Below are 144,179 nucleotides of genomic sequence, written 5' to 3'. Positions count from 1 at the left end.
ATTCCAAAAAATCAGTTGCCCTCCTATACACAAAGGATAAGGAAGCAGAGATGGAAATCAGAGAAGCATCACCCTTCACGATAGCCACAAATAGCATAAAATATCTTGGGGTAACTCTAACCAAGGAAGTAAAGGATCTATTTGACAAGAACTTTAAGTCTATGAAGAAAGAAATTGAGGAGGATACCAGAAAATGGAAGGATCTCCCTTGCTCTTGGATTGGGAGGATCAACATAGTAAAAATGGCAATTCTACCAAGGGCAATTTATAGATTCAATGCAATCCCCATTAAAATCCCATCAAAATTCTTCACAGATCTTGAGAGGACAATAATCAACTTTATATGGAGAAACAAAAAACCCAGGATAGCCAAAACAATCTTATATAATAAAGGATCGTCTGGAGGCATTACCATCCCTGACCTCAAACTCTATTACAGAGCCTCAGTATTGAAAACAGCTTGGTATTGGCATAAAAACAGAGAAGTCGATCAATGGAACTGAGTAGAAGACCCTGATTTTAACCCACAAACATATGAACACCTAATTTTTGATAAAGGAGCTAAAAGTATTCAATGGAAAAAAGAGAGCATCTTCAACAAATGGTGCTGGCAGAACTGGTTGTCAACGTGTAGAAGAATGAAATTAGATCCATATCTATCACCATGCACAAAACTCAAGCCCAAATGGATTAAAGACCTCAATATTAGTCTGAACACACTGAAACTGATAGAAGAAAAAGTGGGAAGTACTCTACAACATATGGGTACAGGAGATCACTTCCTACGTTTATCCCCAGCAGCACAGACATTAAGGACAACATTGAATAAATGGGACCTCCTGAAACTGAGTAGCTTCTGTAAAGCAAAGGACACTGTCACTAAGACAAAAAGGCAACCCACTGACTGGGAGAAGATCTTCACCAACCCTGCAACAGACAAAGGTCTGATCTCCAAAATATATAAAGAACTCAAGAAACTAGACTTTAAAATGCTAATGAACCCAATAAAAAAATGGGGCACTGAACTGAACAGAGAATTCTCAACAGAAGAAATTCAAATGGCCAAAAGACACTTAAAGTCATGCTCAACCTCCTTAGCGATAAGGGAAATGCAAATTAAAACAACTTTGAGATACCATCTTACACCTGTCAGAATGGCTAAAATCAAAAACACCAATGATAGCCTTTGCTGGAGAGGTTGTGGAGAAAGGGGCACACTCATTCATTGCTGGTGGGAATGCAAACTTGTGCAACCACTTTGGAAATCAGTGTGGCGATTTCTCAGGAAATTTGGGATCAACCTACCCCAAGATCCAGTAATACCACTATTGGGAATATACCCAAGAGATGCCCCATCAAATGACAAAAGTATTTCTTCAACTATGTTCATAGCAGCATTGTTTGTAATAGCCAAAACCTGGAAACAACCTAGATGCCCTTCAATGGAGGAATGGATGAAGAAAGTGTGGAATATATACATATTAGAGTACTACTCAGCGGTAAAAAACAATGACTTCTCGAATTTTGCGTGCAAATGGATGGAAATAGAAAACACTATCCTGAGTGAGGTATCCCAGTCCCAAAAAGAGGAACATGGGATGTACTCACTCATAATCGGATTCTAGCCATAAATAAAGGACATTGAGCTTATAATTTGTGATCCTAGAGAAGCTAAATAAGACAGTGAACCCAAAGAAAATCATATAGTCATCTGCCTGGAGAGGGGAAGTAGACAAGATTGCAGGGCAATAACTGGGAACTTGCGGGGGAGGTGGCAAGGGGCAAAGGGGGAATGGGATGAGAAACATGAGAAGGGGAGGTTGGGAGGAGCTCGGGGGATTGGGATGGTTGGGATATAGGAAGGGAGGATACGGGAGCAGCGAAGTATATTTCCTAACTAAGGGACCCATCTTAGGGTTGGAAAGAAACTTGACTCTATAGGGGTTCGCAGGTGTCCAGGGAGATGTCCCCAGCTGGTACCTTGGGCAACTGAGGAGAGGGAACCTGAAATGACCCTATCCTATACTGATAAATATCTTACATATCACCTTAGAACCTTCATCTGGCGATGGATCGAGGTAGAGACAGAGACTCAATTTGGAGCAACGGTCTGAGCTCTTAAGGTCCAAATGAGGAGCAGAAGGAGGGAGAACATGAGCAAGGAAATCAGGACCACGAGGGATGCACCCGCCCACTGTGACAGTGGAACTGATTTATTGTGAGCCCACCAAGGCCAGCTGGTCTGGGACTGAATAAGCATGGGTTGAAACTGGACTCTCTGAGCATGGCGGACAATGAAGGCTGATGAGAAGCCAAGGACAATGGCATTAGGTTTCGATCCTAATACATGAACTGGCTTTGTGGGTGCTCAGCCTGTTTAGACGCTCACCTTCCTGGACATAGATAGAAGACCTTCGTCTTCCCGCAGGGCAGAGAATTTGGACTGCTCTCCAGTATCGAGAGGGAGGGGGAATGGTGTGGGGGAAGGAGAAGAGGAGTGGGGATAGGGGGAGGGGACTGGGGGGAGGGGGCAATATTTGGGAGGAGGGGAGGGAAATGGGAAACGGGGAGCAGGTGGAAATTTTAATTAAAAAAGAATAAAAAAAACACTAAAAAAAAAAAAGAAAGTTCTTTACAATAAGAACAAATATCAGGTATAAAAATAAGAATTACAACCAGCGTTTATAAACAATATCAAGCGAAAAACATATGATAAATGTTTCGATGATTATCCTATTCTAATGAGTTTAAGTCTTGAATATAAATAAATTGATCAAGTCATGAGAGGAAAGTAACTAAAACTATCTAGTCTTCAACCCCATGGAAGATCTGAGAAGGGAAATAATATTACTTGAGTAAGCCGAAATTGTAATCAAGCAACTTCCAAAATATATAACAAATGACAGACAACTGGCTATCTGGGAAATCACCCAAAGTCTCATTTTCAATATTGGAGGAACCAACTTTGGCTAAGGCCTATAGTAACTGACAGACCATTTTCAGAGGCAAGAAAATTTTCAAAACTGTCTTACCCTGTCTTGGCAAGATTTTACAGTCTTTTTACTTGTATCCTGTCCAGACATCAAGTACTTTGTCAGTGGTCTGTGCATGGGCAGTTCCTTGTCCAAAGGCCAGTTTTGCCAAGAAGAAAAAATGCTCCAAGTGAAGTGTATTCAGTACTCAACATTCTCTCAGGAATAGATCGGGTCTGCCAGGAACAATCGTGCCTCATGTCAACAGAACCCTAAGTTTTTTAAATGCTATATTCTACAGCTCTTTGAAGTGGTTGAAGACTACCTATCTATGCAGAATGCAATCTCTATGTATATAAAGAACCTGATTAGTCTAATTATAAGTATGACAAATATGGATGACTATTGACCTAAAATTTTAATACCTATATAACTTAAAGACTTCATATTAAAATATTAAACAATCTTTAAACAACTGTACAACAAATAAGGACGATGATCTCTAAATGTAAACAATGTATAAGTATCTTCATCAGAGGTAGAAATGTATATTGCAGTATGATAAATATATCCTAAAACTGTATCAATATACAAAATGTCTTAAGCAGAGGTAGAAGCATGCATGCATACAATATGACAAAATAACTTTGCCTAGGTATACAAATATTGTAGATGAAAATAGGAACACATTCAATATAATTTAAGTTTGCATCAATATATAAAAATCTATACCAATGTAAATAATATCTCACAAGTATTCACTCCATTACTCACTATTATCCCATTCAATTTCTCCCCCCCCCACTTTTTTTCAAAGATACCCCTGAGCCTACATAATGTTCCACCAACCACCCAACCCTATAATAGCTATATTCAACCCCTTAATGATGTGCATAACCATGAGGACAAACTTTGTTAGGAGAGGGGATGTCATCTTCTAGAATTACTTCCAGCTGTCATTGAGGCAGTGTAAGGGTTTTTTTGATGTTTAAAATTTTTTATTATTGTTGTTGTTGTATTTTATTACTTTAAAAAATACCAACCCAATTTTCCAGCACCTCCTTTCCTCCCACTCCTTATACACACACACACACACACACACACACACACACACCCTACCCCCTCCATTCCTAAGAGAGGGCAAGACACCCTGCCCTGTGGAAAGTCCAAGGCTCTTTGTTTCACTGATGTTTTCTATGTTTCTATTTTGTTGATTTAGTCCTCAGTTTGATTATTTCCTATCCTTATTCGTCCTGGGTGAGTCTGCTTCTTTTTCTAGAGCTTTCCTGTGTGCTGTTAAGTCACTAATGTGAGTTTTCTCTGTTTTCTTTATGTGGGCACTTAATGCTATGAACTTTCCTCTTAGTACTATATTCATAGTGTCCCATAGGTTTGGATATGTTGTGACTTCATTTTCATTGAATTCAAGGAAGACTTTAATTTCTTTATTTCTTCCTTGACCCAAGGGTGGTTCAGTAGTTGACTGTTCAATTTCCGTGAACTTGTAGGCTTCTGGGAGTAGTATTATTGTTAAATTCTAACCTAACTTTACTCCATGGTAATCTGATAAGACACAGGGGGTTACTACAATATTTTATCTATAGATGTTTGCTGTATTACTGAGTATGTGATCAATTTTAGAGAAAGTTTTATGAGACGCTGAGAAGAAGGTATATTCTTTTGTGTTTGCATGAAATGTTCTGTAGATGTCTGTTAAGTCCATTCGATTCAATACATGTGTTAGTTCTCTTATTTTGCTGTTAAGTATCTGTCTGGTTGACCTGTTCATTGGTGAGAAAGGAGTGTTGAAATCTCCTATTATGTGCAATTTAAGTTTTTAGTAATGTTTCTTTTACATGTGTGGGTGCTCTTATATTCGGGGCACCCGAATATATTCAGTATTGAGAATTCATCTTGATGAATTGTTGCTGTTTTGAGAATAAAGTGTTCTTCTCCAAAACTTCTGATTGATTTTTGTTTAAAATAAATTTTGTTAGAGATTAGGATAGCCATATCCACTTGTTTCTTAGGTCCATTTGATTGGAAAACCTTTTCCCAACACTTTACTGTGAGGTAGTGTCTGTCTTTGAGGTTGAGGTGTGTTTCTTGTAGATTAGATCCATGTATATCTCTCTTAGTGTCCTCATTGTTGTCAAGCTTCTCAGGGATTATGAATTATAGGCTGGTTTCCTTTGCTTTGTTTTTAAAAAACACTTATGAGTGAGTACATATGATAATTGTCTTTCTGTTTCTGGGTTACCTCACTCAATATGATGTTTTCTAGATCCATACATTTTCCTGCAAATTTGAAGATGTCATTTTTCTCTGCTGTCTAGAAGTACTAGACAGCCTTGTTTCTAAAAAGGAGGTCTAGTCATCTGCAATTCTGAAAACTAACCTCTGCTAAGGAGTCTACCTAGACTTCCAGACAGGGAATAGAATTCTCCAGATGGCTTATGCTACTTGAGCACTGAAGTCCTTGAAGTTTTTAATGTTCCACAATTAGGGCTACAACTATAATTACAGTGAAGTTCACAATGCCTGCCTGCACCAACCAAGAAATGAAAATGGGGATGACTTGCCATGAGCAGAGAAACCCAGAATCTAGATTTGGGTAGGTTCTGCCCTATTCTCCATAATAGATTAGCACACATGGCAATATGGATATTACAACCATTTCCCATGGGGAGACAAAGAAGACAAAATAGAACAATCAAAGTCATAGGTTCTGTGTCAACCTTATCTTTAGCAGGTTTAAGGGCATGGTGATCACTCTCTATTTTCATCTTCTGTAGCCTCCTTCAGCTGAGTTTGGTGGGCACACATGGTGACATCAGTGATCTTCACTGCTGTAGGAGTAGTGAGGACCACAGGATATAGGCCATTCCACACTGGGTTCAGGCTCTCAGTTGAGATCCTCTTTACTCATGCAAAGTTACCAGGCTGGAGCTTGTGGACAGACTCAGACACAGACAAGGGCCCAGCCTCCAAATAAATCTAATTAGTAGTCATCTGGGCTTGTTTCGGGGCCTTTAAAGACTTGAGGAGAGAATGGATGGTAATTTCTGTCTTACAAATAAACATCTCTTAACTTAGGGAGGAAAGGGGGAGGCTTCCCAAACAATTTCAAATGCAGTGAAATGTTCTTGATATAGCATACCCTTGGGCTTCAGGAGGGCAAGTGGTAGGAGGCTGGCCCAACTTTTGCCAGACTCAAGGACATACTTGATAAAAGCTTCCTTCAAGGTCCTATTAATCCTTTATAATTGTTCTGAGCTTTTTGGCCTATAGGCTCAATAAAATTTTTCAATCAACATTTCAGACCAGATTTGGAAATACTTTAGCCATGAAGGCCTGGCCATTTTGAGACCAGGGAGATAGACAATCCAAACCTATTAATCAACTCTTACAGGAGTTTATTGGTGACTATCGAGGCTGTCTCCATTCATATAGGCTCCACCCTTCCAGAGACTGTCCCCTTGTTCTCTGGAGGTGTTTCTTTCATGCAAATTCTTTCCAGGGCTCAGCTTCCTCATTTGGTGTTGATGCTTGCACAAGTTCTGGATGCAATGTTTTTGACAAGATTGTCTCATTGAGGGATATAATATCTGGACCTGAATAACTCAGCAACTTGGGATGTCCCTAGACAGGTGACCTGGTGAAGTCTAGTGGCCAACTGCCTTCTGATAGCACGAGGGAGTATGAGTCTCCCATTGAGCAATCATTGCCATCCATTTGCCTCCTATATGGCATCTTCCCTTTTTGCCCATGTGGTTAGTTCTTGTGTGTAGTTTGGGTACTGGAACATTTTGAGTCTAGACAGGGTAACCAAGATCTGGAGATGCCACATCTAGCAGGGTAATGATTTCTTCTTTGTTTTTTTTTATTTCATTTCAGGACAAGGTAAGGAATCACCTTGGTTGATAGAGGCCCATGGACATGGACCACAACAAATTCATGCCTATTGTCTGCATGCACAGTGATGACATTTTCCTTTCCCCCAATTAAGTGCATGTGTTAATGTCAGAAGTTCAACTCTTTGTGCTAAAGTCTATCAACTGAATAATTGGGCCCACACTGTCCTGTCCAAAGTGACAACTTCAGCCCCAGCATACCTTATTCTATTCTGAAAAAAAACTGCTCTTCTCTGTGTACAGCACCTTTTCTGCTTCTCTCTCAGTTGTTATGTCAGATATTGCAGGAACCCAGTGAGCAATTCTTGGGGCTGATGTATAACATCACTCACCTAAGAGACATTGGTGGGTTTTTTAGCAGATGCCTCCAATCTCCCTAAAAGAATCTAGCAAAACTTGTCCATAGCCTCCTTACAAGAAGAAGGGAAAATCCACTCTATTTAGGCTACATTGTCCCCAAGAAATATTCAGCCTGGCCTGAGGGTAGCCACCCTCTCAAGCCAGATCGTGCCTCACTCATCTCCTGTGAAGAGGATTGTCAAGAGCTTTTCACAATTATTCCAGGTTGGTGTTGGATATAAAAGACAGTCTGGAAGAGACTAATGAGAGTCTGGGGTTTTTCAAAGAATAGTGAGTTTGGAGTTTTCTGATTTTGCAAATCATTGGTTGAAAGGAAAACATAAACCATAAAAAGAATAAAAAGAGTAGAGGGAAAACCTTCAGGTCTTGGACCCTCTGGGAGCGCCTACCTTAGAGGAAGGATGGTGTTGCCTCTACCTCAGGGAAATTCCTCCAAAAGCACCCTTAGTGAGAGGCACTCCATATGTGTAGAGGGGGGGACCAAAGATAGAAGATACTATCTCTTCCCCTGCACCCAAGCACAACCCTGGGAACTACTTTCCCCTCCCTGGGTGTTGTCAGAGGTTACACTGGGACATATGAAGGAGGAAACTCATCTTCCTCTGGTGGGACTAAGAAAACAGATGGAAGTTTAAGTTTATCTGGGTGACCTGACCATCCCAAGAGAATTTCAGTTCCCAAGAAGAAAGCACAAGTCTTATACCAGGGTGTGTGAATCCTACATCAGAGTAATTCATTCAATGTAAACTGGTAGAGGGGGATGAGGCCTTTAATCACCATATTTCAGATGATCTAAACTGTAGTGAGGAGCTGAGCAAGCCTGGTTTTCATTCTGCCCAACTCCCGCATGGCTAGCTTTACACCCGAAATAACAACATGGAAACTGTATTCTTTTAAACACTGCCTGGTCCATTATATCTAGCCTCTTCTTGGCTAACTCTCACATCTTGACTAACCCATTTCTAATAATATGTGTAACACCACAAAGTGGTGGCTTACCAGGAAGGATTCAGCATGTCTGACCTGGCGGCTGGCTCCATTGTGTCTAACCCAGAGAGGAGAGGCATTGTGATTGCCTAACTTCCCTTCTTCCCAGCATTCTGTTCTGTCTACTCCACCCACCTAAGGGCTGGCCTATCAAATGGCCAAGGCTGTTTCTTTATTAACCAATGAAATCAACACAAAACAGAAGACCCTCCCACATCACTAAACCATCTGGGGGTCTGAATATCCATTGCTGGGCCACCCTACTCCCAAAAAAGGGCTGAAGAGTTTCACATACAGTTTAGAGTTTTCCAGGCAAAAAAAAAAAAAACAAAAAAACAAACAAACAAAAAAAAAAAACACCATACTCATCCCTCATCCTTGAAGTGTTTTTTAACAGTGTCACAGAACTGCTGACTCCCCTACATTTTTAATATGTTTCCCCAACCAACAGAACTGACAGAATCACAGAGAGATCCACAGACAAGCAAACAGTAAAGACAGAGTGGTCACCACACAGACTTAAACCAGGATTACTGAGAAATCACATGGATTCCAAACAACAGATTAGGACCATGCGTAGTCTCTCCTAAGTGTCTTATTTGAACACTGCCATAAACAGACTTCCAGAGGTGACTCAGGCGACTTCCTATAATTTCACATTTTTGGTGAAAGTATCAGGATTCTCTGTGGTGATTGGAATAGAAGCATGAGACTTTCATAGAGCCCTGGAACTTCTCAGGGTAGACACCCCCTAGGAACTATTTTCCATGCTATTATTTCAGGGGGGATCTGAGACCCCAGTTTCATAGCATCTCAGTCTCTGGGGATCTCATGCCTTTATAATGTTGTGAGGTAAGCTGACCAAAGACCACCACACAGACACTGTTGAAGCCAAAAAGAATGTCTTTATTGCTGGCTGACAGATGCCCCAAATCATCAAATCCTGAGTATTGCAGCCCTCTCTCTTTTGTGCACAAAAACCACATCCTGGTTGTCACACTTCAGTTAGCAAAAAGCAGAACTACAGAATCCAGAAAGCAAGGTTACTGCAGTTAGGGATTTTTTTGGAATTAAGGTCTAGATCTTTAATGGATTAAATCTTTGATCTTGTTTTGGCAGCTGTCGTGGCCTACATGATGGATTTAAAAGTCAGAATGGTGACTCTATCATGGCATCAGTTGTTCTAAGTTCTCAGGCTCTGTTACAATAACTTGATGCACACGACTACTCACCATTCTCCCAATGCTAACATGCATAATAGCCACCTCTTACTGTTTTGTAAGGAAAAAATCTTTACTTCCTATAATTCATCCTGAAATTCCTCTCTGGGACATAAATAAAAATCCAAGATCCAAATGAGATATCGTGGTTCATGTGTGTAATCTCATTACTCAGGAAGTTCACCATGAGTTTGAGGCCATCTGGGGCTATATGGTGTGCTCCAGGTCAGTCTGGGTTACTTAAACACACATTAAAAAATAAAAAATAAAACTTAAAAATTAAAGTTTACAAAGCAAAACATCACTTGAATGAAAGCCCCTAAGATGAACTCCTCATGCTCCAACACACAGCAACACACTGTGTCCCCACTGTCACTGAGAGGCCCATGGCTATACTATTGAAGAATGGCTGAATAAGGGTCAAGTCTGAAGTTAAACAATGTTCTTCTTCCCATGTCAGTTTTCAATGAAAGGAAAATGGGTCAAATCTCAATCGTGTGATACAGATCTGCACTACAAGGCAAAGGTATGACTCATCACAATACAGGTGGAGGTACACCCTCTTAAGACACTACAACTGACTCCCTATTTCAGAAAAGTAGATAGCATGGGGGCACTTAGCCAACAGCATGTAGAGCAGAGATAGTCCTTCTCTGATGAATGCTGACAGGTGCCTGGCCCACAGGGATAGCTTATTGTTGGAGGAGGAAGGGCCACTTCTTCTTCCTGGCCACCCAACTAGCTTACACCCAAAATAATCACACAGAAACTGTTTTAATTAAAACACTGCTTGGCCCATTAGCTCTAACTTCTTATTGACTAACTTTTATATCTTAATTTAATTCATCTCCATTAATCTGTGTATCACAACAAGGTTGTGTCTTACCAGCAAAGTTTCAGTACATCTCCAGTGGCAGATACACGGTGTCTCTCTGACTCTGCCTTCTTCCTCTGAGCGTTCAATCTTCCCCGCCTACATAAGTTCTGCCCTATCAATAGGTCAAGGCAAATTCTTTATTCATTAATGTTAATCAGAGCACACAGAGGGGACTCCAACATCACCTCCCCTTTTCTGTTTAAATAAAAAGGAAGGTTTTAACTTTAACATAATAAAATTACATATAACTAAAAAAAATTATCATGCAAGAATTACAATTACAATATTTATATATACTTTATCTTTTATCATAATAAGAAAAACTATATCTATTCTTCAACTCCATCAAAGACTCCAGAAGGATATAATATTACTTAAGTAAACAAGAAGTGCATTATAAGCAACTTCCAGCATTTTAGAATTGACAGAGACATCTGACTACCTGGACACTTAACCAAAGTTCTTCTGTATGGTTGGGGCATCCATATTCAGCCCACAGGCCCATAGTATCCAGCAGACTTTTCCGCAAAGCAGGAAATTTCAAAGACAGTTCCACCTATACTGGCAGTTTGTCTGTCACAATTTTCTGTGTCCTGCAGAATGTCTAGCAGACTCTTTCATGAAGCAGGAACCATGAAGGATCATCTCACCTTTAGGCAAGTTCAGCAGTCATTTCTCTGTGGCTCCTGCATGTCCAGTTCAGCAGTCCAAGCAAAAATAGTTTCTTGCCCAAATGGCTAACCAACTCCATAAGGAGCTTCTTTGATGCTCATCTTCCTCTTGAAGTAATTGGTGCTGACAGGAGTAGATGTGTCTTATTGTCATGAAAAGTCCTAAGTTATTAAAACATTTTAAATGCTATATTCTGAAGGTCTCTGAAAGATTTAAAGAATACTTAACTAAAATATATCTCTATATATCTAGAAAACCTAACTATAATGACTACCATCTTGACTATTATAGATGATTACTTATTAATCTATATTTCTTAATTATATATTACATTTTTAAATGAACTACACAGTCTCAATACCTTAATCAAGAGCAGAAATATACATATAGTAAGACTGACCTTAAATTTATATCAATTAATCAAAATCTATACCAATGCAAATCTGTATAGCATATCCCCCTTTAAATGTAAACAAATATTTATAAACAATATTCGGAAATATGGGTGTGGTTTCTCCAACTGCTTCATGCTGTTTATGGGTGCTGTTAATCCGGTTTTTAGTGGTGTATTCTTTGTGCTAGGTTCATCTCAGTCAACAGTTGGGTGAAGTAATTTTTAAGAGTGTTCACAGTGACCTTTCAGGGGTTTTCTTCTATTACCACACCTGTCTGGAAGCAATCCACAGGTTCTCATCCTCTGTGGAAAAAAGAGAAGAACCTCTTTTCCAAAGCAATGTATCCTTAGACCCAAGGTCATGATACCTTTATAATATACATGCTGGTTTAGATTAGCAGTCCATACAATGAAATGTCTCTCTGTACTTAGCTCATTCACAGTCAAAAATTCAAAGATAACACAATAATATACGTAATTCAGAATCTCTGTAAATTTTCAATTTTTATGTGGCTTACTTTCTTTACTCCTTTTAATCTATGACTATCTGTACTCTGCCTCTTTAAAGACTTTACCCTTTTTTATAAAGCATAAAAACTTTATTTTATGACTCTCTATAGCCTTTTTCTTCTCTCTTCCAATCCTACATACATTTATCCAACATTGTGACTCATTTTGAGTTCTTTTCCATCTGGATTTGTCTTTATTGCATATCTGTAATTCTTATCTGATCAGAAGCACTTCTTATAATGCTAAGCACTTAAGAATTTAAGCTGCAACATTACTAGGTCAAATACAGTACTCTCTGCTTGCCTGCCCAGTCTAAAATGTAAGCTGCACCATTACTATGGTATATATGGTACTTCCTGCTTGCTCCATACAGTCCAGCATGGCAGAGCTGCTTGTGCCTCTGAGCTGCACACACTGCCCTGGTTCCAGGCACAAAGCTGATCCACATTGCCACTAAGCAAGCCACAACAGTCTATTCACAAACCCCATCCAAATACTTGGTCTCTCAAAAGAACCAGAGGTCACACTGGCAGCACATCCCAGAAAGCCTGAATTTCAAAATGACATGGCTTTTTTGCTGCTGCTGCTGCTGCTGCTGCTGCTGCTGCTGCTGCTGCTGCTGCTGCTGCTGCTGCTGCTGCTGCTGCTGCTGGAAAACCTCTCTTAAAGGAGCTGCAGCACACCACCAGCAAACAGCAAAAAGCTGTGTTAAACTCTGAACACTGTTTTTTGTTTGTTTGTTTGTTTGTTTGTTTGTTTGTTTGTTTTTGTTTTTTGTCTAGAATTCTTTTTCAAGCTCTCTCAGATTTTACATGAATTTAGTTGTCCCCACATTTGGCACCAACTTGTTGGAGGAGGAAGGGTTGCTTGTTTTTCCCAGCCTTCCAGTTAGCTTACATCTGAAATAATCACACAGAAACTGTATTAATTAAAACACTGCTAGGCCCATAAGCTCTAACTTCTTATTGGCTAACTCTTACATCTTAACTTAACCCATCTGCATTATTCTGTGTATCACCATCAGGTCAGGGCCTACCAGCAAAATTTCAGTATGTCTCTGAGGCAGATCCATAGCATCTCTCTGACTCTGCCTTCTTCCTCCCAGCATTCAGTTCCATCTTCCCCACCTACCTACGTTCTGCCCTATCAACAGGCCAAGGTAGTTTCTTTATTCATTAATAATAATCAGAGGACACAGAGGGGACTCCTACATCAGTGCATAGTCAGCCTGTATTTCCCAGAGACCCTGAAATTGGAATAGGTTTGTTTTGCAGCAATATCTTCACATCTTTATCTCTATCACCTAATACCTAATCACACCCAGATCTCATCTGTCTGGGTCTTAGGGAACCAAGAAATGACACACAGGGAAGAGATTGCCCTGGGCACCAGACAGACAAACTACTTCCTTCTCCTGCTGGCATTTCTCCATCAAATCTTTCTGAATTTCCACCTAACTTCGTCTCAGATTAAATTCTGGAAATTTCTCTGTTTTACTTCAACCTTTTAACAAAAGAAGTAGATATGAAAGCTGCGTCCTTCCCCTGTGGGACCAGAAGTTTGTTATTTCACACTAGAAACGGTAATGGAATCCTGATTTATAACCTCAAATTTCCTTAATAGTCTAAAATCACGTTTTTTCTGGTTAACTTTTAGTGTAAAGAAGTTTGGATGTAGGTTTGTTTACACACGTGCAAGCCTATTTATAAAACTTTTTCATTTATATATCTATGTGTATGCCACATGTGTGCAGGTGCTCACAGTGGCCTGAACAATTGGATCCCCAGGAGCTGGAGCTACAGGTGGTTGTAGGATGACTTGTGTGGATGCTGGAAACCAAAGAGTCAAACTGGAGTCCTCTGAAAGAGCAGTATGTGCTCTTAACTGCTGATCCATCTCTATTAGCTTAGTTTTATCACATTCCCAAGGTCTCAACACAGCAAAAATTAAGTTAATTTTAGTTGTACTTGAGTCAACTGGCAAAAATTGTTGGGCAAGAACTGAATGGCCACAGTTATCATTGTAACAACCTGAAGAAATCCAATATTCTTCACTTTGGGGCAGAAAAGAATTCCAGAACTAGCATGTATGAGGCAGAGTTTGCGTTTATCCAGAAGAATGTTTAACATAGATTTAACAGTTAATAGAAAGAGAAGCACGTGGGAAAGAATAAGACATATACAAAGTATATGAGCTTCTCAAGAAAATCATTCATGCTCAACTGTCTTCACAATCACGGTATTTATGTTTTAGGTGAGTTCTAAAGCTCTATCTATGAAGATTTGCTAATTTAATTGCGATCATAGGACATTTACTATAATATATTGAATGGTTGATTGCAGAGGTTGCATGGAAAGTCTGAATGTTTTCATACTAAACAATATTAGTAGTATTTTTATGAGATTCCTAGACAATATCTGAGGAAGAATTAAGGCCATACTCCATCATATAGCTTTGTCTTAAACATTTATTGCTATTTTATATTTGTGTGTGTGTGTAAGTCAGAAGAGGGGTTAGCAGCTCTACTGGAGCTGGAATCACAGTCATTTGTGAGCCACCTAATTGATGTGGGTGCTGGGAACTGAACTCAGTCTTCTGGAAGTACTCTTAAACAATGAGCCATACTTCCAGCCCTATTTTAACATTCTTAATTGAAAACATGCAAATACAAGAGGTATTGTCCTCTAGGTCATCATTCTTCACACATACACCCAAAAAAAAAATGTTGATCATTCTGAGATTCCTCATTCCCAGCTGCCAAAAGGAACCAGACTCAACAGTAGCAGTTCTTTTCCCTTTCCATGTCCCCTTAAATGTCTGTCTTTCTAGATAGCCTCAACACAGTATGTATGGATATCCAAGCTCTTTGTGTAATCTTACCTGGGCCAACTAATAATGTGCCAAGTTCTGACAAGATGTTCTTTTTTGTTGTGCATAAGAGTATTTAATTCAGTTTGCTGCATTCAGTAGTCACGACATGAATGTGCTACACTGACCTGAAGAGTTTATTCAGTGTTTGAAAAGGTCTAAACTGTTTCCAATAGCAACCAGAAAATCAGCTTCCATTTCAGACTATAAAAACTTTAGCCTTCATCTATATGAGTCCAGCAGACAGCCAAGAGATTAATGACATTTTAATCATTGATGACTTTGGTTTTACTGATACAACTTTTGAATAGAAAGTACATGAAGAATGATTCAAGGAGAGATGTCAAGATAATTAAAACATCCTTATAAATTGGTGTGAGGATGATGCCAAGCTATCAAAATGTCCATTAGCCAATATGACCCTCCCTTTCACTGGCCATTCTGTCTATTCATCAGATGTTCTCAGCTTTAATTGAAATTGACAACACAATGATGACAAGAATATGGTGTGGCTAGAGAAGTACATACTACTTCATAATCCTCTAAAGAATATGACATTCAATAATAGGACAGATTGTTTATTCCCTGCCAACTTCCTGAAAGAGCTTCAGTAAGCATATATGAAGACCTGCAGTATGAATAATCTATGATATTAATGAACAGTAGAAGCCTAGTCTTCTCACTTAAAATTTAAAGGGAAGAGAGCAATGAAGAAGAAACTAAGCCTGTACAAACATTAAATAAGGAGACGCCAATGCAGCCTCCACTGTGGAGCATGGAGTTTAAATGAAATGGAGGGAAAAGAAAACCTCGAAATACATGGAACTGGGGACAGAGGGAGGGGGAAGGGAGCATCCCATCCACTCAGCTCTCCTCAAAGACCTTACTCTTCTCAGACTTTCATGTGCATCCTTAACTTTCATAATAAATGAGAAAACTGAGGAGCAAAGTCTATGGAACTTGCCCATGGACATTTCCCCAAGACACTGAGGAACCAACACACATAGAACAAATCCACATGGCTTCAAAGTCAATGTTGTTTCAGTGCGAATTTTTCCAATCAAGGAGGAACTGAACAGTAGAACAGACTGTTGTGAGCAACAACAATTTTTTTCATTCACATCACATGCCTTGTAGATTTGTTTTCAGAAGGCAGGTATGTACAAAGTCATAACTTTCCCTTGTCTCTTTATTATAGCATATTTACCTAAATAATAAATGGATACATAAACACTCACAGTGACCACACCCTTTGTAGAAGTTTTCCTGGATTTGCCTCCAACAAGATATAATGATTTTCACATAAACATGTGCATGCACACACACTAAATAATTTGGTTAGTTAGTTAGTCAATTAAATATATTTTTCAAATAAGATAGTGAGAAATAGAGGAAAGTACCTAGCATTGACTTCAGTCTTTTTTTTTCCTTTAACTCCTGGGTTTCTTTTTTATATATAATTTCCTTTATTTTATTTTTTTAAGAAAACAAGCTATCTATTTTCATTTTACATACCAATCTCAGTTCCCACTCCCCCCTTCTCCCATTCTCTCCTCCTGCTGGCCCCCACCCCACCCACCCCCAGCCACTCCTCAGAGAGAGTAAGGCACACTGGGGAGATGGTTCAGTGGTTAAGAACACTGACTGCTCTTCCAGAGGTCCTGAGTTCAATTCCCAGCATCCACATAGTGGCTCACAACCATCTATAATGAGGTCTGGTGCCCTGGTCTGTCCTGCAGACTTTAATCTTTACACACATGTACATGTATACAAACACATGTACACAGCACACTCAAAATAAACACATAAATATAAAAATCCAAGATTAACGAGACCAGAAGAATGAATCTCACACAGTGAGATCTTGTCTCAAAAGAGAGAGAGGAAATGAATGGAGTGAACATAGCCAAGTCTCTTCTCAGATATCCTCATGAATATTCTTGTGGTCTATGGTGAGTGCTTCATTGAATACAATTACTTTGTAAGATTTTTTTTTTTTTTTTTTGGTTTTTCGAGACAGGGTTTCTCTGTGGTTTTGGAGCCTGTCCTGGAACTAGCTCTTGTAGACCAGGCTGGTCTCGAACTCACAGAGATCCGCCTGCCTCTGCCTCCCGAGTGCTGGGATTAAAGGCGTGCGCCACCACCGCCCGGCACTTTGTAAGATTTTTAAGAGAAACATAGAGAGATGTTTTAGTTAACAGTTCATTCTGGGGTCAGTGGTTAAGAGGACCTACTGCTCTTCCAGAAGACCCAGGTTCAATTCCCTGCACCCACATGGCAACTAATAACTGTCTGTACCACCAAGCTCTGACACCCTCACACAGACATATGTATGTGCAGACAAAACACCAATGCATATAAAATAAAATATAGATTAATTTTAAAAAAAGAAATTCAAAGAAAAAGGAGTTCATTCTGCTCTTGGAGAGGACCCATGTTCAGTTCCCAGCACCCATGTGAGCCAGTTATGCCTCTGGTCCCCAAAGGCACTACACTCATGTGCACATATGTGCTCTGACCAATGAAACTATGGGTATCACAGGGATATAGAAAGAAGGGTAACTGTTGACAAAGACAAAGAACTCTGGGTTCAGTTCAGGAATGGACAATTTTTTACTTCTCTCACTGCTGTTTATATATTGTTGGGATAGCTATTGAAATCATTGTGAATCCGGGCGGTGGTGGCGCACGCCTTTAATCCCAGCACTCGGGAGGCAGAGGCAGGCAGATCTCTGTGAGTTTGAGGCCAGCCTGGTCTACAAGAGCTAGTTCCAGGACAGGAACCAAAAACTACGGAGAAACCCTGTCTCGAAAAAAAAAATTAAAAAAAAAAAAAGAAAAGAAAAGAAAAGAAATCATTGTGAGAGCTTGAGAAATCTCTTGAGTGAGCCTTTTATCTGAGTTCCTCTTTGTGCAGTTCCCTAGCCCTATGGTCTTGCTTTGCACTGGAGGACATTACTCCTAGGCCTTATGTGTCTGCACTTTTCAACAGTCCTGGGGTCACATCTCTGTAAGGGTTCCTGCCTGAGAAAGAAGCCACAGACCATCTGGACCCAGACACAACCCACACATAGACATACACATAATTAAGAATAGTGAAATATCATAAAATTATTTTTAAACTTTAAAGTCATAAATTTCAAATAATAAATTTTAAAAACAGATAACCCTGGTTTTTTTAAGGTTTGAAGAGTCACTAAACAACATCCATAACAAAAGCTGTCTTTCTCCAAGATTGTCACCCGGATTTTCCTTCTCCTCACTTGAACATATGAATGCAATCTACCATGCTCACAACCTAGGTATCAATGCACCTGCTGTCAACCTCTTCCCCAACACACAGGTGTCTTTTGTATATTCCCAGGGGTATCACCACAGTATGTATGTATGGCCCACTTAATCCTCCCAAAGGTTTTCTATACAAGAGTCCTCAAAGTCTTGAACATCCCCTTTAATAACACATTTTACTAACTCCAGCAAACACTGCCTGAGAACCCACAGGCCATTCTATCTAGGGAAGTAGTAGGCTATCAGTACATGGTCAAAAGAATGACCCATGGTGACCAAAGCAACCAGAACTGCATGATGCCTGTGACAAACATTTACATTTACTTTGTAAGCCATGCTCATTCATTTTGGATGTCAGAACATAGAATATAATCTGATTGGGTAACCTGAATCTGGATACGACTTTCTGCCTGGTTTTTATGCTTTCCCAGACATAATCTATAGTATGTGCCGGGCAATTGTGTTTCAAATGAGGTGTCTTGAGAAAGTTCTGGGTAAAGGATGCTTTATTAATATTTGATATGTATTTTTTGATATTTATTTACATGTTTTTCTGAACTCAAACAGCCTTCCTTGGATCACTGCTTTCTGTGTTACATTCATGTATAAAAGAGCACTGATACAGAAGCAAAGCTGTCTACAGTATTAGACTGTAGTCCTCCCCGAGCACTGATACAGAAGCAAAGCTGTCTGCAGTATTAGACTGTAGTCCTCCCCGAGCACTGATACAGAAGCAAAGCTGTCTACAGTATTAGACTGTAGTCCTCTCCGAGCACTGATACAGAAGCAAAGCTGTCTGCAGTATTAGACTGTAGTCCTCCCCGAGCACTGATACAGAAGCAAAGCTGTCTACAGTATTAGACTGTAGTCCTCCCCGAGCACTGAAACAGAAGCAAAGCTGTCTACAGTATTAGACTGTAGTCCTCCCCATCTTTTAGGTCCTTGGATTCCAGGTTCAGCAGACAGGATCTTCACAGGTCAATTGAAGAGGTGACAAGTGGCACCCAAACAGGAACCAAAGTGAAAACTTAAAACAGGACTTGCAGAAGAAGGTAAGCAGGGATTAAAGTGAGGAAAATAGTAGGAAAACCAGCACCATATATTGAGTTCATTCATAATTTCTTAAAAAAGAGTGGTTCTGCCATCCTGTGCCCATCCCCAACTACCAAACCCCAAAGGCCCCCATAGCAGCCTCTCCACACCTGCATCTAACAACTATCCCACTGCACCTAACAACCACCAGAGACTTGGCCCTGACAGCTCCCAAAGAGGAGCAACCAGAACCACATCAGTGGCTATCAGAAGCATGGCCATACCTGCACTAGGAGGCAGAGGGATCACAGGCCCTACATGCACCAATTGGGGAAGAGATGGGTAGGCACCAATGCAAGAATACTTTCAACAACCTAAAGAGCAACATGGCAACACCTGAACCTGGTGGTCCTACAGAAGGAAGACCTGAATATTAACCCAGAAGAAGCAAAAGGAAACATCCTTAAATATAACTTTATGAAGATGACAGAGACCCTTAAAGAGGAAATGTGCTGGAGACAGCAAAGCATAGACACCTCTGAAATGGCTTAGATAAAATGGCACAGTTCCCCAAGGGGCAGCAGGGGGCCATGAGGGGCAGCCAGTCCCACCACCCGAGGCCTCTGTAGGTCCAAGGCTGGTGGGAGGTGTGGGGTGAGAGACCTTGGCAGGGCAGCCAGTCCCTCAAGGAACTGCTACAGGTAAAAGACAAATAGACAGCATGCCAAGAAAATTGGTATAGTTTATTTAGTGGGTTATGGAAGGGTAGGTAAAGAGAGAGAGAAAGAGAGAGAAAAGAGAGAGAGAGAGAGAGAGAGAGAGAGAGAGAGAGAGAGAGAGAACAGAAGTTACCTCTTCAGGAGAGAGACAGAGAGAGGAAGAGCTGCTCAGGCTGGAGGAGGCAGGATATCTTTTTCCTCCAGTGGAAGGAGAGGGGTTGGGAGAGAGCAGGGCTTCTCTCTTAAAGGGACAAGGTACCCAGGTGACAGACCAGACCAGCAGATCATAACACCCTCCACTTGTGGTTCTTAAGATGGAAGAAGCAATTCCCTCCAGACAACCCAGTGGCTGCTAAATGAGCATGTCACTTGAGGGCCAAGGAGAAAACACCTATGTGTCCCAAAAACCACTTCTATGTCTGCATGCACATTTGGCATTGTTACAAATGATTCTGGTTATAGCAATTCTACTACTGTACTTGTTCTTCATGTACTTTTTCTCCTTCCACACCAGTGGCTTCTGAAAATATGGATGTGCTGTACAATAATATGAGTCCTCCTGATCTGATAGAGTGGGCAGGCACTGAAGCTGTAAAGCAGGTAATAAGAAATAAAAACCTGACTGATGAAAGAATTGGGGAAATTTGTGGAAAATGCATAAAATGTTCTTGGTCTGATTAAAAAACTTGGCAAAAAAAAAATACTGAAACAGAAAATAACTTGGCTCTGATGAATAAAGTTTCTGAAGAACCTAGGGTTTTAGAACTGACTGCCTATGGCCCTATAAATCAAAACTGGAAATGTGAGGAACAACAATGGAGTAAAACCCACTGAACTATGCTTCTGTAAACTGGAAGTAGGTAGCCTCTGAGGTGAAAGCCTCAAAGTTGTTTTATGGTTAAATCAGCTAAGAATTAAGAATATAGTAGCTGGCATGGGGCTTGGGAACTAGGAAAACGTCAAAATGAATGATGATGTTCTGATTTCAAAAAATATTTATACTTCTTCTGAACTGATTTGCCAAGGTAATGATTAACCTGTGGTTAAAAAAAGAATCATTTTCCTTGTGTAAAATTTACAATAAAAGACTGAGGTTTGAAGCTCAGGATAGAAGAAGAAAAACCTTTCCTGCAGCTGATAGTCTGTCAGTTTGCAACAGAATCCTGTGTTTGTGTACTCATTTTACCTTCCAGACATCCCAGATTCAAGACCCACTTCTCTGCTGAGGCTGATATCTAGCAGAAATGAAAATTTTTCTTAAAAAAAATTGAGGGCAAGACAAACAAAAAATTGAAAGAAATCAATAAATCTCTTAAAGAAATCCAAGAAAACCAAGAAAAAAGCGCTCAAACAGATGAAGCAAATGCAGCTTGAAATACAGACCAAAAAAAAAAAAACTGAGGAAATTCTGGAAGTGGAAAATCTGAGTAAACATACAGGAACTACAAATGCAAGTGTAACCATCACATTACAAGAGATGGAAGAGAGAATCTCAGGAATTGAAGATATGGCAGGGGAAATAGATTACTTGGTCAAAACCTGGGACCTCTGAGGGAGTAAGTCTGAGCCAGGTCCTCTGCAGGTCTGGGTGCACCTGAGCCTGGGTACTCCAAGGGGGTAGATCAGAGGCAGAGTCCTTTACAGGACCAACATCAAGGCAGGAACCTCTGCAGGAAGGAAGCCAGACCACGGACATTTATAGAAACAGGTCTAAGCCTACAACCTAGCCTAGATCAGGCCTGAGACAGCAAACTCCAAGAGAGTGGAACAAAGCCCAGGAGCACTGAGCAATCTCCAGGAACACAGAGTGAACAACTAGGTAACTAGAACCATGACAGTATCACAAGGAACAAACATCTAAGCCTTGGATTCACTAGCACCTAGAATAGATCACAGACAGCCACAAACACACATATTAGAAGAAAAGGTGAGTAGAGCAAATAAGAACACATGTAATATCACAAAGAGCAACATGATACCAGTAAAACCTAAAGACCCTACAACAGCAAGACTAGAATAACCAAACATAGATGAAGAAGAAGAAAATGACCTTAAAAAATATCTTCAAGAGAATGTTTGAAAATTTTAAAGAGAAAATGAGAAATTCCCTTAAAGAAATGGAGGAAAAGACAAACAAAAAAATGGAAGACATCAGCAAATCCTTTTTTAAAAAAAAGCAATCAAACATATGAAAGAAACCATTCAAGACATGAAAACTAAAATAAAGACAATAAAGAAAACACAAGCCAAGGGACTTACAGAAACAGAATCATGAGAAAGTGATCAGGAACCACAAACACAAGCATCAAGAGCAGAATACAAGAGATGGAAGAGAAAATCATAAGCGCTGAAGATACAATAGAGGAAATAGACTTGTCAGTTAAAGAAAACATTAAATCTAACAAAATCTTAACCCAAAAAAATCCAGAAAATATGTGATACCATGAAAAGGTCAAACCTAAGAATAATAGGTATAAAAGAAGAAGTTTAACTCAAAAGCACAAAAAATAAATTTAACAAAATCATAGAAGAAAACTTTCCCAACCTAAAGATATTCTTTTTTTATTATTATTATTAAATTTTTTTAATTAAAAATTTCCACCTCCCCGCCTTTCTTTTCCCTCCCCCTCCCCCTACTCCCCACGCCTCACTCCTCTCTCCCCTCCCTCTCCAGTCCAAAGAACAGTCAGGGTTCCCTGCCCTGTGGGCAGTCCAAGTTCCTCCCCCCCCTCCATCCAGGTCTAGGAAGGTGAGCATCCAAACTGGCTAGGCTCCCACAAAGTCAGTACATGCAGTAGGATCAAAACCCAGTGCCATTGTCCTTGGATTCTCAGCAGCCCTCATTATCCACCATATTCAGTGAGTCCGGTTTTATCCCATGCATTTTCAGTCCCAGTCCAGCTAGCCTTGGTGATCTCCTAATAGATCAGCCCCACCGTCTCAGTGGGTGGGTGCCCCCTCGCAGTCTTGACTTCCTTGCTCATGTTCTCCCTCCTTCTGCTCCTCATTTGGACCTTGGGAGCTCAGTCCATTGCTCCAATGTGGGTCTCTGTCTCTATCTCCATCCATCGCCAGATGAAGGTTCTATGGTGATATGCAAGATATTCATCAGTATGGCTATAGGATAAGGCCATTTCAGCTTCCCTCTCTTCAACTGCCCAAGGAACTAACTGGGGACATCTCCCTGGACACCTGGGAGCCCCTCTAGAGTCAAGTCTCTTCCCAACCCTAAGATGGCTCCCTTGATTAGGATATATATACTTCCCTGCTCCCATATCTACACTTCCTCCATCCTAACAATCCCATTCCCCCAAGTTCTTCCTATCCTCCCCTTCTCACTTTTCTCTCCCCATCTCCCCTTTCCCCCATCCCACCCCACCCCCAAGTTCCCAAATTTTTGCCCAGCAATCTTGACTACGTCCAATATCCAGGAGGATAACTATATGTTTTTCTTTGGGTTCACCTTCTTATTTAGCTTCTCTAGGATCGCGAATTATAGGCTCACTGTCCTATATTTTTGGCTAAAAACTAATTATGAGTGAGTACATCCCATGTTCATCTTTTTGGGTCTGGGTTACCTCACTCAGGATAATGTTTTCTATTTCCATCCATTTGCATGCAAAATTCAAGAAGTCATTGCTTGTTACCACTGAGTAGTACTCTAATGTGTACTTTCTTCACACTTTCTTCCACACTTTCTTCATCCATTCCTCCGTGGAAGGGCATCTAGGTTGTTTCCAGGTTCTGGCTATTACAAATAATGCTGCTATGAACATAGTTGAACAAATACTTTTGTAGTATGATAGGGCATCTCTTGGGTATATTCCCAAGAATGGTATTGCTGGGCCTGGGGTAGGTTGATCCCAAATTTCCTGAGAAACCACCACACTGCTTTCCATAGTGGTTGCACAAGTTTGCATTCCTACCAGCAATGGATGAGTGTACCCCTTACTCCACATCCTCTCCAGAAAAGGCTATCATTGGTGTTTTTGATTTTAGCCATTCTGACAGGTGTAAGATGGTATCTCAAAGTTGTTTTGATTTGCATTTTCATGGTAGATAAGGAGGTTGAGCATGACCTTAAGTGTCTTTTGGCCATTTGAACTTCTTCTGTTGAGAATTCTCTGTTCAGTTCAGTGCCCCATTTTTTAATCGGGTTAATTAGCATTTTAACGTCTAGTTAAGAAAGATATTCTTATGAAGATATAAGAAGCTTACAAACATCAAACAGACTGGATCCAAAGAAAAGTCCCCTTGCCACATAACAATCAAAACACTAAACCAACAGAATAAAGAAAGAATATTAAGAGCTGCAAAGGAAAAAGGCCAAGTAACATATAAAGGCAGACAAATGAAAATTACACCTGAATTCTCATTGGACACAATGAAAGCCAGAAGGTCATGGTCAAGCATAATACAGACAATAAGAGACCACGGATGCCAGCCCAGACTACTATACCCAGCAAAACATTCAATCACCATAGATGAACAAAACAAGATATTCCATGACAACATCAGATTTAACCAAAACCTAGCCACAAACCCAGGCCAACACAAAATACTAGATGGAAAACTCCAACCCAAGGAAGTTGGCTACATCAACAAAAACACAACTGATGGTCTCATGGCAGCAAATCCCAAAGAAGGGGAAATGCAAAATTTAACATCACCAACAATGAAAACTAAATTAACAAGAGATAGCGATAACTGGTCATTAATGTCCCTTAATGTAAATGGACTCATGATGGAGGTGGGTCATCTTTCTATCTGTTGTTCCATTGGTTAAGTAATAAAGAAACTGCCTTGGCCCCTTTAATAGGACAGAAAATTAGGTAGGCGGAGCTGGGTGCCGGGGACGCAGCCCCGTCGCTCATATTACAACAGACTCAACTCACCTATAAAAAAGCACAGGCTAACAGATTGGATACACAAACAGAATCCATCCTTCTTCTGCACACTAGAAACACACCTCAACCTCAAAGACAGACATCGTCTCTGGGTAAAGGGTTGGGGACAAATATTCCAATCAAATGGACCTAAGAAACAAACAGGTGTAGCTATCCTAATATCTAACAAAATAGACTTCAAAATAAAACAAATCAAAAGAGACAAAGAAGGACATTTCATAATATTCACATAAAAAATCCATCAAGAGGAAATCTCAGTACTGAATGTCTATGCCCCAAATACAAGGCCACCTTCATATATAAAAAAAAAACACTTATAAAGCTTAAATCATACATTAAACTGCACACACTAATAGTGGGAGACTTCAACAGGTGAGTAAGACAAAAAATGAACAGAGAATGAAGGGAAATAACAGATGTTATAACTCAAATGGACTTAACAGACATCTATAGAATATTCTATCCAAAAGGGAAAAGAAAATACCTACTTGCCGGCACCTCATGGAACCTTCTCAAAAATTGACCATATACTCAATAGCAAAACAAACCTCAACAAATACAAAAAAAATTGGAATAACCTAATGTAACTTATCAGCTCATCATGGTTTAAAATTAGAATTCAACAACAACACTAATTACAGGAAGCCCACAAATTAATGGAAATTAAACAATGCTCACCTGGATCATCAATGGGTCAAGGAAGAAATAAAGGGAGAAATTAAAGACTTCCTAAAATTCAATGAAGATGGCCATACAACATACCTAAATTTATGGAACACAATGAAAGTAGTGTTAAGAGAAAAGTTCATAGCACTAGATGCCTACATAAAGAAGCTGGAAAAATCCCAGTGACTTAACAGAGCATTTGAAAACTTTAAAACAAAAAGAAGCAAAATCATCCAAGAGAATTAGACAGCAGGAAATAATCAAATACAGGGCTGAAATCAACAAAATAGAAACAAAGAAAACAATACAAAAAATCAATGAGACAAAGAGTTGGTTCTTGGAGAAAATCAACAAAATAGACAAATTTTTGTTCAAACTAAAGAAAGGGCAGAGAGAGACTACCCAAATTAACAAAATCAGAAATGAAAAAAAGGACATAACAACAGACATGGAGAAAAGACAGAGAATCATCAGGTCATATTTTGAAAAACTATACTCTACAAAATTGGAAAACTTAAAGGAAATGGACAACACTTTTGATAAATATCACTTAACAAAATTAAATCAAGACCAAGACCAGATAAGCAAATTAAACAAACCTATAACTGCTGAAGAAATAGAAACAGTCATCAAAAGTCTCCCAAAAAAAAAAAACCCAGGCTCAGAATTCTAAAGATTTTCAAAGAACAACTAAGACCAATACTCCTCAAATAAATCCATAAATAGAAACAGAAGAAAAATTTCCAAACTCTTTTTTTGGGCTACAATTACCCTGAAACCCAAACCAAAATACATTACTAAGAAAGGGAATTACAGACCAATCTCACTCATAAATATTAATGCAAAAATACTAAATAAAATACTGGCAAAACAAATCCAAGAACACATCAGAACCATTATCCACCATGATCAAGTCAACTTCATCCCAGAGATGCATTGACATATGAAAATCTGTCAATGTAATTTGCCATATAAACAAGCTAAAACATAAAAACCACATGATCATCACATTAGATGCTGAAAAAGCTTTCAACAAAATATAACATCTCTTCATGATAAAGGTCTTGGAAAGAACAGGGATACAAGGAACATACCTAAACATAATAAAGGCAATATACAGCAAGCCAACAGCCAACATCAAACTAAATGGAGAGAAACTCGCAGCAATTCCACTGAAATCAGGAACAAGACAAGGTTGTTCATTCTCTCCATATCTATTCAATATAGTTCTTGAGGTACTGGCTAGAGCAATAAGACACCAAAAGGAGATCAAGGGAATACAAACTGAAAAAGAAGTCAAGCTCTCACTGTTTACAAAAATCCTACCAAGGAACTTCTAAAACTCATAAACACTTTCAGTAACATAGCAGGATACAAGATTAATTCAAAAAAATTAGTAGCCCTCCTGTACACAGATGATAAAAGGGCTGGGGAAGAAATCAGAGAATCTACACCATTCACAATTCCACAAATAGCATAAAATATCTCAGAGTAACTCGAACCAAACAAGTCAAGACTTGTATGACAAGAACTTTAAATCTTTGAAGAAAGAAATTGAAGAAGACACCAGAAAGTGGAAAGATCTCCTGTGCTCTTGGGTAGGCAGAATTATCTTAGTAATAATTGCAATCTTACGAAAAGCAATCTACAAATTCAATGCAATGCCCATCAAAATCCCAGCAAAATTCTTCACAGACCTCGAAAGAACAATACTCAACTTCATATTGAAAAGCAAAACACCCAGGATAGCCAAAACAATCTTGTACAATATAAGAACTTCGATAGGCATCACAATCCCTGACTTCAAACTCTACTACAGAGCTACAGTACTGAAAACAGCCTGGTATTGGCATAAAAACTGACAGAAAGACCAATGAAACCAAATCGAAGACCCAGACATTACTCCACACACTTTCAAACACCTGATTTTTGAAAAAGAAGCAAAAAATATCAAATGGAAAAAAGAAAGCACATTAAACAAATGGTGCTGGCATAACTGGATGTCAACCTGTAGAAGAATGAAAATAGATTCATATCTATCACCATGCACAAAACTCAAGCCCAAATTGATTAAAGACCTCAATATAAATTTGACCACACTGAACCTGGTAGAAGAGAAAGTAGAAAGTAGTCTACAACACATGGGCACAGGAGACCAATTCCTACATATAACCCCAGTGGCACAGACAATAAGAGCAACATGAATGGGACCTCCTGAAACTAAGACATTTCTGTAAAGCAAAGTACACAGTCAATAAGACAAAAAGGCAACCTACTGAATGAAAGAAGATCTTCACCAACCCCACATCAGACAAAGGACTGATCTCCAAAATATATAAAGAACTCAAGAAATTAGACATTAAAATTCTAAATAACCCAATTGAAAAAGGGGGTACTGAACTGAACAGAGAATTCTCAACAGAAGAATTTCAAATGGCCAAAAGACACTTAAGGTCATGCTCAACCTCCTTATCTACCATGGAAATGCAAATCAAAACAACTTTGAGATACCATCTTACACCTGTCAGAATGGCTAAAATCAAAAACACCAATGATAGCCTTTGCTGGAGAGGATGTGGAGTAAGGGGAACACTCATCCATTGCTGATAAGAAATCAAACTTGTGCAACCACTTTGGTGTTGCACAGTGTGGTGGTTTCTCAGAAAATTGGGAGTCAACCTACCTCAGGATCCAGCAATACCACTCTTGGGAATATACCCAAGAGATGCCCAATCATACTATTAAAGTTCAACTATGTTCATAGCAGCATTATTTGTAATAGCCATAATGTGGAGAAAAGCTAGATGTTCTTCAATGGAAGAATGGATAAAGAAAGTGTGGCACATCTACACATTAGAATACTACTCAGCGATAAAAAAAAACAATGACACCTTGAATTTTGCATACAAATGGGTGGAAATAGAAAACACTATCCTGAGTGAGGTAACCCAGACTCAAAAATATGAATATGGTATGTACTCACTCATTATTGTATTTTAGCCGTAAACAAAGGACATTGAGCCTATAGTTCACAATCCTAGAGAAGCTAGCTAAGTAATAAGGTGAACCCAAAGAAAAGCATACACAGATCCTCCTGGAAACTCGAAGCAGACAAGATTGCCAGGCAAAAGTTGGGAGCATGGAGGTGGGATGAGGTGGGGGGAAGGGGAGAGGGGGAGAGAAAAGGGAGAAGGGGAGAGTTGGGGAGATCTTGGGGACGTGGGATGGTTGAGATGGAGGAAGGACAGATATGGGAGCTGGGAAGAAAATATCTTATCAAGGGAACCATTTTGGGGATGGCAAGAGGCTTGACTCTAGAGGGGCTTCCAAGTGTCTACACGGATGTCCCCAGCTAGAACCCTGGGCAGTGGAGGAGAGGGTGCCTGAACTGACCTTGTACCATAGTCAGACTGATGACTATCTTGAACATCACCATAGAACCTTCGTTCAGTGACAGATGGAGATAGAGACAGAAACCCACATCAGAGCACTGGACTGAGCTCTCAAGGTCCAGTTGAAGAGTGAAAGGAGGAAGAATACAAACAAGGAAGTCAGGAAGCAAGGAGTTGGTCCACCCACTGAGACAGTGTGCCTGAGCTAATGGGAGCTCACCAAAGCCTGCTGGACTGGGACTGAATGAGCATGGGAGCAAACTGGACCCTCTGAATGTGGCTGACAATTGGGGCAGATTAGAAGCCAATGATAATGGCACTTGGATTTGTCTCTACTGCATGTACTGGCTATTTGGGATCCTATTCTATTTGGATGCATACCTTCCTAAGCCTGGATGGAGAGGGGAAGGCCTTGGACTTCTCACAAAGCAGGGTACCCTGCCCTCTCATAGGACTGGAGGGGGATGGGGGAAGGGTGAGTGAGAGAGCAAGGAGGGAGTAGGAGGAGGGGAGGAAGTGGAAATTTTGAATGGTATTTTTATAAAGTAATAAAAATTAATCTACTGAAAAAAAAAGAAATTGGTCATCAAAAGAACAAATAATCTAGTAAAAACAATGGAGTACAGACCTAAACAGAGAACTTTCAACAGAGGAATCTAAAATGGCTGAAAGACACCTAAAGAAATGTTCAACATCCTTAGTCATCAGAGAAATGCAAATCAAAACAACTCAGATTCCCTCTTACACCTGTAATAATGGCCAAGTTCAAAAACTCTGATGACAACTTTTGCTGGAGAAGTTGTGGGTCAAGAGAACACTCCTGCATTGCTGATGGGAATACAAGCTGGTACATCCCCTTTGGATGTCAGTGTAGCAATTTTTCAGAAAATTAGGAAACAACCTTCCTCAAGACCCAGTAATGCACTTGGACTTCCCACAGGGCAGGGTACCCTGCCCTCTCTTAAGACTGGAGGGGGGGAGAACAGGATTGTGGGAGCAGGAGGGGAATGGGTGGAGGGGAGGAAGTAGAAATTTTTGAATGGAAAAATAAAAAAAAAAAGACCCAGTAATACTACTTTTGGGTATATATCCAAAGGATAATCAATTGTGCTACAAGGACATGTGCCCAACTATGTTCATAGCATCATTGTTTGTCATAGCCAGAAACCTGAAAACAACCTAAATGCCTCTCAACCAAAGAATAGATAAGGAAAATGTGGTATATTTACACAATTAAGTTCTACACAGCAGAAAAAAAAATAACAACATTCTGAATTTTGCAGGCAAATGGATGGAGCTAGAAAACATCATTTGAAGTGAGGTAACCCAGACAGATAATTATGACATGTATTCACTCATAAGTGGTTTTTAAGCATAAAGCAAGGAACACCAGCCCACAAATCATAATCCCAGAGAACCTAGACAACAATGAGGACCCTAAGAGAGACATACATGGATCTATTCTACATGGGAAGTAGAAAAATACAAGATCTCCTTATTAAATTGGGAGCATGGGGTTTGGGGGGGAGAGTTGAAGGGGAGGGGAGAGGCAAGGAGAGAAACAGAGAAAAAATAAATAAAAATCAATAAAAGAAAACATACTACACAAAATTGGAAAAACTAAAAGAAATGGACAATTTTATGGATAGATACCAAAATTAAATCAAGACCAGATAAAGAGTTAAAACAGACCTATAACCCATAAGAAAGTGGAAGTCATCAAAAAATAAAACTAGTACAGAACCAGATGCTTTCAGTACAGAATTCTACCAGAATTTTAAAGAAGAGCTAATACCAATACTCCTCAAATTATTTCACGCAATAGAAAAAGAAGGAATGTTGTCAAACTCTTTTTATAAGGCTACCCAAGCACACAAAGACACAACTAAGAAAGAGAATTACAGACCAATCTCCCTTGTGAACATTGGTCAAAAATACTCTATAATATACTGACAAACAAACTTCAAGAGCACAAAAGAAAAATCATCCACCATGATCAAGTATGCTTCATCCCAGAGATGCGGGAATGGTTAAACATACAAAATTCTATCAATGCAATCCACCATATAAATAAACTGAAAGAAAAAGACCATATGATCATCTCATTAGATGCTGAAAAAGTCTTTGACAAAAACCCCTTCATGATAAAGGTTTGGAGAGATTAAGAATACAAGGAATGTATCTAAACATAATAAAAGCAGTATATGGCAAGCTGAAACCCAACATCACTTTAAACATAGAGAAACTCAAAGCAATCCCACTTAAAACAGGAATAAGACAAATCTGTCCACTCTTAATATCTATTCAGTATTATACTCAATATTCTAGCTAAAGCAATAAGACAAGAAAAGGAGATCAAAGGGAAAATTGGAAAAGAAGAAAACAAACTTTTACTATTTGCAGATGATACAATAGTATATGTAAGTGACCCCAAAATATCTACCAGGGAACTCCTACAGCTGATAAACACCTTCAGTAATGTGGCAGAATACAAGATCAACTCAAAGAAATCAGTAACTCTCCTATATATAAATGATAAAAGGGCTGAGAAAAAAATCAGAGAAGCATCACATTTTACAAAAGACTCAAATAAAAAATATATTGGGGCAATGATAACCAAAGTAGTGAAAGACCTGTACAAAAAGAACTTTAAGTCTTTGAAAAAAGAAATTGAAGAAGATACCAGAAAATAGAATGATCTCCCATGTTCTTGGATTAGCAGGATCAACATAATAAAAATAGCAATCATACCAAAAGCAATCTAAAGATTCACTACAATCCTCATCAAAAACCCAACACAATTCTACACAGACCTCAAAAGAACAATACTCATCTTCATTTGGAAAAACAAAAAATGCAAGATAGCCAAAACAATCCTGTACAAAAAGAAACTTTCAGTGGCATCACAAACCCTGACTTCAAGCTCTACTATAGAGCTAGAGTAATGAAAACACCTTGGTATTGACATAAAAATAGACAGGTGAGCCAATGGAATTTAATTGAAGACCCAGACATTACTCCACACACCTATGAACACCTGATTTTTGACAAAGAATCTAAAATTATACATTGTAAAAAAGAAAGCATCTTCAATAAATTGTGCTGGCATAACTGGATATCAACATAAAAAAGAATGAGAATAGATCCATATTTATCCCCAAGCGCAAACCTCAAATCCAAATGGATCAAAGATCTTAACATAAATCCAGCCACGATGGACCTCATAGAAGAGCAAGTGGGAAGTAGCCTTGAATGCATGGGCACAGAAGACCACTTCCTAAATATAAGACCAGTAGCACAGACACTAAGAGCAACAATTAATAAATAGGACATTCTGAAATGGAGAAGCTTCTGTAATGAAAAGGACATGGCCAATAAGACAAAAATGGCATCCTATAGAATGGGAAAAGATCTTCACCAACCCCACATAAGCGATTTGATCTCCAATATATATATACATATTCAAAAAACTAGACATCAACATAACAAATATTCCTATTAAAAATAGGGTACAGGGGGCTGGAGAGATGGCTCAGTGGTTAAGAGCATTGCCTGCTCTTCCAAAGGTCCTGAGTTCAATTCCCAGCAACCACATGGTGGCTCACAACCATCTGTAAAGAGGTCTGGCGCCCTCTTCTGCCTTCAGGCATACACACAAACAGAATATTGTATACATAATAAATAAATAAATATTTTTAAAAAATAGGGTACAGATATAAATAAAAATTCTCAAAAGAAGAATCTCAAATGGCCAAAAGATACTTAAGCATCCTTATTTTTCAGGGAAATGCAAATCAAAATGACTCTGAGATACCATCTTACACCAATCAGAATAGCTAAGATCAAAAACACTGATGATAGTTTATGCTGGAGAGGATGCACAGCAAGAGGAACACCTTACTGGTGAGATTGCAAACTTGTAAAGCCACTTTGGGAATGAGTATGGCAGTTTCTCATAACACTGGGAATTAATCTGCCTCAAGACCCAGCAATACCGCTCTTGGGCATATACTCAAAGGATGCACACTCATACCACAAGGACATCTGCTCAGCCATATTCATTACAGCATTATTCATAATATCAAGAATCTGGAAACAACCTAGATGCCTCTCAACCAAAAAATGGATAAAGAAAATGTGGTACAATGGAGTACTACTGAGTGCTTAAAAACAATGACATCTAGAAATTTGTATGCAAATGAATGAAACTATAAAAACACATCTTGGGTGAGGTAACCCAGACCCAGAAAGACATGCACAATATGTACTCACTCACAAGTGGATATCAGATGTAAAGCAAAGGATAACCAGCTTATAGTCCACAACCCCAAAGAAGCTAGGTAACAGGGAGAACCCTAAGATCCCCATGGATACCCCTGGAAAGGGGAAATATACAAGATCTCCAGAGAAAATTGGGGGCATGGGTGGAGGGGAGAAGGGAGGGTGAAAATGAGAGGGAGGAAGAGAACATGAGGGAACAGGATTGTCAAGAAGGGGTAAGGACAGAAAGGGAGAGCAAGAAAAGAGAAATCTTGATTATGGGAGTCAGTATGGGGCTAGCAAGAAACCTAGCACCAAGGGAATTCCCTAGAATCCAAAAGGATGGTCCCAGTTAAGTCCCCCAATAGTGGAGAGGATGTCTGAACTGGCCTTCTCCTGTAATCAGATTGATGACTACCTTAGTTGTCATCATAGAATGTTCATCCAGCAACTGATGGAAGCAGATAGCAAGATCCATAGCTAAGCACTGGGCTAAGCTTCCAGAGACCAGTCCCAAAGAAGGAGGAAAAACAATATGAGCAAATAAGTCAAGATCATGGTGGGGATATCCACAGAAACAATTGACCTGAGCTAGTGGGTGCTCCCTGACTCCAGACTGATAGTAGGGGAACCTGCATGGGACCAAACTATCTTTGAATGTGGTGACAGTTGTGTGGGTTGGGCAGTCTGTGGGGCCACGGGCAGTGGGACCAGGATTGATCTCTAGTGCTTGGCTTTTTTGAGCCCATTCTTTTTGGAGGGATACCTTGCTCAGCCTAAATACAGGGGAAAGGGCCTTGGTTCTGCCTCAAAGTGATGTATCAAATTGTGTTGAGGAGTGGAGGGAGGGAGGTAGGGATGAAGATAGGGGTAGCAGAAAGAGGGAAACAAGTGTGATAGTTATGTAAAATGAGAAAAGATTACTTTAAAAAATAAATTAAAGAAAGGAAGGAAGAGTGAGTGAGTGAGTGAGTGAGTGAGTGAGTGAGTGAGTGAGTGAGTGATATTGCAATGTCTAAAACTCATTTGTAAGAATGTTGGGTTTTAATAACAATATAATCATTGGTTTCCTTAAAATGGTACTATAGATCCTTGAGTATGGGATCAAATTAAAGAAAATATAATAAAAACCCATGGACAAGAAGAAAGCATTCCAGTGCAATTTGGGGTGAATTGATACAAACAATAAGTGGTAGCAAGATAAAGGATTTAGAAAAGACTATGACAGATCCTTTGCATGAGCATGATCCAGATAATGAAACTCAAGAAAACATCTTACACACTAAAAAGAACGTTTTTCCCATATAAGATCAGAAAGAGACCAAGCAAAACAAAAATATATGTCAGCTCTGCTCAAGGGTGAACATACTTGGCCATCCACTTCCCACACCAGAAATATACTCTCTTCTACCTGGGGACTATAATGATGATTGGAACAAATGGGGATGAGGAAGATACTGTGTTGCCCTTCATGAAAGTAGCATCTTTGTTTCCAAACTCTTTTTATGATGCTACAGTTACCCTGATACCAAAACTGCACAAAGACTCAACAAAGAAAGAATATTGCAGACCAATCTCACTCATGAACATCGATGCAAAATTTCTCAATAAAATACTGGCAAACAGAATCCAAGAACACATCAAAAAAATCATTCATCATGATCAAGTAGGCTTCATCCCAGAGATGCGGGCTGTCCACTCTCTCCACATCTCTTCAACATAGTTCTTGAAGTTTTAGTAATAGCAATAAGACAACATAAGGAGATCAAGGGGATTCAAGCTTGAAAGGAAGAAGTCAAACTTTTGTTATTTGCAGATGATATGATAATGTACATAAGTGACCCCAAAAACTTTACCAGAGAACTTCTACAGCTGATAAATACCTTCAGTGAAGTGGTAGAATACAAGATCAACTCAAAAAACTATACACAAATGATAAGGAAGCTGAGAGGGAAATCAGAGAAACATCACTTTTCATAATAGCCACAAATAACATAAAATATCTTAGGGTAACACTAACCAAAGAAGTGAAAGACCTATTTGACAAGAACTTTAAGTCTTTGAAGAAAGAAATTGAAGAAGATACCAGAAAGATCTCCCATGCTCTTGGATAGGAAGGATCAACATAGTAAATATGGCAATCCTACCAAAAGCAATCTATAGATTACATGCAATCCCCATCAAAATCCCAATACAATTCTTCACAGACCTTGAAAGAACAATAATCAACTTTATATGGGAAAAAAAACCCAGGATAGAAAAAAAAAACAATCCTATACAATAAAGGAAATGCTGGAGGCATTGCCATCCCTGACATGAAGCTCTATTACAGAGCTACAGCAATGAAAACACCTTGGTATTGGCATAAAAACAGAGACGTTGACCAATGGGATCAAATTGAAGACCCAGATATCAATCCACACACCTATGAACACCTGATTTTTGACAAAGAAGCTAAAACTATACAATGGAAAAAAGAAAGCATCTTCAATGAATGGTTCTGACATATCTGGATATCAGCCTGTAGAAAAATGTAAATAGATTCATATCTCTCGCCATGCACAAAACTCAAGTCCAAATGAATTAAAGACTTCAGTGTAAATCCAACCACACTGAACCTGATAGATGAGAAAGTGAGAAGTAGCCTTCAATGCATGGGCACAGGAGACCACTTCCTAAATATAATGCCAGTAGTGCAGACACTGAGAGCAACAATAAATAAATGGGACCTCCTGAAACTGAGAAGTTTTTGTAAAGCAAAGGACACAATCAATAAGACAAAAAGACAGCCTACTGAATAGGAAAAGATCTTCACCAACCCCGCATCAGACAAAGGATAGATGTCCAAAATATATAAAGAACTAAAGAAATTAGACATTAAAATTCTAAATAACCCAATTAAAAAGGGATATACTGAACTAAACAGAGAATTCTTAACAGAAAAATTTCAAATGGCCAAAGATACTTAAGGACATGTTCAACTTCCTTATCTATCGAGGAAATGCAAATTAAAACAAATGTAATATACCACCTTACACCTGTCAGAATGGCTAAGATCAAAGATACGAATGATAGCTTATGCTGGAGAGGATGTGGAGCAAGAGGAACACTCATCCATTGCTGGTGGGAATGCAAACTTTTGCAATCACTTTTGGAGGGCATAGCAGAAGAAAGATCTTGGCTTTTTGTTGGCCTCGGCCTCTCCTCTTGCCACCAAGTTAATGTGCACTGTTGCTGATGATAATTCCCTTACTGCTATCAAAACCAGCATACATTCTCATTGTGGACAAATGACTAGCTGTTCTTTAGGAACTTTTCAGAGTTCTAGAGGACTGATCAACTTCCATGTAGTTAACATCCTCCTTGAGAGACAGAAACTGTGGGACTCTCCCAACTGCTGAGGAACCGGCCTCAAGAACTACAGGGCTCTCAGCCTCTCAGGTATGACACAAATGATGTTGTTTTTAATGTAAACGAGAATAAATTCTTACAGACTCTTTTCCCATCCCTTTGGTTCTGTTCCTCTAGTAAACCCTTACTAATATAGCTATGGGGGATGACTGATTTAAAAGACAAGTGTACAGTGATGAGTTTCATACTAGCATGGCATCTGAGTTCACTCCAGGGACTGAATACAATTCTTCCTCAGTCCAGGTGGAAGTGCCTTCACCCAGCCTACAGAAAGGGAACCTAGCAGCGAGGTTACAGGTGGAATACAAGCTGAACTCTACATGACTCAGAGGAAACATTTCGTAGTCTAAACACACTTTTTAATTAGATCCTCCAATAGCATCATGCTAATTGGCTAATTTGGGAACAATATGGGGCCCTGTGTGCTTTAAAGAAAATCTCTTTGTTGATGTATTTATTTGCAACTGAGACTGTCTTATTGCTGGCAGGACAGAGATTATTAAAAACAGACTCACCTGTTTATTTTAACCACTTTTTTTAATGAACACGCATGAGTTGGCTTATCCCTAGGGCTTTAGGAGGAAATATTAGCATTTTGAGTGATGGGAAATTACAACTTAGCTGGGAAATAAATAAGCTTTAAATAGATCCCATTATTTTTTACAGGGTCATTATTGTAAATGTTTCATCAGAGAAAAAAAATGCCCTTCTAGTTTATGATTAGAGTATTAACCTCTAGCTAGTCCAGCTCTTCATGCCTACCACAGTGGGGCTTTCATGAGTGATTATTACATGAAATCAAAGTATTCTTTCCATGCCACATGACATTTCTAGCAAGTTCCCCATCTTGTTAGTATGGTATGAAAAGAATGCATTATATATTTGCCTGAGATAAGAAACAATGGTTTCTTGGAAATTTTGTCAGTTTAATATATTTTACAATTAACAAAGCTGTCCTGAATGCTATAAAAACATTATTTCCCAGCACTCAGATAACTGAAGCAGATAAGTTCAAGGACAGTCTGATCTATATAATGAACTCCAGGTCTGCCCCTGTACTTTCTTATTTTTAAATGTTCAGTTATACACTAATTACTGCCAACAATAATTTTTAAGTAAATTTCATGGATCACTCTGCATTTGTCTAAGTGTGGTGTAAAACAGTCCTTCCTCCAGTTTAACCATTCTCTTTTTATCAGAAAGTAAAATTGAGTGGACTGCATCCATTCTGTACAATCAACTATGGTTCATAGGTAATTTTGGAAATGCTAGGGTGCCCCCTACTGTTAAAAATAAGAAGCACTTCTCTTTGGCCCTCCATTCAGACAAGTTACATAGAGGATATGTAACTATAGTTGAGAAGTAATAATTAGTTGCATAGAAGTACATACAGAGAGAAGTGAGGAAAGACAGAGGCAGGCAAGGAGGAGAGGAAGAAAGGTGGGACAATAAGGGTCTATAGTAAATCTACCTGTGAATAAAATGTTTGGGGGTTGGGAGCTAATTTAACATTCAACTAGTTAGAAATTATCTGTGAGTGAGGGAACTGTATATTACATGACAAAATTTATGTATATGCATTTTCTAAAGTCATATTCTATTTAATCATAATTTCAACGAAATATAAATTCTAGACCCAGATGTATCTCTCCCTCCCCTTCTCCCTCCCATTCTTCTCTCCCTCTTCCTTTCCCCCTCCCCACTCTCTCCATCTTCCCCACCCTTCCATCATCTTCTCTCCCTTCCCTCTCCCCACTTTCTCTCTACCTCTCCCCATCTCTTTACTTTCTCTGTCTTCCCTCTCTCCTGGCAATAGGTGATTGTATGATACCAATACCTGTCAAGACTCCATGAATTCGTCTTCAATAATCCTGTTCTCAGTGTTCTCATCATGCAGGCTTGTCAAGCCCAAAATGGTATGATAAAAACAACTGTGCCAGCTCTAGAAACTCACTTGCAAACTCACTGAACTCTAGTCCAGTGCCTGTCTCTTCAGCTTGTATGTATTTCACAACCATTCGTCAGGGTGTTTTGCTTCACTGGGACAGCCCAAACCAATGTTCTGCCATTCCACTCAGTGTCATCTTCCATACCAACTTCCTCCAACACACCTTTGTTTCCATGGAAATTGCTCCAGTAGTGTCCTTTGTATGAACTCAGCTCCTTTGCCCATTCTTTTTACCATATCCAGGTAAAATGCCATTCCTAAAAGTTACTTTTTCAAATCTAACAGAAGCACAGGAAGAAAATTAATTAAATGAACATGGTGAATCAGGTCTGTATTGCTTGCACTTCAGAGCGAGAAGCTGGAGGAATAGGGGTTTTAGGTTATCCTTGGCTATACAGATGGTCAGCCTGTCTCAAAAAAAAATTAATAAGATAAAATAAAATAAAAAAGAAACATCCAAAATTGAGCGACCAGCCTCATGATTACAAAGAGGAGGCGTCTGGCAGTTTCATCTGGCAAGATGCTCCCCACTGAGACATGCATTTCTTCCTCGTGCTCCCTCCTCTTGTTTCTACTCACTCCCAGGTGAGTGTGTTGTGGTGATACCATCTGCCTCCTCTATCTCTGTTCAATGCAACCAGTCCAGGGCCTTGTCCCATTCACACTTTCTGTGGCTTCTGTATCATAACTTTCTTCTCTCGGGTATTCAGATCCCTTCCCATACCAAGTGGACTGTACCACCTCTGGAGAACATTTGGAAGTCATTGTCTCCCCTCTTTAAAGCCTATTGAAGTGTTTATTCTGGACTCACTTTCTCCAACAGGCACATAGCATCTTTGCTAGCCCAATTGCTTGAAACAATGACTGGCTCCTCGGCAGCAGAGGGGCCCTTGTCAGTGTCGCCAGAGACATGTGTGCTGTAGAAGTTCTTTATTTGCCTCCATGTGTCATTTCCTTCTTTCTCAAATCTTCACTTGGCTTAGGACTACACTAAAAAACTCCTAAATGCAAAACTAATCGCCAATGCCCCAGGGAACACTTGGAAGAAAAGTGGAGAGCTAGCTTCTTGACCTGTTCTATGCATGTGGATAAATAGCTTAGTGGAGATCTGACATGGATGACAGTCTTATTCTTCCAGTCCTCTGAGATTATCACTGTTTAATCCAATACTTTTCCTTAATTTGCCCACACTTTTTGAGAAACTACAATAATACAGATAATGGACTAGATTGGTCTAATTTGTACTCCATCCTGAAGAGAATTAGCTCTACTACAGAGAGAGAGAAGAGGATCGCTTACTTACAGCTAGTTACATAGCATGCAGAATGCTTGTCATTTTATGAAGGCACAGGGGGAATTAAGTGAGTCACAAAAAAAATTATATGATTTCCTTCTGGAAAAACAGTGGCAAAATTAGATTTCGAACTACTACTTAAAAACAGATGATGGGCTGCTGGAAGCAAAGACCTATATTTTGATACCTGTATTTTGTTTATCTTAAGTTCACAAGTTAAGTAAGATACCTCACCTTTCAGGGCAAGTTCCAGACCTAGAAAGTTAACCTAGTGAGAGCTGCAGGCCCAGGCTTTAGAAGCAATTAGCATTTCCTTTGTTAGTTAACAGTCACAGACCCTCAGTATTTCCTTATCAGCTGGGGACATCTCCAGACCTGACACTGCTGTTAGGTCACTGACATTCCAGCAGACCTGACTTTCCAGACCTGCCTCTCCTCCCCGCTGCCTGTTTGCTCTAACAGCCCCTGAGAAATAATAAAGTGCACCTTGATCAGAAAGCCAGACTTGCGGTTATTTCTCGTGTCTCTTGCCCTCCCATTCCTCCCCTCCAGGGTGAATTCGGTTCTGTTAGTATCTGCTGGTTGGGACAACGGGCTTGTCCAACAGGCTTGAGAGATGGCTCAGCAGTTAAGAGCACTGCCTGCTCTTGCAGAGAACCTAGGTTCAGTTCTGAGCACCCACAAGGCACCTCACAACTCCCTGTAACTCCAATTCCAATTCCACGGGATTTGATGCCTTCTTCTGTCTTCTGTGGGCACCACACATACATGCAAACAAACACTCATATATATTAAATAAATAAATAAATAAATAAATAAATAAATAAATAAATAAATAAATAGGCAATTTTAAAAGAGGTGGAAGCAGGACATTCAAAAGTTCAGGTTATCCTTGGCTACATGGTGAGTTCAAAGTCAGCCTGAGCTGCTTGGTATTCAATCTCAAAAAAGTTAATTTTTAAAAACAAATATGTATATACTACTGAAAGACACACACACACACACCCCGGTGCGGGGAGACTCTCACTCAAGTCTCCGGATAACAGTAACTCACGAGAGACCGTCCTTCCTGCAATCACACGAGGTTTATTGACAGGTACCAGTGCACTGGGGCCAAGACTCATAACCCACGCAGGGGAGGAATTCGACCCCGAGTGACCTGGGAGAAGGGGTTTTTAGAGGAAGAAACCATAGCCCAGTAATCCGAAAGGGGCAGGGAGGGTGTCACAGAAAATTCCGAAAATACCAGTGATAATCACAAGGAGGCAACTCCCTGCCTCTCAAGATCACTCTCAAGGTCATAATCAGCTAGTTCCTGAAACACAGTATTCCAAAAATACCAATGATAATCACAAGGGGGAAACTCCCTGTTTCTCAAGATTATTCTCAAGATAACAATCTTTATTTTCAGCTAGTTCCTGAAACACAGTCACTGAACCAGCTAATCCTAGATTTCTGATTCTTTTCTCCCTGCTTAGATTTTTAGGCTCTATTTTTTCCTCCTAGGGGGGTCTGGATTTATCCATGTCTTTCACTACCAACAAAGATATACCTCCAACCCTATTTGCCTTTTTTTAATCTATAAAATTATTATTAATTAGGGATCAGTAAGATGTCTCAGAGAGTAAAGGCACTAGATGCCAATACTGGTGACTTGAGTTAAATCTCTAAGACCTGCAATGTTGGAAAGAGAGAAATGAGCCCAACAGGTTGCCTTGAAAGACCCCCGGTAGGGACCTTCCCTCAGGTGGAGACCCCGGACCCACAGACCAGGCCGAGACCACGAGTCGGATGCAAACTGCAAGAGGTTTATTAGGTAGACACAGGTACCTGCGGGCGGCAAAGTCTTTCGGAGGACTTGCGCACCTGCAGACTGGGAGGAGGACTTTTTATAAGAAAGAGGGCAGCAAAAAGCAATTTACAGAAGCAGAAGCGTGGTTATCAGAATGAGGCGGGGGGCATGAATGGTTTTCTTCTCCCAGCATGGATGTCTGGCAGCAGACATCCTGCTCTTATCTTATAGGTATCCTACTTTGAAGTCATCCTGCTTTGTAGATGTCCTATCTTATAGATATCCTGTTTTCCTCTCACGAGAGCAGGCTAGCTGCTGATCCTGAGAATCTTTCAAGCAAACAGGACGTTCTCCCGGGGAGCCTGCTAGCTGCGGGTTCTGAGGAGGGGGTCTGTAGGGTCTTTCAGCCTCTGGTCTCCACAGACAAGTATTTGTGCATGTGTGCACACACATGTGCACACACTCACACACACACAAATAATAAATAAATGGAATAAATTTTTAAACACATTTTAACAAACAGAAACAAACCATAAAATAAAAAGTTGATCTTAAAATCTAGAACAAGTTGAGCAGTAAATTAGTGAGAATTGCCAAATTTATCTGTCAGCAATAGTTATCAGCTAATAAAAAAAGAATGCCAGGGATGAAGGAGAGCCAAGCAGTCAGACTATGTTAGTGAATGGAGAGGATAATGTCACCTCCCAGTGAAGGATCCCTTCTGATTAACATTCATTGATCTAAAACAATGCTGTGTACTTAACATATCTTTTCAAAAACAGCAAAATAAACTTACACATTTATTAATAGCCTTATCTCCATTTTGAAAGGTCACAGCTTTTAAGGTTAAATGTCTTTTCAAGGACACAAACCCAAAGAACAGGAAATTTATTATTCATATCCAATGCTCCTAGGTTGCTCCCAGGAGGGGTCTGATTGGCGAACCAAAATTACCAATGTTTTGCAGTTAGAATAAATGAAGCATGGGGCTGGCAGAATGTACCATGCTGGAGACTGTGATTGGCTGCAATTAAAATCAAAAAAATCAGCGCTATGTATCAGAATAAGTACAGTTTGGAAAGGGTATGTCATTGCAGCAAGTAGCTTGAAAAAAACTAAATGATGAGTTAGGAACCACTGAAGGCATGAAGTTTGAATGAAATTGTGGTTCTCTGTTCTTTACTAATTCAAAGACAAGAAGCATGAGTCATGAGATGTTCATGTAATTCTCTGTACTACATACCTTGTCATGGGCTAAGTCAGTGTGCAGTCATAAGAAAGTGTCTTACATCAGTGGTCCAGGTGCTCTGAGGCTAATTCCCATCAGGCCATTTAACATTTCACCAAGCCCTGATCAAACATGGCTGCAGTTCATGTTAGCTTGGTTCACAAGTTAAAGATTGTTTCTTCAAGCTTGCATCTGCAAACATAAGATATCAACAAAGAACAAAGATGCCAGTCTTCACTAAAGATAGGCTAAAAGGTTTCAATTGATAGGACATTAATAAAGACACCCCAGTGAGGAATGGTGAGATTTCTGGCCAGACATCTGCCAGGTGACAACAAACAGGTCTTCACTAGACAAATGAATTTTCCAGGCACTGGAAGTGTGATGGTGGAGGAAGAATCCATTTTGTGCTAGGTACCCATTTTAAATTCTTAGACAAGCTCCTAGCAAATCTGACTCATTGCCCGAACCCTAGAATTGTAAAACAGTTATGAAATTGTTAACTACTTGCTCTGGTTTCTGTAAATTCTGCTTGTTGCTATAAATGGGGGAGTGAGGGAATTCCTCACACAGCTGTAAATTCTGCAGGAATGAAGTAATTGTACCCTGTCTTTAAAAGCCGTCTTCCCTTGTAGATGGGCCTTAGTTCTAAATCTGACCATGGGAACTAAGGTCAGCTTCAGCTTAAATAAAAATCCAGCTAATTATAATTTAAATCAATTATAATTATAATTTAAATTTGGTCTTTCCCAGTGGGTTTGCGTTCCTTAACACCAGGTACAGCTTAACTGTAAATGCTAGTTAAAACACTAGGTGTACCCTCTGCCTAGTAATAACATCAGCTCATTAAAAGTTGCCAAGATTTAGTCAGACTCAACATTGTTATGGATTTGTATCAAGTCCCCAGCAGCTTGCTGTGGGGTTCTTGTGGTGGCAGGTCCACAAACCAAGGTGGTGACGGGCTGGTCCCCAGCGAGCCCAGCAAACAGGGTGAGCAGGTGGTGGGTGGGAGGCTCATATACAGGTACATCATACAGAATAAAATTGGATATTTATTAATTGAGTTATGGAGGGGAAGGAAAAAGGGGAGAAGGGGTGAGGGAGAAGAGGGAAAGAGGAAGAGAGAGGGAGAGGGGGGACAGAGAGAGAGCCAAGATGGCAAGGGAGAGAAAGAGAGGCTGCAGGGAGTGGGTGTGGCTTGTCTCTTAAAGGGACCGAATATTACATTCCCAGCTCTTTTTTTTAATAAAAAGTGGGAGATTAGCATCACAGGTTGAAAGAATTGGAGCAGCGGATTCTCAAGACTGCTTCCGGATTATTTGTGGGCATCATCTTTGGGGGGAACCTGAGAAGGCTGGGTGCTGGCCACATCTTGGCATAGCTGGTCGCTTTGTTCCTCTCTGGTGTTTGTGGCATTGAAATGTCTGGTGTCTCTTATACCTGTTTACAGTATTGGCAGAACAAAGAACAAAGTTAAATTAAGGGGAAAAAAAGTTAGGACCAGGGAATTGAGGGGGATGTATCTGACCTATTTAAGTCAGATACATTAATTCGACTCCCTGGAACTCCCAAGAATTCTTTGGTTTGTGAAAACAGAAGTTTTAGACACATACATTGTATAATGACTGTGACATATTTTTGTACAATGAAAAGTATTTTTAAGACTATGGAAGGCATTATGAGAGAGAAATTTGATCTGAAATTTGTTTGGTGAGGTTGTTTTATTTTAACTGGCAAAACTCTTAGCTATCAAACTGTATCAGAGATCTTTGAGAATGATAAAGTTTTAATTTGAGTTACTGATTGAAAAATGACAGAGAACTTACTTGGTTGGCACCCAGAGCTACTCTTTAGGGCCCTCCATGGTCACCGAAGGTTGCATTTGTCTTTTGCTGTTTAGCGCAGGGCCTGCCAGGCTCCAGAAGATGCTGTGGGCTAAGAAATATGTAGAAAGACAGGCCTACCTTGACCTGAGCAGTGAGGCTGTAGATTCTAGTGATTCTGTCCATGTCAGGAGATCTTCAGCTTAGATGAAAGGCAGTTTTGTCCAGTGTAGATGGACATTGTTGTGTGTCCATTTGTCTTCTGTCTTCTTTGGAGGAAGTAGAGTTTTGCTGCTAGGAGCCAACCCATCTCTTTTTGTTATGAAAAGTTTTTTAATAATTAAATATTTAAATATCACATTCCCCAGATCTCTGAGCAATTGAGGACTGTTTATTAGGTATAACTACAGTATAGAATCTATCTGGAAGGTTGGGTCTGAGCTTGACTGTACTGGCTCTAAACAGGTAAGATTTATACTCGTAAAAAGGTAGAAAGAAGAAAAAACTGGAATATAAGGTTAATGGCAGAACTCACAATAGTAGAGAACAATTTAATATATTTTAAATAAGGATTGGATTAAATATAAGGTATTTTTGTGAGAGAATTAAAAGTACAAACCAGTTTAAGGCATGAGACATAGTTTTTGTAGTCTAAAATGAGATGTAATGAACAATTATTACACACAGAAAGAGTGAACAAGAATTGTGCAAAGTGGATGTTCTTGGTGGGCCCTACCAAAGGCATGCCACTATGCAAAACACATGTAACAGAGTCAACAAGAGGAATTTAGTGAAAAAAAAATAAGTAAACCAGGGGACAAGACAGGGAATACTTTACTAAAGTTGGGAGAACTTGGTCACCTGACTTGGCTCTCAGCCAAGATGGTGACAAAGTCACCTGACCCCAGTCAAAATGGCAGTAGCCACTTGTTGTATGAAAAAGCCACAATTTTTGAGTTGTAAGGATTTTAAGCTTAATAAGAGACCTAAAGACATGATCTGTCCTGTTGCTGAGCTGTCATGCCACACCATAAGTCACAGAGGGGAGCAAAAGGTTGGAACCGAAAAAACTGCACTGTGTCACAGTTGGAATTGAAAAAGCCAGCTCGAATTTTAAAAAGCTGGGGAACTGACATGGATGGTTGCTATCCACAGCTGAAATTGTGAAAACCCATGAAACACCACTAGGCACACAACGAAATGTCTTTCGACTGTGGGCAGGGTGTGAATCAGCATGAACACCGCAGGGGCCCATGGTCGAGTGTCCTCTGACCCTGGGTGGGGTGCCTGGATGGATCCAGTCAGTCGGGGTGACTCAGAAGCCATAAAGGCCAAAGGCTGCTCTGAGCGGTCTTTTATGGCAAAGGAAAAAAAAGAAAAGAAAAGAAATAGGAAAAAAAGATGAAGAATTTGAGGGACCCTGGGTCCCCAGTCAAATGTACCACACAGAGTTTTCAGTGGTACAGTTAAGAGTGGGCTGACTGACCCTGGGTTAATCCAAACACAATTTTAGTTAAGGAAAGCAACCATAGCAGAACAGAACAGGGAAGATGCACCAATGAGCCAGAAAGCTGGTGGTGGGAATAGGAAAAAAACTCTGGTTCAGGATCCCAATCTCTGGAGATGAACTGGAGTAGGAGGGCCTATCCGAGTCATGGGGCACCAAATGTTATGGATTTGTAGCAAGTTCCCAGCAGCTTGCTGCGGGGTCCACAAACCAAGGTGACTGGTCCCCAGCCATGTGGTGGCGGGCTGGTCTCTGGCGAGCCCAGCAAGCAGGGTAAGCAAGTAGCAGGTGGGAGGCACATAAACAGGCACATCGTACAGAATAGAACTGGATATTTATTAGTTGAGTTATGGAGGGGAGGGAAGAAGGAGAGAAGGGGGTGAGAGACAGAGAGAGGAGAGAGGGAGAGAAAGACAGAGAAGGGGGGGAGAGAGAGAGGGAGAGGGAGGAGAAGGGGGCAGAGAGAGAGCCAAGATAGCAAGGGAGAAAGAGAGGCTGCAGGGAGTGGGTGTGGCTTGTCTCTTAAAGGGACAGAATATTACAAACATAACCTGGCTTGGGTGTATACTCATGAGACTGCGGCAGGAAGATCAACAGTTTGAGGCCGACCACACTACAGAGCAAGACAGTCAAGAATGTAGGAAGGTATCCAGGCATGTGGCACATACCTGTAATTCCAGGAAACTAAAGCAGGAAGGTTAGGAGTTCAAGGTCATCCTCAGTACTTAACAAGGTCAAAGTCAGTCTGGGCTATATAAAACCAGTTCTCCAAAATAGAAAAAGAAAATAAAGACAGCCAAAAAAAGGAGGGAGGAAAGGGAAGAAGGAAGAAAGGAAGGAAGGGAGGAAGGAAGGAAGGAGGGAGGGAGGGAGGGAGGGAGGGAGGTAAGAAGGGAGGGAAGGAAGGAAGAAAGGAAGGAAGGAAGGAAGGAAGGGAGGGAGGGAGGGAGGGAGGGAGGGAGGGAGGGAAGGAAGGAAGGAAGGAAGGAAGGAAGGAAGGAAGAAGGGAAGGAAGGAAGGAAGGAAGGAAGGAAGGAAGGAAGGAAGGGAGGGAGGGAGGGAGGAAGGGAGGAAGGGAGGAAGGGAGGAAGGGAGGAAGGGAGGAAGGGAGGAAGGAAGGAAGGAAGGAAGGAAGGAAGGAAGGAAGGAAGGAAGGGAGGGAGGGAGGGAGGGAGGGAGGGAGGGAGGGAGGGAGGGAGGAAGGGAGGAAGGGAGGAAGGGAGGAAGGGAGGAAGGGAGGAAGGGAGGAAGGGAGGAAGGGAGGAAGGGAGGAAGGGAGGAAGGGAGGAAGGGAGGAAGGAAGGAAGGAAGGAAGGAAGGAAGGAAGAAGGGTAGGAGGGGAAGAGGGAGAGAGAATGAAGTTTTGTCTCACTTTGTTGCATTTTGTTCAGGCAGGATCTTTATGGAGCGCAGGTCAACCTTGGATTCAGAAATAAATAATATTTAAAATATAAATTTATTACTGTGTGTGTATATAATGGGATGCCACACATACCACTGACCACCTTTACATAGATAACAAATCAAACTCAGATTTCCAACCTTGCAAGTCAAGTGCCTTTACCCACTGAGGTATCATTCAGTCCTGATAACTTTTTAATGAAAAGGAGAAAGGAAGTTGAGCATGGTGGCTCACACTTGTAATCCCAGCACCCCAAAGGCTAAGGCAGGAGGTCTCCTGTGAGGTCAAGGCCAACCTGGTATATGTGGTGAGTTCCAATCTAGCTTAGGTTACAGAGTAAGACCAGAGGGGGGGGGAGGAGGGTGGGAGGAGGGAGGAGAGAGAGAGAGAGAGAGAGAGAGAGAGAGAGAGAGAGAGAGAGAGAGAGAGAAAGAGAGAAGACCCAGGGTTCTGCTTGTCTCCCTTTCCCCAGCACTAGATGTACAAATGCACACCACAATGCAGCTGGAGACTGAATTCTGGTCCTCATGCTTGCATAGCTGAGCTGTCTCTTCAGCCATAACTTTGCTTTTATGGTTTTAATTTTCAATCCAGTAGATAATCAATAATGTACAAGTACTTTTTTTAATACCTGTAATGTAATGCAGTTAAAAATGACTAAATTAACAAGAATAACACATTATGCTGTACACCTAAAATGTCTAGAGGTAGAGCTAGCTAATAAAAGTAAGACAAGAGATTTACAATGGCATAGTCATCAGAAGACAATACTGATGTCCTCAGACCACATGAGCTCTTCTTCCTCTCCTTAAGACAGGAAGATTTACTTGCAGCCATGGGCTAGCAATTGAATTTTTAAGCATTGCTTTCTCAAAAGTCTGACAATATTTCAATATTTAAAGCCCTATAAATGTTGTACATCATAAGCTGTAGTAGTGGAGCGGCGGGCTACATTCCTGGCACCGGGCCGCCCGCACAGCTAGCTTTATACCCGAAATAATTACATGGAAACTGTATTCTTTTAAACATTGCTTGGCCCATTAGTTCTAGCCTCTTATTGGCTAATTCTCACATCTTGATTAACCCATTTCTAATAATCTGTGTAACACCATGAGCTGCTGGCTTACCAGGGAGATTCTTAACCTGCGTCTGTGTCGGGTGGGAGAATCATGGCAACTGCCTGACTCAGCTTCTTTCTCCCAGCATTCTGTCTGTCTACTCCGCTTACCTAATTTTCTGTCCTATTAAAGGGCCAACACAGTTTCTTTATTGATTAACCAATGAAACAACAGATTGACAAATGACCTTCCCATACCATTTCCCCTTTTTCTGTTTAAACAAAAGAGAAAGGCTTTAACTTTAACATAGTAAAATTACATATAACAAAACAGTTATCAAGTAAGAATTATAGTTACAATATTTATATCTACTTTATCATTTATCATAACTAAGGAAAACTATAATTAACCATTCTTCAACTCTATCAAAGACTCCAGAAGGATATAATATTACCAAAGTAAACAAGAAGTCCAAAACTCTAGAAATGACAGAGACATCTCGCTGCCTGGACAGTCACCCAAAGTTCCTCTGTACCATTGGGGCATCCATCTTCAGCCTACAGGCCCATAGTATCCAGCAGACTTTTCCATGAAGCAGGAAATTCCAAAGACAGTTCAGTCACTATCTGCTGTGTCCTGCAGAATGTCTCGCAGACTCTTTCATGAATCAGGAACCCCGAAAGACCATCTCACCTTTAGGCAAGTTCAGCAGACCTCTCTCTGCGGGTTCTCTGTGTCCAGTTTATGCATCAGTCCAGGCAAAAGCAGTTTCTTGCCCAAATGGCTATCAAACTCCATAAGGAGCCTCTTTGATGCCCATCTTCCTCTTGAAGTAGATTGGTGCTGCCAAGAGCAGACGTGTCTCGTTGTCATGAAAAGCCCTAAATTATTAAAACATTTAAATGCCATATTCTGTAACCTTTGAAAGACATGAAGAATGCCTATCTAACTGAAATATATCTCTATATATCTAGAAAATCTAACTAACATGACTACAAGCTTGACTATTATTGATGATTATCCATTAATAACCTATATTTCCTAATTATATATTATATTTTAAATGAACTACACAATCACAATACCTTAATCAAGATCAGAAATACATATACATATAACAAAATTGACCTTAAAATCCATACCAATGCAAATTACTCATATCTATATCATATCCCCCTTTAAATGTAAAAGAACATTTACAAACAATATTTGGGAATATGGGCGCAGTTTTTTTCTTTCTAAACTGCTTCCTGCTGAATGGGGGCGCTGTTAAACAGATCTTTCATGGTGTAACCTGTGTGCCAGGTTCATCTCAGTCGGCAGTTGAGTGAAGTAATTTTTTGAGTTTGTTCACAGCAACCTTTAGGAGGGCGTGGTCTACCATACCATATTGGGATAGAAGCAATCCAAAGGGTCTCATCCTCTGTAAAAACAAAAGAAGACCCTCTCCAAAGCATCATATCCTTAGATCCGAATTCTGAAGTCATAGCCTTATGATATCCATTCTGGTCTAGCTTGGCAGCCCAAATGTCTCTCTGTACTTAGCTCCTTCACAGTCAAAATTTTTAAAGAAAACACAATAATATAAAGAATCCAGACTCTGTGAATTTTCCATTTTTTCGTGGCTTATTTTTACTCTATCAGTTTCCTCTTTAAAGACTTTACCCTTTTATCTTTATTCTCTATATTTTTTTTCTTCTCTCTCTCAATCCTACGTACACTCATCCAACACTGTGATCCATCCAGTGGTCTGAATCTGTCCTATTGTGAATCTATAATTTTTTTACTATCCAGGAGCACTTCTTAAAATGCTAAGCAATTCTTAAAAACTTAAGTTGCACCACGTAGAGGTATTACAGTTCTGCCTGTTTACTGCCAGTCTAAACCTTAACTGCACTATTGTTATGGTAATTACGATCGTTCCTGCCTGAGGTCAGCACAGTGCAGCCTGGAGCAGCCGCTCCTGCCTCAGATCCATTTGGTGCCCCTGAGCTGCGCACAGTTCCAGGCACATAGCAAGTCCACATTGGAGCTGCACTCAGCAGTTTAACTCTAAGACTGAGTGTGTGGCACAGAAACTCTTTTCATCCAAGTTACATCCAAATCTGACACGCAGAGCACTGCACAGCCTGGAAACATCTGTCTGTATGGTGGACTGAATCCGCCATGCTCTTCCGCCTGCCTAAGCCTGATTCTGCGTCTGCCCAGGTGCAGGCAGGGAGCGCTGAGCCATCGGCAGGGTCTCAGAGCACTCTCCTTCGCATCACAAACATCCAGTCCCATAAAGGCCATTGAAATGCTTCAAAGCCAGAGTTGGCACTGGCGGCACAGCCCCAGGAAGCTGCACTTTAAAATGACGCAGCTTTTTTTCTGCTGCTGTTGCTGAATCAGGAAATCTCTCTACAGCACGCCACCAACAAACAACAAAAATCTGCATTAAACTCTGTTTTTCCTCTGTTTAAAATTAAGCTCTCTCGGGTTTTACATGGATCCAGTTTACCACGTTGGAGCGCCACTCTGTAGTAGTGGAACGGCAGGCAAGGTTCCTGGCACCCAGCTACCTGCACGGCTAGCTTTACACCCAAAATAATTACACGGAAACTGTATCCTTTTAAACATTGCTTGGCCCATTAGTTCTAGCCTCTTATTGGCTAATTCTCACGTCTTGATTAACCCATTTCTTTTTTTTTTTTTTTTTTTTTTTTTTGGTTTTTCGAGACAGGGTTTCTCTGTGGCTTTGGAGCCTGTCCTGGAAATAGCTCTTGTAGACCAGACCAGGCTGGTCTCGAACTCACAGAGATTCACCTGCCTCTGCCTCCCAAGTGCTGGGATTAAAGGCGTGCGCCACCACTGCCCAATAATAATCTGTGTAACACCACGAGCTGGTGGCTTATCAGGGAGATTCTTAACCTGCGTCTGTGTCGGGTGGGAGAATCATAGCAACTGCCTGACTCAGCTTCTTTCTCCCAGCATTCTGTCTGTCTACTCCGCCTACCTAATTTTCTGTCCTATTAAAGGGCCAAGGCAGTTTCTTTATTGATTAACCAATGAAACAACAGATTGACAAATGACCTTCCCGTATCAATGAGCTGAACAAGATAGCAACAGGCATGCTAAAGAAGACCACAATTTTCAATCCAATACAAAAAAAACTATGGGTCACTAAAATGATCAGAATAGGAGAAATAGTCTTCCCTGGGGAAAAGCACACCAACTGATCATCTAATACCAATTGGTCAGTCCCAAAAACATGAATACAAATAATATTATACAGACTGAGAAGGTTTATATTTAGTAATATACATATATATATGCATATAACCACAACTAATGAAAAAAGAGCATAAACTTGAAAGAAAACAAGGATGCGTTTATAGAAAGACTTAAAGAGAATGGAGAAATAATGCAATTATATCATAATCCAAAAAAATAAAGGAAATATAATCTGTCCTCAGATGCCCATCACTGAAGCACTCACAGTCATCCAAAAAAGAGCTCATATACCCACATCCAGCTGACATCACATGCCCTGACCTGGAGTAGTAAAGGTTAGCCTTAGCAGGCCACATTCACTAAAAAAAAACAAAGGGGTTGTTCAAGAGCTAGGGTGCTTTCACTAGGAGGAGAATGGACAAGTATGCTTAAATGCCCACTTCAAATAAGGATTATCTTTCTGTTCACATTGTCTGCTCATAATATTTGGATTAGAGTTGGTAAGTTTGTAAAGGGGTTTTCAGTAAGCAAAACTCCAAGTGTCTTGTATAATTCCACCTCTATAGTGTAATAAATTGCAACAGTTTAGAAAAGGTACTCAAGATTGAATCAAGGGCTTTGAATGTGCTGGGGAAAAAGATCGTCTCATCATATGGAGAGATAGTTAGCCAGAAAATTAAACCTCAAAGAGAGAATGGCACTCTTAATGGCAATGTCATTGTATGTATACCTCCACCCCTACTTTTTATTTTTGACTTTGAGACAGGTCGTGGTGAATATATTTCCTAGGTTGAACTTGAATTCATGTTGTAATTAGGGCAGACCCTTGAACCTGGGATCATCATAACCTCCAGAGTAGCTGGAATCATGGGTCTGTGCCACCAAGAATCACTACATTAAGACACAGTCTACAAAATAACTGACAATTCATAAAAAGCATCAAGAGTTACAAAACTTAGCCAGGCATGGCTTTAATCCCAGCATTTAGGAGGCAGAGTCAGGCAGATCTCTATGAGTTCCAGGACAGTCTGGACTACCTAGTGAGTTCCAAAGCAGACAGGACTACATGGTGAGACCTTGTCTTAAAATAAAGAGTTGAAAATTCAAAAATACAGGATTACTTCAAATTAATGGAAACTGAAGTAAGCAACTAAATACAGCATATAGTTCTAGATTGAATCTGCCCTAAATTAAGAGAAAAATGGTTGTTATAACATTAGAGGAATTTAAGTGAGTTCTGTAGATTAAATAATAATTCCAGATTCAATGGATAGTTTTGGTTGTCAGCTTGAATACATTGAAAGTTAACTAAAATGCAAATGTGGATGGCACACCTGTGAGGTTTTTTTTATTTTATTTATTTTTTTGGCTTAATATGAAGTAGGTAGAGTCAGGTCTAATCTTTGAGCCATAACCCAGATCTTGAGTCAGGAAGACACACTTTTAATCTATGTCACACCTTTGGAATACAAAATAAGGAAGCTTTTGCTCTTTGCCTGCTTGCTCTTGCCTTGTTAGCAAGGACATTCCTTCCCTGGCATTAGAGCCTATTTCTTCAGGACGCCAGCATATACTGAAGACTAGCTAAGACATCCAGCCTCGTGAACTGAGCAACTACTGGATTCCTGGACTTTCCATTCACAGCCATTGCTGACTTAGCTGGACTGCAGCCTGGAAATCATTCTAAGAAATCCCCTTTTCTAATATAATGAGAGATTCATTGTATATGTTTTGTTTTCCTGAGAATTCTGACTAATATGCCAGAGTTTTCCTGATTTTGGAACTTCCACATTGATGGCTGAGGGTGTGGTCCTGTGGTCGTTGGCCATCCAGGTGTACAAAGGTCCTGGGTTAGACCCAGCACCTAGAGAAGGAGGAAGAAGGTAAAGAGGGAAGCAGAGAGATAGGGCACCATCGTCCTGTTTTCTTGGTATTGAGAAGTGAAGCACAATAGGTGCAACTTGCTCTGACACAAGAGAGGGCAGGTGGAGACACATAAGTAGCTGGACCGGTAGAAGCAGTAATATTTGGTGTTTACTTAGTAGAATAATCTCACTACAGCTGTTATCAAGCTACCAATGAATTCAGCACTGGAAAGAAAGATTCACATTTGACTTTTCTGGGCTGATTTCTTGTGTGTGTGTGTGAAGGGCAGGCTCCAGCACACTCCTGTGTAGTAGTTATTACTGGTTACTACTTTTGTTAGTTTTCTGTAGTTCTTAAATTACTCCAAAATATTTTTTCTGTTTTTGTTTATGAAACAGGATCTCACTTGATAGCTTAGCTTGGCCAGGAAGTTACTATGTATCCAATAGTAGTCTTGAACTAGGAATCATCCTCCAGACTGCATCCAAGGTCAGGAAGCAGAGAAGCAGGAAGATGAGTCTTTACTCTCTGGTTAAACTTTCTAGAAACCAGACTGTTAGACCCATCTAGAAACACGTGCCCATGTAGTTCTAAATCTACTACGTAAGCTGACAAGGAAAATCAACTGTCACAACACCCCTGCCCCATCCTGGCCTGTGCATGAAATGTGTATCAAGAGCCAGGGTCTGAGTGAAGGAGTGAGTGAGCAGAGTCTGCTGCTGGTATACCCTCCTGAAGCCTGTGTCTCTTGTGGGGCAGCCATGTCCTCTTCAGAGCATCAGGGACAATGTGTTCTTTGTTCATAAGAAGGTATTAAGAGCCAGATGTGGGAACAACTAAGGCAGGGCAGGAGGTCTTAAGCTTGGGCCAGACTTGGCTACATTAAGGAGACCCTGTCTCAAAATTTAAAAAAGAACTAAAAAGATATTAACCTAGTGGCCATTAAGCAATCAATTGTTAGGTCTTGAGACTTTGTTTCCTACATCCTGTTCTTTCAATAACCTCCTTTTCTTGGGTTCCGTGGAGACCAAAGACACCCTAAGAAGGTGGCTTCTCATAACAGAGCCTAAACACAATAACAAAGAACTAGTAACAAAATTATATGAACTTAGCATCACAGATGAACCAAGTTTCAGATGTGCTAAAATGGCGGGATCATTAGGCATGCTAAACATTAACTTTCAACATCATTCTAAGCTGTGATCATGGCTAGGCTGAAGATTCTCACAGCACTTGTCAAGGTCTTAGATGCTTTAGAATTCACAAGAAGATGAAGTCCACAAGATCTAATTTATCAGTGCTATAGACAGGCACATGAGATACACCAAAGTGACTGCCAAGTTCCAACATAACAGCAAAACCAGAACATTTTAGATGAAAACAGATTTAATGACACTTTTTCTTAAATGTGTGAATTCCCAAAATATCACATGACTGTTTTACACTTGACTAGGCCTGCATGCTGCAGCTCATCTAAAACATTCCTTATAGTCTCAACACAAACTTCTCCTCTGTGGTGTTTTTTTGACGCGAGGTTCCATACATTTTCAAATTCTTCATCAGAAAGCTTGACTCCAATGTTAGTTAATATATTTGAAATCTAGAAACAACGAATTTAAAGCCAGATCAAGATTTATGTTTTAATTTTGTATTTTAAAAAATTAAGTAAAATAAAATTATATTTAAAAAACTTTATAACATTTAATACAATAGACACTCCCCCAAAGTATGTGTGTTCACATATGCCTATGTGCCTATATGTATCAAAATTCTAGTACTTTTCAGGCATGGGAGGGAGTGCATTCCTGTAGCGCTGAGCCAGTGATGGTGGCTCAGCCAGCGATGGTGCTTGCTGCCAGGACTGATGGCCTAGGTTTGATCCCCTCATCCCATATCATAGAAGGAAAGAACCGATTTCCACAAGTTGTCCTCTGGCATCTACATATACTCAGGCATACATGAAACACACATACAAAATATAGATAGATAGATAGATAGATAGATAGATAGATAGATAGATGTATATTTTAAATTTAACCCACCAAATAAAAATTAACTAAATTTAAATGAATAAAAACAGTTGGGCATGGTAGTTTGCGTCTGTCATCGCAGCACTTGGGAGGCAAAGGCAGGAAGATGCTCTAGAGTTGAAGCTCTACTGGTTTACACAGTGAAACCCTTTGGGAGAGGGAAAAGAATTACAATACACCCAAAAAGAAATAAAAAGAAAAGCTTAGCAACCTGTTACAACCAAACTAAATATAATTTATCAAGAATCCTAAGTTTGTGGATCTATATAAAAGCTATAATTCTTAAAAGTCAAATATGGTACTCATGGGTTGGGGCTAGGACTAGGGTTAGAGCTGGGACTGAGTTGGTAAAGCTCTTGCCTAACATGCACAAAACCCTGGATTTGATTCCCAGCCTGACAAGTACCAGAACATACATGTAATCTCAACACTCAGGAGGTGGACAGAAGGATTAAAAGTTCAAGACCAATCTCAGCTACATAGCTGATTTGGAAGCAAGCCTGAATCACCAGGATGATGATGATGATGAAAATAATAATAATGTGAATAAACCTAAAAGCAATGCCATATGCCTGTAATCCCTGCACTTAGTAGGATGAGGCAGGAGGATCATGATTTCAAGTATAGCCTGGGCTACAGAACAAAACCCTGATATGAGATGTCTCTCTATATGTTGTGAATATGTTTTATTACCATTGGTTAATAAAGAAGCTGCATTGGCCAATGGCAAAGCAGAGTATAGGTAGGTGGGAAATCTAAGCAGAGACGGAGGGAGAAAGAAGGCAGAGTGAAGAAACATGAGCCAACCACCAAGGAAACAAGACATGTTGAAAATGTGGTAATACCGTGGCCATGTGGCAATACACAGATAAATAGAAATGGATTAATTCAAGTTGTAAGAGCTAGCTGATAGACACATGAGCCATCAGCCAAACAATTTGTAATTAATATTAAGACTCTGGGTGGTTATTTGGAAATTGGAGGGGAGGAGAGAAATGTCTGGTTACAAATGTGTCAATGCAAGGCACATGCATCCACATAAAGCCTGAAAAATCTTTTTTAAAAAAAGATTCTAGACACACAAATACAGAATCAAAAACGGTTTCTTAGTAGTCACATTTTTTTCAGATAGGCTGTGTTTGCTGACTGTGAGCAGCTGTGTGACTCCTTTAGGAGACGGCTTCCCAGTTCATGCTTGTGGCCTGGATGGCTCTTTTTCAGGTCCTGCTAAGGAGCACCTGAATGGGGTTTATGAGCAGTATGCTGCAAGTTACTTGCTGGTGGCATGGACCCACTGCTTCTGAGTTGGGCCAGTAAACATGGCTCCCAGGATGGGTTGTGAACATACCTATGTCATGTTGGAAAACCCAGCGGGGCAGAACCAACAGCCAAAGCAGCTGCTCTGGTTGTAGCCATGCCTGCTTCACATTTTTAAACAATAATCAAAAACTGATTACAGATATGCAATAAAGACAGATTCAGACCAAAAAAAAAATCTAAACAGTAATAAGTCACATAAAGATGGAAAATACAAAGAGAGAGAGAGAGAGAGAGAGAGAGAGAGAGAGAGAGAGAGAGAGAGATTTGATTGTGGGGACTGCTAAGTTAAACCAACATAAAGGTATCGTGATATCAAAATTTGGGTCTAAGACATGTTGCTTTGGAAAAGAGGTTCTGCTTTTGTTTCCATAGAAGGTGAGAAGCTGTAGATCCCTTCCAGGCTAATATGGTTTGAACAAGGAAGACTTCCTGGAGATGTCTCCAATAAGAGTAATGACCCAGACTATTCAAAATCCAAAACAACTTTAAGGCAAATGGCTGGAATGATGCAGCCTCATGGAATACTGCTTAATTTAACCATAATTCTAAATTTTCTAAGGATCCCATAAGATTACAAATGCCCCAAATCAGCAGGAAGTAGTACAGAAAACTATGTCCAAATTCTGACATTATTGTTTATAGATGTTTGTTTTCATTTAAAGGGAGTTGGTTATAAATAGTTAATGGTTACAGTCAATCTCTTTCTAAAGAAAAAAAAGGATATATGATATAGAAATGAGGTAAAAATGGTAGATAATCGACTTTAATCTAATAACAAATGTTAATCTCAAACTACATTAGTATGGATTTTGGTTTATTGATACAAATTTAAGGTCAATTTTTTATACTGTATATATATTTCTACTCTTGTTTAAGGTATTATGTTTATGCAATTCATTTAAAAATGCAATGTATAATTAAAAATACAGATTAATAGTCATCTATAATAGTCAAACTTATAGTCATGTTAATTAAGTTTTCAAGATATTCAGAGAGATATTTCAGATGATAAGTAATCTTCAAATACTTTAAAACCTATAGAATATGGCATTTAAAATGTTTTAATAACTTAGAATTTGTTGGACATGAGATATCTTCTCCTGGTAGTGCTAATTACTTCAAGAGAAAGATGGGCATTGAAGAAGCTCCTTATGAAGTTTGCTTTCAGTGTGGCAAGGCTGGCCATTTGGGCAAGAAACTGCTCTTTCCTGGACTGATGACAATATGCTGTATAAACTTTTATTTTTTTTTTTAATTTTTAGTGATTCTGAAAATACCAGGCATGCTGAGATGGGCTAAGCACTGATGGGCTATATGTAAGCTGACATACAGGACCCACAGTAAAATGACCGCTAAACTTGCCAAAACAAAATGGGACAGTCCTCAGGGTTCCTGCTTCACCAAAGAAACTGCCAGACCTTCTGCAGGACACAGAGGAAAGTGATTGACAAACTGCCAATATAATCAGGGCAGTCTTTAAAATTTCCTGCTTCACTGGAAAGTCTGCCAGTCGCTATGGGCCCAATATTGCAGAGGAACTTTGGGTGACTATCCAGGCAGTTGGACGTCTCTGTCACTTTTAGAGTTTTGGAAGTTACTCAGGTAATATTACACCCTTTTAGGGTCTTTGATGGAGTTGACGACTAGATAACCATAATTGTAGTTTTCCTTAGTTATGACAAAAGATAAATCAGATATGAAACTTTAGATTCACCAAGATAGGGCAGATGCTATATTATTTTCTTTAATTTTGCCAAATACAAATAGACTAAATGTTATAACTGTAGTTCTTCCTTGATGCCTGTTTTGTTATATGTAATTTTACAATGTTAAAGGTAAAACATTCCTTATTGATTAGACAGAAAGGGGGAAATTATATGGGATGTCTCTCTGTGTGCTGTGACTATGTTTTACTACCATTGGTTAATAAAGAAGCTTCTTTGGCCTAATGCAGGGCAGAATATAGCTATGTGGGAAATCCAAGCAGAGATAGAAGGAGAAAGAAAGCCAAGTCAGGAGACATCAGTCAGCTGTTGAGGAAACAAGACATGTTGAAAATGAGGTAACACCATGGCCATGTGGCAATACATAGATTAAGAGAAATGGTGAATTTAACTTGTAAGATCTAGCTAATAGAAACCTAAGCCTTTGGCCAAACAGTTTGCAATTAATATTAAGCCTCTGAGTGGTTATTTGGGAACTGGAGGGCAGGAGAGAAATGTTAGGTTACAAAACCCAGTCTCAAAACAAAATAAATAAAACACTAGCCAAGTATGTTGGTTCATTCCTATAAATAAATGCAATACTTTGGGAAGCTGAGAGAGGAAAACTACCAAGAGTTATAGACCAGTATGGGCTACAAAGTGAGTTCAAGGCCAGAGTAGGGGTAAGAAGTGAAATGTCATCTCAAATAAAAACAAAAGAAAAGAACAAAACTGATCACAATAATAATAGTAGTCACTTTACTCTTAGGGATGATGAGGGAGGGGGACTTGATGGGGGAGGGGGAGGGGAGAAGGCAGAAATCTTTAATAAATAAATAAATAAATAAAAATAAATAATAGTAGTCACTGCTAAGTCAAAACTTCTGTCTTTGTATATTTGCATAGGACTGGGGTAATTTCTGTACCTCTTCCTTTGATCTGGCCTTGAAGAAGTCCCTCTCAAACACTCCTTTCTGGGAGAAGATGGAGGGATGCAGCAGGGAGTAAGCATTGCCGTCTTCACCATAGTTATTTCTGTCACTGACACGACGAATCCGAGGAGCGGGAATGTCAGATCGAACAGTCGGAACACCATATATGGGGTAACCTAGGTCATCGTGACAGGGAAAAAGACACCCTGAAACTCAGTTATTTAACAGTAGCCACCAGTTACCTTTGACCACTCAGCACTTGCAATGTAAATGGTCAAACTACAATGGCTTATATGTAAAGTTCAAAGACTATGCTAAATCAGAGTGTGGCCAAGCGCAGCAGGCCCACCTTGGTTCCAAGGATGTGGGAAGCTGAGGCAGGAGGGATAATGCTTGAGCCCAGAAGACCAAGCCCAGGTTAGGAAAGCGTTCAACATGCTCATCCATCAGTCTCAATTTTATTAATATAGTTTTTTTTTTAACTTGGGTCATCATGAACCGATCCGTAAGACATATCTGTGAGACCCCTGAGTACACAGTTAAACATAAGTTCCAAGGCCTTGAGAAATGTATAATCTACTGCAGAGAGAGGCTAGGAACAGCGCAAAGACACACTATGAACATTGCACGTCCAGGTGTGCTAACTACTTAACTTGACAAGAAAAGCGACATGCTTACATAAAGAAGGAAGAGCTCCAACGGCTGCACTGATCTCAGAAGAAGTTGTCTTATAGTGATGTGAAACTTTGTCAGTTGGTCTCGGGAGTACCCGGAGAGTCTCTTCTGAACTTCCTGGTTCTTTAGGGACGATATCTTCAGGCCGTACCAGAAGAGTTGGCTCAGCTTCTCCCACACTAGTCTCGGCAATGTTCTCACAGTCTGGTTTACTAACTTGACCTTGAAGTAAAACCAGAACCAGAGGACAAGAAGGCACAGGTAGATGTCACTTCTTAGTGCTTGCTGCTCTGTAACAAGCTGGATTGTTTGTACCTGCAAGGTGACTCAGCGGGTGAAGACATTTGCCACCTGGCAGCCTAAGGTGGAGCCCAGGGACCCACATTGTGGAAGGAAAGAACTGGTTCCCTCAAGTTGTTCTCTGGCCTTTATGTGTGCACTGCAACATGTGCAGCCACATATGTAATACACACGAGTAATAATAATAATTAATAATAATAAATGTAGTGATTTTTAAAGATTAATTTACTTTGTAACCTCCTCCCAACAGTTGAACCGAGCGTCTGTGGAGCTGTTGCCAGTGCCAATGCTCCACTGTGGAACAGCAAGTTCAAGCCAATGTCAGGTGTGATCCCAACATGACCTAATGTCACTTTCTGCTATTCCATGGACATTATTTAAAAAAAAAAAAAAAGTCTCTCCAGTCAGAGAACCAGAAACAAAGGATCCTTTACCTTTGTTTCTTCCTATACCAGCGTAAACACAAGAGTCTCATGGAAGCAGATGAGAGCTCCAGCTCTCTCTTCACTAGAGCTGGGCCTTCTACTTAGCTTGAATTATGCAGCTTCCCCCAGACTGAGTCCTAAAGGGGGAACTGAGACATTCACACATGAGCCAAGGAGATGGCTCAGTGGATAAAGGTACTTGACCATAAGCTTGACAATCGATCTCTGAGTAAGCCTGAGTTCAATCTCTGGGTCCCACATGTAAAGAGACAACTGTTCCATACTGTCCTCTGACCTGTGGCACACATGTGAAGCACATACACACTACATATGTTGTTTTTATAACTATGTTTTCTGCCTGATATGTATGTATATCAGGTGTGGGACTGGTGCTGCTAGAGATCAGAACAGGACATCAGCTCCCCTGGAACTGGAGCTCCTAATGGTTGTGAGTCACCATGTGGGTGCTGGGATTAGAACCTGGGTCCTCTACACGGGCAACAATTTGTTCTATACCACCGAGTCATCTCTCCACCCCCCAGTATAAAAAAGTTAAAAGATAGTCCCACATATTCTTGGACTGGGAGGGCAGAGCATGCCCCATCCAGAGAAGGGATAAGAACATACTGTGAGCTAGGGGCCCACATCTCTTAACAACTTCCTACAAGTTAGTGTACAAAGAAAAACCCAGTACTGTGAATGACAAGCGGGAGCACGCGCAGTTAGTATGCATCAGGCGCTGGGCCCAGCCCAACTGCCAAAAGGTGAAACAGTGAAGTAGAACTGAGCCTGCTGACTGACTTGTCAGTCACTTCAGAAAGCCAAGACACCACTGGAGGGCACTGTAGTGCTTCCACGGCCACAGAAGATCGCTCCGGAAATCCACACAAGGGTTACAAAGGAGCTCTAAGGGACAGCTCTAGGGATCTAACGTTTTGGGAGGCATGCCTTGAAAGTTCCAGAGGCTCTCCCCCCTCCCCCCCCCTGCCATCCCCGTGCCTCCCCCTCCCCCGCCGCGCACACACATACACACACCTCTAAAAGCAGAAAACTACATCGTTTGGCCAGCCAGGACAGGCTTCAAAGCTACACAGAGAAACTCTGTCTCAAAAAAAAAAAAAGAAAAGAAAAAAAAGAAGAGGAAGAAGAGGAAAGGAAGGGGAGGGGAGGGAAGGAGCTGAGTTCACCTCCCAGCAACCACATGGTGGCTCACAATCATCTGTAATGAAATCTGGCACCCTCTTCTGATAAATAAATAAATAAATCTTAAAAAACAAAAAGGCAAATCTCATTGCTGCCCTTCCCCTCAGCCACACATTTCCATCTTCCTGAGTGTTCTCACATTCTTTCCTTTCCTTCCATACACATCCCCCACATGAACAAACACATGTGCACACTGTCCTAGTTCCCTTCTTGTGGCTGTGACAAATTGGCAGAAGTCAGAGCCTGAATTGAAGCAGGAACAGAATCAGAAACTATGGAGGAACATTGTTTACTGGTTTTTCTTGCTCATGCTCAGCTACCTTTTTTTAAGATTTACTTATTATTTTTATCTACGTGATTCTGTGTGAGGCTTCATTAGTTTATGTGCACCACATACATGCAGGTGCCTGTGGACGCCAGAGGGCAGTGAGTCCCCTGGAACTAAAGTTACATGCAGTTGAGAGTCACCTGATGTGGATGCTGGAACTGAACCTCAATTGGCTGGGAACTGCCCCTCTGCAAGCACTAAATACTCCTAACCACTGAACCATCTCTCCAGTATGGAGGCCCAAAAATGTGAGCCTATTTCCACCTTGTCTGATGGTCAGAGTTTGGAGGTTGCTTAAAATAGTTGACAAGCATAGCTGTACATCGCAATTCAGGACATGATTACTTGGTTCTTTTGACATTAAGATGGCTCATACAGGTTGATCCATTTCATCCTGACAGATGGTCAGGATATGCAAACATATTTCTGCTCCTTCTTTTGTATTATGAGGTTACCTGGGGAGTGGTTGCCTTCAGGATACTTAGTCTAGGGTAGCTTCACTGCCTAAACAACAGAATGCTAATGATTTGGTGCCTCAAGTGTTAAAGCAATTAATTGTTCAAGTTGTCCTTTGTATTATGTTAAAGAAGTCTTTTGTTGCCTTCTTCCCCTTTTGTATTGGGGTATAAAAGTATATGGAAAATTAAACACAGATGGATTTCAGAATTCATGGGAATGCACTCCTGGTACTTTCTAGCTTTTCTGTTTTTATTATTTTCACGTGTCTTTGTATTCTTTAATAATATTTCTAAATCCTTCTGCCCCTACCCTGGTAAGATGTATTTTTGTGAAGGCCAGTCCCCAACACGTCAGCCCCTCAGATAGTTTTCTTATACAGCCCAGATCCACCTACCTAGGGAGGGTACTACCTACAGAGACTGAGTCCTCCCCTCATTGGACTGAGTTCTTCTCTTCATGGACTGGGCCCTCTTACATGAATCATCAACTAAGACAGTCTCTCACAGAATCCCTCATTTAAGAATCATTTAAGAATCCCTCAAATGATGCTGAGCTATGACCAACTGACTGATGAAGCTAACTAGGACACACAATATTAAAGTTGGTTGAGATCCTAAAAACTACAAAAACATAAAACTCTACTTAAGAATTCAGCAAGTTTTCAAGCCATACCTTTAATAATGACCCTCTTCTCATACTCTGTGAGAGGTACTTTGTCTTTCCAGTTAAGGAAATTGGCAAATTCCAGATAGTTAATCAGGCCATCCTGATCCACATCACAGTAATCAAACAGCTGGTCCAGGAGCACCTTGTCTAGATGCAGGTTTGCCTGGTCACAAGCTTCATACAGTTCTTCTCTGTCGATCATCCCATCTCCTTTCTGTCAACCAGTAAGCAAAGGAGAGTAATATGAGTGTGGTCTCTGATTTAAAAAAAAAAAATGGCTCTAGCACACACACTCAGCAAATTCCAACCTCCACTAAGAGGAATCAAATATTATATATGTAAAGCAAGAGTTATCCTCATTGACTCAATCTGATAGACACACTTCGCAATTTATGATCCTAGTATAAGCAGAGTATAATTCAGAACCCTTTTGTTATTGGTCCTGATGATTGATTCCAGGCCCTTGCACACACTTAACACATATGTGCTATGCTCACAATCCCACTTATTTTAATCACATTTTTCTTTTCTTTTCTTCCTCTTATTTTGTAGGGACATAGCCCCACCCATTGGGGGCGTGTTCGCCTCGGGCTAATGTTTACGGATAAATCTGCCGGGCGTGAGCCCAGCAGCCCCTTTTTCTTTTGCTCCGCTTTTCCAGTGCTCCGCAGGAACCTGTGGTCCTGTAAGTCTATTTCTTTATTAAAGCTGTATATATCTATATAATCTGTCTACATTCATTTGCGCCGCCACATTTGGCGTCCCAACGTCGGGCTATTTTGCCCCCGACCGGGCACAGGGGGGGCGCAAGCACCACCTTTCCCGGCTAGTTGCCTGAGCTCAGGAAGGCGATTTACAGCGCGCTCCCTGCTCGCTTTCCCTTCCCCCACTCCAGGCCACTACAGTCACAGAGCAGCGACCCCCCACAGAGCAGTTAATAGCTCCCTGCTTCTTCCAAACCCTCACTGCCTGATTTAAGGGAAGCACCTGCCGTTTTGAAGCAAAAGCCGCCAACCCCTTCCCTTAACAGGCAGTACAATAATTTTTGTTTTGAGTTAATTGTTTCAGACCGGCTCTGGCTTAGACCACGTGGACTCAGGTGCATTTCTTTAGCCACCACTGGCAGGAAAACTTCATTACAGGTACATAATTTTCTTTTATAAATAAGAAAAATGTCTGAAAACATTACCATTCAAGACTTTAACAGCCTTTTCAGTTGTACCATGTGGGAGATTTTACAAGAAGTGTCTGTCAGCCCACAGATATGGATCTTTCTGGGATTTGTAGTTTTCCTTGGTACTGTATGGTTTGATAATAGAAATATGATAAAGTCTTTACGAGACGAGGTTGAACGCTTAAAAACAATTGAGAATGACAACAATCTTCTCAAAAATCAGTTTGAAGTTCTCCAGGCAGAGAACAGATCTTTGTTTAACACAACTCGACAAACTGAAAAAAATTTAGAAGAGGTACAGGCTGATGTTAAGGAGAAATTCATTACTATGGAAGAGGGAACAGCTGATTTGGATCGTAAGCTTCAGTCCCTTTCTGAAACATTAACGGCTGATATTATGGAGAAATTCATTACTGTGGAAGAAGGAACAGCTGATTTGGATCGTAAGCTTCAGTCCCTTTCAGTAGGAACAGAAACATTAACTGAGAGAATCAAAACTGCTGAATGTGACAATCGGATTTTGTCTAAAGCTTATGACAGATTGACAGAAAGATTATCTATACAAGAAGGCACGGTATATGCTATAAAAATTATGTCCAAAGATGAGACATTATCTCTAATGGACAAACTTCATACTTTAGAATCCTCAATGAAGGCTTTAGAACATAATTCTGGACAGGAGATTCAGACATTAAAGAAGGCAATGGTGAATAGAATTGAAAAGATTGAGGAATTTCTAAATTCTGAGGAAGAAGAGCAAGAGGTAGAAAGGCATATTTTAACTAAATCTGTGGGTAAATCCCTCCGGGACAATTCCCACAAAGCTCTACCTACAGTTCTACCTGCCTTTCCAGTTGTAACAACTGAGAAAGTAGTTGGTTCCAGAAACCCTAGGGTCATCAAGGAAGATACATGGGAACCTGTCCGTATGAATGATCTCAAAGAAATTAAACAGGCTGTAATGACTTTTGGAATGAATGCCTCTTTTGTTAAAGAGATGCTAAGATCTTGGGCCACGACGAATAAGGTCACGCCCAATGACTGGTTTCAACTGAGCTCTGCTGTCCTTGAGAGTGGAACGCAATTGAAATGGAAATGCTTATTCAGGCAAGAGGCTAGACTTTTAGAACAGCAAGAAAGAGCAAAGGGAATTGAGATTTCCATAGATCAAATTTTGGGAGAGGGGCTATTTTCTGAGCCTCAGGAACAAGCTAATTTGGATGAAAACACACTCTCTGTGTGTACTACAGCAGCCTTAAGGGCTTGGGACAGGGTGCAAGACCCAGGACAGAGGATGGAATCATTTGTCAGAGTTAAACAGGGTCAAAGAGAACCCTTTAGTGACTTTTTACAAAGAATAACTAAAGTTGTACAAATAGGGATATCTGACCCAGAAGCAAGACGTATAATGATTGAGACTTTGGCTTATGAAAATGCAAATGTGGAATGCAAAAGGATTTTGGGACCTTTAAAGCTCAGATCAGCGCCATTAGAAGAATGGGTCTTGCATACACTAGATGTTGATACATTTGACTATGGCACTGAAGCATGGGTAGAAGAAGCAATTTCCAATGGTAAAAGGAGACATCAGAATACCAAATGTTTTAATTGTGGCAAAATGGGTCATATGAAAAGGAATTGTAGACAACGGATTTTCAGAAATAATAATAATACATCTTCTAGAAATAACAGAAATAGGAGGACTCAGCCTTCAGGTTTATGTAGAAGATGTGGAAAGGGCAGACACTGGATGAATGAGTGCAGGTCTACAAGAGATAGACAAGGCAACCTGATACAGACGGGAAACGTGAGAGGGGGGGCCTCACAGGCCCCCATGGCAAACATGGTTCAGTCATTTCCAGTTACTACAGGGAACGTGACTCGTCAGGACAATTAGAAAGCCCCATGCCTACTGTTACAAGCAATAATGATCAGAAAGATGAGTTCCGTGTGTTTTGGCAAACTTCTATAAATGACCAAAGACCAAAGCTGAGAGTGTGTGTAAATGGCATTTTTATTACTGGCCTGCTGGACACAGGTGCGGATGTAAGTATCATTACCCCAGAATCTTGGCATCCATATTGGCCTCTTCAGAATGTAAATGTTCAGCTCCTGGGAATTGGAACCCTATCTCGAGTAAGGCAGAGCATGATATGGGTTGAATGTATAGGACTAGAGGGACAAATAGGAAAATTAAGGCCATATGTAGCCAATATTGCAATGAATTTATGGGGTCGTGACCTATTACAACAATGGAATACCCAAATTAACATCCCTGCTACTTCTAGAGCTTATATTTCTGGGGATAATATTAAAAGATATTACAAACGGAGAAAACCGGCCATTCGGGCTGTACAAGAACAAGCAATTGATGTCCCTTCAGAGATACCAACAGCCTTGCCTTTAAAATGGTTGACTGAGAAACCAATATGGACAAAGCAATGGCCTTTAGCTGAGGAAAAGTTACAGGCTTTAGAACTGTTGGTACAAGAGCAATTAGATGCTGGACATATAGAAGAATCTACCAGCCCTTGGAATTCTCCTGTATTTGTGGTTAAGAAAAAATCAGGTAAATGGAGAATGGTGACAGATCTCAGGACTATCAACAAGGTTATTCAACCTATGGGCCCTCTGCAATCTGGAATTCCTTTGCCCTCTTTATTGCCAAAAGGATGGCCTCTCATAGTTATTGATTTAAAGGATTGTTTTTTCACTATACCTTTACAAAAAGAAGATAGAGAAAAATTTGCCTTCACAGTGCCTACTTATAATAATTCTCAACCTTTGAGGAGGTACCACTGGGCCGTCCTCCCCCAGGGTATGTTAAATAGCCCCTCCCTGTGCCAATATTTTGTGAATCAACCATTGCAAATAATACACAAGAAATTTCCCAAATCGATAGTATATCATTACATGGACGACATTTTGTTATCCGATTCAAACATGGATACCTTGAACAGACTGTTTGAAGAAATAAAAATACTTTTACCAAAATGGGGATTGCAAATTGCTCCTGAAAAGATTCAGAAGGGAGATTCTGTTAATTATTTAGGTTATAAAATAGGTTTACAAAAAATTAAGACACAAAAGGCACAAATTCGGAGAGATCGCCTACGGACTCTTAATGACTTTCAAAGACTATTAGGGGACATTTCCAGTCTACGGCCAGCTATTGGGATAACACCTGATCTAATAATTCATTTGAACAAAACCTTGGATGGTGACAAAGATTTAAACAGTCCCAGAGAATTAACAGCTGAAGCAGAAAAGGAACTGACGATGATTGAGGAAAAATTACAACAGGCACATGTGGATAGGGTAAATCCAGAGCTCGACTGTATTCTCGTCATACTACCATCAAAAATTTCCCCTACAGGAATTTTAATGCAGAGAGATGATATTATCTTGGAATGGATCTTTTTACCACATAAACCAAGTAAGAAACTGAAAACTTATGTAGAAAAAGTCTCTGAGTTAATTATAAAAGGCAAGTTGAGACTTCGTCAACTAGCAGGCATAGACCCAGCAGAAATTATAGTGCCTTTCACTGCTGATGAACTAAAGAAATTATGGGAAGATAATGAACCATGGCAAAGAGCTTGTGCTAATTTCTTGGGAGACATTAATAACAACTATCCAAAAAGCAAGAGGCTTAACTTCATAAAGAGAACTTCTTGGATCCTTCCTCGAATCGTCCATGATACTCCAATAACTGGAGCCCGTACGTTCTATACTGATGCCAATAAATCAGGGAAGGCAGGTTACAAATCAGAAGACTTGGGTAAGGTGGAACAAAGTCCTTATGATTCTGTCCAGAAGGCAGAATTATATGCCATTCTTATGGTGCTAAGGGATTTTAAAGAACCTATTAATATAGTTACTGATTCACAATATGCAGAAAGAGTTATTTTACATATTAAAACTGCTGAATTTATACCTGATGATACAGAACTAACCTCTTTGTTTATCCAGGTGCAAGATTTGATTAGGAACAGGCTTTGCCCTATGTACATAACACACATCCGATCCCATACGGGTCTGCCAGGTCCTCTGCACAAGGTAATGCAGAAATTGATCAATTATTGATTGGTAGTGTGCTACAAGCCTCTGAATTTCATAAAAAACATCATGTTAATAGCAAAGGTTTGAAGAAGAGTTTTCTATTACATGGCAACAAGCTAGGGAGATTGTAAAGAAATGCCCTACTTGCTCTTTCTATAACCAAACGCCACTGCCTGCAGGGGCTAATCCAAAGGGCACCCAAAGGAATGAAATCTGGCAGATGGATGTGTTCCACTTTGCAGAATTTGGCAAATTAAAATATGTTCATCACACCATTGACACGTATTCAGGCTTTCAGTGGGCAACGGCTTTAAGTTCAGAAAAAGCTGATTCAGTTATCACTCATTTATTAGAAGTCATGGCTATCATGGGTACACCTACACAAATAAAGACAGATAATGGTCCTGCTTATGTCTCTAGGAAAATGAAACGGTTTTTTGATTATTACAATATCAAGCATGTTACAGGTATACCATACAATCCTACAGGTCAAGCAGTCATAGAAAGATCAAATCGAACTATAAAGGATATGTTGAACAAACAGAAAGGGGTGGAAAACACCCCCAGAAATAGGTTACATAATGCTTTGTTAACCTTGAATTTCCTCAACGCTAATGAGAAGGGAACATCGGCTGCAGAAAGACATTGGATAATGGAAAAGTCTACTGAACTAAATCAACCAGTTTATTTCAAGGATGTGCTGACCTCACAATGGAAGCCAGGAGATGTGCTGCGTTGGGGAAGGGGATTTGCCCTTGTCTCCACAGGTGAGGAAAAATTGTGGATTCCATCAAAATTGATAAAGGTTCGTTTTGATGAAGAGAAGCCAGTTGGGAAAGAGAAATAACAATTCAATCACATGGATGGCAATCATACTGATGGTAAGTAATACAAATAGGTTGGGGGCAGGGTTCTCTTCTTATCTCCACAGGAAAATACCCATCTTCAAAGAATTTAAGGTACCCCTAATATTTAATTACTGATGGAGGGACTTGTTCTGTAAGTATTAATTTATATATATATATATATATATATATATATATATATATGTCTTAAACTTTCTTTGCTTTTCCTCATATCTGTGTCTTTCTTTATATGTCAGTATATGTCCTTGTTGTTAATGTTTAAATTTCCCATAACAAGCAACAAATTTTCCTACAGTAATCTTTGAAGTTTCCAGGATGAAGATGGGGCCCCACAACATCAACTCCATCTGGTTTTTATGACGTCATGATTTTTTTTTTAAAGCGCTAATATTAGACCTGTTTTTTGGTACCAACTACAAGAGACAATTCCGAATGGTGCACATTTTTGACAACACTCTGGTCGGACCTTCTCAAAACGCTCTGAGACTAGTTACAATTTTCTTAGGTCAAAGGTTAATTTGGAAATTTTACCATCATTTGCTTTCACAGGACCCCCTAAGAAGAACGTCGCCCCCATGTCAGCTAGAAGCAATCTTAGAGGACGGCATCCCCTCTCCCAACAGAGTTTGCCCTCAGGGTTGGGGACATCTTTTAATGGTTGGTTTAGGGTTGAGGGGATGGGGTGATATTTTTTTTTGGAAAAAAAAAAAAAGAAGAAGAAGAAGAGGAAGAAGAAGGGGGTAACTGGTTTTTTGGGATGATTGGTATTTGTGAATTACTGTTTATAGAAAATTGTACTGGTACTGTTTCTTGTATATTGATATGTTGAATATTGAATATGAGTGTTCCTACCTCTATTTTTGTATGAGTATGCTTATAACTTTGTCTATATTGTATTGATACATCTACCATATTACATTGTACATTTCTACCTCTGATACTATGACATTGTTTACAGTTGAAGATCATTGTCTTCATATATTGCACAGTTGTTTATTCTTTTAGTCTTCAAAGTTAGATAGGTATTGAGAATTATATGTTTGTCATATTTATTTTTAAGTTTATCAGGTCTTTTAGTTACATAGAGATTATATTTAGTATAGATAGTATGATCTTCAGCCTCTTCGAAGAGCTGTAGAAAATGGCCTTTAATCTAACCTAAAATTTCTATGCCAAAGAGACACAATTACTCCTGGCAACACCACTCTACTCCCGAGAGAACGTTGAGCACCAAAGACACTCCACTGGGAGCTTGTCTTCTTGGCAGAACTGGCCTTTGGGTTAAGAAAAGCCCATACCTCAACTTCTGACAAAGATACAGAATATCCCTAAGTGGATGAAACAGGATTGTCTTATCTTGCCAAGACAGGGTAGGATAGTCCTAAGAAAGTTCCTTGCCTTTAATAATGGTATGCCAGTTATGTTAGGCCTTAGCCAAAGTTGGTTGACTCAACATTGCAAACGAGACTTTGGGTGATTGCCCAGGTAGTCAGTTGTCTCTGTCAATTGTTGCACATTTTGGATATCTCTCGATTGTTAAGTAATATTTATTCCCTTCTCAGATCTTTGACGGAGTTGAAGATTATATAATTGTAGTTACTCTCTATGTTATTTAGACTCCTGGAGATAGAATGTTTAGCAAAAGTTTTGTTCTCAATATTGTTTGTTATATTTATTATTTGTTATTATTGTATATAGTTGTATTTGGTTTGGTTCTATCTTATTTAGACAAAAGGGGGAGATGTAGGGACATAGCCCCACCCATTGGGGGCGTGTTCGCCTCGGGCTAATGTTTACAGATAAATCTGCCGGGCGTGAGCCCAGCAGCCCCTTTTTCTTTTGCTCCGCTTTTCCAGTGCTCCGCGGGAACCTGTGGTCCTGTAAGTCTATTTCCTTATTAAAGCTGTATATATCTATATAATCTGTCTACATTTGCGCCGCCACATTATTTACTTATTTATCTTAGTATTTTATTGTTGTTTTGAGGCAAGGTCTCATGTAACCTAGGCCAACTTTACAATCAACTATGTAGCTGAGAATGGCCATGAATTCTGGTCCTCATATCTCTGCTTCCCAAGTGCTGGAATGACAGGCTTGCTCTCACACACCCTGCTTAATCACATCCTTTAAACCAAACTGTGTGCCCTGGAATGTAGCTGTCATAATCATAAAACAGGCTTGGCATTTCACTTGAGCAATGTTTTTGCATGTCTGACAGCTCATTACAATTTTTCATGCTGACAGAGTTAACACCTTCTATTTTCTCACCAGGGCCATAAATTGTCCTCTACTTCATTGCTTACCAACTGGGACAATAGAGATGACATTACAAAGCAAAGAGTAGGGAGGCCTAGTTTTGTTTGATATTACTCCCGCTAACAAAGGAGAGAAGCTACCAACCCCTCAAGTCTACCCTCATTGTAACATTGTTAAGATTCATTCTTCCAGAGAGGGAAAAACCCTTAGTCTCCTTACATGTAATAGTTAAAGGCATAAATGACTACACTACATGTTACTGGAGGGAAATTGATGACAGAGTAAAGAGAAATTTGACTGGTTCCCTTGGGAGAAGAGGGGGCAGAGTAGATAGTTCTTGTTAAGGAAGAAAGTCCACAGCTAGGACATCTTAACCACTCAGTCCGTCATGCATTCCTTCAAGCCAACCTTAAATGCACTTAGAGATGATGCTAAGGAGCTAAGGATTTCATTTTGTGCTCCACCCCTGTGGGAGGTAGCTTTGGGCAGTGAATTCTGGGTGCTACAGGTAGGAATATAGCTCTATACCGAGCACTGAAAAAAATTAAATTAAAGAGAAAAAAGAATATATGAATGTGTTAGCTCATTAGAGAGATTTAGGGAAAGAATTTGCAAGAGAAACTACTTATGACTGAATCATTGAGCATGACTGGGGCTATAGCTGCTCAAAGTTGAATTCAGTGCCATTGAAGATAAATCCCTGCAAAAATGGCCCAATGAGAGAGACCAAGTGAATTCTAAATAAATTACTGTGGCCCTGGAGAAGTTCTCTATGCCTCCTGTTGTTAACACATATTACCTTGACAATGGAGTTATAAATGGCCTAGATTAATGTAAACTCCTTTATAAATATCTGTATGGTAAACCCAAGCCAAGCAAACCATGAACCTGCTATCCTGTCAGGAAAGCAATGTAGTAGCTACTGATGGAATCAAAGAGTTCACAAAGCTGTCAATATTGACAGCTTTGTTGCCTAATACAAGGCTTGTAGCCACTGAAAGCACGGGCATTTTATTTTCATTAAACTCATGTTACTCAAAGCTCAAGGAAATGTTGGGGCTACAGTGATCATAAAAATTTGCTTTATGATTTATAGGGACAATGATAGACAATAATGAAAAGCTCCAGTTGTAACACTTAGTCCTGCCAAACTCTTAGCTGTCCTTCTATTCCAGTGCTGTGTACTGTGCATGTTTAACTGCTGGCTCTCAGGTAGGTGGAGAACAAGGAAATCCTGATTCCATTTTTTAGGGTGAGAGTTGTTCAGGTCTTGGTTTTTTGAGACAGAGCCTCACCCAGGCTTGTGTCTATCATCAATCTTCCTGGCCCTGGCTCTTTTCTTTCGTTGGGAACATTTTGTAGCTGCCAATATGATACCCTTTAGCTTGCAAACGTGATGGTATGCTCTCTCAAGCCTGCTTATGCTCAAGTGCCATAATGCTGTCACTCAAATTTATGGTTACATTTTTAGGCTCTAAGTAAGTTAATGTCTACAAACATCCAGAACAATGCTGAATGGGACAATATGCACTCAATGAATGATACTTATAAGCAAGAATATTCATTTAAGAAATCAAAGTTTGTTTGCTGTCTTGATTATTTTTCTATGAAACTGAATCAGAGCATTCAATAGTTTTGGATTCCACTGCACTAGATCCACATTGTCCTGGCTTCTCAGTAAAACATTACTTAAGGATGCCAAACACTACACTGTACAGATTAAAAGTTGATGGTTTAAAAGATGCATCATCATTAAATAATGCTCAGGGATGTGATGTCATCATAAGGAGCCTGCCTAGTGGCTTACTTAGATAACCAGCAGCTATTAAGATCGTATTTCTTATAACTGCATTCAAAATGAACTTTTAAAGAGCAAAGGCAGATGTCCTAGCTAGGGTTTCTACTGCTGTGATGAAACACCATGACACAAGAAAGGGGGGAGGAGGAAAGGCTCACACATCCATATTTCTGTTCATCTTCAAAGGAAGTCAGGATAGGAACTCAAACATGGCAGGATCGTAGAGATAGGAGCTGATACAGAGGCCACAGAGAGACACTACTTACTGGCTTGCTCCCATGGTTTCCTCAGCCTGTTTTACAGAAGCCTGGACCAGCAGCCTAGGGAGGGCACCACCCACAACAGGCTGGGTCACTCCCACATCAGTTGTTAATTAAGGTTTGTCCTATATCTGATAGAAGTATTTTCTCAGTTGAAGCTCCCTCCTATCAGATAGCTCTAGTTTGTGTCAAGTTGCCATTAAGACTAGCCAGCACAGCAGATTCTGTTATTCGTATTTGTGAGCTGTTTAAAACTGACTGAAAGTAGCTAGAGTCTAGTTCTGTGACCAAGCACTTGTCTAGGAAGTATGATGCCTGAGTTTCATCCCAACCGTGCACACACACACACACACACACACACACACAAATTACGACAGATTTGAGTCAGGTATTATAGTGTATGCCTGTAATCTCAACTTGGAAGTGGAGACAGGAGGCTCAGAATCCAAGGGCATCCTGTGCTACATAGTAACCCTACCTAGCCAAGTTTGTACGGGTGTGGGGGTGCTCTCTCAGTCTATCTCTATCTCTGTCTCTCTCTGTCTGTCTGTTTCTATGTGTATATGAATAAAATTTTAAATCTGATTACGTTAACTTACATATTTTTGTATTGAAAATCATCTTGAAATTGAGGATACCCAGTAGTCATTAAAAACCAGACAAAACATCAAATATATTTTCTCTTTCTTAATTTAATCTGTAATTATGTGTATGTGTCCGTATGAGGGAATGTGCACATTGTGCAGAGCATCAGATTCCCTGGAGCTGGAGCTAAAAGTGATTGTGAGCCAATTGCAAATACTGGGAATGAACTCAGGTCCTCTACAAGAACTAAGAGCCATCTCCACAACCACACATACATTTTATTTACTTTTCATTCTTTTCTTTTTCTTTTCCTTTTATTTTTTTGTTTGTTTGTTTGTTTCTTCTATTGTGACAGGGTCTCTCTGTGTAGTCCTAGCTGTCCTGGAACTTGCTATGTAGATCAGTCTGGCCTCAAACTCACCTGAAATCTGCCTGTGCCTGGCTACGCAATGATGGGATTAAAGGAAGGTGCTACCTTGACTCACTTATACTTTCTTAAAACACAATTTTGAGGGCAAAGCAGTGACTTATAGACGTCTTTGTCACCTATGTGCTTATCATAACTTCTTTACAGAGGGTGGGAGACAAAAACAAAACAGAGTTTTGCTAGACAGCCCTATCAACAGGCCTCAAAAAACTTGATTCTTCTGCATCAACCATGGAATACTAACCAGTCCAACATTTGATGCCTCAAATTAGTACAATTTTAAGTGAATATGTTTTGTTTTCTGTTTATATTTTATTTTATTGATAATGAGAAGTATTATTCATTAGTGCACAGTTATGTAATTCCCAGGCCTAAAACCAAAGTAGTTGTTCTTAAATAAATTAGTCAGTGAGCAAGGGATATTTTTAATTAATTTTTAAAATGAAAAAAACACACACACACACAAACACTGTGATCAGCACAGGAAGGGAGACAGGAATATTTCTTTTTTTTCTCTTTTTTAAATTATTTTGCGCGTGCACACACACACACACACACAGAGTGTAATTTACAATTTAACGAGATACTTATACTTAGGAAATTACATAGTACATAAACCCATTAAGGATCAGAAGGAAGAGAAGCTAATGCAGAACTAAGATTTTAAGGTTTTGTAAAGACTTTTAAGGTTTGTTTTGTATTTCACTCAGCCTTATTCATATCTCAATTAGAGCACTATACAGTGACATGATTTATATTCATGTTGTCCTGGATTCTTTATAATTATTTATTACAAACTTGTGGCTGTTTCTATTAACTTTCTTTTATATGAATAATGTACACAAATTTCTTAAAATTTTTGCTTATTTAATTTTGAATAAAAACTAAATTCATAATTAAAATGGTTGTTATACTCTATACCAACACATATCGTATGTATTGATAACACACTCATTCGAAAATGGTTTGTAGGTTCAGCAAAAAAGCTCAGTGGGTAGGGACACTCATGCCAGACCTGATGACCTGAGTTTAATCCCCAGATCCTACAAGAATCTTTTTAAATATTCTTAATCGGCCTAGAAAAGCAGATACAATGAGGCACAAAAGGGAGTAGAGGAAAATCAAAGCAAAGTAAAAATGAAAAATAAATTCAAATGCCCACAAAGTTGACCCTGAAATTATTCAATGGGCTGTGAGCTTCCTGAAAAGCAGGGCAAAAATTTTGAAAAGGAACTGGAAGTGCAAGTCAGAGCATGCCACATGCTTAGCATGTGTAAAGTCCCAGGTTCAACCTCCAGCACCCAAAACTAAATGAACAAATTACATTTACAGTAATTTAAAATGTTTCAATCTTGGCATGGAGGTGCAGCCCATTCAAAGCCAGTTGCTAAATCCCCAGTACCACAAAAACCAGATGTGGTTTTATGTAAAGTCTTTGATCTTGTGCTACAACACAACAACTACAAGAGACCCTGTCTCAAAAAAAAAAAAAAAATCAAATGGTCTTGCACCCATTGGCTGGATATCAGTCCCAAGTCAATGGAATTCTATGATTCAGTTAGATATAGATTGACGTTTCTATGTATAGACACCAAAACTTAAGTATAAAACTATCCAGTGTCCCCTGCAGATCCACAGAGCTACGTTTTCCCTTGTTCTCAGAACACTGAGATTTACCCAGTTCTGTTTATGTAGAGGACAAAAGTAGCCATTGGCCATGGTTCAAACCACACAGTCATAAATGTGTTTCAAGTAAACTGCACTCACGGGAACAAGTAATGAATGAGTTGGCTATGACCTCCAGGCCACAGTTTACTAACCCCCCCATCTGCACCAGTCTGCTGGAATTTACCTATGCACCATAACCCCCTTGTTCTGCAGAACTACTGGCCTTGTCATAGTGCCTGAAAGCCGACAGCAAAGTGTTAAAGTGCTGGTAATTAAATTTCTTCAAGTGATGACGAGCAGCGGCAATCATGGCTCGCTGGCGATCTTTGCCACGAAGATATTCACCAGGGCGTCTGTAATGGATGAGATCGCCAGCTCCTATTGAAGAAAGAAGTTGTCTTACATGTGAATGTAAAATATGCCCATAATATTTCCAGAGAAGGAAACAGAGGCAGAGATAGACCTAGAAACCTCTAGGAATGAAAAACATAAAAACCAATCACATCTAATGCTGGCACTATCCACCACTACTTCAGTTTTGTAGACAAGGTCATGAGACCTTGTCTCATGTAGCTCAGGCTGGCCTCACTGAACTCATGGCAATCCTTTCAGTCTCCTAAGACTGGAATTCCAGGTGTACAGAGCACACTCGCTCTGATACTATTATGCAGAATACTTCCGTGTATAAAAATTAGACATAAAAGTTAATGTTTCTGTTTGGTCTTTTTAAATAGCATGCACGGCTGTATGCAGGAGTGCACATTCATGAAAGTGCAGACAAGAGGCCAGAGAAGAACTTCAGGTATCTTCCTCTATCATTCCCCAGTAACTGCCTTAAGCCAAGGTCTCTCAGTGGGCAGGCAGCTCACATTTTCAGGACAGATGATTTGCTGGCTGGCTGGCTGGCTGGCTGGCTGGCTGGCTGGCTGGCTGGCTGGCTGGCTGGCTGGCTGGCTGGCTGGCTGAGAGTGATTCTAAATAATGCAGCTGTGCAAAAACAGAGTGCTTATGATATCTATCTCTCTCTCTCTCTTTCTCACTCTTGCTCTCATTTTTGAGGGAAGATCTCTCTTGGCTAAGGATCTAGATAGATGTAGGCATTTGTTCGCATTGTGAAAAGCCCAGGTTCAATCCCATACTGAAAAGAACAATCAAAAAAATTTTAAACATGTTCTCTTGCTCTATTACTCGAAGATACCCTCAAACTTAAAGCAACCATCCAGTCTTCGTCTCTCAAATGCTGAGATTACAGAATGAGCCACCATCCCTGACGAGGGTACATTACAATTTAAATGTGTTTCAAGATGGGTCCCATGGATAAACAAATGTGTTGCTGTGCACAGTGTAATCCCAGGATTGGGAGAGATAGATAAGACATATGGCAAGTTGTACTGCTTCAAAAACAAATATCTCAAGACAGTTTCTGATTCTGTAAATTTATAGTGTGCCCTAAAATACGCATTTCTCCTCTTTATTTTTAATATTTTTTGTATGTAAATATTTTGCCTGCATGTGTGTCTGTGTCCTACATGTGTTCACAGAAGCTAGAAGAGGGCATTGTATCTCCTGGAAGTGAAGTGAGCCACCATGTGAGTGCTGGGAATTGAACCCCAGTCCTCTAGAAGATCAAGTGCTCTTAACCATTGAGCAATCTCTGCAGCCTTCATTTCTTTATTTAATGTGTATAACACAATTAATAAAAATCCAGAGACAGATATTGGGGTTCAACATAAAAAGCAAAACATCTGGCCATTGGCTCTTACCTCTACCTCAGCCTGAAATGGTGATCCTGCCTCCAGGAATCTCAGAATGAGACTGTGTCTGTGAGCTGTCCCTCTCATCTTGTATTCCTCTCTAGCACTAGGATTAAAGGTGTACACCACTACCGCCCAGTTTCTATGGCAACTAATGTGGCTATTGGGATTAAAGGTGTGTGTCACCAACTGCCTGGTCTGTAAAGCTGAACAATGAGGCTGCTTTACTCTCTGAACTTTAGAAAAGCTTTACTTATTAAAATACAAATGAAATACCATTACCTTTCCCCTTTTTGTCTAAAATAAAAAGGCGGCTATAACTAATATAAAATACTATATGCAATGGGGCACTGAACTGAACAGAGAATTCTCAACAGAAGAAATTTAAATGGCCAAAAGACACTTAAGGTCATGCTCAACCTCCTTAGCGATCAGGGAAATTAAAACAACTTTGAGATACCATCTTACACCTGTCAGAATGGCTAAAATCAAGAACACCAATGATAGCCTTTGCTGGAGAGGTTGTGGAGTAAGGGGTACACTCATCCATTGCTGGTGGGAATGCAAACTTGTGCAACCACTTTGGAAAGCAGTGTGGCAATTTCTCAGGAAATTCGGGATCAATCTACCCCAAGACCCAGCAATACCACTCTTGGGAATATACCCAAGAGATACCCTATCAGATGACAAAAGCATTTGTTCAATTATGTTCATAGCAGCATTATTTGTAATAGCCAGAACCTGGAAACAACCTAGATGCCCTTCAGTGGAAGAATGGATGAAGAAAGTGTGGAATATATACATATTAGAGTACTACTCAGCGGTAAAAAACAATGACATCGTGAATTTTGCATGCAAATGGATGGAAATAGAAAACACTATCCTGAATGAGGTGTCCCAGACCCAAAAAGATGAACATGGGATGTACTCACTCATAATTGGTTTCTAGCCATAAATAAAGGACATTGAGCCTATAATTTGTGATCCTAGAGAAGCTAAATAAGAAGGTGAACCCAAAGAAAAACATAGTTATCCTCCTGGATATAGGAAGTAGACAAGATTGCCGGGAAAAAACTGGGAACTTGGGGGTGAGGTGGGATGGAGGTAAGGGGAAATGGGGTGAGAAAAGTGAGAAGGGGAGGATGGGGGGAGCTTGGGGGAATGGGATGGTTGGGATAAAGGAAGGGTGGATATGGGAGCAGGGAAGTATATATCCTAATTAAGGGAGCCATCTTAGGGTTGGCAAGAGACTTGACTCTAGAGGGGCTCGCAGGTATCCAGGGAGAGGTCCCCAGTTAGTACCTTGGGCAACTGAGGAGAGGGAACCTGAAATGACCCTATCCTATAGCCATACTGATGAATATCTTGCATATCACCATAGAACCTTCATCTGGCGATGGATGGAGATAGAGACAGAGACCCGCATTGGAGCAATGGACTGAGCTCCCAAGGTCCAAATGAGGAGCAGAAGGAGGGAGAACATGAGCAAGGAAGTCAGGACCGTGAGGGGTGCACCCACCCACTGTGACAGTGGGGCTGATCTATTGGGAGCTCACCAAGGCCACCTAGACTGGGACTGAATAAGCATGGGATAAAATCGGACTCTCTGAACATGGCAGACAATGAAGGCTGATGAGAAGCCAAGGACAATGGCACTAGGTTTCAATCCTACTGCATGAACTGGCTTTGTGGGAGCCTAGCCTGTTTGGATGCTCACCTTCCTGGACCTGGATGGAGGGGGGGGACCTTGGATTTCCCACAGGGCAGGGAATCCAGACTGCTTTTCAGACTCGAGAGGGAGGGGGAATGAAGAGAAGGGAGTGAGGAGGAGTGGGGAGCGGGGGAGAGGAGTGGGGGGAGAGAAGAGTGGGAGGAGGGGGAGGGAAATGGGAGGAGGGAAGGAGGCGGAAATTTTTTCAACAAAAAAAAATTTTTAAAAAAAGACTTGTGCAACATCCCTCAAAAAAAAAAACTATATGCATTAAGTACAATGACTGTGTGCAATATATATAGGCAATAAACACTTCAGCAATGTTTAGTCCATTTGCATTTGACAAATTCAGAGAAAATATGTCATTTTTATTCTATCTTGGTGAGTCCAAAATCTTGTACCTAATTTACTTTCTATCATAATTTGCTTTCTGTCTCAGGTAAACAAGGAAAACTATAACTGTAACTATCTATTCTTCAACTCCCTCAGAGACTCAAGAAGGAAATAATATGTATCAGCATTTTATTTGTATTTTAATAAATAAAGCTCGCCTGAAGATCAGAGGGTAAAACAGTCCCACTGGTCAGCCTTGCAGGCCATACAGTGGTAACACACATCTTTAATCCCAATAGCCACACTAGTTGCCATAGAAACTGGGTGATGCATGCCTTTAAGCTCAGTGGTGCACACCTTTAATCCCAGAACTAAAGAGGACTATAAAACAGAAGGAGACAGTTCTCAGACATAGTCTCATTCTGAGATTCCTAGAGGCAGGATCACCATTTCAGACTGAGGTAGAGGTAAGAGTCAGTGGCCAGCTGTTTTGCTTTTCTGACCTTCGGGTTAAACCCCAATATCTGTCTCTGGGTTTCTATTAATCACGCTACAAATATATACTTACTGAGCAAGAGAGATGGCTGAGTGATTAAGAGCACGCAATGCTCTTCCAGAGGACCCGAGTTCACATCTCATTACCCACATCAGATGCCTCACAACCATTTGTAACTCCTCTGATTTACAGGGTACCTGCACACACATGTACATATACTTCCTTACTTGTGTATAGGGTACATGGGGGACATGTGCACAGGCATGAGCACTTAGAGGCTCACAAGTGCACCATGGCACTCATGAGGAGGTCAAAGGACACTTGGGAGCTGGCTGTCCTTCCACCATATGGGCCCCAAGTTTGGCACTGAGTCATCTTGCCAACCCAGATTTGGCAATATTTTTTTGTTTTGTTTGTTTGTTTTTAAGACAGGATTTCTCTGAGTAACAGCCCTGGCTATCCTGGAACTCCCTCTGTAGACCAGGCTGGCCTCAAACTCATAGAGATCCTCCTGTCTCTGCCTCCCAAATGCTGGGGATAAAGGTGTGCGCCACCACAGCCCAGCCAGAATTTGTATTTTTAAGAGGCGCCAAGAGACCTCCCTGTCATGATGTAAGTACATTGAAATTAAATGAAAAGCTGGCTTATCTCACTGAGTTCCCTTAATAAGTTTATATTTATTTTCTACATAAAAGTCCATATACAGTATTAATGATAGGACCTTTAAACTGTATTAGTTCACATATAACATAAAAAAATCTTTCTCATACATCATTAATGTTATAAAGCGTTAATGCTTTCACATCAGAAGCTTCGAGGGACTGGAAACATCATAATGGTGGAGTACACTGTCCAGCATGCATCAGGCTCGGGGTCAACATCTAGCACTACAAAAATGTACATATGTATCTGTGTCCCTGGTGAATGCAGCAGCGTAGCTTTCTGGGTATGTTATTCAACAGTTTATTTAGTATGCGTCTGTTGCGGGAGGTCCTTCCGCTCCTCCAGCCAATAGCCGCTGAGATCATGCGTCCGGGGTCAGCATGCTGAGCAATAACAAGACCCCAGCACCTGCAGCCCTTTATGGGGATTTGGGGGAAAGAGATTATTTCAGATATTTCAATACAGGTTAAAAGCATAGGGGTTGATAGAAAAAGAGACTCTCAGAAAGTCACACCCAGGACCTGGGTGTGGGCTTCTCTAAGAAAGCCGCTCCGTTAATGGGGATGTGTTAATTTGTCAAGAAGAAAAGTCACATATTTACCATAGTCCTCAGGCTGAAGGCAAGCTCCAAATGTGTGGCCTGGGTCAACATTCATAGTTTCTGCAATTCTACAGGAGAAAGCAGACTCTTTAGGTTGAAGTTCCCACCATCTGAAGCTCAACATTATATATGTTTGCCTTAGGCCCCCTAACAAACTACCCTAGACTATAGTCTATAGACTCTTCTATAGACACACTGTGAAAAATCAAAGGGAAGACACAAGAGTCTAGTGTTCATTTACGTTAACAATGGCTGAAGGTTTTCCTAGCAGACCACTCCATGGGAAGGGAGGGGTGGAGGGGTGAGAAATAGGATTCAAACCAAATATGATCAAAAATATTTTTTCTGATACACGAAAAATTAAGCTTCATACAGAATTCTCTCTCCCTCTTCCCCAAATGTGTACAAGTCTACTGCTGTAGGCAGTGACAGTATTCCACTGATAAACAACAGAAGAATAATTTTCTTATTATTAAATAAAATAATGAAATTTAATAAAATGCAAACCAACACTGGTTTTCAATGGTTGGCCTCCAATTCAATAATGTAGGTAAAGACGACCTTAAGCTCCAGTCCTCCTGCCTCTACTTTTCAGTACTAAGATGACAGATATGTGCCATCAAGCCTATCCAGAGGACCAGAGGACACTCAATATGGGCCTCAAATTCAAACTCACGGGTCTAAAACACTTCCAAGTTTGTGCTGAAACTTTTCCTTGAAGTCATCAGCCCTTTGGGATGTAAATTTAGCTCCTCGTTTCCTACAAAATGAGAAAATTTCAGGTATCTTTATTATTAAAATGTCCTCAGTTATAAAATATTCACACAGTAAAAGGTATCATAATATCACTGTGCCTTCAATGAACAAGTCTCAGAAGACATTCCATGCTTAACACTACCATGTGTTGATGCTTCTATCACAAAATCTGTAATAAAAATACATTTGGTAGATAGTAAACAGCATGGTCTGTATAGAAAGTGGGGGTATAGTTGAGAGGGAGGTTTGCATAGTAGATATGAGGAAGAGTACAGAAGAGGCATCTAGAAGAGTCTAGAAGAGCGAGAGAAAGTAGTGAACTAAACATGACCCACAGACTGACCAGGTCCATGGGAGGAAAAAGAGAGAGGAAGAAAAGAGAGGATGAGGAAGAGTTCAGGCAAAGGAAACCAAGAAAACGCATGGCAAAAATGGCAGGGTTATATAAAAATTAAAAGCTGGGGCAAGGGAAGCCCATAATCTGGAACGGTTTAGGGTGGGGACGGGTGAGAAGAGCTGAGAGAAGGGTCATCTTAGAGGCCCTAATTCACTTTCATATGCTAATAGGCACCGCAGTTCACATTTGTCCGTTTTTCTTTTGGACCTGGCAGTCTGGAGATATAGCTTAGTGGAAGAACACTTGCCTAGCATGTATGAAGTTCAGTCCTTAACGCGGTAAATGGGGGGTGGGGGTGGGGGTGAAGAACACTTGCCTAGCATGTATGCAGTTCAGTCCTTAACACAGTAAATGGGGGCGGGGGGTCAGAGTCAGGGAAAGAAATATGCCCTGGCCTCAAAACTATAGCCAAAAAGCTAAAATTAAAAAAATAAAATAAGCCGGGCGGTGGTGGCGCACGCCTTTAATCCCAGCACTCGGGAGGCAGAGGCAGGCGGATCTCTGTGAGTTCGAGACCAGCCTGGTCTACAAGAGCTAGTTCCAGGACAGGCTCCAAAACCACAGAGAAACCCTGTCTCGAAAACCCCCCCCAAAAAAAAAATAAATAAATAAAATAAAATAAAATAAACAATTTGACCCTGAAACCAGAGTTAAATCTGCCCTTGATTAACTAAGCAGAAAACCAAATAATCCCTGTGCAGGGAAACGAACCAGTCCCTGAACAGAGATCTAGCCAATCTGAGCTCAAGGGACTGAAATCTAACCAATTCCCACCCTGAAAACCTTTGCCCTGGAAAAACTTTGCCCCTAAGAATTCCTATATAAGCCCTGGTTCAGTTTGAGGCTGCCCTTTTTCTACCCTGGCTGAGGCACCCACTCTCCTGGGTTGTTCTCTCCCAATAAATTTCTTGAAGAAGGTTTGGGTGAGACCTTCTTTCCCTGGAGCAGAGACAGAGCAGAGCAGGGCTGTAATACTTTAGCTGGGGACCTTCCTCTAAAAGAGCAGAGCTGTCACACTCCTGGGCACTGGAGCCAAATTGTAACAACTTTTCTGGGGAAGCCCTTCCCTGCCAAGGTAGAGTTGCTACATTGAGGATACTTTTCCCTAGAGCAGGGCAGAAAACTCCTATGCTTGCTGTGACCTATGTTATTCCCTGGCTCAGGAGTGCCGGAATACTCTTCAATTCAAGCCATAGCACTCAGTATTCCCTGGTCCCCAACCACCAGAATACTCTTCCTCCTGAGCTGTAACACTCAGTATTCCCTGGCCGAGTGCCAGAATACTTCTCCTTCTGAGCCCTAACACTCACTCAGTATTCCTTGGCTCCTGACTGGCAGGATCCCTTTCCATCTGAGCCGCAATGCTTACATGTGCTTACATGCAATGCTTACATGTGAAGGGAAGGATGCGCCCCATAGGATCAAAGTTCCTTTGATGTAGAGATATCTCAAATAAGCATGTTAAAATAATAGTGAACCACACTTATTTGTATAACCATATACAGTCTTAGTCCTATGCCACTTAGAATGTTAAAATAATGATGAACTACTCTTAAGGTCTAAGTATATACGGCCTTACTCCTTTCCCAGTTGTAAAGTGCTTAGTTCAGAGAATGTAACTAAGAAAACTATAAATGTTCACATAAAAATATGTCTTGGGGGCAAGCTCACCTTAGGATACCCACACACACTAAATAAACGTTTAAAGAAAAGCACAGTTGCTTCTTTGCCACCCGTGATTTTACTTTGTCTGCTGTTGCCCTACTCAATGCCTCCTCAGGTCCCTGACCTCATTTACTGGAGGAAAAGGGAGGGAGAGAGAGAGAGAGAGAGAGAGCGAGCAAGCTATCCTTAGCAACCCTTTGAGGCAGAACTTTAGAAGCCACCAAGTCACATATACAAACATTGTAAAGAGATTCAGGCAAGATTCTTTCTTTCACCCACACCTGGGTGAGTACTGCCTTCCTTTCCTATAAGTTTCTTCCTACACACACACACACACACACACACACACATTCACACACACTTGTATTTGTGTTACAGTATCTTCTTAGGGGCTACAGAAGTAGCTCAGAGGATGAGAGCAGGAGGATTATCTGGGTCCAGATTCCAAACAGCCGCATAAAAAAGTTGGGTCTGGTCATAAGTGCCTTCTGTGACAGGGGTGGGGAGGCAGATCCCATGGGCTCCCTTTGGCCAGCCAGTTTGCCAAAAATGGTAAGCTTCTGTTTCAGTGAAAGACACTGCCTCAGGGGAAGAAGGTGGAGAGCTACAAGGAAAGATACTTGACACTGTCTTCCTCTGGCCTCCACACGCACTTGGACAGTTTTACGCATATATTACACATGTACAAACACACACACATACCCCACAGACAACACACATAAAAACCATAACAGTTTAAAATGTTTTAATCTCTGCTAATAAGTTCAAACTCTGCTTCTCATACCAAATCATCCTGAAATTCTTTTTTGTGGCAATGTCAAAAATACCAACTTCACTCAGAAAAGAACTCCTCAGGCTGGTGTGTGTGTGTGTGTGTGTGTGTGTGTGTAGCTGCATCCCTCCCGTCCCTACCATGTTTATGCCCTTTCATCTCCACCTAAGAATCAGTAGTAAGAAAGCAGTCCACACAGTGTTTAGAAATATGGGAAGCAGGGCTGGAGAGATGGCTCCTGGTTAAGAGCACTTGCTGCTCTTGCAGAGGACCCCTCAGAACCCATGCAGGGGCTCACAACTGTCTGTAACTTCAGTTCCCAGGGATCTAAATCCTTCTTCTGCCCTCTGTGTACACTACATACACATGGTACACAGGCATACATATAGGCAAAACACCATATACATAAAAATAATGCTAATAAAACCATTTTTAATGTAGAAAGCTGGAGCAGTGGAGCTACTATGATTAGATAGTCAGGAGGTTATAGCAGGGGAACGTGCCAATCCAATAAATAGAAGCAGAGCCTGTCTCTCTAAAAAAAAAAAAAAAAAGAAAGAAAGCATTTATATCACACACACACCAACACACATTAGCTGAGGGCTGGGGAACTAGCTCAGTTGTTAAAGAACTTGCTGTACAAACTTGAAGGTGAAGTTCAGGTGCTCAGAATGCATGTGTCAACATGCCTATAACACTAGTTTCTGAAGGGAGAGACAGGATCCAGGATCCCTAAAGCAAGCTAACTAGGAAAACTGTTAGGGAGCACTGAGTTTGACTGAGCTACTCGGCCTCAAAGAATGATCAAAAAACATTATCAATACCACCCTGAGACCTCCACATATGCATACACATACATGCGCACTCTGCACATTAACACATGTGCCAGACACACGCACACAGAAAAAGAAAGAGGAAAAAAATTGTTTGACTTGCCTAGCATGTTTTGCATGTGTGTGTGTGCGTGTGTGTGTGATATAACTCAGTGGTTCATAAAAACATTATAGTCTCATTAGTTATAATAGAAAAATCCAAATATTCAGTCATGAGAGGTGATTAAGAACAGCCTTGCATGCATTTCAGGCTCCAGTGATGAAGACTACACACTCCTACGTAATATTTTGTGGTAGCAGTGAGGCTACAGCGTGGGGTGGCAGTCTGGTTAGAACAGCAGTATTCTGCCTGGGGACCATACTAGAAAGGGAATGTTGTGATCAAAGTAAATTGACAGGAATATGAACGTTTATTGTGTTGATTTTCTGAAGTATGAGTTTGTTACTTTCATGATCATTATCAAATAAGTAAATTTATAGCATTATTAATTAATAAATTCCCCATAAACACAGATCCTTACAGTTCCTCTGCTTTTTTAAAAAAAAAATTTTTATTCATTTACATACCAACCACAGTTTCCCCTCCCTCCCCTCCTTCCACACCCACCCCACCCCAAGTTCCTCTGAATTTAATAGCATTTCCTGATTCCTCAAATTCGGGACTGAAATTCTGAAGAATAATCTTGTGGAGAAATAAAAGGAGAAATGTAAAACAGCCCATCTCTTCTTCCTGCCCAAGAGAGGGATCTGAGAGGACAGGGAGTCATAAACAAATGGCCACAGCCTCCAGGCCGAGAGGCCCACTATGCAGGGGTAGGGACAGCTGCTGAAGCCACCCTGCCCAGGTTCGCCCCTATCTCCAGGACTTCCCCAGCATTCATCTGTGAATGAAGTGCTCCTGCTTCGTGATGTTCAAGATATGATTAAATTAATAATAAAAAGAATGAGACTTTGCCTTTGTGGCTGCTAACAATAGGAACAACACCGGCAGAAGAGTAGGAAGTTGGATGCCCAGCTGCATACTCCTTAAAGATGGCAGAAAGCAGAGTAAAGCCAGGTCTTCCCTGAGAGTTGGGAAAGCCGTTTGAAAGCATTGCTCTCCTATGGATGCTATAACAAGTTACCACAAACAGCAGCAAACAACGGAACTGTGTTCTCTCACAGATCTGTAGGCAGTTGTTGATTCAGGAGGTTTAGTATGCTCACATTTCCTCCAAAGGAGGAACCATTCCTTGCTTTTTTCCTGCAACTGTTGTCTGCTGGTATTGCTGGTGTCCTTGGTTAGAACCATGGTCATGAAGGAAGAGAAAGATCACAGGCCTAAGGAGAAGCAAGTGACCCTGTTAATGCCTCAGGGTGCCACAGGCAGCAGTGATGAGGCTACTAGTTGAGGCGCCAAAAGGGAAGATAAGCAAGATCGCAACAGGGAGAAGGAAGAAGCTTTAAGCAAGGTGGTAATTTGAAGATTACCTCCCACTTTGACCAAGGAGTGGCTTCAGGAACATCTTCAACCTATGCCTGAGCATGATCATTTTGAGTTTTTTTCCAATGATACTAGTCTGTATCCTCATATGTATGCCAGAGCATATACCAACTTTAAAAAACAAGAAGGCATTATTTTATTCAGGAACAGATTTAATGACTTTGTATTCCTCGACAATAAAGGTCAGGAATATCATGCTATAGTAGAATTTGCACCTTTTCAAAAAGCTGCAAAAGAGAAGATTAAGAAAAGAGATACAAAAGTTGAGACTATCGATGATGATCCAGAATACAGAAAATTTTTGGAGAGTTACACCACAGACAATGAAAAAATGACATCTACTCCAGAGAAATTGCTGGAGGAAATAAATAGAAGCCAAAAGTTGAAAATTAATAGCTAAAAGGACAACCCAACTTTTGAGATTTTTAAAGAACAAGCAGCGAATGAGAGAAGAAAGGGGGGAGGAAAGGAGGAGACGAGAAATGGAAAGGAAAAGGCAATGAGAAGAAGAAAATGAAAAGAAGAGGAGAAACAAAAAGCTAAGGAAGATAGAGTTCCGGAAAGGGAAAAAACAAAGGATGAACCAAAGATTAAGTTGTTCAAGAAACCAGAAAAAGGAGAAGAAAAAGACCTTAATAAAAGAGACAAAGCCAAGAAAGTGGGCAAAGAGAATCTGAATCAAGAAAGAGCCAGTGGGCAAAGTTGTACTCTGCCCAGGCGTTCTGATGTCGAACTGAAGGATGAAGAACCAAAGAGGCCTGATGATGAGAATGCCAGAGATTACAGGGACAGAGATCGGGATTATGAAAGAGAGAGGATGAAGCTGCAAAAAGAAGAACGCCAGAGGCAGAAGCAGAAGGAGCGCTATGAGAAAGAGAAGACTTTCAAATGAAAGGAAGAGGAACTGAAGAGAGAAAAAGAAGCACTTCAAGATAAAGGGAAGAAGAGTGAGAATACAGAATCAATATGCACCTCAGAAAAAAGCTGAAAAGAAAGAGGAAGTGGTTAAGAGAGATCGCATAAGGAACAAGGATCGTCCAGCAACGCAGCTGTACCAATTGGGAGCTCGAAGCCGAAACCGACTCTGTCCCCCTGATGACAACATCAAGCCTGGATATTCCCCAGTGGACAGAAAGCAGGAAAGTGGTAGTAGCCATAGAAAAGAAAGAGGAGAGGAATGAGAAGTCCCAATGACCATAGGTGTCCTGACTGTCCAGGCAGTCAAAGTGCACATATTATGCTATCCAGAAGTGCCTTCGGGGCAAAGGAACAGAGAACAAGGAAAGGGGTCGCTGTGCTGGTGGGATGAGCTACAGAGGAGTGTAGTGTGTCTAAGCAGGAATAAGATTGCAGGCTCAGAATCGAAAGTACAATTTCATTGTTTTTTGCAGTTTTCACAAGTTAATGTTAATGTCTCAGAAAAAGACAGTAGCAAGAACATTGCAAGTGCAATGTAAGGACTTAACTTTGTATGACATAAGCAAAAAAAGAGCAGGGTCTAAAATCAACGGGTGATCTTAATCCTGGCTTAGAGTGTCTTAGCTTGAGTGGAGCAGAAACACACGAAGTCTTGTCGGGGTCTAACTGGTTTGCATTGTTGGTGATAACTGTTGACTCTGTAGTGTAGAAGCAGCAAGCATGTAAACGTAGCAAAAGTGAGTGGAAGATAGAGCAGATTATGGCTGATGGAAAAGATTTAAATCGTCATGTTACATCTATATCCTGTGTCTGAAGTTCTTGTAATTATAGCTTGTTTTTGTCTACTTCTGTGAACTTAGCATCAAAAAAATTTGTAAATGTCTCGTTTTGTCTTTAGCAATTTTTTCCTATTAATAGGTGAAGTACAGTCTTTGGTTAGCTGTTGAAAGTCTAGTATTTGTTCTATTTTGGGTCTGATGAGTTGAATGCATACCCTCTCCAGGAAGAAAACTACACTAATATATCTGTTCCTCTTAAATGGCAGCTTTCAGTCTTAGCTTGTTTTGTATTGCTGTCAATAAATTTTGACTTCATTCAAAAGAAGAAGACGAAAAGGAAGAAGAAGAAGAAGAAGAAGAAGAAGAAGAAGAAGAAGAAGAAGAAGAAGAGGAAGAGGAAGAGGAAGAGGAAGAGGAAGAGGAAGAGGAAGAGGAAGAGGAAGAGGAAGAAGAAGAAGAAGAAGAAGAAGAAGAAGAAGAAGAAGAAGAAGAAGAAGAAGAAGAAGAAGAAGAAGAAGAAGAAGAAGAAGAAGAAGAAGAAGGAGGAGGAGGAGGAGGAGGAGGAGGAGGAGGAGGAGGAGGAGGAGGAGGAGGAGGAGACTCTGGGAAGTGTTTCCTCAGAGTCAGCACACAGAAGCTGTGTTCCAGAGGTAGCCAAGGCTGGCAAGCAAGTTTGGTTTAATGTAAGAATCTCCCAGGTGGTACTGGATTTGAAGGCATGAAGGGGTCATGGAAAGCAGCTGAGGCTTGGCACTGTGAGCAGCCAGGAAAGGTGAAACTGCAGATGGAATAGCAGTGGAAGGCCCAGAATTAGAGGGGTTATGCGGAAGGTTGAAGATTTGCACCAAGAAGAGAGCCCAGGAGGAGCTACTGGTGAATATGAAACCCAGTTGCAGAAGACCCCAGCACTGAGATGCCAATACCATGGAATGACCACCAAGAACAGTGACAGCCCTAGAGTGCAGCCAGCAGTATGTGCTGCAGAGAGCAGAGCCAAATATACCGACGCTGAGTAATTTATACTGTGGAAGTTTGGTTTTCCCTTTATCTGATTGTGATTGTGCCCTGATTCTTCCCTCTTGAAATAAAAAGGTATTTGACTTCTTTTTTTAAATTTTACTAATTTATGTATTTTACACCCTGACCAGTTTCCCCTTCCTCCTCTCCTCCCATTCCCTCTCCTCATCTCTCCTTCACACCCCCTATCCACTCCTTTTCTGTTTTTCTTTAGAAAGGGGCAGGTTTCCCATGGGTATCAACAAAGCATTGCATATCTTGATGTCTCAGCCTGTGAGGTGCACCTGCATGCAAATGTGTGCATAAACACGCATGCACACTTAAAACTAAAAATAGAATCTAAAGCAACAATAAAAAGTAAGTAAAAAGCAAACTAGGGTATGCCTGTAATTCTAACACTGGCAGACTGAGGCAAGTGGATTGACCCAAATTCTGGGCTACTATAGGCTTCAGAGTGAGTCCCTGTCTCAAAAACAAGTCATAAAGCAATTTCAGAACAGCACAAACAAAACAGTAACATGGCTTTCTCTGGAGAAGCCAGACAGAATGCTGGTGGAAGTAAAGAAATCTGTGAGATCAATTTTTTCTATGAATTTTATGCTGAATGATGTTGATGTATTTAATATCTCTTAAAAATAAATTTTAAAAAATAAATAAATTTTAAATTGGTAGTTATTGAAGTGCATATGCTAAATCTCTAAGGTTTACTGCTAGTCCAGGTATAATCACACTTACATTTGTAGTTCATGGAGCCAATGTAAAGTTTTAGCCATCGTGCGCCCATCATTAAAATGAGGTGTTGGGACTCCATACAAGTTAAACCTATGGAAACTTTCAGGGTTATACGCTCGGTTCTTTGCTTCTCCTGTGGGTGGTAAGAGGAGGGAAGAAGACTTCTGAGTTAAACACCAAAACAAAACAAAAACAAAACCCTAATCTTAGGGAAAGCACACTGTGTTCTCATTGGAATTGGATGAGTGGGACAAAGAGTGCAACTGTACCCATACAGGGGGCTGTGCAGACTTGGCTACGGATGGCAAAGACCCTCCTCTACACATGCTGCAACTCCATGGGATGTTACATACAGAGGTCCTTGTGTTCGTGTGTGCCAGGTGTTGTGGCATATGACTGTGATCTCTATACACAGAAAGCTGACCTAAACAGAAGGACAGTGAGTTCTAGTCCTGCCTAAGCCACATAGTGAAATCATGTCTCAAAAAGCCAAAAAATAAAGTTGTAAAGCTCTAAGTAACATACATACATACATACATACATACATACATACCCATAAACAACCTAAAACCAGTAAGACTAATAACTGAATGCAGGAAGGTAGCAGGCTATAAAATCAACATATAAAATTGACTGTGGGGGTTTCTGCAACTACCAGGGCTGGCAACTGATGATCCACGTTCTGGTTCTACACAACTCAGTAGCCAATGTTGGGTTAAACTTCTACTGTCTGAAACAGGACAGTTTATTGCATGTATATTTAAGTACAGTACAATTTGGAGAAAAGGTTTTTGGTGTAACACAATGCTGTGCTCACAAGGAGGCATAATCACATCAAAAAATTACATGTCACTTTTTCTATAAAGATACGTGTATTATCTTATGGTGTCTAGGAAGGATATGGTATGGCCTCAGACATACAAATACTACAGAGGTCTTCTGGGCTATTAGTCACCTCCAATCCTTCTTGTGGACAGTTAGGTATGGCCTGACCCTACAGGTATCACAAATACCTGGCTATTAACCACCTCCATTCTCAGCTTCCTGTGTGGAAAAACAGGACATACATCTCTCCCTTTGAAGAGACTATTCTGTGTGTTTAACATCCTAGTTTCCCTAGTGCTTACCGATGAGTTGGTGTAGGATGTTCTTCTGTTCATGTGTTGCTTTCATTGGTTAATGAATAAAGAAACTGCGTTGGGCCTGATAGGGCAGAACTTAAGCAGGCGGAGAAAACAGAACTGAATGCTGGGAAGACGTGAGAGAAGCCATGGATCCCCTTCCTGAGATGGACGCCAGTTAGAATCTCCAGTAAGCCACAGCCACGTGGCGTGGCAATACATAGATTAATGGAGATGTAAGAGTTAGCCAATAAGAAGTTAGAGCTAATGGCCAAGCAGTGCTTTAATTAATACAGATTCTGTGTGGTTATTTCAGGTGTAAGCTAGCCGGATGGCTGGGACAAACATGTGGCCCTCTCCTTATAACAATGAGTGCAAGGAATTTTGTGCTCCCCCACAAAAAAAATAACTATCTAGAACAAAAGGAAACTGAGAAAGCAACTCTTTACAATACCACCAACTAACAAAATACTTAGGAATAAACTTGTTTTATTCAGTTGCCAGTTGATTGGCTATTTGGTTGGTTGGTTGGTGAAGCTGACGCTCAAACACTTGGCCCTGTACATACTAGGCAAGCTCTCTCCAAGTCATTGTTTAATTGAGATATGGTCTCTAGCTGCTGTCCAGGAGGGCCTCAAATTCATAGGCTAAAGAAACCATCCTATCCCACCCTCCTCATGACTGAGGCAATAGGCCCCACACTACCACACCTACAAATAAATTTAGCAGAGAAGGTGAAAGACTTGTACACTGCAAACTACAGAACACTGTGGATAGAAACTACCAAGGGCACAAAGGACAGTCTTTGTTTATGCATCAGGGAAATCAGTAACATTAAAATGCCTACACTGGAACAGAAATCCATCAGTGCATTGAGCCTGCCACAAAACTTGAGTTTAACTCAGGGGCATATGTGATAGAAGTAGAGACCCAACTCAGAACAACTGTCCTCTCATCAGATGTTCATGGGCACATGTAAACACACACACACACACACACACACATTTTAAATGCCCATAATCCCCAAAGTAGTATAGAGATTCCAACTCCTATCAATTTTTTCATTGCTTAGTATATTTATTTGAAAATACTGAGCATTAAACAGATCATAACCACATTCTATGCAAAGATTATAATTAATAATCTGCATATTGGCTATAATACCATAATACAATTAATACACTCACAAGCATTTCATTTATATTTTTAATTTATTTTATCTCTGTGATATTTTCTTCATTTCTTTCCTTTTCTGCTCAGTCTTTATCTTCCTTGTTGTTGTTGTTGTTGACTCCTTCTCTGTCCCCTTCTCTGTAATAAATTCTAAGCACCTGTTGTAAGAAGGCTGCTAGCTAGTTCCCAACTGCTCAGCCCCAAAATAATCACTCAGAAACCATATTATTTGCAATACTGTTTGGCCAATAGCTTAACCATACTTCTGGTTAATGCTTATATCTTAATTTAACCCATTTCTAGTGATCTGTGTATCGCTACGTGGCTGCTGCTTACCGGTGTAAAGTTCCGCCCGGCTCCAGCTGGGATACAGGACTTCTCTCTGACTCAGCCTCCCTTCTCCCATCATTCAGTTTAGTTTTCCCTGCTTAGCTCTACTCTACCCTATCACAGGCATAAGACAATGTCTTTATTAACCAATGGTACTCACAGCATACAGAGGGGAATCCCATATCAAGCACCCAGATAGTTTCCACCAGACTTTCATGGTATACTAAATCTGGCCATTCTTTGTAGCATCATCTCTGAGAAATGAAATCATTTTAATGACCATATTTAAGATATTTCTTGAGCTGGACATGGTGGTGATACTATAATTCCACTTTCCTGGGAGACTGAAGCAGGAAGATCCCTTCAAAACAGGAGTTTATGCTAGGCAGTGGTGGCATATGCCTTTAATCCCAGCACTTGGGAGGCACAGGCAGGCAGATCTCTGTGAGTTCGAGGCCAGCATGGTCTACAAGAGGTAGTTCCAGGACAGATTCCAAAACTACAGAGAAACCTTGTCTCGTAAAAACAAAACAAAACAAAAACAAAAACAAAAAAAAGAAAAGAAAAGAAAACAGAAGTTTGGAACTAGCCTAAACAATATAGTGAGACTCCATCTCTTTTAAAAAATTACTGTTTGCATTTATTTGTAGCAAGCTTTCTTGGTGGACAGTCCCCAAATATTGACACAGAGACTTATTATTATGAAAGTTTGACCTTTTAGCTTATGTTTGTCATCAACTCAAATTAGCCTGTTTTTATTAATCTGCATTCCGTTGTGTGGCTCAGTTACCTATGTTCTGTACTGTATGTCCAACTTCTTGTCTCCTGGCATCTCTCTGGTATAATCCAAGTGCCCAGTCTTAATAACCTAGTACTTAGATGGAGGCAGAAGAATCAGAACATTTTAAAACATTCTTATTTTTATTTATGTGCGTTTCTATGTATCTGTGCATCTGCCACATGTGTTTGAATACCTTTGGACTCCGGAAAAGTGCATTGGATCTCCTGGAAGTTGTGGTCCATCTGATGTAGATGCTGAGAACCAAGCTCAGGTCCTCTGGAAGAGCAGCAGACATTATTAATGACTGAACCATCTCTCCAGCCCAAGGATCAGGAGTTTAATATATTAATATATTAAATTAATTAATAATATATTAATATATTTTAATTATGTATATGGAGTGTGATATGTGCAGGTGTTCATGGAAGAAGTCAGAACCATCAGCTCACTGGACTGAAGTTACAGATAGCTGTGAGTTATCATGGGGTGCTAGGAATGAAACTTGGGTCCTCTAAATGAGCAATACAGACTCTTAATTGATGAGCCACCTTTCCAGCCCCAGGATCAGGATTTTAAGATCATCTTTGGGTACATAGCAAATTCAAAGCATCATGGAATACATAAGACCCTATCTGTATAATTATATAAATGTAATTATGTGTATGGCAAAGGCTGGAAGAGTAGCCTAATATTAGAGCTTGTGCTTTGAAAGGGCAAAGCCTATTTGTCAATTCCCAGCAACAGCGTATAATAAAAACGTAGCAAAATTATATTACAAAAAAGCAGTAGCAATCAAAACAGTATGGAATTGATAGAAAAACAGACACAAAAGCAAAGTGTAATGGTGTTACTGCAATCACAGCATCAGGAGGCAATGGCAGAAGGATTATCATGAGTTTAAGTCTAGCCTGATAGCAAGACCTTTCTCAACAAAACGAGATATGTACTACTGGCTAAGGGAGAGGTATACGGAGAGTGAAGTTTCAAGCCTGTAAATCACAGTACTCAGGAGGCCAAGGAGAGTTTGAGTATGAAACCAACCTGAATCACATAGTAAGACCTTGTCTAAAAGTAACAGTCAAATGGATTTAGCAACATCCACACAGAAAAATATTACCACAAAAAGAGAGAGAATAGACATTCTCTGATACATGGAACTACTTCTAAAGTTATTCACAATTTAGACCCCAAACCGAGCTTTAACAAATACAAAAATAAAAAAAAAATTTAAAAAATGATCACCTTAAATGCAGAAGACTTTAAAAAAAACAAATACAAAAATATTGAAATAATTCCCTTCCTCATACCAGACCACAGTTATATGAAATTAGAAATCAACAAAAGACTAATCTCAGATATGGCACAAATACTTGAAGACCAAACAATATGCTTTTAAATGATCAGTGATTCTTTGGAGAAACTAGGGAGCAAATTTTTACATTCCTAGAATCAAATTAAAACAACAGAACAGACTACCAGAATCTCTGGGATATAGCTGTCTTAAGAAGAAAATCTGTAGCCACGAAGATCATATTTTACAAAAATCATGACTGGATGGCATGATGCGGTCCAGCACTTGGAACACAGAGGCCAAGTCTACATAGCAAGTGATAGGCCAGCCAGGGCTCCACAGCAAGACTTTGTATCAAAAGAAAAGAGAATTCAGAGACAAAAAAAAAAAAAAAAAATACAGCTCAACATTCTAGAGGAAAAGAAAAAAGGCAACTAACCCCAAAACAATAAAATCCATTAAGAAATAACAAAGTTAATGAAATGCTGATGAAAAGAATATATAGAATTAACCAAACCAAATGTTGATTCCTTGAAAAGAATCAAAAAGATTGATGGGTCCCTAGACAAACAAACCAAAAGAAAAAGAACACAAAAATTAATAAAATGGTAAGAGAGAAGAGTACCTTGGTAGTGGTGCACTTGCCTAACATGCTGAGGCACTAGGTACAATCCTCAGTACTCCAAGCAAAAGTAATAATAAGTTAAATTTAGTTCATGACGAAAAGAAACAAGAGCTATCATGAGTGACACCAACTTAGACTCCAAAACCTGGAAAAGTTAGAAGAAATGGGAAGTAGCAGTATTTTCAAGTGATATAGTATAAATAAAAACTCTAAAATCTCCATCAGGAACCACAGCTGATAAACACTTCCAACAAAGTAGTAAGATACAAAATTACACAAAAAATTCAGCAGCCTTTCTATATACCAATGACAGATTGAGAAAGAAGTAAGGAAAACAATACCTTTCTCACACACACATGCACACACACACATACACACACACTATAGATAGATAGATGATAGATAGATAGATAGATAGATAGATAGATAGATAGATAGATAGATAGATAGATAGATAGAGATAGATGTCACATATAGAGAGTATGTGTGTAACTCCAATGAAGCAAGTAAAAGAAAATTTTAAGACATTAAGGAAAGAGATTAAAGAATGCATCAGAAGAGGGAAAAGATCTCCCATGCTCATAAATAAGTAAAGGTAGGGGGGATATAAAGAAATAGCCATCTTACCAAAAGCAATTTACAAATTCAATGCAATCACCATCAAAATTCCAACACAATTCTTCATAGATCTTGAAAGGGCAACTTTCAGATTCATATGGAAACACACACAAAAAAAGAAGAAAAGAAAAAAAGATTGCTAAAACAACCCTAAATAATAAAAAGAATAGCCGGGGGGTATTTCAAGTTGTACTATAAAGCTATAGTAATGAAAATCAGCATGGCATTGGCATAAAAACAGACACTTTGGTCAATAAAATTGAAGTCCACATATTTCTGGACGCCTGATATTTGATAAAGAGACTAGAAATATACATGGGAAAAAAGAAAGACAGCATCTTCAGCAAATGATATTGGTCAAATTGGATTGCTGCACATCAAAAAATGCAAACAGAGGGCTGGAGAGATGGCTCTGTGGTCAGGAGCACTGCTTGCTCTTCCAAAGGTCCTGAGTTCAATTCCCAGCAACCACATGGTGGCTCACAAACCATCTGTAATGAGATCTGGTGCCCTCTTCTGGCCTGTAGGCATACATGCAGACAGAATACTGAGAATACTGTATACATAATAAATAAATAATTTTTTTAAAAAATGCAAATAGATTTATATCTCTCACCCTTTATACAACTGAACTCAAATGGATTGAGGGTCTGAACAGAAGGCCAGATATCCTGGTCTTATAGAAGACAAAGTGAGAAATAGGCTTAAAGTTCTTGGCGCAGGAAAAGATTTTCTGAACAGGAAAAGACTTTCTGAACATAACACTGATCACACAGGCACTAAGAACAACAATTAATATATAGGACCTCATGAAATCAAAAATCTTCTGTACGGCAAGGATACTATCATTCAGACAAAGTGGCAGTCTACACAATGGAAAAATATCTTTACTAATTACAACAGACTTAAGTCAATACCTAAAATAGATGATAAACTAAAAAACAGGACACCAAGGAAACAAATAACCCAATTAAAAAATGAACTGCAGAAGTAAGCATGGAGGTTATGAAAGATAAAAAAACACAACTAGTTGACAAAGAAATGTTCAACATCCTCAGCCATCAAGGAAATGCAAATCAAAACTGCTTTGATATTCCATCTTACTCCAGTCAGAATGGCAATGAAAAATTAAAGCAAATGACAGCTCGTGCTGGGTATTCATTTATACAGTATGGGTAAGGATATGGGAAAAGGGGAGCACTCATCCATTGCTGATGGGAGTGTAAACTTGTACAGCAACTATGGAAATCAGTGTGGTGATCCAGCTATACAACTGCAGGGCATATATACAAAGGACTCGATATCCTACTACAAAGACACTCATTCATCCATTTTCACTGCTGCTCTATTCATAATAGCCAGAAATTTTAAACAGCCTAGATGTCCATCATTGGATGAATGAATAAAGAAAATATGATGCATTTGCACAATGGAATATTACTCAGCTGTTAAAAATGAAATCATGAAATTCTCAAAAAGATGGCTGGAACTAGAAAAAAAATCATCTTGAGTAAAATAACACAGACCCCCCCCCCAAAATAAACATACTATGTATTTACTTATTAAGTCCTCAATAATTGGTTACTATCCATATAATCACTGAGGTTAGATATAGACTAAGGGACTGAGGGGAGGGAAGAATCAAGGAAGGGGAAATAGAATATTGAGTTAGGCATGGGCAAGGGGTGATCTGAATGGGAGAATTAAATGGAGACAGTGAGGAAAGAGAGGGTAAGAGAAGAAAAACTGAAACTAAGGACCATTTGAGGCATCACATGGAAACCTAATACCATAGAAGTTTCTTAAAATAAATATACATAAGAAAAAATGTAAATTGTGTCACCAAATAATGGAGAGACAGTGCCCCAACTGGACTTTTCTTGTCCCCAAATGAAATCTCTAGTGTCAGGGATGGGTAACATCTAATTGAGTTGTTGGTCAAGAGGGCCCCAGGGAAACACCAAACAACTCAAGCTATTTCTAAGGCTACTGGCTCTCCACAAACTGATGGTAAAGCCCTATTTTTGAAGACAATACGTGTACAATCACTGAACATGGTGACTACCTAGAGCCTTTTACCCCTGCTGACTAGTTTAGTGCTTATGGTCTTAGAAGGTACTCTGCATGGTACCAAAGGACAATAGAAAACATCAGCTGAGCTCGAACCCTGAGCTCTACAGTGGTGACCTGCTGCATGATCCACTGTGCAATAGTGGCACAAATGCTGTGGGAGTAGCCTACCACTGTCCCATTGGATCTAAGAGCACTCAGTGAAACCCACTCCTAACACTGCTAAAGTGGCCAGGAAACTAAGATAGGCCATGGGCCTAGGGGAAAATCAAATATGATTCTGCCAAAGAAATTTAACAACAAAATGGCTCTTACTGACATGATGCTATGTTCATAGATCAGTCTCTCACTCATCTTGCAGTAGATGGGATCCAATATGGAGACCCACAAACGAACAATGTTCAGAGTAAGACTTGGGGACACTCAGGCCTAAATGGGATGTCTCCATCAAACTCAGGGATCAGCAATCTATGCAGAAGAGGAGGCTGAAAGATTGTAAGAGTCAGGGGGAGGGAGTACACCAAGGAAACCGTGTCTTCCAGACACAGCGGGACTAATGAACTGACAGGGGCTGTGGCAACATACACAAAGCCTATACAGGGTTAAACCAAATAGGATCCCAGCGCCGAGAGGTGAAAGTAGAAACTCGTTCCCATCTCTAACGAAGAAGCTGTCTCCAATTGACAATTACCTTTCTCCAATGAAGTCTCACTGGGTATATAAATTACACTTAAAGGCAGGTCCAGCAAAAGACAGCCAAGCAAAATAAATTCAATGATATTTTTGTATACTTTGTGTCTCATATTAGTCTGCTTGGGTATTTTTTAATCTTAGAGTCTTTTGTTTATACATTAAGGTTTATGACTTTCTGTTTTTATGCATGTGTGAGTGTGTGTCTTTCGATTTTTCCTTTTTCGTTTTATTCTTTTTTTTTTTTTTTTTTTTGCCTGTTTTCTAAAGATATAAAGAAAGAAGGCATGCCGGGCGGTGGTGGCGCACGCCTTTAATCCCAGCACTTGGGAGGCAGAGGCAGGCGGATCTCTGTGAGTTCGAGACCAGCCTGGTCTACAGAGCTAGTTCCAGGACAGGCTCCAAAACCACAGAGAAACCCTGTCTCAAAAAACCAAAAAAAAAAAAAGAAAAAAAAAAGAAAGAAGGCATGGAGTTTAATGGGTGGAGAGGTGGAGATGATCAGGTGGAGGAGTTGAAAGGGGAGTTGATCACAATATGTTGTAGGAAGAAATTTATTTTCAGTACAGAATAGTGGAATATGTGCTGTACATAGTAATACGAAAATATTACAAAATGTTCCATGATACAAAATAAATTGAGCGCGAGCATATAAATTTATGTACATATATAAGTATATATATATATATGTAGTACACTAAAGCACATACATATGTCAGGCATGGTGGAATACACCTGTAATCTCCTTAACTGGGAGGCTGCAGCAAGAGCATTCCTAGTTCATCCCTAGTTCATCCCTAGTTCAATGGCAGCTGTGCAGTGAGTTTGGGACCAGCTTGGACCACATAGTAACTATTGTCTCAAAACAGAAAAAGAAAACGGGAAGAAATTATTTGAAATGGAGAAATCTTTTTGAATACCATATATTCCTATACAGTTTATATTTATATAAGAATTATTTATCATTTCAGTAGTTACTTAAAGTAAGTGTATTTTAAAGATGTTACAGATCTTATTGCCTTTGAACATTGTCCCTATTTTGGGACATATCCCTATTTTGAACATGTACTATTTTGCATTTTATCTGTTTATTTATGGAAACAGGGTCTTACTATATATCTCTGGCTCTCCTGGAAATCACTATGTAAATCAGGCTGACCTTCAACTCACAGAGATCCTCCTGTTTCTGCTGCACAAGTGCAGGGATTAAAGGTGTGTACCACCATGAACAGCTTATTTTTATTATTTTTAACTATGTGTCTATAGCAGAGTGAGTGCACATGAAGGCAGTTATCCCTGGAGGCCAGAAAGGGGTGTTGGATCCCATTGGAACCCGAGTTATAAGTGGGTAAGAACTGCCCAATATGGGTTCTGTGAACCAAACTCTGGCCCTCTGCAAGAGCAGAGTACACTTTCAACCACTGATCCATCTCTCCAATTCCTTAAATAAATAATTTTAAATATATATCAGAATCCATGAAGCTTCATATCCTATTTACCCAAACCTACATAGTTCAACAGAACTCAATGGATAAGGGCTATAAAAATGCTCAGTTTATCAGCTGTGGTTACCTTGAGTTATATGATACATTTACTTTTTCTTCATTTTTAATATATAAACTTAAATATTTAAGCCTCAACACCAAAAAAAGTAACTCTGATTATGTAACTTTCAAAAGACTGATGTACTTTCCATAAAAAACAGCAAAATGAAGACAATTACAAGTTCATTACAGTTGTTCTTAGTATAGTTATAATATTCATATATGTGTGTGTGTACATATGACACATGTAATGCATGTATATATGTGTATGGTGCACTGCATGATGTGTGTACATATATGTGTTCATGTATGGGAGTGTGCTGTGATGTAGCAGGCATGTGGAAGTCACAGGACAACCTTAGGTTGTAGTTGGTCCTCACTTTCTACTTTGTCTGAAACAAGGTTTCCTTGCTATTTTCTACCACTAAATAGCCAGGCTAGGTGGCTTGTGATATTCCATGAATCCTCTAGACTGAAGTTCTAGACATGTATTCCTCTGCTCAGCTTTATGTGAGTTCTAAGGATTTAAACACAGTTCCTTATGAGTACAGCAAGCACTTTACCTATTCAGTGTATTCAGCCCTATTCTAAATAGTTTTCTTTTTATGAATTAAATTTTTTCATTTTGCTTGCATCCTAATGGCAGTTTCCCCTCTCTCCTCTCCCACCCCCATCCACTCCTCCCATGGGTGTCAACAAAACATGACATATCAACTGAGGCAGGACTAAGCTCCTTCCTTTGTATTAATGCTGGGCAAGGCAACTCAGTATAGGGAACAGGTTTCCAAAAGCCAGCTCAAGCATTACGAACAAGCCTTAATCCCAGTGCTAGGAGTGCCACAAACAGACTAAGCCACACAACTGTCACACATATGTATAAGCCTCAGTCAATACCATGCAGGCTCCCTAGGTATTGGTCCAGAGTCTGTGAGCTCCTATCATCCCAGGTATAAATAGTTTTTAAACATCCACCAATTTACACACACACAAACACACACACACAAACACATACATTTAGCCATGGCTATCTTCTGTTTTTGCTGTTTTGTTGTAGGCCATTGTTTTGAAACAGAGTCTTATGTAGACAAGGATAGCTTAGAAGTCCTGGCATCCTCCCACATAAATCATCATGGCCAGCTCCAAATTAAAGATTCCCACAACAAGAGGTATAGTGACACTTTCCTACAAGCCCATTACTTGGGAGCTGGAGACAGGAGAATCAGAAGATCAAGGCAATCTTCAGCTAGGGAGTAAATGAGGCAAAATTTGATTTTCATAAGGAAGAAAAAAGGAAAAAAGAAAGGCAGGTCAGGGAAGCAGATGGAGACAGATAAGGAAAGGAGTCAGAAGCATGAGAAGAATGCTATGTTCAAGTGAGCAAGGACAGTAGCAGCTGGAGCCACAGGTAGAGATTATCAGGCCTTGGGAACACATTAAGAAGTGCAGGAAACAGCAGAGATTAACTGAGAGAGAAGGCAAACTCCAGACAGGGCTTTCTCAAGACCCAAATCAGAGTCTAGTTTTCTTCTTTATTCTAATAAGACTAGCATTTACATATTTTTAATTCAGTTGTATTTTACAGCACTACCAAATATATATTGGTCCTTAAAATTATTCTAGTACTGTGATGCCATTAGACAAGGACAACTATTTATTATTATTATTATTATTATTATTATTATTATTATTATTATTATTATCTAGGTACCAGGCCAAGCATTTTTGCATGTACTCAGTTCTCACAAGTTTACCATGCCACTAATGAACTAAGAAGGGTTGTTAACCAGGTATGTAAACTCTCAATCTCTAAGACAGGATGTGAACCTAACCTATCCAATCCATACAGCTGCACACTTGGCCAAGGTTGGTGTTGTATGCCCACAGACCCAGCTAGATGGAAGTTTGAGAAGAAAGGATTACTTAAATCTAGGAGTTAAAGACCATCCTGGGCAACACCATATTTAAATTTCTTCCTTAAATATGGTAACTGGGTGGGGCTTAGATTCTAATAAGAAATAATTAAAGCTAAAACCCACTAACTAAAATAAGAACATACATTCATCTGGTGTTTCACTTTGTTACTGCTGTGTGTGGGGTGTACCACAGTGTACATGTAGAGGTCAGCAGACAACTTTTCATACTCTGCTTTCTTAAAAGCTTTATGTGGGTCCTGGGGAATAAACTCTGATCACCAGACTTGCAAGGTAAACTCCTTACCTAATGAACCATCACTACAACTGATTTTTCATTTTAATAACACATTTATGTCTGCATTTCTTGTATTATTGTCCTTGCTGTCTTGAGGCAAGGTTTCACTGTAACTAAGAATGATCTAGAATTCACTCTATAGGTCAGAGTCCTCAAACTTACAGCAGTCCTCCTACCTTGGCCTCCTCAATGCTAAGATTACAGGAGTAAGTCACTATTTCTTCTCTTTATTTTTTCCTTTCTTTCTTTCTATTTATTTACTTATTTTCAAGACGGTCTCACTATACAGCCCAGGCTGTCCTGAAACTCACAGATATTTACTTGCCTCTGCCTCCAAAGTGCTAGGATTAAAGACCTGTGCCACCATCCCTGCCTCTTTTATTGCTTGTTTGCTTCTTTTTTAACATATAACTTCACTATGTTATGCTAACCTCACACTTGCAATCCTCTTTCTGCATCTTGATTATAATCATGTAACACCATCTTAGCGAGTTCTATATTTTATGAACTTGATTCATTAGTCTATATGTTCCAAACTACCAAGATTTGTGATGCTACAAATAATAATACAAATAGTGCAAATAATAATACAAATAATAATAATACAAATAATAATGCTACAAATAATAATCAACCTCATCATCCCTCAGGTGTCTAACTTCATAAACATGCTATGTCCTTTTCTTGACAAATCTGAGGGTCCCTCAGCCTCAATTCACACTGAATCTTACCTGCAAAATAATCATTGTGAGAGACAATGTACAAATCATGTCCTTCCTGTGCTTCTTTAAACACGTCTTCAAAGGCTTTTGGTGGATTCACAACGTCACTAGCAGACAGCTCTGAAGAAAGAATCAACAAGATCAATATCTATTTGTTTTGTATAGAAACTACATCAAATGACAAGTATAGTCTGATAGTTTCATAAGTTGCACAGAACACCTTGGTGATCTCATAGCCAATATAGGTGAATATTTATCACCAAAAAACAAGATGAGCTAGACATAATGGCACATGCCTAGATTCTCAGCACTTGAAGGTAGAGGAAGACCAGGACTTCAAGGCCAGGCTAAACTACATAGTGCATTTGAGGCCAACCTAGGCTACATGAGACCTTGTCCTAAAAGAGAGGAGTGGAGAGGGAGATAGGAAGAAGGGAGGGGAAAGAGAGAAAGGGGGGAAAATGAGGGAGGGAGGAAAAGAAAGAAGAGGGGAGGAGAGGAAAGGGAGGGGAGAGAATGAGTCTATGTATCATTTTTGCGGTAGATCCCTGAGAATTCTGAAGATCAGAACTCTACCAGAACCAATCAAGTTATCCTCCCCCATACTTCAACTCCAGTTAAGTTCTCACTCCTGAGATTCTAGACAATTTAGGCTTACATTTATTCCCAACTTCTTAAGAGAATGCAAGCAATTTTGAATTACAAATTAGCAACACTGATGTACAAATTTCGGCAGCTGTAACTTGGAGCACAAATATTCAGTCTGTTTTGATATGAATCTCCATTCTCATCATAGCCAGAGATAACAAGGAACTCATGGAGTTGAGAAGAAATTTCTCTTCCCACAAACCAATCCTCATTCTGCATACTGTCTTGTTTCACTTACTAGTCTTTTAATGCTGGGGGTTGAATGCCTGCTAGGCATGCCCTCTATCACAAAGCTGTGTCTCTTCCCCTTGATTTTTTTCCAGACAGGACCTTGATTAATAGACATATCTCCCAGGCTAAGCTCACATTTGAGATTGTCCTCCCTCAGCCGCTTGAATGCTAGGACTACAAGCATATTCTCCCTCTCAGTTTTAATTAAAAGTACTGTCACAGGTTCATGTGTTTGAGTCGTCACCCTGCTAGGAGCACAGTTTGGGTAGGCTGCCAGGAAAGTGAGTTGCTGGGCGCTAAAGCCCAGCCCCACTCTACCCTCTACTTTCTCATTCATGAACATGTGGGGCATGCCAGCTACATGCCTCAGCTGCCATGAACTCCACCATGCCTTTCTTAACATAAGGAGCTATGTCCTCTCAAAACTTGAGACCAAATAAACCTCTCCTTAAGTTGGTTCTGTCACTTATTCTGCCTGGCACTGTAACAAGAATGGTAGCTAATGGATTACTCAAAATACCCAGATTACTCAAAACACTTTATTAAAAAAATTTTTCTTGTTTGAGACAGGGTCTTGGTGTAGGATGCGTTGCTTTTATTGGTTGAATAAAGAGACTGCTTTGGCCTTTTGATAAGGGAGAAACTTAGGTACATGGGAAAGACAGAACTGGATGCTGGAAAGAAGAGCAGAGTCGGGCAGACGCCATGAAGCTCAGGCCCGAGACGGACATAGGTTAGGATCTTTCCCGATAAGCCACGACCTCGTGGTGCTACACAGATTACTAGATATGGGTTAAAGCAAGATGCGAGTGTAGTGGGAGCTGCAGGCTGCGTTCCCAGCGCCCAGCCGCCAGCATGGTTAGCTTTACCCGAAATAATTACACGGAAACTGTATTTTTTTAAACACTGCCTGGCCCATTAGTTCCAGCCTCTGATTGGCTAGCTCTAACATATTGATCTAACCCATTTCTAATAATCTGTGTAACACCACAAGGTGGCTTACCAGGAAAGCTCTTAACCTGTGTCTGTCTGGAGTGGGAAAATCATGGCAACTGACTTCACTGCCTTCTTTCTCCCAGCATTCTGTTCTGTCTACTCCACCCACCTAAGGGCTGGCCTATCAAATGGGTCAAGGCAGTTTCTTTATTAAACGATGACCTTCCTCAATCATGCAAGAGTTAGCCAAGAAGAGGCTAGATTTAATGGCCAGGTAGTGATTTAATTAATACAACTTCTGATCCCACCCAGCTTGCATCAAGAACCCCCACCCTTCTGCCTCCATCCCCTCTTCGGGACATAACATCACCCAGCTCAGCCTGTTCGGGCGCTGGGACCGAATTGTGAGGGCAACTGGGAGGACGGTAGTTCCTTTGTCTTAAGAGCCTACCTGCAGCAAGCAAGGTAGGCATTTGTTTACGAGCTACCCAACCAGCACAGAGATCTGATCTCGGCACCAGGAGAGCCATCACTGGGGAGTGACATCACTGGGAAGGTACATCAGTGAGCAAGGAGACCTGATCCTGTAAAAGAAGATCCATAGGGGAGCATTTGGAGGAAGAGATGGGCAGGCACCAATGCAAGAATTCACCCAACAATCTGAAAAACAACATGAAACCACCAGAACCCAGTGACCTTACAACAGGAAGACACGAACACCTTAATCAAGAAGAAGTAGAAAAAATTGACTTTATGAAAATGATAGAGGCCATTAAACAGCATGTAAAAAATGCCCTTATAGAAATGGATGAGAAATATAACAGAAAGTTTGAAGAATTGAGTAAATCAGTAAATAATACCCTAGGAAACCAAGGAAAAACAATCAAACAGATAATGGAAACAGTTCAAGACTTGAAAACTGATATGGAGGGAAGGAAGAAAACACAAACAGAGGGCTGGCTGGACATGGAAAATCTAGGTAAATGAATAGAGACTAGAGAAACAAGCATAACCAACCGAATAAAAGAGATAGAAGAAAGAGTCTCAGATTCTGAAGATACCATAGAGAAAATAAACGCACTGATCAAAGAAAACAGCAAATCCAACAAACTCTCATCACAAAACATTCAGGAAATCTGGGACACAATAAAAAGACCAAACCTAAGAATAATAGGAGTAGAAGGAGAAGAAGTGCAACTCAACAGTCCAGAAAATATATTTAATAAAATTATAGAAGAAAACTTTCCCAATCTAAAAAAAGATATACCTTTGAAGGTTTAGAAGCTTACAGAACACCGAATAGACTGGATCAAAAAAAAATCCCCTCACCATACAATAATCAAAACACAAAACATACAGATTAAAGAAAGAATATTAAGAGCTGCAAAGGAAAAAGGCCAAGTTACTTATAAAGGTAAACCTATCGGACTTACACCTGACTTCTCCATGGAAACCATGAAAGCCAGAAGGTCCTGGATAGAGGTACTGCAGAAACTAAGAGACCATGGATGCAAGCCCAGACTAATATACCCAGCCAAGCTTTCGTTCACTATAAATGGAGAAAACAAACTTTCCAGAATAAAAACAAATTTAAACAATATGTAGCCACAAATCCAGCCTTACAGACATTAAGAGAAGGAAAATCACAAACCAAGGAGTCCAACAATGCCCACAAAACTCAGACATCTAGAGACCCTTCACCAACACAACCCGAAGAAGGGAAACACACAGACTCTACTACCAAAAAAGTGACCGGAGTTAACAACCACTGGTCATTAATATTACTTAATGTCAATGGACTCAACTCACCGATAAAAAGGCACAGGCTAAGAGATTGGATACGAAAACAGGATCCAACATTCTGCTGTTTTGAAGAAACACACCTCAACCACAAAGACAGGCACCTACTCAGAGTAAAGGGCTGGGAAAAGGCTTATCAAGCAAATGGACCTAAGAAACAAGCAGGTGTGGCCATACTAATTTCTAACAACACTGACTTAAAACTTAAATCAATCAGAAGAGATGGAGAGGGACATTTTCTACTCATAACAGGAACAATTCATCAGGATGAAGTCTCAATCCTGAATATCTATGCCCCTAATATAAAAGCACCCACGTACGTAAAAGAAACATTGCTAAAACTCAAGGCAGTCACCAAACCGCACACACTAATAGTAGGAGACTTCAACACTCCTCTCTCACCAATGGACAGGTCAATCAGACAGAAACCTAATAGAGAAATAAGAGAATTAATGGAAGTAATGAATCAAATGGACTAAACAGACATCTATAGAACATTCCACCCAAATAGGAAAGAATATACCTTCTTCTCTGCAGCTCATAGAACCTTCTCGAAAATTGACCACATACTCGGTAACAAAGCAAACTTCCACAGTTACAAAAAGATGCTAGTAACCACCTGTGTCTTATCAGTTCACCATGGATTAAAGTTAGAATTAAACAACAATGCTATCCCCAGAAAGCCTACAAACTCATGGAAACTGAACAGTCAACTACTGAACCACACCTGGATCAAGGAAGAAATAAAGAAAGAAATTAAAGTCTTCCTTGAATTCAATGAAAATAAAGAAACAGCATACTCAAACTTATGGGACACTATGAAAGCAGTCCTAAGAGGAAAGTTCATAGCACTAAGTGCCCACTTAAAGAAAACGGAGAAATCACACGTTGGAGACTTAACAGCCCACCTGAAAGCTCTAGAAAAAAAAGAAGCAGACTCACCTAGAAGGGGTAGAAGACTGGAAATAATCAAACTGAGGGCTGAAATCAACAAAATAGAAACACAGAAAACAATTGAAAGAATCAATGAATCAAAAAGCTGGTTCCTGGAGAAAATCAACAAGATTGATAAACCCCTATCCAAACTAATCAAACGGCAGAGAGAGAATTTGCAAATTAATAAGATCAGAAATGAAAAGGGGGACATAACCACAGACACAGAAGAAATTCAGAGAATCATTGGATCTTACTACAAAAGCCTGTATGCCACAAAACTGAAAAATGTAAAAGAAATGGACACTTTTTTAGATAAATACCATATACCAAAGTTAAACCAGGACCAGGTGAACAATCTAAATAGACCTGTTAGTCGCGAAAAATTAGAAACTGTTACCAAAAACCTCCCTACCAAAAAAAGCCCAGGACCAGATGGTTTCAATGCGGAATTCTACCAGAACTTCCAAGAAGACCTAATACCTATACTCCTTAATGTATTTCACAATATAAAAACAGAAGAGTCATTGCCAAATTCCTTTTATGAAGCTACAGTTTCTCTAATACCAAAACGACACAAAGACTCAACCAAAAAAGAGAATTACAGGCCAATCTCAATCATGAACATCAATGCAAAAATCCTCAATAAAATACTGGCAAACCGAATCCAAGAACACATCAGAAAAATTATCTATTATGATCAAGTAGGCATCATCCCAGAGATACAGGGCTGGTTCAACATATGAAAATCTATCAATGTAATCCATCATATAAATAAAATGAAAGAAAAAAACCGCATGATCATTTCATTAGATGCTGAAAAAGCATTTGACAAAATTCAACATCCCTTTATGATAAAGGTCTTGGAGAGATTAGGGATACAAGGGTCATACCTAAATATAATAAAAGCTATTTACAGCAAGCCAACAGCTAACATCAAATTAAACGGAGCGAAACTCAAAGCCATCCCACTAAAATCAGGAACACAACAAGGCTGTCCACTCTCTCCATACCTATTCAATATAGTGCTTGAAGTTCTAGCAATAGCAATAAGACAACATAAGGGGATCAAGGGGATTCGAATTGGAAAGGAAGAAGTTAAACTTTCCTTATTTGCAGATGATATGATAGTGTACATAAGCGACCCCAAAATCTCCACCAAAGACTCCTACAGCTGATAAACACCTTTAGTAATGTGGCAGGATACAAGATCAACTCCAAAAAATCAGTTGCCCTCCTATACCAAAGGATACCTAAGCAGAGAGGGAAATCAGAGAAGCATCACCTTTCACAATAGCCACAAACAGCATAAAATATCTTGAGGTAACTCTAACCAAGGAAGTGAAAGATCTATTTGACAAGAACTTTAAGTCTTTGAAGAAAGAAATTGAAGAGGATACCAGAAAATGGAAGGATCTCCCTTGCTCTTGGACTGGGAGGATCAACATAGTAAAAATGGCAATTCTACCAAAGGCAATTTATAGATTCAATGTAATCCCCATCAAAATCCCATCAAAATTCTTCACAGATCTGGAGAAGACAATAATCAACTTTATATGGAAAAACAAAAAACCCAGGAGATAGCCAAAACAATATTGTACAATAAAGGAACTTCTGGAGGCATTACCATCCCTGACTTCAAACACTATTACAGAGCTACAGTAATGAAAACAGCGTGGTATTGGCATAAAAACAGAGAAGTCGACCAATGAAATCGTATAGAAGACCCGGATTTGAAGCCACAAACATATGAACACCTCATTTTCAATAAAGGAGCTAAAAGTATACAATGGAAGAAAGAAAGCATCTTCAATAAATGGTGCTGGCACAACTGGATGTCAACCTGTAGAAGAATGAAAATAGATCCATATCTATCACCATGCACAAAACTCAAGTCCAAATGGATCAAAGACCTCGATATCAACCTGAACACACTGAACCTGATAGGAGAGAAAGTGGAAAGTACCCTACAACATATGGGCACAGGAGATCGCTTCCTATGTATAACCCCAGCAGCACAGACATTAAGGGCATCATTGAATAAATGGGACCTCCTGAAACTGAGAAGCTTCTGTAAAGCAAAGGACACTGTCACTAAGACAAAAAGGCAACCCACTGACTGGGAGAAGATCTTCAACAACCCCGCAACAGACAAAGGTCTGATCTCCAAAATATATAAAGGGTCTCATGTACAGCCCAGGCTAACCTCTCCCTTGCTATGTAGGTGAAGATGGCCTTGAATTACTGGCCCTCCTGCATCAACGACGTCCTAAGTGCTAGGATGACAAGGGTCTACCATTACACCCAGACGAGTATTAGAGAGTACTTTTTCTATTTAAAAAATGTACACTAATCCTATTTGAACCCCTTTTGCTGTTCAATTTGCTTTGGATCCCATCTTCATCCACCGTTCAAGCAGAGAATCTGGACTTTGTAAGTTTTACCCCTTGACATGGTACCTGGAGAGAGACACACAGAGAATGACTCTTGAAGTACTGCATGTAAAAGTAAAAAAATGGTATCATAGCAAGATCTCTCTCCTTCCCTCCTTCTCTTCTCTCTCCCTCTCTTCCACGTTCCCACCCTTCTTGCCTTTTGTCATTTTTTTCTTAAATTGTACTGTGCACAATTTTTTTCTGTGCTTATAGTACCTCAGACCATGCCCAAAATGGGCAGATATGTAAAAGAATATTGGCTGAAGGAGTTCCCATAACACCTTCTCCTTCTGTCTAAATAAGAGGGTTCTAAACCTAATACAAAACTATTGACAAGCTCCACCAGGAGCAAATCCAGTCCCAGAAGCCAACCCAGTCCTGAGACACTGGCAGAAAAGGACCGAGCCAGCGACCTGACTCAGAGTCAGTGATCTCCACTGGAACCGGAGCGGGACTGAACCAGCTACACAGGACAGAGAGTGAACAAGCTCCACCAGGAGCAGAAACCAGGACAAATCCAGTCCCGGGAGCCAACCCAGTCCAGGGACACAGCGGGTCAGGACTGAGCCAGCAATAGATCCAGAGTCAGCGATCTCCACCAGAACAGGTACAGGGGAGTAACCGCTGAGTGAGTGTGCCAGAGCCAGAGACGACTGAAGGTCTGGACGTGAATCTGGGACCTTCAAGGGAATAGACCTAAGCCAGGACCCTGGAGGGTCTGTGCGTGAGTCTAGGACCTCCAGGAACTAGGACTGAGCCAGGACCTCTGCCAGTCTGGGCATGAGTGAACCTGGGACCTCCAAGGGAATAGGCAGGAACCAGAGATCTCAGTGGGGCCAGGCATGAGTCTGGGTCCTCAGAGGGAGTAGACCTGAGCCAGGACCTCTGTGGGTCTGGACATTGATCTGGGACATCAAAGGGAATAGACAGGAACCTGGAGCCTCTGAGGGTCCAAGCATGAGTCTGGGACCTCTGAGGGAGTAAGCAGGTCCTCAAGGGTTCCAGGCACAGCTGAGGCTGGGAACTCCGAGGCAGTAGACCAGAGCCAGAAACCTTTCCATATCCAATTCCAATCCAGGGACTAATGCAGGAGGGGGTCTCAGACCAGCATTTACAGAAAAACGGCAAAGCCAGCAACCTAGGATAAAGTAGGCCTGAGACAACAAAATCCAAGGGTGCAGAGTAAAGCCCAGGAGCACTGAGCTATCTCCATGAACACGGAGTAACCAACGGGGTAACTGGAACTGTGACACTGACTGTACCACAGGGAACAACCATCTGAGCTTTGGATTCACTGGCACCTAGAAAATTATTCAGCAGAATCTCAGACAAACACCAACTACATCTATTAGAGAAAAAGATGAGTAGAAAAGGTAGGAACACAAGCAACACCACAAAGAGCAAACACACACCAGTAAACCTAAAGACCCTACAACAGCAAGATCTGAACAACCAAATATGAATGAAGCAGAAGAAAATGACCAAAAAAATAACTTCAAGAGGATGTTTGAAACTCTAAAAGAGGAAATGAGAAATTCCCTTAAAGAAATGGAGGAAAATGAGACAGAGGGGCTGATCTATTGGGAGCTTACCAAGGCCAGCTGGACTGGAACTGAAAAAGCATGGGATAAAACTGGACTCTCTGAACACGGCAGACAATGAGGGCTGAGGAGAAGCCAAGGACAATGGCACTGGGTTTTGATCCTACTTCATGTTCTGGCTTTGTGGGAGCCTAGCCAGTTTGGATGCTCACCTTCCTAGACCTGGATGGAGGGGGAGGACCTTGGACTTTCCACAGTGCAGGGAACCCTGACTGCTCTTCGGACTGGAGAGGGAGGGGAAAAGGAGTGGGGGGAGGGGAGAGGAATGGGAGGAGGGGGAGGGAAATGGGAGGCTGGGAGGAGGCGGAAGTTTTTTTTCTTTCAATAAAAAATATTAAAAAAAAAGAAATGGAGGAAAATACAAACAAAAAATTGGAAGACATCAGCAAATCACTTAAAGAAACCCAAGGAAAAAAATCAAACATATGAAAGAAACTATTCAGGACTTGAAAACTGAAATAGAGGCAATAAAGAAAACACAAACTGAGGAAATTATAGAAACAGAAATCATGATAAAATAATCAGAAACCACAAGTGCAAGCATGAACAGCAGAATACAAGAGATGGAAGAGAGAATCTCAAGCACTGAAGATACGATAGAGGAAATAGACTCATCAATTAAAGGAAACATTAAATCTAACAAGAGCTTAACCCAAAATATCCAGGAAATATGGGACACCATGAAAAGGCCAAATATAAGAATAATAGGTATAGAAGAAGGAGAAGTAGTTCAACTCAAAAGCACAGAAAATATATTTAACAAAATCATAGAAGAAAACTTTCCCAACCTAAAGAAGATATGCCTATGAAGATACAAGAAGCTTACAGAACACCAAATACACTGGATCCAAAAAAAAAAAAAAGTCCTCTAGCCACATAATAATCAAAACACTAAACACACAGAATAAAGAAAGAATACTAAGAGCCGCAAGGGAAAAAGACCAAGTAACGTATAAAAGTAGACCTATCAGAATTACACCTGACTTCTCATTGGAGACAAGGAAAGCAAGAAGGTCATGGTCAAGTGTTATTCAGACATTAAGAGACCACAGATGCCAGCCCAAACTACTATACCCAGGAAAACTATCAGTCACCACAGAAGGACAAAACAAGATATTCCATGACAAATCTAGATTTCACCAAACCTAGCCATAACTCCAGCCCTAAATAAAATACACAAACTAATGAAAAGGCAGAGAATATGCAAATTAACATAATTAGAAAAAAAAGGGGAACATAACAACAGATATGGAGGAAATAGAAACATCAGGTCATATGTCAAAAACCTGTACTCAACAAAACTGGAAAACTTAAAGGAAATGGACAACTTTATGCATAGATATCACTTACCAAAATTAAATCAAGACCAGATAAGCAAATTAAACAGACCTATAACTGTGGAAGAAATAGAAACAGTCATCAAAAATATCCCAACAAGAAAAAGCCCAGGACCAGATGGTTTCAGCTCAGAATTCTACAAGACTTTCAAAGAAGAACTAATACTCCTCAAGTTATTCCACACAATAGAAACAGAAGGAACATTGCCAAACTCTTTTTATGAGGCTACAATTACCTGCTACCCAAACCACAGAAAGACATTACTAAGAAAGAATTACAGACTAGTCTCACTCATGAACACTGATGCAAAAATACTAAATAAACTACTGACAAATCGAATCCAAGAACACATCAGAACCATCATTCACCATGATCAAATGCGCTTCATCCCAGAGTTGCAGGGGTGGTTCAATATATGAAAATCTGTCAAAGTAATCTACCATATAAATAAACTAAAAAATAAAAACCCCATGATCATCTCATTAGATGCCGAAAAAGCTTTTGACAAAATACAACATCCCTTCATGATAAAGGTAATATACATGATAAGGGCAATATACAGCAAGCCAACAGCCAACATCAAACTAAATGGAGATAAACTCCCAGCAATTCCACTGAAATCAGGAACAAGACAAGGTTGCCCATTCTCTCCATATCTATTCAATATAGTTCTTGAGGTCCTAGCTAGAGCAATAAGACACCAAAAGGAGATCAAGGGGATACAAATCAGAAAGGAACAAGTCAAATTCTCACTGTTTGCTGATTATTTGATAGTTTACATAAGCAATCCCAAAAATTCTACCAAGGAACTTCTACAACTCATAAACACTTTCAGTAATGTAGCAGGATACAAGATTAACTCAAAAAAAAAATCAGTAGCCCTCCTATACACAGATGATAAAAGGGCTGGGGAAGAAATCAGAGAATCAACACCCTTCACAGTTCCACAAATAGCATAAAATATCTCAGAGTAACTCGAAGCAAACAAGTGGAAGACTTGTATGACAAGAACTTTAAATCTTTGAGGAAAGAAATTGAAGAAGACACCAGAAAGTGGAAAGATCTCCCATGCTTTTGGATAGGTAGAATTAACATAGTAAAAATGGCAATCTTACCAAAAGCAGTCTACAGATTCAATGCATTGCCCATCAAAATCCCAGCAAAATTCTTCAAAGACCTCAAAAGAACAGTACTCAACTTCATATGGAAAAGCAAAAAAAAAACAGGATAGCCAAAACATTCCTGTACGATAAAAGAACGTCTGGAGGCATGGCAATCCCTGACTTCAAACTCTACTACAGAGCTACAGTGCTGAAAACAGCCTGGTTTTGGCATAAGAACAAACAGGAGGACCAATGGAGAAGACTCGGATATCAATCCACATATCTTTGAACACGTAATTTTTGACAAAGAAGCAAAAAATATCAAATGGGTAAAAAGCATATTTAACAAGTGTTGCTGGCATAACTGAACATCAACATGTAGAAGAATGAAAATAGACCCATATCTATCACCATGCACAAAACTCAAGTCCAAACAGATCAAAGACTTCAACATAAATCCAGCCACACTGAAACTTATAGAAGAGAAAGTGGGAAGTACACTTAAATGCATTGGCACAGAGAACCACTTCCTAAATATGACGCCAGCAGCACAGACACTGAGGGAAACAATTAATGAATGGAACCCCCTAAAACTGAAAAGCTCTGTAAAGCAAAGGACATGGTCAACAAAAAAAAACGGTAGCCTACAGAGTGGCTGGAAAAGATCTTTAACAACCCCACATCAGACAGAGGTCTGATCTCCAAAATATATAAAAAATTCAAGAAATTGGTCACCAAAAGAAAACATAATCCAATAAAAAAAATGGAATACAGACCTAAACAGAGAACTCTCAAAAGAGGACTCTAAAATGGCTGAAAGACACTTAAGGAAATGTTCAACATCCTTAGTCATCAGAGAAATGCAAATCAAAACAACTCTGAGATTCCATCTTATACTTGTAAGAATGGCCAAGATCAAAAGCACTGATGACAACTTATGCTGGAGAGGTTGTGGGGTAAAGGGAACACTTTTGCATTGTTTGCTGGTGGGAATGCAAGCTGGTACAATCCCTTTGGATGTCAGTGTGGCAATTTCTCAGAATATTAGGAAACAACCTTTCTCAAGACCCAGTAATACCACTTTGGAATATATATCCAAAGGATGTTCAATTGTGCCACAAGGACATGTGCTCAACTATGTTCATAGCAGCTTTGTGGGTCATAGCTAGAACCTGGAAACAACCTAATGCTCCTCGACCGAAGAATTGATAAGGGAATTTACACAATGGAGTACTACACAGCAGAAAAAAAAATCTTGAATTTTGCAGGAAAATGGATGGAGCTAGAAAACATTATTTTGAGTGAGATAACCCACACACAGACAATTATCACATGTACTCACTTATATGTGGTTTTTAAACATAAAGCAAAGAAAATCAGCCTAGAAATCACAATCCCAGAGAACTTAGACAGCTTTGAGAACACTAAGAGAGACTTACATAGATCTAATCTACATGGGAAGTAGAAAGTAGAAAAAGACAAGATCTCCTGAGTAAATTGGGAACTTGGGGAACTAGGGGGAGGGTTGAAAGGGAAGGGGAGAGACGGGGAGAGGAGCAGAGAAAAATGTAGAGCTCAATAAAAAAGGGAAAAAGGGTCAGTTAGTAACAAGTCTAAGCTATCAGCCAAGCATTTATAATTTAAAAGAAACTATTGACAGGGTGAGCTAGCGCCCCGACCGTCGGCCGGCCGCCCCCGATTGCGTGCTGTTCTCTGGAGCAGGGTCAGGGTTTTCATTCCTTTCCATTTCAACAAAGGATGGCCGAAGTTCCCAACATGGCAGTGACGATTGACCAACAGATGCCAGCAGAAGCTCCTGTCCAGGAACCTGAACCTGTACCAGAGTCTCCAAAGAGAAGGAAAAGAAAAACCAGAGCATCAGAACCCCAGGACCCCGTGGAACCCAAACAACCTGCTGGGTCAAAAAGATCTGGCAAGTCCACAAAGTCAAAAGAGAAGCAAGAGAAGATTACGGACGCGTTTAAAGTGAAGAGGAAAGTGGACCGCTTCAGCGGGGTTTCCGAAGCTGAGCTGCTCACCAAGACACTGCCCGTCATCTTCACCTTCAATCTGGACATTGTGATCATTGGCATCAACCCAGGACTGATGGCTGCTTACAAAGGGCACCACTACCCTGGACCTGGAAACCATTTCTGGAAGTGTCTGTTCATATCAGGACTGAGTGAGGTTCAGCTGAACCACATGGATGACCACACCTTACCCGGGAAGTACGGCATCGGCTTCACCAACATGGTGGAGAGGACGACGCCAGGCAGCAAGGATCTGTCCAGTAAGGAATTCCGGGAAGGCGGACGAATCCTAGTGCAGAAACTGCAGAAATACCAGCCACGAATAGCGGTGTTTAATGGAAAATGTATTTATAAAATTTTCAGTAAGCGAGTTTTTGGAGTAAAGGTTAAGAACTTGGAATTTGGACTTCAACCCCACAAGATCCCAGACACAGAAACCCTCTGCTACATCATGCCGTCTTCCAGTGCCAGGTGTGCCCAGTTTCCTCGCGCCCAGAACAAGGTGCATTACTACATTAAGCTGAAGGACTTAAGAGACGAGCTGAAGGGCATTGAACGGAACACGGACGTTCAGGAGGTACAGTACACGTTTGACCTGCAGCTCGCTCAAGAGGATGCAAAGAAGATGGCTGTTAAGGAAGAGAAGTATGACCCGGGCTACGAAGCAGCGTACGGCAGTGCATACAGCGGAAACCTGTGTGATAGGGAACCCTACAGCCTTCCTTCCAATGGGCTAACAGCCAACAGTGCGGAGCTGAGAGGAGAAGCAGCTCCTGGCGACCCTGCAAATGGGCAGTGGGTGGCACAGCAGTGCACAGACCAGACCCCATCGTTCAGTAACTGTGGGACACACGAGCAGGAAGGAAGCCATGCTTGATGGCAGCGCTTCTCAGCTCTGCCCGGTGCTGCAGTTTTAATGCAGTCGGCAGGACCTCGAGCCTCGGTCTCCTGAAGACTTAGAATAGTTCCTTACGCTAGGGTGTAATTCTGTATGGAGCAGCTGTCTGTACAGTAGAGTCAACTGTATGAGCCTATGTAGTTTGGAAGGAAAAAATGAGCTTTTTTGTACCTGAGTTTTGTATTTGAATTACCCATCATTCTAGCTTTTTATATACTATATTTCATTTATGAAGAAACGGGTTTTCTTTGGGAAGTCAGTTTGGTGTAATTTTAAAACGCAACAGTCTGAATATTTATAGCTGATTCTTGACTGTACATACCTATATATGCCCTTATCCCTTTTAAAGCCTCAGAAGGGCATGCTAGTAAGAATCAGAGTAGGAAAAGGCAGATGTGCTGATTTCTATGTGAGAAGCTAACCCACCCCCAGTGGAGCCTGGTTAGTTTTGGGAGCTGGGGTTGTAGTCACACTCTCCAAATGGTGTGTATGGCAGTTGCTTAGTACTAGAAACAGAGTGTAGCCTGGCCATGGGGCCTGAACCCTGCCTTTGGCCTCTCACTCCTGGGTGTTGGTCCTCTCAAGGCAGAAACTGCTGAGCTGATAGGTTCCTGAGAACACAGTAGACCTTTTACAGTTTGCCAATCGTGTATTTTACTGAATTTCCCCATCAGTGTTTATCACTCTTCTGATTTGTGATAAGAAATGAACTTTCAGGGTGAGCGACATGGTGCTGGAGGTCTTTAATAATTCTTTTTAAACTGGTGCTATGTGTGCATGGGATGTACTAAGATTTTAGTCAATAATTTAAAAATTACTGTCACTTTGTTACTCTGGACTAAGTGAACCTCATGAAAAGGCCGACTTCCAACTTGTTTTCTTTTGTAAATGTGTTTATCACCACCTCTACTTTAGTCCAAGCTCTTTTTCTACCATAACTCCCGGCCATAGTCTGTGGAGTTTCTGTCCTCTGTGTGTTGTTGTGCTCTGTGGTCTGTTATGCATTTTCCATGGTGCTACAAATCATCTAGCCCATTAGGGCTGGTGGATATAAAACTGCATATTCAGAAGTGCAAGAAAAAAACTATTGACAATAAGAACAAATATTAAGTGTTGTTCAGACATAAGAAGAGGTAAAAACATGCAAAAAATTAGAACAACAATCAACATGAACAATATCAAGCAAGAAACATATGCTAGATGTACAGTCTCAGGTAATTAGCAAACAGCATAGATTATTTCAATAGTTATTCTACCCTGAGAAGTCTAAGCCTTATATTAAAAATGGCTTAGCTAAGTCATGAGAGGAAAGTAAATATGAATATCTAGTCTTCAACCCCATCAAAGACCTGAGAAGGGAAATAATATTAACTGAGTAAGCAGGAAGTACATCAAGCAACTTCAAAATGGTACAAGAAATGACAGAGACAACCAGCTACTTGGGCAATCACCCACCGTCTCATTTGCAACATTGGGGCAACCAACTTTGGCTGAGTCCTACAGTATATAACAGACCCTTTTCAGAGGCAGAAAAATTCGAAAGACTATCTTACCCTATCTTGGCAAGGTTCAGCAGTCATTTTTGCTTGTATCCTTCTTGTCCAGACTGGACACTATGCATTTTGTCAGTAGTCAAGGCAAGGGCAGTTCTTTGCCCAAAGGCCAGTTTTGCCAAGAAGAAAATAAGCTCCAAGTAGAGTGTCTTTGGTGCCCAGCATTCTCTTGAGAGTAATCAGTGTTGCCAGGAGAAATTGTGTCTCACAGCAACAGAATCCTGAGTTATTAAAATGCCATTCTCTATAGTTCTTTGAAATGTTTGAAGATTGACTATCCAGGCAGAATACAACTTCTGTGCATCAAGAGAACCTGACTAGTCTAACTTTAAGTATGATAAACATGGATGACTATTGACCTGTAATTCTTAACACTTATATAGCTTAAAAACTACAATTAAATAATCTTTAAATAAATGTGCAACAAATGAGGACAACGACCTCAAACTATAAATAATATATATAAATATCTTGATCAGAGATAAAAATGCAATATGATAAATATCCTAAGATTGCATCAATATACAAATATCTTAAGCAGAGATAGAAACATGCATGCATACAATATGACATAATAACTTTACATATATGCACAAATATTGTAAACAGAAATTGGAGCATATTAAATATAACAAATATAATTTGAATTTGTATCAATATACAAGAATCTATACCAATATAAATTGTCTATAACTAAAAGATCACAAGCAGATATACTAATTTACCTAAAATTCCTTTCCCATACTATTCCTTTTTTTTCAAAAGAGATCCCTGAGCCTACTTCATTTCTACCCCCAACCATATACAACTTATAACCAACCCCTAACAGATGATAATTATCCCTAATCCTGAGGACAAACTTTGTTAGGAGAGGGGATGTCATTTTCCAGAATTACTTCCCACTGTCATGGGGGCGATGTTAAGTCTATGGGATCCTGTAAAAACTGAAATGATGGTTAAATTTCACAATTACTCTCTGATACAATTGCAGATAGTAACTGAGTAGTTGGTAGGGTTTTTGTTTTATAAGTTCTTATTTGAAGTTCTGGCCAGAATGTTGTACACAATGTCAGCTAGCCACTTTGGAGTCATCTTGAGCAGTTTGTATCCCAAAACCATTATGGCATAATGGCATCATATGAACCAGGTGAAATCATTGTTGTGTGGTCCCATCTTCTTCCTTAAGACTTCAAAGATTACTCTAGAAAATCTATTGTTCATTGTGGAAAACTTAAACATTATTCATATCAAAATGGAAAGTTTGAATTTCTATAGACATGTGTTTAAAGAAAGGTACCATAGAGACAAAAATAGGTATAGGGAGAAGCAAAATTTTTGAAAGCAGAGTTTTGATAACCTTAGTCCCTAGATTTTATCTTCCTTTTGTCCCACAACAGGTAGCTCCTGACATAAGACAGAAACTCATAATTTTTTTCTTTTTTAACAACATACTTGGATTTAGAGAAATAGAGTCACTGTCTAACTCTAATGTCAGCTTTGATTTTTAAGTGAGTCAGGACTACCATTATACTGAGAAGTAGGGAGATATGTATGTTTAGATAGTAAGATTTTACCCTGCAAAGATGCAAAATTGAGCTTGTAGTTAGGGGCAGGGAAGATGTGATGTCCACCATAAACAAGGCTAGCTAATGATGAGAATGATCCAACCAGAAAACGGAGCCTGTTTCAAGACAATGAGCATCTTTCATTCTTATTTCTTTTCTTTTTTTTTTTTTTTTTTTTTTTTTTTTTTTTTTGGTGGAGGTGTTGAGACAGGGTTTCTCTGTGTAATAGACCTGGCTGTCCTGGAATTCATTCTGTACACCAAGCTGACCTCAGGCTCAACAGAGATCCACCTACCTCTGCCTCCGAGTGCTAGGGTTAAAGACATGTGCCACCACCTGTGCCTGGTCGCATCTTTCATTCTTAACAATTCTTCATACCATCAAGAAAAAATATACAAGTGACATATCTGATCCAATTTTATACAACATATTTTCCCACCTCCTCCTACCCCTTAGTTTTACTACCTCTGATAACTGGTGTCCCAAATGTTGTGTTGAGTATATCCATTCCTTTAGGCAATCCTGGTGTTTGATCATGAGATTTTCCCAGTGGTGCCCGTTGATTGCTAAAATATATAGATTCTTTTTTGTCTTTAATTTTCTGTTGAAATGTGGTAATGGGCTGTGGATTTACCAATGTGCTCACCTAAAGAAATCATATAATTTACAAGTATCAAAACAAGTATATGTAAAAATGAAAAGAGAACAAACTATGATTAAAGTGATATCTCGTCATCATCATTGGCTTTGCTCACCTTCCTATGAACCGTCAAAATCAGTAATGAAATTTTTAATACACCAGATCTAGAACATTCAGCTAGGACTATAATCTCAGTTCTGGGGGAAACTGAAGCATGAGGATACCAAGATCCAGGATGAACTAGGTTACAGAAAGAGTTCAAGGCCAGATGGAGATATGACTCAGTATTAGAGTACTCATGGTACTGTAAGTTCATGCCCTAGATTCAGAGAAAGAAAGAAAGAAAGAAAGAAAGAAAGAAAGAAAGAAAGAAAGAAAGAAAGAAAGAAAGAGAGAAAAAAGAAAGAAAAGACATAGAGATATAGCTCAACAACATAGCACTTGCCTACAGTCACAAGACCATGGTTTCTATCCTCTGTACTAAATAAATAAGTAAATAAATAAAATCTTTCAAAGTACTTAAAAAGTCTACAGTAATACTAAAAGGCTTATGTGAGGAGTTCCCAAGTGATGGACTCAAACACTCAAGAACAGCAGGCATGACAATCACAGGACACAAACCATATGCATCCCAGATTAGGCTTGATAACACAGTACTGTAATACTGTAATCCCAGCACTTGGGTAGTATAAACAGGAAGATTGAGGCCAGCCTGGACTACAGAGTAAAAAAAAAAAAATGCAAATAACAAAAGATAAAAACAATAGAAAGCACCAGGGTATGGTGGCATATGTATTTAGTCCCAGCACTAGGGAGACAGGGGCACATGGTTCTGAGTTCGAGGCTAGCCTGGTCTGCAAAGCTAGTTCCAGGAAAGCCAAGGTTACACAGAGAAACCCTGTCTCAAAACAAAAGAAAACATACAGAAAGATTTAAGAAGATGGAAAGCAAGAAACAGGGAGATAGGAAGAGAAAGAAGATAATATACTGGACATAGTATATTATCTCAAAAACAAACAAAAAAGGGTCTTAGAGATGCAGTCATAAGTAAAGGTGTTGTGGGATATTTATACACCTTGTGAAGATAATATTGTTCTGATTGGTTTAATAAAGAGCTGAACATCCAATAGCTAGACAGGAGGGGTGAGACTTCCGAGCAGAAAGAAGTAAAAGGAGGAGATAATCAAGCTGGAGAGATGCCAATATGGGGGAGGGGTGGAGACCAGACATATAGAATGAAAGAAAGGTAAAAAGACATGAGACAAACTGAAGATTAATATAAATGTGTTGATTTACATTATAAGAGTTAGTGGACAACAGAAGCCAAAGCCTAGCTTTCAAAATTAATAATGAGTCTCCGTATCATTATTTGTAGACTGGTGACCCCCCACAAGAAAGCGTGTTACATAAAAGTACTTGTCACAAACACCTGCCAACTTAAGTTTGATCCCCAGGATCCATGTAAAAATGGAGAGAATCAACTCTATTGTCCTCCCTACATGCATGCCCACGCACATATCACAACCTCCAGTGACACACACGTAATTATTAATTAATTAATTTTTTAAAGGTAAGGGAGCTTGTTGCCAAGACTGAAGATCAGAGCTTATTCCCGAGAAATCACTTGATGGAAGGAAAAAACTGACTTCCCCAAGTTTTCATCTGACCTCCATGCATGTTCTCCACTCACGCTGTAGCACGTGTACACACACACACACACATACACACACACACACACACACAAATGTGGGGAAAGGTTTTTAGACAAACAAACAAACAAACAGATTAATCAGTGATCAAATAGAAGGTTGGTGATTGGCGTCAATAGTAAGTAGTGTATAGCCAGCTCACATATAACCCTGAGTTCCAGCTTTAGACTCACCAAAAAAACCAACAAATATAATTAAATAAAAGGCAGATAACAGATACAGAAAGACAGATGGCTGGCAAATAATAAAGTTAGACAATTATAACCAGATTGCCAGTACCAAATACTTTCTGATCCCGTATCCACTCAGGATCTATATATACTCTCTATTGTGCCACTGGGCAAGAACAGCCAGTCCTGTTCTCTTAAAGGCTAACACGGTGTGACATTTCTCTTTACTGGGGAAATGGGACGCCACCGCCTCAGACCATCCAAGGAACAGTTAAGTCTGTGGTTTAACTGCTGTTTCTTTCACACGTTCTTAGTTGCTGCTGCTTGGAAACCCAGTTCATTGACCAAGATTAGCGTTTTTAGAGGACAGAATGAGGAAAGAAAATAATACCCACAAGAATTATAAATTTCACTTATACCTTTATTTGTGCAACTTTCTAACTTGGTAAATTAATAATACAATGTAAATTAATAAGGAAGAAAAAGAAAGGTTTACCGGTATTGAAATTTTAGATCTTATTCCATGTGTCAAATAAGGTGCAATTTGGGGATCATTTGCTCTGCCATAAAATACTCTTTCTTCTCCAGGAGGTGGATATCTGAAATTGAAATATTTCTTTGCCTCTGGGGGAGTAGTAAGCTGGAAAAGGTAAGACAAGGAAATAAGACCATGAAGCACAAGTTCTAAAACACCAATTCATCTTCTCTGAACATCACCCCCAAATGAGGACATGTTCCTTAAAATCTGTTTACTGATGGAAATACAGTACTTTAAAAATTATAGTTTGAGGGGCAGAAGAGATGGCTCGGTCATGAAAAGCATTGTTGTTCTTACAAAGGACCCAGATTCCATTCCAGGATCCATATAGTTCAAAACTCTGCAACTCCAGTTCCAAAAGATCTGGCAATCTATTCTGACCTCTGTAAGCATCAGGCACGCGCATGGTACACTGTCATAAATGCAGAGAAAACACTCATACACATAAAATAAAAATCAACTTCAAAATATTTTTTAAGATTATAATTTAGGGGGCTGGAGATGGATGAGTAGTTCTGTTCCCAGCACCCACATCAGGTGCTCAGACATAAGCACCTACCATTTCAGCTCCAAATGATTCAATGTCCTTTTCTGGCCTCCATGGTTCCCTGCATATATGTGGCATATATCCACGCAGGTGTGTGTGTGTCTGTATCTATGTGTAAACAGGCAACATCCAGGTTATAGCTCATCTCATTATTCCTACTGATACACATCGAATCCTAGAGTTTTTCTGGTAAACTACAGGAAATGTAAACTTTTTCATTTTCTTGGACAAAATCAACAGACATCATCAAAATACAATAAAATATAGTAGAAGTTCAAAATTGACCGCATTAAATCTGTGCACTAGTTCACGAGAAAGACTGCCAGTCTCCTGCAGCTCTTACTCAAGGTACAAAGAAAGATTGGGAAGTGCTCACCCTGGGAAGCTTTTCCGTCAAACAGGTTGCAACTCTGTATCCAACTGGCTTAACTTTTCCTGCCTTAGAGGGAGAAAACATTGATCATTTCAGGGTTTAAAAGGTATTTTAAAAGAATGGACTTGACATCAAACTTGGCCTGTGCCTCAAATACTACAAAGAAAATTTTTTAAATCACAATAAAATAAACAAGTAATTAATAAACAAACAAAAGGCAGAAATTCATCCAGTAATTCTGAGACATCCTGAGGCATTTACTTGCCTCCAACAGGGTTTTTTTCTGCTTTGTTTAGGTCTGGGACTGGCTTCGTAGTATAGGTGACTTTGAATTCCTAATCTTTGCGTACCTCCTTGGTGTTAGGATTGGGATTACAAGTGTGTATCATGTCAACAAGGCATTTTGGTTTTTGACAGAGGGTTTCTCTCAAATTCATAGCAATTCTCCTGCCTGAATCTCCTTGGGGCTGGGATTACAAGTATTACCATGCTCAGCCACAAACAATTCTAACATTTTTCACTGATTAATTTTTTCATGTCCAAATCTATGAGTGTATCTGTGTGTTTCCAATACAATTTTTTTTTAAGATACAGCTCTTCTTACAAAGCTCAAGCTGTCCCTAATTCACAATTCCCCTGCCTCAGCCTCTAGACTTGCACAAAGTCTCACATAAACAAAGAAAAGACATTTTTGATATGTGAAGGCATATTATTTGTAGCTCAGTCCCTAGAGAGAAGAATAAAATCTTACTTGGCTTTGCCACTTCTTTCTAACTTGGGTTTTATCTAATGAACTCCCGGAAAAACAACACACACACACCTTTGCCTTTCATTTCAAAGTGGCTGATATTTTTATATGTACACTGCTCTTTTAAAAATTTAAAGAATTGGAGACTCAGCATGGTGATTCATTCCTGTAATCCCAGCACTTGAGAGTCTGAGGCAGGGACATTCTCAACAGTTCAAGGACAGCCTGAGTTCCAGTAGCAAAATCCTATACATTAATAATTTGTATATTAATTAACTTCTATTAATACACAAAACTATACCAATTAATGTAAATTATCCATAAATAGCTCACAAGTATTCACTCTATTATTCACTATTATTATCCCTTTTTTTTCCAAACATAGTTTTCACCCCAACCCTCTATCTAGTACAAGTGATAATCAACAACCCCTAAACAATTTTCCCAACCTTAAGGACAAACTTTTTTGGGATAGGGTACGTCATTCTCTTGAATTGTTTCACGCTGTCATGTCTCTTAATGGAATGATATTTATTGTAGATTAGATCTATGTGTTCAACTATGTTCATAGCAGCTTTGTTTGTCATAGCCAGAACCTGGAAACAACCTAAATGCCCCTCTATCAAAGAATGGATAAGGAAAATGTGGTATATTTACACAAAGGAGTACTACACAGCAGAAAAAAAAAAACAGCTTGAATTTTGCAGGAAAATGGATGGAGTTAGAAAACATTATTTTGAGTGAGGTAACCCACACACAGAAAGACAATTATCACATGTACTCACTCATAGGTGGTTTTTAAACATAAAGCAAAGAAAACCAGCCTACAAACCACAATCCCAGAGAACTTAGACAGCAATGAAAACACTAAGAGAGACTTACATAGATCTAATCTACATGGGAAGTAGAAAGTAGAAAAAGACAAGATCTCCTGAGTAAATTGGAAGCATGGGGACCTTGTGGGAGGATTGAAGAGGGGAGGGGAGAGGCAGGGAGGGGAGCAGAGAAAAATGTAGAGCTCAATAAATATCAATAAAAAAATTTATTGTTCATTGTGGAAAACTTAAACATCATTCATATATACGTACATTCAATGAAGAATACGATACAGACAAAATAGGCATGGAGAAAGTAAAATTTTTCCTAAAGTCTTCCTTCTGCCCTATACCACATGGCCCCCCCATATGAGACAGAAACTCTGTATGTTCCTTTTAACAACAAGCTTGAATTTAGAGAAGTACAGAGCCATTGTCCAACTCCAAAACCAGCTGAATATATTAATATATATATATTGTGGTGGGAGCACATTCTGCTCCTTCAGTCAACAGCCCACTTGGGCATAGTCTCTTATACTGTAAAAGCAGCAGTAAATGTGTGCCCACTCTCTTGCTTCTGGCTCCTGCTTCCGCTGCTAAACTCTATTCCTATTCACACAGAGGATTGTTGTCTAGGACAGTAATCTGTAAGTTTTCCCCTTAAATAAATAACCTTTTTATTATTCATAATTCTGAACTGATGTGAAATTGTTTTGTGACTTATGTGCCCAAGCTACTTCAAAAGGATGATGGGCATTGAAGAGGCTCTTTATGGAGTTCTTTTAGGCATGTGGGCAAGAAACTGCTCTTGCCTGGACTGCTTCACTGGACATGCTGTACCCACAGAGAAATGATTGCTGAACTTGCCTAAAGGTGAGATGGTCCTTCGGGGCTCCTGCTTCATGAAAGAGTCTGCAAGACATTCTTCAGGATACAGAAGAAAATTACTGAACTGTCTTGAAATTTCTTGCTTCATGAAAAAGTCTGCCAGATACTATGGGCCTGTAGGCTGAAGATGGATGCCCCAACAGTACAGAAAAATGTTGGGTGCCTGTCCAGACAGCAAGATGTCTCTGTCATTTCTACAGTTTTGGAAGTTGCTTACAATGTACTTCCTGTTTACTTAGGTAATATCATATCTTTCTGGAGTCTTTGATGGAGCTGAAGAATTTATAGTTATAGTTCTCCTTAGTTAAGATAAAAGATAAAGTAGATATAAATATTGTAACTGCAATTCTTAATTGATACTTGTTTTGTTATATGTAATTTTACTATGTTAAAATTAAAACCTTCCTTTTTATTTAAACAGAAAAGGGATATGATGTGGGAATCCCCTCTGTGTGCTGTAATTACCACTAATGAATAAAGAAACTGCCTTGACCTGTTGATAGGGCAGAACTTAGGTAGGCAAGGAAGACGGAACTGAATTCTGGGAGTAAGAAAGCAGAGTCAGGGAAACATCATGCAGTCACCAGAGACAGACACACTGAATCTTTCCCGGTAAGCCGCTGCCACGTGGCGACGATATACAGATTAATAGAAATGGGTTAAATTAATGTAAGAGCTAGCCAATAAGAAGCTAGAGCTAATCGGCCAAGCTGTGATTTAATTAATACAGTTTCTGTGTGGTTATTTCAGGGCTACACTAGCCAGGAGACCAGAACAAACAAGTGGGCCCTCTCCAACAGTTCATCATTGAAGGAAGTCAGGACAAGAACTAAAACATGGCAGGAACCAAGAGTGGATACAGAGGCCATGGAGGAGTGCTGCTTGTTGGGAATCTCCAGCTTTGGGCTCCATTCCAAACCCCACCGAGATGTTCACCTGGACACCTGGCCCCACTCCTCCCATTCCAGGTCCCCACCCTCAGATAGCCTACCAAAGGTGGAACCTTCCCCCCATAGCCATCCAAGAGACAGGCAGATCTCTATGAGTTTGCGCCCAGCCAGGTCTACAAGAGCTAGTTCCAGGAGAGCTAGGACTGCAACAGAGAGAAACCCTGTCTTGAAAAACAACCAACCCTCCCCCCGAAAAAAGTAATACTCTGAACTGGCTAGTTTTATGTTGACTTGACAAAAGCTAGAGTCTTCAAAGCCGAGGGAGCTTCAGTTGAGAAAATGCCTCCATAAGACCAGGCTGTAGGCAAGTCTGTAGGCTTATTCAGTGATGTTTAGAGGAGAGCTCAGCCCAGAGTGGGTGTGCCATCCCTGGGCTGGTCACCCTGGGTTCTCTATAAAAGAAGACTGACCAATCCATGATGAGCAAGTCAGTAAGTAGCACCTCTCCATGGCCTACAGCAGCTCCTGCCTCCAGGCCCCTGCCCTGACTTCCTCTGCTGGTGAACTTGATGTTAAAGTATAAGAAAAATAGACCCTGTCCTCCACAACTTGCGTTTGCCATGGTGTTTCATCACAGCGATAGAAACCCTAATTAATCCCAGCGAAAACTTTATTTGTCTCTCCAAACACAAACAGGCCTCACCACTGTATCATTTCAGTAAGACATGGCTACCATACATACAAGAGGAAATTCTAGGAAAAACAAAAAACAAACAACAACATGAACTTACACTTGGCCAGCAAGGCATCCGGTCAAAGAATTTTCCAGAATATATGGGTCTGATGTGCGCTGGAGCCTCCACTCCAGGTTCCATGGCCGTGGGTTCCTTTTCCTCCTCAGGTTGTTGGGCAAATGGGCACTCAGAAGGTTCTGTTACTAAGCCTATTTGAGGCTCTTCATTCTTGGATTCACCTGGTTCCTGGGTTTGTGGCAACCCAATGTCTACCTCCTGGGAGGGCTTCTCTGCATACGGGTTCACCACAACACAGCTGGGCTCTTTTTCCAGTTCTTTTCTGAGTTCCAAACCCACAACAGGCTGCTTTTCTGCTATAGTCTCTGTCCTTGCAGGTCCACAGGTGACAGGCGTCCTTGTGCTCCCCGCCGCCTGTGGACTTGCACACTCTGTGCCCAAAGGAGGCTGAAGTGTCCCTCGGTAAGGAAAACGAGGCAGAAGACCCTCGTTTTCTGACCCCACTCTTCCTGGTAACACACCCAGAGGTTTTGGTCTCTGGAAAGGGGAGCTCCTGTGGCATCCTAAAGTATCCAACTCCATAGGTGTCCTAGAAAGAGTACGTCTTTCTAATCCTACTCCAAGAGCATGGCAAGGCAGCGATTTTGTTTCTGGTGATGCCATCCTCTCCCTCCACCTTGGATTTTGCCCTAGTCTCATTTCAAGCCCCAGGTCCGTGGAAGATTTTGAATCCCCAAGTGCCCTCTCTATTAAGTCGTCCTTTTTTTCCTGGGTTAGTCCAACCTCCATGATTTCTGGTGTCCTCATCCTTCCCAGAGAACTCATCTTTAACGGGGAAGCTGTATTTGGCTCTAGAGAAGTTTGCAAAGCTTTAGGAGACCCCCACTTTAGGAGTACACATTCTCCCTGTACTGCCTGCCTACTGTGTCTTGCCTGCTGCGTTACACCTCACGGAAGGAGAGTAGAGTCTGTTTACCTCGTTACCTGGGAAACAAACGGGGCGGGGCTTGGCAAGCAATTCGCGGTAACCCAACCCGCCCAACTCTCATTCATAAAGCCTCACTCCTTTTCTTTCCCCAAACCCCGGTTTCTTTTTCTTTTTTTTTTTTTAAGAATATTATTTTAAATTATGTGTATACGTGTGTGTGTGTGTGTGTGTGTGTGTGTGTGTGTGTGTGTGTGTGTGTGTGTGTGTGTGTGTGTGTGTGTAGATATCCTGAAAACAGATGCGTTGGGGACTCAAACACTGAAGTTACAAGGAAGTGCGAGAGCTAAGAGCCAACCAAACTCTCTGCAAAAGGAGGAAGATTTTAACCTCTGAGCCATCTCCCCAATATCAGTCTGTGTCCACGCCGAATCCCCAACACCTCCCACACACACCTCCGGGTTTCTTTTTACTATAGAAGGCCAAAAAAAACTTGAGGTGATGTGGCTTTTGGATACTAAACCTAATGTTTATGGAATTCACTTCAGTTTCCCAAGTTATACAGTCCTGTTAGGATGGTTTTAGTAGACTGAGCCAGGTGTGGTGGTGTATAACTGCAATCGCAAAACTCAAGAGGCTGAAGCAGAGGGGTAGTTGTGAGTTCAAGGCCAGCTTGGAGTAAAAGAAACAGGGAAAGAGGAGCGAGAAACAGACAGAGAAATAGATTCAGTTCTGAAGGCTATTGGCCTCTTCACTGGTGATCTGGGATCAAATATTTTGTGGCAACAGCTTCTTTTAGGTGTTCCCTTGCCCACAATTATCTCCAGTGCTTAGAGTTATCTTAGTGTTAAAGAATCAGGAATGGGCACTGTCAATTATCACATGCCTTTCATCTCAACACTCAGAAGGAAGAGGTCAGAGGATCTCTGTGAGTTAGTTCCAGGCCAGCCTGGTCTACAAAGGAGGTCCAAGCCAGCAAGGCTACTTGTCTACTGGATCAGACTCTGTCTCATAACCACAATGCCTACAAACAAAATTTTTTTAAACCCACACACACTCATTCTCCCTATTGTTGACACTGCAACCAGACAGCCTCTCCTCTACTGAGCTCTATCTGCAGCGCTGAAGAAGGGCTGCAAGGCCAGGGAGACAGGTCACCACATAAGAGCACCTTCTACCAAATCTGACACCCTGAGTTCTGCTTGCAGGACCCACACACTGACTCCCTAGAGTTGCTCTCCACATGTGCCCCATGGCAACCTCTCTCACCCCAAAATAAATTAAAATGTAATAAAAAATTTTAGAAACTATTTTAAATTCTAGAAAGATATATTTCACAGTAGGATTATACAATTATCTTCTTCTTATAGGAGCATTTCAAAGTCTTTAGACAACTAGGCTTCAAATTATATTAAGTGTCTCTGTTAAAGTTTGAAGGCCAGGCATAGTGGCTCAAGACTGTAACCTCAGCACTCAGAAGAGAGGAGCTGCACATGCAAGGCCAGCTGAACCTGCATAGGAAGACGTATCTCCACCACAACAGAAGAAGCACTCAGAAGGGAGGAGCTGCACATGCAAGGCCTGCTGAACCTGCATAGGAAGACCCTATCTCTACCACAACAGTTGAGCTGTAACACAGTAACACATACTGTATTTTATAACATGGCAGCTCAATTTTACTGCTTTTAAAGGTGGGATAGTCCATTAATTGGAATTGCATATTTTTTTCCTTAGAGATGAGATATACTGTAATCCAAGCAGGCCTCTACCTTAAAATTCTTTATTAGCTTCTGAGGACTAAGGTTATACTTACATGTTGTCAGAGCTTCTATCAGTTTCTTTCCTCCTGGAGAAGGGGTTAGAACCAAGGACTCACACATGCAAGGAAAGTGCTCAGTCACTAAGTTATACCCCAGCCTTTTTACATTTTGAGACACACTCTGTCTAAGTTGCTTAAGGTGGCTCTGAATTCTTTCTGTAGCCCGTGTTGGCCTTGAATTTGTAATCCTGCTTCTTCAGCTTCTATAGTAACTAAGATTATATATAAGACTGCAAGATTTTTGTTTACTTGTGAGTACATACATAGGTACCTGCAGAGTCCAGAAGAGAGTGTTGGATTCCTCCAAAGCTGGAGTCACAGGGAGTTGTGAGCTGCTGACTTGGGAGCGTGGATGTGCTGCAATGGCTCTATGAAGTTTAACCACTGAACCATCACTCTATCTCCACACACACACACTGCCCTTTTGTTTGGGTTTTTTGTTTTTTTCAAGATAGTGTTTCTCTGTGTAACCCTGGCAGTCCTGAAACTTGCTCTATAAACAGAATGACATCAAACTCAGAGATCTGCCTGCCTCTGCCCCCGCACCCAGTACTAGGATTAAAGGGGTACTCCACCATCTCCCAGCCAGGATAAAATTTACATGGAAGAAATTGTCAGGATGATACTTATTTCTCTGCATGTTAAACCCCACATGTCAAATGAATTAAATTTCAAAAGAAATTAAAAGACTGTTAACTGAATAAACAAAGAAGGAAGAAGACAGAATACCAACTGCAGCTTCCCTTCCCCTCTACCCACAGCTCCTATGGATTCCACACACCTTCCCCTCCTAATCTCCCTCTTCCTTGCTGCTCTAACTCCTGCAGGCAGACCACTCCTGCCAGGAAAACAGGTAGGCTGTCTGTAGATCTTCCCTTCTCCTTCTGCTCCTTTAGAGTCAGCCCCCAGTCTCATCCCCATCTCTATAGCACACCCTACTCACTGTCTTCCCATTCCAAACAGACACACTGAACACTTTGCTCTCCTCCCACTGCAATCCCCTTCAGACCCCTAGCCTAACCCCATTCCTAAGTGTCAACTATCAATACTCAGAAACACATTTTATCTGCAACCTCCAGTGGCCACAACTATCAGGTCCAAAGAATATTTCCTATCAAGCACACAGCCATCATACGCTCCAAATATCCAGACAAGAAACAGAAACCAAGGAACAAAACACCTAACCAACAGAGACAAATCTAGAAATCATCACCTAGACCTATAGTCATCCCTACCCCTGATGCCTAAAAGTCAGTGTAAAAACCGTCATTAATGGCCAGGACACCATGTCTCCCCTAGAACCGAGCTATCCTACCACAGCAGGCCCTGAATGCTCCAACAAAGCACAAGAAAAAGACCTTAAAACTGCCTGTATGAAAATGATAGAGGTCCTTAAAGAAGAAATTAATAAATCTCTTAAAGAAATCCAGGAAAACACAAACAGTGGAAGGAAATATATAAAACTGTTTAAGACCTGACCTGAAAATGGAATAGAATCAATAAAGAAAACCAAAACTGAGGGAATTCTGGAAATAAAAAGTTAGGAGTTTTTACAGGAATTGCAGAGGCAAGCTTTACTAACAAAATATAAAAGATGGAAGAAAGAATCTCAAGCATTGAAGATACAATAGAAGAAATGGTCAAATACATTGATCAGAGAAAATTTTAAATCTAAAAAAAGTCCTGACACAAAACATCCAGAAAATCTGGGATTCTAGGAAAATATAGGAATAGAAGAAGGATAAGAATTGCAGCTCAAAGTCCGAGATTTTATTTTATTTTATTTTTTTTTATTTATTTTTTTTTTTTTGCAATGGCTAAAGAAGCTCCATTTTATGTTAGGCATCCATCTTGGTACCTACTGGCTGTTTGTCTCTGACTCCAGTCCCTGGAAGATGAGTTCCCAGTAATCGGAATTCAGTGACCTCCATCCAGAAATCTATCTACTTGTTACAATATGACTAACTGCTTTTTTGGCTTCTGTAAATTGCTTACACAGATACCCAAAGATTGTTTTGAGTTGCCTTAATCACTTAACTTGGCGGAACACACCCAGTTTTACTTACTTATAAAGATAGTGAAGGTCTTTGTGTGTTTTTCTCTTTTAAAAGTCTTTCCCCATACCCCTCCTACACAGCAATTTCAAATTTGACTCAAAGATGGTTCATCCTGCTAGAAGAAAATCTACAAATTTTTAATTACAATTGGATTGAGTCTACAGTCTTTTCCCAGGGGTTATAAATTCCGTTACATTTGGAAGCCCCAGTGAGATCCCTGGGAAATCCCAAACTCAGGGCCAGAGGTCTGAGCTAGGCCCCAGAGGAAGCATGTCCAAGGTGGACTTGACATACCCTGGGGATCCCAGACTGCAACTGGCCCAAAGTTACAAATTGAAAAGACTTGCCGGCCAGTGTACTACTGAAGTACTGCTGAAGCTTGGGCAATTGGTGAGTTGTTCTGTTCTGTTTGGAGTCTGACATTTGAAGAGACAGAAGGCAAGCTCTGACAACAGTGTAGTCCCAGTCTCTGGGGCAGACTGTCCTTCTTGTTTGGGCGTATGAGTGAAAGAGATCACCATGTCTGAGTTCACCTGTTTATTTGTTTGTTTCCAATTGTGTTGCTGTACTGTGTTTTTCTGTTGTTCTGTGTTGTCTGTTCGATATAGGACTCAACACAACCAAACTTTCTGTGAGCTCCATGAAACATTTTCAGGATTTCTGTAAGGTAGACTGTTTCTGGCTACCTCTACACTAGCCCCACTGAAGTTTACTCTATCTTTTCCCTCTCATTGGCTCACAGGAAGCTGCTACTTAAGTTGCATGGCTACATCAGGAACTTCTCTATGGCCTCCTGTTTGAGACACTGTGCCTTCACTCTGTGTCTGAAGGATGTCTTTTTCCAGGTTGCCCTGTCTCCCATCTGGCTCCTATCTCCATCCATGGAAGTCTGGCTGAGGCTACTCCTTAACTGCAGGGCTGGGTTGATGTGGGTGTCTGGTGGGCATCATAAACCCCCTGTTCTGCTGTCTACAACTCTCTGTGCTGCTGCAGGTGGCCTGCATCCAGAATTTCTTATCTCTAAGCCTTCTTTGTACTCTGCTTGCACTGTCTCTCCCTGGATTCAGTTTTGTAGGGTATGTTTAATATTAAAATATTGTTTTATGGTATTCTACATTATTTAAAAACTGACTCAGAAGTTGGAATGTAGCCTCCCTCTTCCAACCAACCTAAGAATAATAAGAATAGAGGAAGGAGAAGGATCAGCTCAAAGGCCCAGAAAATATTTTCAATAAAATCATAGAAGAAAATTTACCTAATGTAAAGAAGGAGATGCCTATAAAGGTACAAAAGGCATACAGAACACCAAATAGATTGGATGAAAAGAAAATCCACTTGGCACATAATAATCAAGACACTAAGCATACAGAACAGAGAAAGAATATCGAAAGCTGCTAGGGAAAGAGAGCAAGTAACATGTGAAGGCAGACCTATCAGAACTACACCCAACTTCTCAATGCAGACTCTAAAACCAGAAGGGACTGGATAGGTGTGTTGTAGACTCTAAGAGACCACAAATGCCTGCCCAGACTACTATACCCAGAAAAACTTTCAGTCACCATAGATGGATAAAATAGGATTTTCCATGATATCTGGGCAGTGGTGGCAAATTCCTTCAATCCCAGCACTCAGGAGGTAGAAGCAGATTTCTGTTAATTCAAAGTCAGCCTGGTCTACAGAATGAGTTCCATGACAGCCAAAGATATACAGGGAAACTCTGACTTGAAAACAAACAAAAGATGAAAGAAAGAAATTAATTCCATGATAAAGTCAGATTTAAACAATATCTATATACAAATCCAACCCTACAGAATGTCTAGAAGGAAAACTCCAAATTAAAAAGGTTAATTATACCCATTAAAACATGGGAAATACATAATCTCAGACCAGCAAAATCAAAAGAATGGAAACACACACATAAACCACCACCACCAACAACAACAACAAAGAAAAAATAACAGAAATTAATAATCATTGATCATTGATATCTCTCAATACCAAGAGTCTCAATACCTTAATAAAAAGACATAGACTAACAGAAAGGATTGCAAAAACAGGCTCCACCATTCTGCTACATCTAAGAAATACACCTCAATATTAAGGATAGAAATTACCTCAGAGTAAAGAGTTGCAAAAACATATTCCAAACAAATGTACCTAAGAAACAAGATGATGTAGCCATTTTAATATTTAATAAAATGGACTTCAAACCAAAACTAATAGAAAGAGAAGAGGACCCTACATACTCATCAAAGGAAAAATCCAAGAAGATAACATTTCAGTTCTTAACATTTATGCCCCAACACAAAGCCATCCATATCTGTAAAAGAAGCACTACTGCTGGGTACAGTGATGCACACCTTTAGTCTCAGCCCTTGGGAGGAAGAGGAAGAAGAAGAGGGTCTCTGTAAATTTGAAGCCAGCTTGTTCTATATAGTGAATTCCAGGATAGCCAGAGCTATGTAGAGAGACCCGGTCAAAACAAACACAGAGAGAGAGAACTACTACAGCTTAAATCACATATTGACATACTGAAACAGCCTGGTCTACAAGAGCTAGTTCCGGGACAGGCACCAAAGCTCCAGAGAAACCTGGTCTCGAAAAAAACACAAACAAACAAGCAAACAAAAAAAAAAAAAGTCAGACATACTGAAAGTGGTAGACTTTAACTCCCCCCCCCCTCACAATGGACAGTTCACCTAGACAGAAACTAAACAGAGAACTGGTGCTAACAGATGTTAAAAGCCAAATGGACCTAATAGATACTTATAGAACATTTCACCCAAACACAAAATAATATACCTTCTTCTCTGCACCTCATGTAACTTTTTTCAAAATTGACCACATATTTAGATAAAGTAAATCTCAACAGACACAAGAAAATTGAAATAACTCCATTATCCTATCACTCCATCACAGATTAAAGCTGGATATCAACAACAGAAAGCTTACAAATTCATGGAAACTGAACAGCTTTCTACTGAATGAAAAATGAGTCAAGATGGAAACAAAGAAAGAAATTAAAGACTTTCTAGAATTTGATAAAAATTAATACACAATATATCCAAACTTATGGTGCTAAGAGGACACTAAGTTCCTCCATTTAAAGAAAAAAAAAACCCTGAAGAAAAATTTCACACTAGTGACTTAACAGTGCACCTGAAAGCTCTAGAACAAAAAGAAATAATCACACCCAAGAGGATCAGACCACAGAAAATGATCAAACTCAGGACAGAAATCAATAAAATAGAAACAAACAGAAGAATACAAAGAGTCAATGAAACAAAGAGTTGGTCCTTTGAGAAAAATCAACAAGATAGACAAATCCTTATCCAAACTAACTAAAAGATGTAGAGAGAATACCCAAATTAACAAAATCAGAAATGAATAGGTGAACATAACAACAGACACTGAAGAAATCCAGAGAATCATAAGGACATATTTTAAAAACATGTACCAAATTGGAAAAATATAAAAGAAATAATTAATTTTCTTGATAGGTCTCACTTACCAAAGATAAATCAAGATCAGATATGCAATTTAAACACCAATCTATATGCAATCTATAACACCCAGTAAAACAAAAGTAGAAATTAAGATATTAAAAGTCTCCCCCCAGGGGGGAAAAAAAAAAACAAACCTGAGCACCTTAGTTTTAGAAGAGAATTCTACCAGCTTGTTAAAAAAAAAAAAAAAGTTAACACCAATACTCTTCAGATTATTTCACAGAACAGAAACCAAAGGAATATTGCCCAATCCATTTTATAAGGCTATGGTTACCCTGATACCCAAACCACATAAAACCCCAAAGAAAGAGAATTGGAAATCAACTTCCCTTATGAATATAAGTGCAAAACTTCCCAATAAAATACTTACAAACCAAACCCACAAACACATCAAAAGTTCATCCATTATGATCAAATAGGTCTCATCTTAGAGATGGAGGGAAGGTTTAATATATGAAAATCAGTAAATATAATCCACTGTATAAACAAACTAAAAGAAAAAATATCACACGATCATCTCATTAGATGCAGAAGAGGCCTTTGACAAAATCCAACACCCCTCATGATAAAAGTCCTAGAGAGATTAGGGATACAAGGAATATACCTCAACATAATAAAGGCAATTTACAACAAGCCTCCAGCCAACATCAAATTAAATGGAGAAAAACTCAAAGCGATTTCTAAAATCATAAATAAGACATGGGCCGGGGCCGGGTGGTGGTGGCGCACGCCTTTAATCCCAGCACTCGGGAGGCAGAGGCAAGTGGATCTCTGTGAGTTCAAGGCCAGCCTGGTCTACAAGAGCTAGCTCCAGGACAGGAACCAAAAGCTACAGAGAAACCCTGTCTCGAAAAACCAAATAAAAAAAGACATGGGCCGGGTGGTGGCAGTGTACACCTTTAATCTAAGCACTTGGGAGGCAGAGACAGGTGGATCTCTATGAGTTTGTGGCCAGCCAGATCTACAAAGGAAGTTCCAGGATAGGCACCTAAGCTACACAGAAAAACCCTGTCTCAAAAAACAAACAAACAAACAAACAAATAAATAAATAAATAAATAAATAAATAAAATAAGAAAGACATGGTTATCCACTATCTCCATATCTATTTAATATAGTACATGAAGTTTTAACTAGAGCAATAAAACAACTGAAGGAGATCAAGGGGATACAACTTGAAAAGGAAGAAGTCAAAGTATCTTTATTTGCAAATGATATGACAGTATACTTAAGTGACCCAAGGAACAGCTGATAAGCACTTTCAGAATAATAGTTGAACACAAAAATCAGTAAATCTAAATCAAATTCAGTAGCCATCCATATACAAATGTACTGAGAAAGAAATCAGAGACACAACTCCTTTCCCAGTAGACTCAAATAATAGTGTAAGAGGTCCTTCTGTTTATGTGTTGTTTTCAATGGTTAATAAAGGAACTAATTTGGGCCTATAGCAGAGCTGTAGGGGAAGAGAGCTAGGTGGGGAAAACTAAACAGAATGCTGGGAGAGGGAAGGCAGAGACCGACACCATGGAGCCACCTCCAGAGTCAAACATGTCGGAAATTTGCTGGTAGGCCACGACCTTATGGTGATACACAGATTAATGGAAATGGGTTAAATTAAGACGTAAGAGTTAGCCAATAAGAAGCTAGAGCTAATGGGCCAAGCAGTGTTTAAATTAATACAGTTTCTGTGTGATTATTTTGAGTATAAGGTAGCCAGGTGGCTGGGAACCAAACAAGCGGGCCCTCCTCCAACAAAATAGCATAAAATATATTGGGGTAACTTTAACTATGGAAGTGAGAGACTTGTTTGATAAAAATTTCAAGTTTTTGAAGAAAGAAATTAAAGAAGTTATCAGAAGATGGAAAGATCTCCAATACTCATGGATCAGTAGGATTAACATAGTAGAAATGGCAACCTTACCAAAAGCAATCTACAGATTCAAAGCAATACTCACCACAATTCCAGCATAATTCTTCATAGATTTTGAAAGGAAAAATATCAACTTCATATAGAAAAACAAATAACTCAGAATAGCTAAAACATCCGGAACAATGAAAGAACTCTGGAGGTGTCACCATCTCTGATTTCTAGTTGTACTACAGAGCTATAGGAATAAAAACTGCACAGTATGGATGTGAACAGGTATGTTGATCAAAGGAATCCAATCAAAGGTCATGAAATAAATCCACACACTGATGGATACTTGATTATTTTGTTGTTGTTGTTGCTGCTGCTGCTGCTGCTGCTGCTGTTTTGAGACATGATTTATCTATGGATTTGGACCCTGCTCTTGTAGACCAGGCTAGCCTCGAAATCACAGAGATCCGCCTGCCTCTACCTCCCGAGTGCTGGGATTAAAGGCGTGCACCACTATCACCCAGATGAGACTTGATTCTTGATAAAGAAGTCCGAAATACACATTGGAAAGAAGGCAGTATGTTCAACAAATGATGCTGGTCAAACTGGATGACTGTATGTAGAAGAATGAAAATAGATCAATATTTATCACCCTCACAAAACTCAATTCCAAATGGATAAAAGACCTCCACATGAAACCAAAAGCAGGTACACTAAACTTGATAGAAAAGAAAGTGTGGAATAGCCTTGAACTTATTGGCACAGGAAAAGACATCTGACCAGAATACCAGTAGCACTGGCACTAAGAAGAACAACAATTAATAAATGGGACTTCATGAAACTGAAAAGCTTTTGTAAAGCAAAGGACACTGTCATTTAAACAAGTGGCAGCCTACAAAATGGGAAAGATTATTACCAACTCCATATCCTATAGAGGGCTAATAAGTACAAAATATGAAGAACTCAAGAAAATAGGTTTCAAAAAAAACAAATAATCCAACTAAAAAGTGGAGTATAGCCAGGCAATGGTGGCTCATACTTTTAATCCCAGCACTAGGGAGGCAGAAGCAGGTGGATGTTGGATGTTGGGTTTGAGGCCAGCCTGGTCTACAGAGCAAGTTCCAGAACAAGATTACCCAGAGAAAGTCTGTTTTGTCAAAAAAAAAAAAAAAAAAAAAAAGAGGGTGGTAGAAATATAAACTAAGAATTCTCAACAGAGAGCTCTCAAATGGCTGAGAAAAGTTAAACATCCTTAGCCATCAGGGAAATGCGAATGAAAACTGCTTTGAGCTTCCATCTTACAACTGTCAGAATGATCAGTAACACAAGTGACAGCTCATGCTGTGGAGGACGAAGAGCAAGGGGAACACTCCTCCATTGCTGGTATGAGTGTGAGCTTGTACGGCCACTATGGAAATCAATATGACAGTTCCTAGAAAGTCAGGAATCAACCTACCTCCAGGTTCAATACTGCTCTTGGGCATATACCCAAAGGATGTTTCATCCTACCATAAGGACACTTGCTCGAACATGTTCATTGCTACTCTATTTTGAATAGCCAGAAACTGGAATCAATGTACATGTACCTCAACAGAAGAATGGATAAAGAAAACGTGGTACATTTACACAATGGAGAATTACTCAGCTGTAATCATGAAACTTACAGGCAAATGGATGGATCTAGAAAAAAAATCCTGAGTGAATTAACCGAGACCCAGAACGATAAATATGGCATGTAATTGCTTGTATGTGGATATTAGCCATTAAATAATAATAATCAACCTACAATCCATAGACCCAGAGAGGTTAGCTATACTGGAAGGGACTAAGGGGTCACATGGATCTCCCTGGGAGAGGGGACAAATAGATTAATGTTAGATTGGGGTGGGGGGACAGGGGAGATAGGAACGGGAGCATCAACTAGAGAGCACAAGGGGAGACAGGGTTGAAGAAGAGACTACAAAGACAAACAGCTGGAAGAGAGGGGAATTTGAGGGATGGTACGGAAACCTAATACAGTGAAAACTTCCTCCAAATATATGAAGGCAATCCTAATGAGGTCTCAACTGTCCTCTCTTGTCACAGAATTCAGCTTCTAGTACCAGAACTGAGCTTCAGTCAATTGAGTTGGCCAAGTAAGTCCCATGGAAATTCCCCAAACAACCAGGCTGTTGCCAAATCAATGGGTTGCTTTCTACAAACTGACAGTGGAGCAACCTTAGTGAGGATAATTATACCCACACTACCCTCAGAACATGGAGAAGTTGAGCTAGTGCCTACAAGGACTCTTCGCCCCCATATTTTAGTGTCTTTAGCATAGGCGTGTATTCTGAAGGCTACCAAAAGACAATGTGGACACCAACCCTGCCACAAAACCTTTGACCTACCTGCAACACATGGAAAGACAATGGTGGCCAGCCGTTACTGACCTGCTTTTTCAGCTCCGGCCTGACCGCCATTCTGTGTCCGCAGACAACAGCTCCGTTGCTGCCGCTAAAGGTAGCTTTAACTAAATCTCTATTCTTTTATTTATAAATAACATCCAAGATTCAAAGGCTGTGGTGAAATCCTGCTGCCTCAGAGAGACTGATTTGCAACTAGCTAACCTTCTCTCCTTGCAAGCATCTCTGAAAGACTCATGTTTCTATTCCGCCAAACCAGAAAAGTCTGCACCACTCCAAATCCCTCCCTACGACTTCCTGTCTGTCGTTTCTGTTGCCTGCCTCCCTCCCTCCCTTCTTCCCTTCTTCCCTCCTTCCTCCCCTCTGCTCCCTCTCCTCCCTTCCCCCCCTTCTCACTCGCTCACTCCAGAATGCTTTTAGGTGCTCAATGATTACTATCTGTCAACTGCTAATTCAGTCTCCTGACCCTAGGTTAATTTTATTTAATTAATGAAAATGCAAACTCGGGTTTCACAGTGTGATCAAATATCCTCCAACACCGAGCTCATGTGCTTCTTCTGTCGTTGCTTTGTTTTCTGGCTTAAAGTTAAATGTCTTAGTTACTTATGTCTGTGACAAACTCCCTTGCACAGCAACTTTGAGAAGAAAGGATTGATTTTGACTCGGAGGTCTGGCTTACAATCATTGCAGGAAAAGCAAAGCACAGGGGCTTAAAAACAACTGCTTGTGGGCTAGAGAGATGGCTCAGAGGTTAAGAGCACTAGCTGCTCTTCCAGAAGTCCTGAGTTCGATTCCCAGCGACCACATGGTGGCTCACAACCATCTGTAATGAGATCTGGTGCCCTCTTCTGGCCTGCAGGTATACATGCAAGCAGAACACAGATGAAATAAATAAATATAAAAAAATAACTGCTTGTATTGCATTTATAGTCAGGAAGAAGAAGGTGTTTGCTGGAACCTATTTGGAAAGTTGAGAGACATGGCAAGGAGGTATAACACCCACGACATTCTCAGTTCTCTTTACCTCCTCCTTATGGATCAGACATAAGCTCTTAGCCACTGCTCCAGCATGTCTGCCTGCCTGCTACCATGCTCCTCATCATAATGGTCTTGATGGTCATAGACTCCAACCATCTGGAACCATGATTCCCAAACTGCATGCTTTCTTTTGTAAGTTGCCTTAGTCGTGGTGTTTGTCATAGCAGTAGAAAAGCAGCTAAGACAGAAACTGTTGAATGCTAGTGTTCAACAAGCTTTCTTCTTTATATAGCCCGGGACACTAGGCCAGACAATGGTGCTAAAACATATAGGATGGTTCTTTTTATTTTATTTTATTTATTTATTAAAGATTTCTGCCTCCTCCCCGCCACCCAATAAACTCCCCCTCCCTCAGGGGCCCAAAGAGCAGTCAGGGTTCACTGCCTTGTGGGAAGTCTAAGGATCTCCCACCTCCTTCCAGGTCTAGTAAGGTGAGTATCCAAACTGCCTAGGCTCCCACAAAGCCAGTACGTGCAGTAGGATCAAGACCCAGTGCCATTGTTCTTGACTTTTCAGCAGCCCTCATTGTCCGCTATGTTCAGCGAGTCCGGTTTTATCCCATGCTTTTTTTAGACCCAGTCCAGCTGGCCTTGGTGAGTTCCCGATAGAGCATCCCCATTGTCTCAGTGTGT

General features: G+C 40.2%; 2 protein-coding genes and 1 pseudogene across 2 annotated transcripts; 2 read left to right on the top strand and 1 right to left on the bottom strand.

Annotated features, from left to right (window-relative positions):
• Positions 1-55,006: 55,006 nt before the first annotated feature.
• Efhb (EF-hand domain family member B) lies at positions 55,007-142,566 on the bottom strand. Its single transcript, XM_057751359.1, has 14 exons — positions 142,495-142,566; positions 129,981-130,826; positions 125,852-125,914; positions 124,887-125,030; positions 122,337-122,517; positions 104,810-104,920; positions 91,631-91,760; positions 82,952-83,035; positions 82,276-82,343; positions 76,941-77,095; positions 63,628-63,835; positions 60,244-60,456; positions 59,560-59,741; positions 55,007-55,180 (listed from the first exon to the last, which is right to left on the bottom strand). Exons 1-14 carry the CDS (start codon positions 142,564-142,566, stop codon positions 55,007-55,009), a joined length of 2,631 nt encoding a protein of 876 aa, XP_057607342.1.
• Positions 87,994-89,362, top strand: LOC130862070 (regulator of nonsense transcripts 3B-like; annotated as a pseudogene).
• On the top strand, positions 116,078-118,732 carry LOC130890512 (G/T mismatch-specific thymine DNA glycosylase-like). Its single transcript, XM_057794481.1, has 2 exons — positions 116,078-116,118; positions 117,496-118,732. The coding sequence occupies exons 1-2, from the start codon at positions 116,078-116,080 to the stop codon at positions 118,730-118,732; spliced, it is 1,278 nt and encodes a 425-aa protein (XP_057650464.1).
• Positions 142,567-144,179: the final 1,613 nt, after the last annotated feature.

The sequence above is a fragment of the Chionomys nivalis genome, chromosome 19 (assembly GCF_950005125.1).
Source record: "Chionomys nivalis chromosome 19, mChiNiv1.1, whole genome shotgun sequence".
Classification (NCBI taxonomy): Eukaryota; Metazoa; Chordata; class Mammalia; order Rodentia; family Cricetidae; genus Chionomys; species Chionomys nivalis.
This window is presented reverse-complemented; position numbering and strand designations above follow the sequence as displayed.

What these genes read in the sequence shown, in the direction of transcription:
- LOC130890512 (XM_057794481.1), top strand. Translation starts at nt 116,078, where the DNA reads ATGGAGAAGACTCGGATATCAATCCACATATCTTTGAACAC. An exon ending in ATCCACATATCTTTGAACAC is followed by an intron (nt 116,119 to 117,495) that starts GTAATTTTTGAC and finishes AGGGTGAGCTAG; the next exon opens with CGCCCCGACCGTCGGCCGGC.
- Efhb (XM_057751359.1), bottom strand. Translation starts at nt 142,566, where the DNA reads ATGGCGGTCAGGCCGGAGCTGAAAAAGCAGGTCAGTAACGGCTGGCCA. An exon ending in TGTCTTTCCATGTGTTGCAG is followed by an intron (nt 130,827 to 142,494) that starts GTAGGTCAAAGG and finishes GTACTCCTAAAG; the next exon opens with TGGGGGTCTCCTAAAGCTTT. An exon ending in GAAGAGGGTCATTATTAAAG is followed by an intron (nt 60,457 to 63,627) that starts GTATGGCTTGAA and finishes TTCAAGGTCAAG; the next exon opens with TTAGTAAACCAGACTGTGAG.